The 119,788-nt window shown below is 34.3% G+C and overlaps 8 protein-coding genes and 1 long non-coding RNA gene across 12 annotated transcripts; 5 read left to right on the forward strand and 4 right to left on the reverse strand.

Moving 5' to 3' along the window:
- The first annotated feature begins 16,459 nt into the window (after nucleotides 1-16,459).
- Nucleotides 16,460-19,804, forward strand: LOC134275323 (C-type lectin lectoxin-Thr1-like). Its single transcript, XM_062757600.1, has 4 exons — nucleotides 16,460-16,514; nucleotides 16,736-16,815; nucleotides 16,934-17,042; nucleotides 19,581-19,804. Exons 2-4 carry the CDS (start codon nucleotides 16,795-16,797, stop codon nucleotides 19,802-19,804), a joined length of 354 nt encoding a protein of 117 aa, XP_062613584.1. The 5' UTR covers nucleotides 16,460-16,514; nucleotides 16,736-16,794.
- Nucleotides 19,805-26,042: 6,238 nt separating this feature from the next.
- On the forward strand, nucleotides 26,043-26,588 carry LOC134275327 (uncharacterized). Its single transcript, XR_009993799.1, has 2 exons — nucleotides 26,043-26,147; nucleotides 26,432-26,588. It is a non-coding gene; the product is annotated as an uncharacterized LOC134275327 (long non-coding RNA).
- A 26,886-nt stretch (nucleotides 26,589-53,474) lies between these two features.
- LOC134275328 (IgGFc-binding protein-like) lies at nucleotides 53,475-67,154 on the forward strand. Of its 3 annotated transcripts, none has more exons than XM_062757602.1 (8): nucleotides 53,475-53,523; nucleotides 54,141-54,212; nucleotides 56,096-56,179; nucleotides 60,465-60,551; nucleotides 62,704-62,808; nucleotides 62,919-63,069; nucleotides 64,505-64,576; nucleotides 65,814-67,154. In XM_062757602.1, the coding sequence occupies exons 2-8, from the start codon at nucleotides 54,171-54,173 to the stop codon at nucleotides 67,094-67,096; spliced, it is 1,824 nt and encodes a 607-aa protein (XP_062613586.1). In that variant the 5' UTR covers nucleotides 53,475-53,523; nucleotides 54,141-54,170; the 3' UTR covers nucleotides 67,097-67,154. The 3 variants fall into 3 exon arrangements, with proteins under 3 accessions (XP_062613586.1, XP_062613588.1, XP_062613585.1); XM_062757604.1 differs by lacking the exon at nucleotides 53,475-53,523 and adding an exon at nucleotides 53,751-53,869; XM_062757601.1 differs by lacking the exon at nucleotides 53,475-53,523 and having other exon boundaries at nucleotides 53,751-54,212.
- Nucleotides 67,155-76,380: 9,226 nt separating this feature from the next.
- Nucleotides 76,381-77,568, reverse strand: LOC134275330 (uncharacterized). The gene has a single exon (XM_062757607.1). It carries the CDS (start codon nucleotides 77,566-77,568, stop codon nucleotides 76,381-76,383), a length of 1,188 nt encoding a protein of 395 aa, XP_062613591.1.
- Nucleotides 77,569-91,178: 13,610 nt separating this feature from the next.
- On the forward strand, nucleotides 91,179-101,578 carry LOC134275329 (IgGFc-binding protein-like). Of its 2 annotated transcripts, XM_062757605.1 has the most exons (6): nucleotides 91,179-91,220; nucleotides 92,326-92,384; nucleotides 92,667-92,720; nucleotides 98,061-98,229; nucleotides 100,078-100,194; nucleotides 100,284-101,578. In XM_062757605.1, exons 2-6 carry the CDS (start codon nucleotides 92,361-92,363, stop codon nucleotides 101,561-101,563), a joined length of 1,644 nt encoding a protein of 547 aa, XP_062613589.1. In that variant the 5' UTR covers nucleotides 91,179-91,220; nucleotides 92,326-92,360; the 3' UTR covers nucleotides 101,564-101,578. The 2 variants fall into 2 exon arrangements, with proteins under 2 accessions (XP_062613589.1, XP_062613590.1); XM_062757606.1 differs by lacking the exon at nucleotides 91,179-91,220 and having other exon boundaries at nucleotides 92,312-92,384.
- Nucleotides 101,579-112,615: 11,037 nt separating this feature from the next.
- On the forward strand, nucleotides 112,616-114,295 carry LOC134275336 (P2X purinoceptor 7-like). The gene is made up of 3 exons (XM_062757612.1): nucleotides 112,616-113,044; nucleotides 113,598-113,819; nucleotides 114,136-114,295. Exons 1-3 carry the CDS (start codon nucleotides 112,875-112,877, stop codon nucleotides 114,293-114,295), a joined length of 552 nt encoding a protein of 183 aa, XP_062613596.1. The 5' UTR covers nucleotides 112,616-112,874.
- On the reverse strand, nucleotides 113,972-115,119 carry LOC134275337 (uncharacterized). Its single transcript, XM_062757613.1, has 3 exons — nucleotides 114,959-115,119; nucleotides 114,682-114,833; nucleotides 113,972-114,482 (listed from the first exon to the last, which is right to left on the reverse strand). The coding sequence occupies exons 1-3, from the start codon at nucleotides 114,967-114,969 to the stop codon at nucleotides 114,301-114,303; spliced, it is 345 nt and encodes a 114-aa protein (XP_062613597.1). The 5' UTR covers nucleotides 114,970-115,119; the 3' UTR covers nucleotides 113,972-114,300.
- A 264-nt stretch (nucleotides 115,120-115,383) lies between these two features.
- On the reverse strand, nucleotides 115,384-116,797 carry LOC134275335 (uncharacterized). The gene is made up of 2 exons (XM_062757611.1): nucleotides 115,995-116,797; nucleotides 115,384-115,524 (listed from the first exon to the last, which is right to left on the reverse strand). The coding sequence occupies exons 1-2, from the start codon at nucleotides 116,778-116,780 to the stop codon at nucleotides 115,507-115,509; spliced, it is 804 nt and encodes a 267-aa protein (XP_062613595.1). The 5' UTR covers nucleotides 116,781-116,797; the 3' UTR covers nucleotides 115,384-115,506.
- Nucleotides 116,798-116,802: 5 nt separating this feature from the next.
- LOC134275331 (uncharacterized) lies at nucleotides 116,803-117,907 on the reverse strand. The gene is made up of 3 exons (XM_062757608.1): nucleotides 117,474-117,907; nucleotides 116,861-117,026; nucleotides 116,803-116,819 (listed from the first exon to the last, which is right to left on the reverse strand). The coding sequence occupies exons 1-3, from the start codon at nucleotides 117,627-117,629 to the stop codon at nucleotides 116,803-116,805; spliced, it is 339 nt and encodes a 112-aa protein (XP_062613592.1). The 5' UTR covers nucleotides 117,630-117,907.
- Nucleotides 117,908-119,788: the final 1,881 nt, after the last annotated feature.

The following is a 119,788-nucleotide window of genomic DNA, read 5'->3' on the forward strand; positions in this document are numbered from 1 at the left end:
TTAAAGAAGTCACCGATGAAGTAGAGAAAGAACTTGAACAGAGCAAATCAACTCCATAGCGATGGGAAAATTATGGGACGTATTCTCCTAAACAGCGTTATGAAATTGGTAAATATGCACCAGAAAACAGCCCTACTGCAGCTGCCAGGAAATTTTCAACTTTATTGGGAAGTAACAGAGTAAGTTGACCGAAGTACTGACCCCGAAGAAAAGAGGAGGAAAACTGTTACTTGGTGATGAGCTAGACAATAAAGTTAAACGTTTTGTTCATACTATTAGGAAATCTGGCGGAGTCGTCAAAACAGCTATAATGAAAGCGGCAGGACGTGGGGTAATCTATGTGAAAATATAAGTGTTCAAAAATATTCTAGAAATACTTATGACAAAGGTGTTCTAAGACATACTCCTTTTACAAACAAAAGTGATAATTGCCAGGTCGTACATAAAATTTCAGGGAAAAGGGCCGTAAAAACGCTATATTTTAGGAAATATTTCATCTATTAATTTGAAAATGATTGATTGTATATTGTTTAACGTCCCTCTCGAGAATTTTTCACTCATATGGAGACGTCACCGATGCCGGTGAAGGGCTTCAAATTTAGACCTATACTCGGCACTCAGGGCCATTGAGCAGTGAGGGTTCTTTATCGTGCCAACGCCTATCGTGACACGGGACCTACGTTTTTAAGGTCATATCCGAAAGACCCGTGACTCACTTCTAGTGCCGAGCGATTGACGAAGGAACAGTCACTACCTTTGTTTACGTCTTAGGTATGACGCGGCGCCGAGAACGAGAATCGAACCCGGGTCTCCCGATCACGAAGCGAACGCTCTACCACTAGGCTACCGTGACCGGTCAATTTGAAAATGAATGGGAAAATGAATGGACTTCGATCTTTTATAATGTCATATAAGTCTGTAAAGGCTGAGGGTGGTTAAAAGTAAACGCTCTCTGTAAATCTTGCCCACAAGCTGTAACACACGCACACACTTCTGTATGTAGTTGCGCTAGGTTATAATAAACGACTGATTCAGACATACCCCAAATCTGGACCTCTCACAAACATATATTATGAGAACTTTGCTTACTGTTGGAATCAATCTAAAGGCCCCACTCTCTTTCAAATCAAAGCTGTTTCCTCATAACAAAAGAGATATAATTTTCAAAGACACTGAGGCATTGTCGATCTCAGTGGCAATATTTACAAGAGATGCATTTTTGCAGAATTTGTACAAACTCTTATGCATGAAAAAAAGGAAATACATCTAGATATATGGAAGATGTATTGTCATTACAGTAACAAAAGTACCGAGAAAGAAATGGCGTCATTGTAACATGTCACAGAATCCTGCGCAATGAAATTTGTTTACACCGCAACGGGATTAAACTTTGGAAACCCCCATTAAGTATAGATAGGTAAGTATGTGTCAAGTGCCTAATGATGTATGCTTACCGTATATCCGGGGTTTTTTTTTTCGTGGTGATCTATTTTTTCGCGATCATTTATAATTTACAAAAAATAAAACACGCAGAAAATTATGTCAATTATTGTGTGCCATAAAAATCTATCTTTAGTTAACTACGAGTAGAAGCTCACAATGTCACTCACTCACGTATACATGTACAATGTACACTGTAATTATCCGATAATACGATCTGCTTACACACCCAGTGAAACATTTATTTTAAGAAAAGCTTTCTTAAAGTTAAGATGTCTATCTTACGATATTTTGCGAAAAAAGACAGTGACACACAGATATCCGGTCAAGAATTTGACATCGCTAAATCGTTAGTAGAAGAAGTTCAAAAATGCCCATTCTAGTCCTAAATCAACGCCAAAAAAGCGAGGTAGGTTTCAACTAACACACTCTGAAAATCTTTTAAAGTCAAAAAGGCTTTTGTATGCTACAATTCCCCCAGACTGCACAGACAAACTGTAGCCTATGGATTTGTCGGTAAATACATGTAAGTGCTCCAAGGATTTCTTGAAATCGGAGTTCTAGCAAATTCTACGCGGATGAACTTGTGAAATTATCGAAAAACGTAAAAGAAAGTTGCGTGCACGTTGACTTAACTCGACTTATTGACGTTGACTCGATACCCGAGAGCATGCTCTACGTATGAAACATTTCTTAAAAGAGGTAAATTATTGACAAACAAGTTGATTAAACAAGAAAATCAGCAGTCTCGTTTACAGTTGATACAATGACCTTATCTGCAAATACAATTTTTCATTGAGTTACTAGTAAATGCTGACTGACGTTTTTCATTCTAATTGTTATTTCATTGAAATATACGATGGATCTTTTCATTATTTCCCGATTATGACAAGGAACAAACGGCGGGTGTCACCAGTCGGAAGTAGATACTCACTCCTCCATGGCACCTGATCCCACCTTTGATGCTTTGGAGGTCCGTGTTTTGTATTTTTGTGGACTTTGATATTGAATACTTGTCGTTACATGTATCTCCATATCATTTATTTAACTAAGTTTTCCAATTTCTTGTTTATTTCCCTTGGGCATTTTGAACATATTCTTAAAGTACACCAGAATTCTGAAATGCATAAAAAATCTCCTCAACAACATCCACTATCACATGTTCGTTAACTTTTTTTAATCTTTTAGGGCATCCTCCTTTCTCCCAGTCGCCCGCGTGACGCAATGAGAAGAGCTTCTGTTCTACAGTTGCGAAATCACTTGCGGGTTCGAATCTAACAGTGAGACGTGGAGATTAGTCCTTCGGATGAGGCCGTTTAAAAAGAGCTCCCGTATTGCAGTAGGTGCTGGCACGTAAAATATTTTTACTGTTCAACGGTCCTAACCGAAATTATGACAAATTTTGCAACTCTCGAACGACAAGTAGTTACGTCTCCAAATGAGTTAAATAGTCTCTAAAGGGACATTAAGCAACGTACAATTAACCAATCAATCTTCTTTCTTAGCAGTTTAGTAAAAACCGTGCGTTTCTCGGTTTATGACTTATCTTCAGGGCAACAAATCTTACTAATAAGAACTTAATACGTTTAATAAATTTTATCTGTTTAATATATCTTATCCCTTTTACCAATGTTGCTGTGGCCTCAATTGTGTTACAGATATGGATTTTGACTGCTTGGAAGATGGACTTGATAGCCGTGCACATTTAAAGAAGAGGGAATTAATGGGGAATGTAGGTCAGTCAAAGACAGATACATCTATTCCTTAGGCTTGTTATTGCAAGCTAAGAGCCTAGATATTATTTATTTTGGTAAATATAGAGTCATGTTTCTCCAGATATCCTGTTGAAAAAAAACTTTGTTGTCTTTTGAAAATAGATCCATAATAACATCGGAAAAGAAACGTGAGCAATTTTCAGGGGAAAAGAACAAGAAACATGCACTGGTACAAAAAAAAAAGAATATGAATTTACATCTGAAATGAAGGAAATATTTGGACACAGTCATTTATATAATTCCAAATTTTATTGTTCAAAATAGTACATATACCTCTAAACCTACAACCCAGAGGGTTTAGTTCAAGTGGGCGTTTTTAATTGTTTGTATATTGTGTAACGTCCCTATCTAGCATTTTCACTGATATGGAGACGCCAACACTTGCCGGTGGAGAGCTCTAACTTTTGTCCTATATTTGGCACTCAGAGCCATTGAGCAGGGAGACCTTTTATTCGTGCCAGCACCTACTGCGACACGGGACCTCGGTTTACACGGTCACATCCGAAATTGAAGGACCGGTCTCCACGTACCACAGTGGGATTCGAACCCTTAAGGATCATCCCCTTACTTCGTAACTCGAGAGCAGACGCTCTAACCACTGCGCCAAGTGAGCGACTCATGGGTTTTGACATACCTTGTAATGCAACATGTTGAAGCAGGCGCGTAGCATCGTTTTTGGAAGTGGGGGGGCCAACCTGAGAAAAAATTTTTTTACTTACCTGAAAAAGTTGACAAGTCAAAAAAAAAAAAAAAAAAAAAAAAAAACGAAAAATTTAAAGTTGCCCGAAGTCGAAAATCCTATTTCGTGGGGGGGGGGGGGGGGGGGGGGGGGGGGGGGGTAGTGGCTAACTTTTTTCAAGACCAACTATCTTTCAATTCAAACTTTTTGGGGTTAATTGTCTTATAACACTACCCTTTGCTGAAATGTGGGGGGGCCAACCTTCCTTTCATTAAACATTTTCTATAGTAAAGGTAATGTCGGGAGAAAAAGTGGGGGGCCTGGCCCCCCCTGGCCCCCCCGGATACTACGCCCCTGTGAAGGAAGTTGAACCATGTACTCATCAATTTAGTACGTAATGTTGTTACATGTATATTTGAAAGATTGTGCAAATTTTCGCACATTGTGTAGGCAAAAAACATGGAGAGCTACATGACAGAGTAGTATACCATCGTTACTAGCAGTAGTAATCACTTGCTAACAGACTTTGATGGTCTCTTATTGTCAGTTCTAATGCGGATTCCATTTTTTTTTAACTGCAAGATGCTTCATAGTGATGTGTTATAGAAAGGCGACCCTGAAGGTAAAAAATGTACATGAATTATTAATATACATAAAAAAGCTCAATGCAAGTAATTTATTGATTTTGATATGTATACATATAAAGGACTACGTCTGTTTATCTGCTGAGATGCACTGCTCTCCATTGAAGCGAAAATCTTGCGATAAAACCCACAAATGTGAAAAATATATAAAGGTAAGAATTAATTAATTAAAGACAGTTATTGCCATTTTTACACCGCAGTTTGTTTTATACATTTACAATTTGTCTTTTATAACCCCGACTAGTTATGTAGACAAAAAAAATCGTAAACTGCAAATTTGAAGCTAAAAAATATACACCGATACAGTAGATCCTTTTCTCAAATACTGTATATGATTCTGCATTTGATGCATTCAATGGTCTGTGATCTGTTAACTTTGTTAATAGGTTTTAATTGGATGATTGATTGTCTTCACCATATGACGATGAAAGGCTTTAAATTTTGACCTTTACTCGGTACTCAGGGCAACTGAGCATTCCAGTATCTTTATCCTGCCGTCTAATCCGATGAACCCTCTGCCTTCACTTCAAAGTACCGAACGTATGGCGTTCACTTCAAAGTACCGAACGTATGGCGAAAATGAATATTTTAAATCTGTTCTGTATGCGTTCCTTTTCATTTATATTAGAATGACAAGTCGTTCGACAAGTTAATATGATTATCGGAATCAAATTTAGAAGATCGGAAAATCATTTTGATTTATTTCTTAATTCAACACATCACCGGGGATTTTACAGGACCAAAAAAGAAGACATCGCTAGGTAGAAATGTAGTGCAGGTTGAACTTTGTACAGGGGATGTTCTCTTGGGGTACGTGTACATGTGATACAGGGCACACTCGGAAAATGTAGAAAATGTTATTTTACAAAAAATAGATTAGTTTTAACTGATCGTCCTCATACATTTCATGGAGATAACGAACAGTATTCAAGCTCAAAATTCCATTTAAATGAAAACAGTTTCACGTAAAGTGCAAATAAGATACGTAATGATATGCATTAAATTTGTCTGAAATTGAAAACTAAAAATATCTGAAGAACTACTGGGGTATGAGTAATTATTTTATTAATCAGGATACATCAAGTAGGGAATTCATGTATTAAACGTAATATATTTTATTTTAAATTCTTGTCCTTAAAGGTTGAATTAAACCAGAATATGAGACCAAAATGACTATTTTCCGTTCAGGGTGTTGCTAAAACGCGGAACGGAAAACGGAAGGGAAAGCGGAACGGAACGGAAAATAGATGTCAAGCAAATAACTTTGATTCGATATAAATTAGCATTATTCATGATCTAAAAGTCATATATAATGAAAAATTATCGTACAAAATGATTTATTCATGAATTATGCATCCCTCAGAACTTGCACATGAGATGGTCCATAAAATACATACTGTGATATAATTATGTACAACATTTACTTACTAGACTCAAATCCTTATTATCAATCTGTCAATTAAACGTTTTGTTCGAATCAATTTTTTAAGAATGCTCATTTATAAACAAAAACTTTTGTACTGAAATAGGTTGAAGGAAAAAAAGACTACTAGTAAGTATACATACGTATGTCAGTAAAGAAAAAAAAAATAGTTTTTGGCATTCAGATTTAGGGGTCTTTTTCCCCTATAAATCCATGAGATGCATGATATGCAAATTGAGAAATTTAAATATGAATAGCTAAAACATAAAAAAAACATTTCTTGTAAAGGAAATTGAATACGATGTAAATTTTTTTCAGACCTGAGCGGAAAAACAAACTCTAAATGTTTTACTGGGTCATTCACCCACCCCCTTTCCAAATAAACCACTATTTAACTTCATTGAATGTAAAGATGATACATTAATTTTACTACAGTTAAGATTTATGACTCAATATACATGTATCCAAGAATTTAATTGACAGGAAGCGATTCTATTTTGTAAAAAAAAAATTTAACTACCAGTTTTACAATCGAAATGTTTACCCTGGCTTGCCGGAAAGGGGTGCTCTAATTGTAATCTTAAGATTTTTTTTAACATTTTATTTTTCTTACGAATTACCATTATTCATTTAGATACCAAGTATCCCTCACCCAACTGTTTCCCAGATATAACCAATGTTTATTAAAACCCCCAACACTTTCTGTCTGTTAATTAATGTAGTAAGTTGGTTTAAAAAATAGGACTGAAAGAAATTGGAGTTGTAATTTATCCTCAATCGTCTTTTTTTTTTTTTTTCGTTTGTCAAGTTTTTTCTCTGCCCCAGGGATAGACATTAACTTTTATATTCACTTGTCCTTCTGGCATGTGAACTACAATTTTGACTTGTCCGAACGCAAAACGTGGTTGCCCAAAAATTTTAAAGAAAAAACCAGTTATTAGATTTTAAATTTGTTACTGTAAAAATTAGGAGTTACAAATTAATTTCTGTTTAAACTTAACATCCGGGGGAAAACCATTTTTTGATATGACGATGATGCTACATTTTGTAAATATATGTAAACAACTTTCCTGTCATCTACTATCTTGTAAACACACACAGCAATGCACTAATAATATTTCCTAACATTTTTTTTTCAAAAATTGAATCCCCATCGCCCACGCTATTAAGGTCATACAAAAAGGAAAACAGTTACCGTGCTTTGAATTAAGATACATCAAGGTGTTCTTTATATTCTGTAAGTGATTAAATAAACTATTCAATTATACATATGTATATATTTCGTAAGAATGTAACGACAGTTCATAATAAATTGTCAGGCAGAGCGAGCGTATTTTTTGTAAACTACGAAAGAAAAACAGAATAACGAACCCGATTTCTAAATTAAGGTACAGGTAGGATCCAGAAACGCTACCGAGGGATTCCGAATGGAAATACAATGTCACGTTTTTGGCGGATATCAACTTTTCAATTTATTGGTTTGATTATTAACTTTTGTTAGATTAAAAGAAATGTTTCTTTCAAAAATATCCACTTGCCCGATCGGACAAGTACATCAACGGTTTAACTTGCCCGACCTGATGATTTACTTGTCCCGGGGAATCGGACAACCGTTAATGTCGATCCCTGTGCCCCCCCCCCCCTTTCAAAAGCCATGCTACGTCACTACTATGTCAGCGGTTTTCGTAATGACTAAATCAACTTGTATTTATTAAGGAGGGATTAAATATGTATAACATATGTCGTTTCTGAGCAAATTATGTATTTTAAATGATTTAATCGAAAATATTTTCCGTTTTCCGTTCCTTTCCGCTTTCCGTTCCGTTTTCCGTTCCGCGTTTTAGCAACACCCGTTCAGGATGGTTTGTTATAAACAATTCGTATATTTCAATATTACAAATGTATGCATATGGGAACAAAACTTAAGGTCATGTATTTTATCATGTTCTTAGTTTGATATTATTTTTAATTCATTTTTAATCGCCTAGATGGATAGAATGGGGGCGTATATTGTTTTTGTCCTGTCTGTCTGTCTGTTTTCAACTTTAACTTTCGCCATAACTTTTGAACCATAAGAGATAAAGACTTAGTATGCATATACTTAATTAGCTCTTCCAAATGACACCAAGTTCAATACCATTTGACCAATATGCTAAAATACCTTTTTTTCAAACTTTCACAATAACCTTTGAACCGTAGGAGATAGAGACTTCCTAATTGGCAACAGGCATGCATACTCCATCCATAAGTCTATTTCCATTGACACCGAGGTGATTGATCTTGTAACCTTGACTGTGACCTATATGCTAAAAATATCTTCTTCTTTTTCAAACTTCGTTGCCGCCGGGTGCATAGTGCTTCACGAACACGTTTTGTTTTTTTCTAGATTAGCACCCTTGATATAGACTCTCCCTCGTGATATAATGTCGTCACGTTTGTAAAGAGACCTTGAAGAGGAAACAATTCTTTACATACTACTCCAAATAAGGGTGTTATGAATAATACAAAAGAAAACTTTTCAACCAACGAGAACATCACTTATATCACTCAACAAGATATCCATGCAACACCAAGAGAATTTATTGGGATAATAATCGTTGGGATCTTAGTATTATTTGTTAATGGAGCTGTGTTTGTCGTATTAGTCAAAGATAAAAATACACGAAAAAATCCCTACCTCTTTCTAGTCCTTATGTTATGTGTGAGCGATTTCTCTATCGGGCTCGGGATCCCGTGCATTGCCGCTTCGTTTTTTAATCCATCTTTAAAGGGAAACCCGATATTAACTATTTTCCAATTAGTTTTGATGCTAAATGGCCTGTGTTTGTCACTTTTACAGACGTTTTTGATCAGTTTACAGAGATACTTAGTGCTTTGCAAAGAAAAGTGGAACTTGTACATTTTCCAGGAAAGCCGAAAATATTATGTTTGTGTTGGGAGTTCAGTTCTTGTGGTAATTCCTAACATCGTTCTTGTCTCACCACCTTCGAGGAATTTCGATCTGAATAACGACCGCTTTTTAACGTACGTCTACCATGGACATGACCTTGTACACTCGATATACATTAAAGCCCTTTCATTGACACTGCTTTTCTCGACACTCCTTTTATACTTTCTTACAATTAGCTATGTTTTGAACACTCTGAAGAAAGTCAATCCAACACATTTCAAGACGAATAACGTTCAATTAAAGCAGCTTCGAGTACCTGCTATTTTTGATGCTGAAAATAGTTTGAGGACGTCGAATGACAATGTTCCATCAAAAACACAGACACGGAACCATCTCAAAATGCTTTCAATGAATCAGAAGAAAGTTTTCAGCACTTTGAAGTTAGTGGGTTTATTGATTATACTCCTTGTGATTTTGACGGGACCTTTTATTTTTACATTATGGATTGACAACATGTCCGCAAAAACAAACAGCATAGTGGTTTGCCTCTGTGTTGTAAATTCTCTTGTTAATCCGTTTATATACTTGTGGAGGCTTTACGATATACGAACATTTGTTGAGTCAAGACTGTTCTGTTTTACTAGAAGTTAAGTATTATACAATGTACATATACATTGACTTGGGTTGAGGGCAAAATTGATTGTTTACCTCCTAGGATGCAATATTGCCCGACGCTGAGTTAAGGTATTTTTTTCCATCGTAAAAGCAAACGGTATCAGTTCTACCCGTTAGCACAATCAACTTTTATAATAAAAGTGTCAAAATAAATACATAAAATTATAACTTTGATTTATTTTCTATACAATCAGTGATTTGTCAATGTCAAATGCGTAATCTGTTCTCTTATTGAAGTACAAGCAATTTCCCAAGTTGCCTTATTGTTTTACCGGTTTTCCTCTCTTAGTTAATCGTAACATTTTTGTGGCGGTCCGTGGAATTCCATTACGCCCAATACAATTGAGTGCAATACATATTCAATTTGTTTGAGAGTTAGTGATATTGAGAGAAAACTCTTTGACAACAGTAATAAAGTAAAAATTTAATACTTTTCAGAGAAGCTAATATCCATTATTTTATAGAGGAAATGTGGAGACATAATTTATAAATATGTATAGTCATTTTTTTTTCTTCCTTTAATAAACACTAGATATTGAAATGAAACAAAGACACGATAGGCCATTGACGCTGTTTTTCATCGAGTAGAGTTGATGAATATAAGGTATTTGACTTAAAATGATGTATGTAAGATATACTTGAAAGAATTTTCTATCATGTAAGCTTCGAATAAAGCATAAATCTTTTTACTTAATTAGTATTCTTTAATTTCACTCAAATTGTCATGATCATTGCTGTTCATTCACTTCATTGATTCCCTGACATGTGAGTTAAACCTTACTTGGATAGGCGACTTTCATCATCCGTTTATTAAACTGTTAACCTACTTCACTATGTATATTGAGACAAATATATTATACTGATCACTGTGATTTTTATTTTTCGAAAATTGATGGTGTTGAGGCAATTTTATCAATGGACATGTGGTAGTTAAACGTTAGATAAGCAACAAATAAAGATTTAAAGGCCGTTGATGTACCACCCTTTGACGTCATTGCTTCAGGTATGCTATGATTACATTGTCTATGACCCTCGTATAATCTATAATCAGATGAGGTGAGAAATTCTTTTGTACATGCACATTGTATATCAATGACGTGTTACTCATTAATTGAGTCTGTTGCAGCTTCTGTGTAAAAAGGTAATTATTCCAAATGAACTTATAAAATCTGTCTCTCTTGCCTGGAAAATTTGATTCATCGCATAAAGGAATGGCCATGATGACCACATTTAAAACTTTTTGAATAAATGTGAGGTGATTGATTTATTTCTAGACTTTATTCTTATTGATATAATATATTATATTTTGTACTCATTCATGCAGTATAATACATTGCATTTTTATTAAATTACTTTATGAGTGTATATTTGTATCATTAAAAAATCAATTATCTTTCAAAATCATCGGCTTGAAAATACCAATGATGTTGACTAGAATCGCATAGAAGTTCTGAATATAACCTTCAAAATACGGATTCACTTGTTGTGTTCTATTTAGCAACTTGTACATGTAGACTCAAAATTTTGATTTTGTCTATGTCTTATCCATGCATAAATAGTGCAATTAATTCATTCCAAGCAACACACTGACTTCTTTTCATAAAAAATTATATCATATATTACATGGCTTAATTCTCGAGCATGCCAGAATATTTGCCCCTCGGTTACAGGAAAGCCCTGGAGTTTTATTTTGCCCGATCACCGAGGGGCAAATGTTCTAGCATTGCTGCCCGTGAATTATCCAAGTAATTGTTGAATAAAAAGGTGATTCGTTGGTTTGGTACTGTTAATTTCAATAATAATGGTCGAGTACATAATTCAGAAATATACCGTTCCTGTTTCATGACAGAATATTTTCAGTATGGTGACACTTGTGTTGACAATCTTTGTTGTTTTTAAGAATTATTTGTTCTCAATTAAATTATCCAATTCCTCTGAGTTTTAATGAACGAATTGCAAAGTTTGTCCAATTTAACGGAACTGTTCACGTTTTTCATAGCAACTGCTTCTGTGAATTTCGAAATTGACGTAATTAATATGCAGAATGATTACATGCGAGGGAATATAACTGTGATCTGGAGGGCAATATAATCTTTTTAGTGTAATATAACTGTATCCGGTGTCATTCAGCAGTTTTCTTGGCATATTGATAAAAATATATCTGTCATATAATGGAAAACACTAAAAAATGTTCAAAACTCTGCGATTTGCATTTCAAGCACACCAGAGGCATACGTTACCAACGTCTTGTCACCAAATGATATGCCTAAACAAAGAGTGTGCTACTATTTCACGCAACTGCGAAAACTAGTTAATTAGAAAACAAAAAAGGAAATTTGAAGTCCCAGAAACAGACAGAGAGAAAGACACACAGACAGACACACAAGGGTAAAAAAAATTCACCATCTCTTTTCCAAAGCGGATGGATTAAAAAGTAAATTCATCTGACACAAAGCTATTCTCCCGTGTGTGTATATTAGACATTATACCAAATCAACCTTAATAGCAGAAAAAACAGCTGGCTAATTAAAACTGTGAACACGATTTACAGTGAATTGAAACATACGTGCTTCGTTGATTTTTTTCCTTAGACGTTATTGATTCGAAGTCCTAATGGCAAAAAAATTCAGTGTAAAAAAAAAATATGAAGAAACTTTCAAGAGATATGTAAATAAGTATATGAAACAAAGAAATTACCTATAAGAATCTCGCTACGTATCAAAGTATCAGAAATTAATTTTGCATATTTCTTGGTATTTTAAAAATTCCATTATAAGTATAAAAATAATTTATACATAAACATAGGTTGACAGTATTAATTAGAAGATTGAGTGTAATCAGTCTACACCGGTGTAGACGGACGTATGTTGTACAGGACTCGGTAGCGAGAATAATAACGCAATACTTCGTCTAATGCAGGAAAGTAAGATACCAAATAAAATTTACAATTATAATAATTGTATAGGTCAGTGCAGTATTCAAACAACATAGATAAATGGAGTGCTATAAAATATAAACAAAGGTAATGCAAGATAACCAGCACGAACACAGGTTGCCATTCCACGCCGATACGTACCCGTGACAATAAAGCAGTCAGGTGTAATGAATGCGACGAGTATACCCTAGTATTGTTGTATCGTAGATAATGCTATCGAAATGGCGTATGCCTATGTACGAGTCCTGTTCAGCTTAAACTCTCTCTTATATCTGGTAATATACATTTCAAATACATTGAATTCCCGTGGGGATCCGGGTTAGAATAGGTCCTCGGTACCCCCTTGCTTGTCATAAAAGGCGACTAAATGGGGCGGTCCTTCGGATGAGACCGTATAAACCGAGGCCCCGTGTCACAGCAGGTGTGGCACGATAAAGATCCCCCCCTGCTCAAAGGCCGTAAGTGCCGAGCATAGGCCTAAATTTGCAGCCCTTCACCGGCAATGGTGACATCTCCATATCAGTGAAATATTCTGAAGAGGGACGTTAAACAGTATACAATCAATCAATCAAATCATTGAAAAATGCTTTGTATTTTAATTGCCACGTTCTCATGTATAACAAAGCACTTTACCTTGTTGTTAAAAAAGGTTTCAGATTATAATAAAGTTCAAAAGAAAGTGCAACCGCCAGGGAAACAACCACTTTATAACCATATGTATATAATGATTAATTTTAACTCTCGACTTTTTTTTAATTTTAGATAGGTATATGAAAAAAAATTAAATTAACCTTAGAAGAAATTGTTCATATCGATTGAAAAAAACAAAGAATAACACGACGGATCCCTAATTTATAGGTATTTAAAAAATAAGCATTTTTAGTCAGTCTATGAAAAAATTAAATATATCGATTGGAAAAAAGGTAAAAATTTTTGTAATTTTTTTTGGTGGGGGGGAGGGGCAGTTGACATGTCAATCAATAATTCAATGAAAGTAATCAATTCGCTTGTCCTTCATATTGAATGATTAATTAATGTCCTTTTCCGTTGAATCCGGACATTTTATCTCCGTTTGCTTGGCCTTCTGTATTTCAGAGTCTCAAAATTAGGTCAAATAATTTTAGCAAAAGATACAAGCACTGTTTTGTTCTATCGGTTTCGGTGATTTTCACATCAAAACTATTAAAAAGGAGGCGACTTCAGATTTCCATACTGAGTCGGACTTGTCATCATTCCGACGGCTGGAAAAATTATTGTAAACAAAGCGTAATAAATACTTACATAGAAAGTTAGTCACGGATGAATTACCCTTGTCTATTTCCTTCCGGCCTGTGTCAGTTTACCAGCCAGATTGACCATCGATATTAAGTGGAAATACTACAAGGTACGTGTTTTTTAAGTCTTTCTCTTAAGACAAGTGAACTAAATATAAAAAACGTATTTTATAATATGAATATTGACTTTTCTAACATTTGAAATACTTAAAAATATTGTAATTTAAAAAAAAATAAATTGATGTACCTCTATCATATTTTATTTTTTATCAGCAGTACCTAAAGAACTATAAACTTATGTTTGAACAGTTTTTTCTAACCTCATTTGATATCTGAAAATCTTTATTAAGTATATTTGCCATTTCATTTCTGATAATCACAAAGTACTTCACATGCTGTTTAAACTGAAATAAATTTATTTAAATTTCTAATATTTTTTATAAAATATGAAGTTGAAAATTAATGAGAAGGGAGAATAATGTTTTTTAATCGTTCCAATTCTGAATCTCAATTCTGTCAGTGCAGTTCGTACTTTCTGTTCAAATCTCGGGAATCAGTCTTTTATACTTGCATCATTAAAGTAAAGGAAAGTTATGTAGGCACTAGATTTAAAGTAACAGAGAGTTATTTAGGCACAAGATTCACATAATTATTTTCCTGTTATTGTCCTTTTTTCAATCTTTTTTAAATAAGGATTCAAAGAAAGTTACTATTTTGATTGTTTTTGAAATGGTCATAAAACGTGAAATCATTTTTACATTTCTTTGCATGTGAAAATCATATTATCTATGCACTAATAATGCAACATAATATGTTATATTACAATCTTAATAGTTTTGTCATTTACAATCATAAATCATAATCATTCATTTATACGGCTATCTTTTAAAATATTGTTTAATAGCCCTCTCCCGACTCGGGGTTGAATTATTCGGTAGGTGAAAAATCTCTTTTGAAAAAGAAAATCAGCATATCTGTTTAACGAATGAAGAGGATTAAAAAGAAAAAAATTTCTTATCCGGTAGTGTAAAAAAAGTTTTTTTTGACGGGCCATTTTTAGTCGGTCGGTAGAGAACTTCCAAACAAAGCATTAAAGAAAGTCTATCAGAAAAGAATGTCTTTTTCCTGATATGAAAAGAAGTAATATTTATGTCTCGGGCTATTTACAATAATGGCCTAAGTAAAAATAAATAACCTCAATAGTTTTTAATTCGCAGAAACAACAATCTGATTAATTTTCTCAATCAGAAAAAAACCAAGCAAAGCACTAAAAATATAGAGGATTCAATAAGATTTACCACACACAAAGCAGTATGGCTGAACTGTGTGTAAGTACAAATTTTGATAACCATTATTTAAAAAAAAATATTTGAGGAAACACACTTCCAACCACAAGTACACTGTAATTGATATTTCAATTAAAAAAAAATTTAGAGTGAAATAATTGTGTCTCCATTCAAACGCTTTCCATTTCCATTTACAGTATTAGTAAAGAATATGTCTGAATACTAAACATTACATACATTTATTAATCCTCTAGAGTATCTAGGCCTTATGCATTTTTTTCTATTGCATGCAATAGGACGAGATAAAGAACGAATATCACTATCCAACATTTATGACCACTGTTGACAGATCGTATGAATGTCTGGTAAGCACTGGAATTAAACCAGGAAAAAATAAATAAATGAAATTTGTGTTTTTCTTTTGAATTTGTTAGTACTAATTTTCAAACAATACATGATTTAAAAAAATCCTTTTCAATGAATAAAATTTATCCATTTTCAACTGTTTGTGTAAATTTTGTAACAGTTGTTACACTTGTAACAAACATAATGACAAAAAAAATATTACAAAATATTACATTCATTCCGAAACTCCAAGTTGACTTTTTTTTTTAGAAAGAAAGAAAGGATGACGGCAGATATGAAAGAGTAAGATATTAAAACAAATTTTAGTGTAATTCATGGCCATGTTTTTGTTATGTATTGTACAAGTATAATTTATAAGAAAGCGTCAATTTTATAAAGCGTCAGTTTTATCAATTTAAATATTGATATTTCTTTAATTTAGTTTCTTAATATTTTTTTCTGTTAACGTTAAAGCTCAAAGAAAACAATGCTATGGAATCAAACCAAGAGATTAAAAAGGATGAAAACGACTATTACAAACTTGAAAGAGATGAAAAGAAATCTACCAAACTTGTAAAACATAGGACATCAATTAAAACGTGGATAGCCTTTATAATGTGTGTTGTTTTTATGTGTGGATTCGTCACCATGACATCACTGTTTGTTATTCAGCTTAATACAGGAAATAGTAAGTTTTGTCCTTTTTTCTCGAACAATCTTTTTGTACTTGTTTAATAACTGTTCTCGATTTTAAAGGTGCAATCCTCAAACTCAGCATTGAAAACAATATTTATCAATCATAACTTATTAATCAAAGTTATCTTTTTTACACTAAGGTTATTCAAAATTAAAATTACGTAAATTGTAAAATCAGAATAGGAATTTAAAATGATCTTCATATTGCCTTTTATTTTTAGTGGGGAGTACGAGTATACAAGAAAATCAGGAAAAAGTGATCGGTGAGGGTTTTTTTTTGTATGATAGATATAATTGTATATCATTATTAATAGGCAGATTTTCTTTTTAATTTCATATTTTTTTAAAATGCACAAACCTGTATTATTTTAATGTAAAAAATATTTTAACAGAGCCAAACCAGCAAATCCTATCACTACAGCGTCAAATTAGTCGTTTAAAAAATATAATTAGTAAGTACTTTTCATCTCATTCATTTTATTTCACTTTTTTTTCTTTTACTATAAAAGGACATATTATTGATATTTTTTTTCAAGTAATCAGATTGTATTTCTCTCAGTGTCTACTTTTTTTTAATTGCCAACAAAGAAGTCTATAGAGTGTATAAATGAATGGGTTTTTTTTCTCTTTATTGCCTTTAAAATACATGTACATCGGACTTTTTCTTTGATAGTTTCTCCACATTTATCGTACTCTTATGGAAATTCAACCTATATATTATTTACGACCAGAATGACTTGGAATGATTCTCAGGTAAATTCCAAACCATTTTTTTCTTCTTGGGTTTATTTAGAAACAAATTTTATATCATTCTTCTTGTGATACCGGGAATCAATGTTTTAAATGTGATGGCGAAGTTAACATTTTTCAGCTATGGTGTTTTGATACTGGGGGAAAATTGGCGGAAATAGAAACTGAGGATGAAAATACTTTCATCCGAAACAGCATTATCTCGGCAAGATCAGCCAATAAAATCACAGGTACTATTTTTCATTGTTAATCAGAAAACTTTCCTAAATTTCTTTTTTTTTTAAATGTTTATTTTGTGTGCTCTCCAAAAAGCGTACGAAATAATGGATTTACGATAGTGCATAATATACCCTAATATTACAAGAAATGCATCAGGTAGCGTGGGAATGATTTCGTAGGTTTGCCGATTAAAATATTCAATGATTACTGATAAATGAAAAGTACGTATAACATTTCAGTCCGACTTTCCTCAGGATATATTATACGTAACATTCAAACACTGCAACAGTCTATATAAATAAGATGAATTTCGTACATACACTTTACAAATAAGTACCTGGGCATAATATAGTGTTAAAAAAATACATGTTTTCTACAATTTACAAATTTAAAACATGAAAAATTAAGTACATTCAATAAATAACATTATCTGGCCATCTCAAAATCAATGCCATAATACAAGAGAACGTTATTACCCTTTTAAGTTCCGGTATCCTGACGGAAACTTAAATAACAAATACAATAATCATTTGACGTTTGAACACAATTGAAAACCTTAAAAATATTAAATAAAATACACATCTCTTACAATGCATTATATGTGTTTATATATAAACATAAAAGCAACATCAACAAATAAAGTACTACATGTACTTCCTTCAGGTCTGTCTCTCCTGACTGTTATTTTAGATCTTATTCTAGATGTTCTTCCTCTCAGGTACGTACTGGAAATTGTGGCAGATGTGCTTGTCACTCTTGGTGTTCGAATACGTAGATCATCTATTATTTCTCAGATACATTGTGATTGTTCATTGTATCCAGTTTTGGAACAAGCCGCTCTCAGTGGTATTTGGTGTTGTTTCTGTTCTTTGGATGTTTACTCTTCCTGTCAATGCTCGAGCTGCTGGAACTACTGCTTGATTCTTTTATCTTCCTCTTTTTACTACTCTTTTTCTTAACTACTTCATTTTCTTCTTCCTCATCACATTTTTCTTTCCCTGCTTTCTCTTTTCCCTCATCTTCATAACCTTTTTCTGAAATTCTCCTGCCTATCCCAGATGCAGTGGATGTCTCTACTGACCTGATGGGCGTTGCATAACTCAAACTCCTATATATGAAGTCCAGGTTGGGCTCGCAGCTGAGGAAGTTGTCATTCGTAAAATGGGATAATGGCTGCTTCCATCGGTTTCGTTGCAAAAAGTGGCTCATGTGTTGCCAGGACTTTCTCAGCTGGCCACGTCGTGGCAGCCAATGGAGTAAGTAGGCTTGCAATTGTGTTGTCTCCTGAGCCAGATCTAGTGGAGGTTGAGGTCGTCTTTCTTAGCCTACTTGTTTATAGGCCATGGGACTCTTTCCCCCTCATTTTACAGTATTGGTTTCCCTCCACCAGTTGGATGGAATCCTTATTCTTGTGGAGATATCTTCTCCCTTTGTCAGCTATATCGTCTGCTGTTTGCATGTGTTTAGTAAAGTGTGCAATATGGTCCTGTACTTCTTTTTTCTGTTGTATTGAAATGGCAGAAGCTAAAATGAAAGAGCGCGCTATCCGGAGGAATGTGATATGTATAAATATGAGGGAAAACGACGTGTCTCTTTTCCACTTATTGGTCACATAAATGATATCGATAAGCCCTTCATCTGCTAAGGATTTCCTTTTCAAATCCGTCATCTGTATATAAATACAAACATAAAATAAAAGAACTTAATAAATTATATTGAGCCATTCTCAACTATGCAGAAAAACCTGAGTCCCCCACCCCTCCCCGTTTTCTTTTTAAATCTAAAACCAATTATTTTGAGAATGGAGGCTGTACAACACTAGATAATTAATATCTACGTGGTATTTTCAGTCCCTTTAACAGCTTTTTTGTCCACTCTGGTTTGTCTTTCCCTTAAAAGTTTCTTAAATGTAGGCCAGGGTCAAGGGCAAATGTTGCTGGTATCTAATGAAAGACCTTGTCCCAAGAATTACATGCTTAAAGTATGAAAGTCATAGCTTTTACCGTTCAAAAGTTATAGCCAAGGATAAAGTTTATTAAAAGTTTGCCAATCTGTAACGTCAAAGTTGTTGATACATGTATCTAATGGAGGGTCTTGAAAAAAAATGCATATGAGAAGAAAGAAAATCATAGCACCAAACGTTAAAAAGTTATAACCTAAGTAAAAGTTAGATATATCTGTGTAAAGGTGTGTCAAACTCAAAGGTCAATGTCAAATGTAGTGGAACCCAAAGAAAGGTCTTCTCTCAAGGAGTACATATATATATATATTTATGAAATATGAAAGCCAGAGTCCCATCCAGTCAAAATTATGGGCAATGTTTCAGTTTATCTGGACGAACAGAAAGACAGACGGACGGACAAGGCAAAAACTTTATACCTCCGAATCTTAATTAACGACCCACATTTATCGGAACATGAACTAAAAAGATGTAAAATGACCGGGATATTTAACATTTCTTTGCATGTGAAAATCATATATATTATCTATGCACTAATAATGCAACATAATATGTTATATAACAATCTTAAAAATCTTGACATTTTCAGATGGTGTTTGGGTAGGAGGCACAGACCAAGAAACAGAGGGTGTTTGGAAATGGGCGTCTACAAATACAAATATAAACTTCACATTCTGGGCTCAAGGAGAGCCGAACGATTTTCGTGGTAATGAAGATTGCCTGGAATTCGCAGAAGATAAGGGATGGTGGTGGAATGATAATAACTGTGAAGCAACAATGTCATTTCTGTGTGAAATCTTGCAGAACAAATAAATTGACCCTTGTCTGTTTTATTCAGGTTTCAGATCAGTAGTCTCCCAGTGACATTCTTCTGATCTGTGTTTTTGGTATAATCACAATTATTGCTGTAAGGCTCATATTGTCATACGCTTTCGTTTTTACAATTTTTTTTTTTAATTTCGAAAATCAGATTTTGTGTTTCGAAAATTAAATTTTGGATTTCTTGCATTAATATGTGAATTCCATTTGTGGAATATTAAAATGGTGTCAATAAAGATATTCAATGAGCTAAATCGATTTGTTCACGTGTCTGGAATTTTATGCCCCCATAATGGAAGATTCAGGAGTATATACATGTAGTTATTGTCTTGTCCGTCCATCTGCCTTTCTGTTTTTCCGTTAAAACTTTATCATTGCCCGTAACTTTCGACTGGGTGGGGTTATGGCTTTATTATTTCACAGGTGTATTCCCTGTGACAAGAATTTTCTTTGACCTTGAAGTTGCTAAACTTGACCTTGAAGTTAGACAAACATATATATTTGGCCTCAACTTTTGAACAATAATTCTCGAGTTTTCATTCTTCAAATATGCATGCATTGTTCCGTTTTTGTATTCATAATTTTATTTTGATTCGGGTTCGATATTCTGTTTTTTTATAATGACAGCCATGCGGTTTTACCTGTAAAGCACCCCTACTAATGTTATTGTGATTTAAATTCAAAACACGTGGTATAGGTTGATCTATTCAAAGGTTATAGGGTAGAACCGGTTTTATAAATAAAATTAGCAGTAAACATGGTACAATGAAGCGCATTGAAGTGGTAAAATTCTCCATTTGGACGAAAAGTTATGAGTCATGTTTTGAAGGTCACCTATAGCATAACGACACGCCCATTTCTTTAGAAACGAGAAAGGAATATCCGTCGTAATGTTTTAGGACACTGCACTTGCCGCGACAATCAACATGAGTTACAAAAAGACATGTATAGAGTCCCCGCTTATGGAAAACACACATCGCAACGATTTTGTCCATAATTTATGATTTTATCATGTTTACTGGAGCTAGCATGGCACATGTATCAGTCGAACACGTGCTTACTCGGTGTTTATATAAACCGTCAATTTCATTGGATGTTATATTTATGAAATATCTGTTCTACAGGTATTCGATTGAATCATTTGACCGAGTTTTCCTTTCTAAAGAAATGGGCGTGTCTAAAGATAGCTCAAAACTTTTCATCCGAACAGAAAATTTTACCACTTCAATGCGCTTCATTGTATTGCTATAGCCTGTTTCTTTTGAAAACATGTCCTGTAATAAATGTTTCCAGACCTTTCTGAAATACTTTCATGATTTTTAACAGAAAAAGGGTGGCTAAAGGAGGGGGGTTTAAAATAACAATATATCTTATATACTTTTCGGCGAAAATTAGAGCTCACTAGTGACCGATTCACTGATAAAATATGTACATAATCATATACACCAACAAACCTTTGTTTGCCTTATATGGCTATTGTTATAAATGCGCACAGAGGATCCACGAGCAACTGACCAATCGTTGAATGAATAGCAACGTTTACGCCAAATACATGTTTACATTTTACTTCGAACACGTAGTTCAGGTCAATCTACGATCATGTTAATGGACTGCAAAATAAAAAAAAATGTTCTTACGAACAAAATACAAAGATACGAAACTATGAAAGATGTTATTGGCGTTTTTAATTTGTTGTTAAATGGAAAAAATTGTTTAATAAAATGTAGTTTACTTCTAGTTCAGAACACCAGCGCTTCAAGGGTAAGGAAAACGAGCAGCATCTCTTATGCATTTAAATGGACAAAACTTTGTTTACGTTCGTGATCACGTGTTCGGCCAGGGAATTCGCCTGGCAATTGTATTCACCGATAGTACAACAAAGGAATTAAAACAGATGCAAAACGCTTTTGCAGTATGACGTTCAGAAACCTGATAGACTTCCGCCGTTTATTTAACAAATGAATTTTTTGTCAGTAGGAGCATGAAAATAATATTTTTTAAAATGCTTTTCATTTACCATAAGGTTTTCCTTTATTCAAGCGTAAAATTCCTGTAGTATTCGTAGTAACCTATAATGCAATACTCATTTAGCTGATTGGTCAGTTAAAATCATGCTGGTGCCTCATTTGCTAATCTGATGCCAAAAAATATAGTCCCGGTTCCCATGCAAAAATATTTGTCCAAAAAGAAATTTTAATTCATGACTGCAGAAAGTTGTATTATAGAGAATACTTATTTAAAATGAATGTAAAAGAGATCGATTAATTGAAGTACATTTCTACAGACATTATCAGCTGATTCTAGGGTGGTGAAAACTGAAACGCAACATAACTCTTCTGTTTACCATACCTCCACGTGCCAGTCACTTCCTAGCCACATTTCCGCGAATAATTTACCCTATCTCGCTGAAGTCTCGCTAACTCTCGCCAGAGCCACTGCCAGAGCTACTCTGAACTCATCAGGTTGTATAATTTGCAGAACACCCAAAAATAAAAGGTTCCGAACACATTAGTAGGGGTGTGTAAAGTTTGCTATTAAATTTTGCGTCTGCCTCTCTAAGGAGTAAGTTTCGAATTGTTTTAATTAAATTTATATCTAACTTGATCATAATTGTCTTATAAAACTATGCAGTATTTCTTAGTATGTTTAAAGTCTGCAACTACAATGTTTTGTAAAAACGTGCGTTTTCAGTGTTGATAGGCCTGTTTAGCCCACATGTTAAATTTACACATACTTGATATTTTGTCACATTCTTATTATGAATTTGTACTTTGTCATTTTCCACCCTCTCACGATAATTGTCCAACAAACAGTACATGCATTGTGACAACACCTTCCTCTTTATCAAAAAAAAAAAAAAAGATCTTGACCTTGGCGACTTTCATTTGTAAAAATCCAACCTCTGTCATAAGATGCTATACAAGGGCATTAGTGTTTCACAAACACATCTTGTTTAAAAAAAAAAAATTTGACAAACGCAAAGAAAATAAATATTTACTGGGTAACCTTTCGACATCGACCACAATGCAAATTATACTGCCATTAGTCAAAAGGACATAAATAACAAAGACACAAATGTATAACGGTATGCCGATTGGCTGAATATTGTTTAACGTCCCTTTCGAGAATTTATCACAAACACTTACCGGTGGAGAGCTAAAAATTTTGTTCCATCCTCGGCACTCAGAGCCGGAGGCATCTTTTTCGTGCCAGCACTTCTGCAACACGGAACTTCAGTTTGTATGGTCTCATCCGAAGCACCGGTCTCCACGTGCTTTTCTGTCGTCAACTTCCCTTCCTTATGCAGCAATATACCTTTATCACCTGCATACGGAGTTTACATATATCAGGTAATTCGATAAGAAGGTAGGAATCTACGCATGAATAATTTTTAAAACGAGGTAAATTATTGACAAACAAGTTTATCAAACAAGAATATCAGCAGTCTCATTTAAAGTCATCATTTGGTAACTTCTGTGGTCGATACAATGACCTTGTCAGCAAATACATTCTATCATTGAGTCATTTGCTGACTGACGTTTTTCATACTAATTGTTAGTCCATTATTTGTACACTAAATCGACGACGGATTTTCCAATTAGGACAAGGGGCACACGGAGGGAGGGCGGGGGCTGTCGGCAGGGGATGTTCATTCTTACATTGCATCTGATCCCACCTCTGATGTTTTAGAGGTTCGTGTTTGCTCTACTCCTGTTTTGTATTGTTTTATTGACTTTTGATCTAGAATACTGTTCGTTATTTCCATGTTTCATTTACAAAGCCAGATATTACAAAATCTACCATTTGCATATTTTAAAAACTTGTTAATTTTGAAATCTTTTTTGTCTGATTACCGCTTGAAAAGTGGGAGGGTATACTGTAATCGGTATGTCCGTCCGTCTGTCTGTTACGCTTTGGGGTACCCATCTTTTCTCCGCAAATCCTCTTATACCACTAAGTGAAATTTAATGAAACTTTCACAGAATCTTTATTACATATTGTCATTGTGCACCTCCTATTTTACTTTTTGATCCGACACATATTTTTGGTTTTCCGGCCACAGCAAAACATGGACTTTGCCATTATAACCATATGGGAGGCGGGGGGTACCATTTAGTGAGCTCATTGCTCACAGTACCTCTAGTTTGTTATTGAGGACTAGAACGAAGATCACAAAGTAAACGTACAGTCATGTGTATTAGAAACGCACAGCAAATATTGATCACGAGAGATTCATACGCCTTTAAGAAGGCTGGGGGGTCAACAAATTAACCACAAATTAACCACCAGATTTAACTTGTTTTTTAAGATACGGTATCTTAAGCTGTCAACTATCATTTGACAAAGAAAAATTTCACACATTTTAGTTTAAAAATTTGATCATATTTGTATATCTTTATATGGAGCTCTTCTTTTAAAGGAGAGCGAAATAGTCTGAAAATGGCTGCCACCCCCAGCCTCTTTAATGAAAAATGTATTTTAAAAAACTGAAAAGAAAGGAGAGCTTAATAGTACTTTTTTTTATTATTATTATACAAAGAATTTTCTATTACTTGGAGTAGCTAAACATGTATTATCAGATAAATCATTTTTATTCATTTTTTGGTGACCGAGAAATGTATTTTCATTTTCATTGTTAAAGAAATTGATAATCACCTTTAAACAGGATATACTTAATACGCAGTACCTTTGACACGGATTTTGGACTTATTATCAAAATACAAAATAAATATGTTGACAGGTGTCAACCAGATTCCGCTAGCTTAAAGTAACAGCCGGAATGTACACATTATTTTTTTTCCACAAGTGCGTTGTGTGTCACCTGTGAATGCATTTTCCTACCTACTAAATCTGAAGATAGGCAAGTTTGTTGGTATGATTTTCGTGTTCCTTATATTATTGAGCTTGGTAAGTATATCTTTAGATTTTTGAAATATTTTAGTTTTAAATAAATAATGTCGATATTTAAAATCAATTCAACTTTATCTTTTTGTAAAAAGTAAGGGAAATATCATTTATCTTTTTTGTAAAAAATAGGGGAAATATCATTAATTGAATTATTTAACCCGTAGCTGAGCTGTAAGGCTGATGCTCAGGCAAGATGTCCCAGAGGTAGGCCTTTGAGGGGCGTTTTCTGCGGGCGAGGTCCAAATCGCCAGGATTGTCCAAGTGGATATTAGTGTGAAATTGACCCTGCAGACAGATTCGCAATATGCTGTCCACGTATGTACAATCAAATATTTTATTATATGATTGAATAATTTCCATCTCTTTGATTGGCTGAGATCCAACTATGTTAGAAAAATACTACGTTGTATTGACCTGCACGTGACGTTCCAGGTCAATACAAGGATATATTTCCTCCATATTGATCTAAATATAGATTGGGAAATTCCAAATTGATACAAATTGTTTTGGAAAGCTATTTAAACGACTCTGATTTTTTTTCATGTGAACAAAACATAAGCTAATATATATTTTAGGGTGAGGATGGTAAGAGGGGATGCAGGGACCCCCCTCCAACACTTTTACTGATCAACAATTTTCTTTTACTTTTTGGCAGTCAGTTTTCCCTGATAATATTCCATCCTTTCAAAATCTATCCTATAAAAAAAGACTGACATTATATATTTCTTTCATGGCAACTAAAATTGATTAAAAAAAAACATTTCAAATTGATACGACTGGTAAGGTTTATTTTAAATCTGCTTCTCTCTTGTATTTGGCTAGGACTTGATAAAATGCAAACAAGTAATGAGCTGTATCATTTCATCAGTGAATCATATAATAAAACAGTTATTGCTGTTTTTTTTCGGTCAATACAATGATTTAGCCATCTTCGAAGTACAATATTCACCTTGCCCTTCGGGCTCGGTGAATATTGTACTCCTCAGATGGCTAAAGCATTGTATTGACCTCAAAAAACAGCAATAATTGTATAATATTTCCACATTTTATAAAAGTTTCGTAATTCATGAATACATGCACAGCCAAACTTCGCTAACTTGAATTCAATGGTTTTGATAAAAAATATTACGGTATTTGTAGTGTTTGTGTTCGATATACCTAAAGGATACAGTGTAGTTTGTTTAAAATCAAGAACGAATTAGCTATGCCTGTCATTCTTTTGATGAGAAATAATTTCCCCTCAATTAAAACAATGGTTTATTTATACAAATATAGACGTGTTTCCATTTTTTGTGTTTAGAGTGTCCGGGAGGAAGGCAACCATTACCCGGTTCGTACTGTGGAGATGGCCCTAACTACCGGCCCTGCCCTCGTGGATACCAATGTAGTGTACACGAATTGGACGCCTTTGCTGTCTGTTGCCCTAGTAGTAAGTCTTACCTCAACGAATAGGACCATGTCTTTAAAGAATGTTTAAAACAATATTTCAAACATGGCCTGGATTTTTTTTTTTATATGATCTATATATGATCTATCATTAAGTCAAATTGCTGACTGGCGTTTTTCACACCAATTTTTAGGCTATTATCTATTATCTACACATTACTTTGTCGTGGTATTTTTTCCCGTAATTTCTAATTCCTGATCATTACAAGGAGAACACGACAGGTGTTCAAAGTTCTCTAACTATTTTTTTTCTTATTTGCATTTCAGGACGACGTGGATATGGAGTTTGAGAAAACACTTGGTTTAAGTCTTGTAATTTTAATCGTCCGTGTAGAAATTAATGTTTTTAAAATGTCAATTTCACTAGTACTGATGCATGGTTTGTTATTAATGCTTTCATCAAGAAATAAATTCCTTGTTATCAGTATTTTTATTTCTTTTTTGTTACGGAAGCTTATTAAAATAGAGAGCAGACTTAACATAACAGCTACTGTAAAGCCTGTAAATTATATTAAGTATATTATGTTTAGTCGAAATACATATCTTGAAGAGAAAAATATTTAGCATTGAGGTTCACGACCGATTCGTAATCGAGACAGCCACGCCTCTCTATATAGTAAATCCCGAACATCTGTTAATGTCTTGTGTCATGGTCATTTGCATAGTCACTTCCTCGGCATCAAACTGCACTCGACATTACGTTACAGGCGTAGGTCCATCGTACAGTATTCAAACAAATCAGAAAGTACGAAGGACATGTTTGCATTGAAAAGACAAGCGATGTTAAGCGAGTGTGTAATTGTAATTAATGTATTATTTTAAGCAGTATGGGTATTTGAAAAACCAAAACGTACTTGAAATCTACATTCGTCCGTACCATGATCCGCTACATTGCTGTTACTACGGATATGCTTGCATGTCCTGAGGAAATCCGAGTGGAGTACCGTAGTAACGGGTGTCAATATTATGGAATGTAGTGTGAAATAGTCAAAATGCATACATGTACCCTTACCAAAAATATTGCCTTCCTGCAAATATTTGCTGAAAGTTTGCTGCAAACTTGCAGCAGACATTGCTGAAAGCTTGCGGCAATGTAGTTAAAGAAAGCATAACAGTCTATACAAAGACTTGGTGTTAGCACCAAGCTTGCAGCAAACATTTTACATGCGAACGAGGTTTGCTGCAGCAAACACTAGATTTTCAAAATGAGGAAACCTTGCTGCAAGACTGCGGCAAACATTGCTTCAAGCTTGCGACAAACATTGCTGTTTACTTGAAGCAAACAATATCCTTATGGTTTTGGCACATTTTGTCCCGACTTAATTAAATCTGATAATTTTAGAGAAAATTCACCACATCAAAACGGTATATACTCCTAACAAAATACTGAAACATGTGCAAATCCCATTCAAACATTTCGAAATGGCCAAATCTGTGTTGACCACATTACAATCTACATTAATCATAGGCTGATTTGACTTGTTTATTGTTCTTGCAAACTTACTGCAAACATTTAAATCATAAATTGTTTCCTGCGAACTTGCTGCGAACATTAAATTGGTGTGTATGTTTCTTGCAATGTTCCTGCAAATTAACATGCTGAGTTCCTGCGAATTTGCTGCAAGCTTGCAGCAATTGCTGCAGTGTTTGCCGCAAGATTGCAGCTAGCAGCAATCATCTGCGAACAAGAAAATTTTCTTCCTGTGAATAATTTTGTTTGCTGTAAGCTTGCAGCAAACTTGCCTGCCGCTTACAGCAAACATATCAGTTTGGTAAGGATATATACGAGTGTTTATATACGAACATGTATCAGTAAGCAAGGAACCCAGGAAACAGGTGCTTTTAATAATTCGTCGAACTGCAGCCTGTTTCCAATATTGTCAGATTTCGATTATCTTGTTTAAATTTGAATAATGTTTTTCCTGAAATTCTGTGTATCTTTAAATTGTTGTTTAAAGCAGTTAATTAATGAGTTTACATGGATTTCTCTTGAAAATAGTTTTCACGTTTCAGGGATGGGGCCATTACTTAAAAAAGTAATTTATTAAATTACAATTACTTTGATTTTTCGACACTTAAACTACAGGCTTTATAAAACATGTAATTAATTAATATACAATTATTCTGCAAAAAGTGTAATTAATTACAGTCAAGTACAATTACGTTATGTCGCGTGATGCCGAGGGAGTGACTATGCAAATAACAATGACACAAGACATTTACAGACACTTTCTTTCGTTTGTAAGAAATATTAATGTATACAGGGAAATTTTCGCCCCCGTTTTATTTTCGTCCCTTTCGCCCTATCCTCGGTTGGGCGAATTTAAAACGGGGTGAATTCAAAGAATACAGTACAATTTCTTAAACGGAACTGTGACTGGGCGAATAAAAGACGGGGCAAAATAGTGTGAAAGGGCGAAAATAAAGCGGGGCGAAAATAACCCAGTATACAGTAAGGCATGACTGTCTCTCGACTGCCACTCCTCTTTGTACTGTAACAATAAATTCCTTACAAACAAAAGAAAGTGACCGTAAATATAACTTTGAACACTCTACGACGGACCTAAGCTTCTTACGTAATGTCGCATGCAGTTTGTTGTCGAAGGAATGACTCACAGGCACTTAGGGTATGGACCCCCACTTTTTTCCCCATTTTTTCTTTATAAATCTGGGTTCGAGTCACCCTTTTCCTATTTTTTATTTTAATATGCACTATATGTTATCAATAATGTAACTCTTTTGTCTCTTTAAGCTGTCTTTGTATATTTCGTTTTCGACTACTAGTAATACATGTACATAATAAGAGAGAAGGCTTATTACTCTTTTTTCGCCTTCCTCCCCACCTCGCTTCAACTTCGCTTGATAATAAATCTAAAGCAGAATAAAACATGGGATATGCATACATTAAGAAATTTGTTATACATTCCTCTTCCTTTTCATATTTCCATTTATTTATTATGTGCTCCCGATGGAAAAGGGGTGGGTGGGGGTGGTCCATACCCCAAGTGCCTGTGGAGTGACTATGCAAATGACCACGACACGATATTTACAAAAACACTTTCTTTCGTTTGTAAGGAATTTGTTGTACAGAGAGGCGTGACTGTGACGTGATGCAGTGATTCCACTGCCACGCCTCTCTATACAATAAATTCCTTTCAAACGAAAGAAAGTATCTTGGTACTGTAAATATAACTTTTTATTAAGATACTGTTCCTCTAGATAATCTAAAATATTACATGTAAACTAGCAAAGGAGTGTTTTGCTTACGTCTTTGCGCGACAAATTAACAAAGAAACTTTATTTAAAAAAATTAGCTTATTCATTTAAATCTTTATTTCTTAATTTAAAGCACCTTACACGCTAGGCTATGTGCTCTTTCTTTTTAATAATTCAAAAAAAAGGATCAAGAATTGTATTTAAAAAAAAAAATGTTAATAGTCATTATTTCGACACGGTTTAATATAAGTAAACTGACATTGCAGTTTCTGAAAACTTAATGCCAACATGTTTCATAACTGATTCATAAACAAAAAATTTACGTCATGCTAAACCATTATGACCTTGATATATGTAAGCAAAAAATTATATTTATGTTCTCAAATTTGTAACAGAATGAGATATATTTCTTTTATTTTTAACATCACTATAAATGTTATTTATTAGAAGTTTTTTTAATCACTGAACATTGCATATTTGAGTAGATTACTTTAAACCCACTAAAATCGCTTAATTACCTTATGTTTTTGTAAATTAATTAGAAAGGATTCTCCTTCAAAATAGTGGTTATAAAGAAACCAAATGAAATGTAGAGTCTGATTTGACTTTGAATGTTAATTACACGCAGATTAATCATTTATTTAACATTTGTTCAAATATCTTCAAATCTGATAAATGATTTGCATCTAGAACAGGCGTGTATCCTAAATAAAAGACAATGAAAAGTAAACATGCAAAAGTGTGTCTAAACTTCGAAATCGAAAAAACAAAAAAACAAAAAAGAAACAACGTTCAGATGCGTTCACTTGCATGTATTTTGTTCTTAAAATTTAATTCTAATATTGAGTGACCAACATGTACTTGATAATAAGTTAAAATATTTGGAAATAGCCGGATCTAGCACCGTTGTTTTTTTTTTAAATAAAAATTAAATTTGATATAAAATAATTAATTGACGATGCATGATAAGAACGGTACGTTCACATTATGCTTATATACCGGATTTATGTTTGCAGTAATAGTGACGCAGTTTCTCCCATTTGTTTTTAAATTAACATATGTTACAGACATGATTAACACGCATTATCTGGGATTGGCCTTAAGAAAAACTAATTTAAGGCTATTCCAGGTGTGGTAAGAACCCTATATATACAAGTAGTTAGCAGTTTAGTGAATTTTTAAGTGCAATAGAAATTTGAAACAAAAGTTTATAGAAAACTACGTGCAATTTTTAATGGATAGGTGGATCGTGCTCTTTGTGTTCTTGTTCACAGTAATTTCACTGGCTACTTGTCAGGTATGGACATTTTTCTAGTATTGTTTAACGATAGTTAGAAACATACTTTAAATTGCTTTTTTTTTATTTCACAAGAAAAAACTCTGTGACAGTCATTTCTATTTCTGCATTAGTCTCACTCACATTTGCATATGTCAAAATCAGTCACTCTTTAATGATGTTCATTCAATTAATATTTGTTAAACAGTATTATGTTTCCATAACTTGTCGTTTCAGGTTTTAAGAAAAAAAATATTCTAAAGTAATTCAACTGAATTAAAAAAAAAATAATAGAACAGAATCAATATGCATGTAAGCACCTCTATGTTGAAATTGGTCATATAAAGACTGTCTTGTTTTAATAAAAATTGTAATTTTGTGAAACTAAATAGGATGTTCCAGACAAAAGATGTCGATCGGGTTATGCCTTGGCTAACTTCTACTGTGGACGAGGAGGCAGGCGATGCCCCACAGCATATGAGTGTAACATCCACCCCTCCGACAGATACGCTATATGTTGTCGGAGAGGGTAAGTTTCTTTCTGTTAAACCTCTTTATAAACAAGAGGCCCACGGGCCTTATAGGTCACCTGAGTATTGTGCAACAACTTTCAAACAATTAAATTTGGTCCGTGTTTTAAACCAGAGGCCATGAAATTCGCAATTTCACAATTTTGAAAGAGGTACCATTGCTTATAATAATTATAGACTTAGCATGCTTACTCTGTTTACTCAATACCCAGAGGTAGATCAGAGTAACATTAAGAGAAAATGCACTTCCACTTTATAACCAGTTGTGCACCTCATCCACCACTGATCCTGGGGCAACATATTTCAAAATTTTGCAAATTTTATCATAAAATGGTTGATTAACACCAAAGAGCAGATTTCAAAGCATTAATTTATTTTCAGACTTTGTACCCCCCCCCTCATCCCCGACCTTGGGAAGGAGCGGGGGGGGGGGCATAAAAAATAACCATTTTGCTAGGTGCACCTTTCTTCATCATGAATAGATATATATTTGGATCACTGGCATAAAACCCAGGAGCATAGGAAAGATTTTCAAAGTATTAATGTATTTTAACTATATAATCAATACAGCCCCGCCCTAACACCTGAACCCATGACCCTCGGGCCATAAAATTCACAATTTTGGATGAGGCACTCTTGCTTATCATAACTATGCACTAAGTTTATTTAATACTCAGGAGCACAGAAGATTTTAAAAGAATTAATGCATTTTCACTATATGATCAATAGAGCCCCGTCCTAACACCAAAACCCCTGAACCTGGGGCCATAAAATTCAAAATTTTGGAAGAGGCACTCTTGATCAACATAACTATTTACTTACATAGTTTATTTAATACCCAGAAGCAGAGAAGAAGATTTTCAAAGAATTAATGCATTTTCACTATATGATCAATAGAGCCCCGCCCTAACACCAAAACCCCTGACCCTGGGACCATAAAATTCAAAATTTTGGATGAGGCACTCTTGATCAACATAACTATTTACTTACATAGTTTATTTAATACCCAGGAGCAGAGAAGAAGATTTTCAAACAATTAATGCATTTTCACTATATGATCAATTAAGAGCCCCTCCCTAACACCAGAACCCCTGACCCTGGGGCCATAAAATTCACAATTTTGGATGAGGCACTCTTGCTTATCATAACTATGTGCTTGGTTAGTTTATTTAATACCCAGGAGCAGAGAAGAAGATTTCCAAAGAATAAATGCATTTTCACTATATAATCAATAGGGCCCCACCCTAACACCAAAACCCCTGACCCTGGGGCCACAAAATTCACAATTCTGGATGAGGCACTCTTGCTCATCATAATTATGTACTTAGCTAGTTTATTTAATACCCAAAAGAAGAGAAGAAGATTTTCAAAGTATAAATGCATTTTCACTATATAACCAATAGAGCCCCGCCCTAACACCAGAGTGCCTGACCCTGGGGTCATAAAATTAACAATTTTGGAAGACGCACTCTTGCTCATCATAACTATGTGCTTGGTTAATTTATTCAATACCCAGGAGCAGAGAAGAAGATTTTCAAAGAAATCATGCATTTTCACTATATAATCTATATAGCCCCGCCCTAGCACTAGAACCCCTGACCCTAGGGCCATGAAATTCACAATTTTAGTAGAGGACTCAATGCTCATTACATTCATGCCAACAGTTTGCCTGCTTGATGTCCAGGAGTAAAGAAGATTTTTAAAGATTGCAATAATTTTAGTGGTTTTGGCCCCACCCTCAGGCCCCAGGGGGGCCGGGACCATAAAATTCACAATTTTAGTTCCACTTTACCCAAAAATGCTGTATACCAAATTTGGTTGAATTTGGTTCAGTGGTTTCAGAGAAGAAGCTGAAAATGTTAAAATGTTAACACACGACGCACGACACACGACGACGGACGAAAACGGATAGCAATAGGTCACCTGGGTTTACTCAGATGACCTAAAAAGTAAAGCCTGTTACCTTTATATACAGTTCGTTTGTTGTTTTACGCCAGTCTTGCGATTTTTACACTCACATTAAGACGCCACTACTAGCCGGTGTAGAGCTGCAAATTTATGATTTTCGATACTCAGGTCAATTGAGTAGCGAGGGATATTTTAGTGCCAGTATGTACTAAGACAGGGGACACCGATTTATACACGTTCAGCCTCATCTAAAGAATCGGTCCCCACGTCCCTCAGTGGGATTCGAACCCACGACGTAAGAACAACGCCTTACTCCACGACTCTAATGCACATAACGGCACGCAGACGGCTCTTTTAACAGTAAAAACCAGTGATAAGAAATCATAGGTCACGGGGACATTAGGCTTCCGTATAATTTACCTTCTCCATATCTTTTGTTTGTTTGTTTAACGTTCCTTCAAAAATTTTAACTCGTATAAAACACTTGCCGATTAAGTGTTACTGTACTAGGGACTTAATTCAAAGCTTTTATTAGCAATGATTGACCTCATGACAACACCTACTGCGACACGGCACCTCAGTCTCCTCCGAGGGACCTAGGACTCCATTTCTCACCTTTATTTTTTTTCCTTATCTAGGAAAAGGGCAGTCCTCATGAGCGATAACTTTAATACCAAGTCGGGGTGTTTTTGCTATCTCTCTTGCTTTTGATTGCCATACACGTGCGTCCCTGTCTAATAACATGTTTCATTATTTTTCGTCTACTTTAAATAAACAATTTCACATTTAATCTCTTATATTGAAAATAAATATTTCTTTTTTTACGTTTCAGGTACAGAGGGTGACAAGTTAGTACTGACACATGTTCTGGATATCACTGATAAAAAATCAAAGATTAAACTTTAACGATATTTTAAAAAGATTTCTTGTTCTTTTATGAAGAGGTCTATGAGCAACATCACTCACCCGAGGAAATACGGGATTGCTTTAATTTCTATTCCCGTTCTCTTCCTACACTTGGAACTCCTCGGGTGGCTCGTACCTTGCACACTATGAATGGGAGTCAGCCGAGGATTGCCTATTGCTCTTCCTACGTACATGTAAATATTGGCCTTTAGTTAACTTACCCAACCCCCGGTGGTCGTGATTTGAACAAGCTGAAATCTACACTTCCATAGTGTTATGACTGATCCTGGCTTTCTTTATTCAAGTTGTATTCTACATATTCCTTTGTAGAAATTTGTTCCCTAATTGAAGCACTGCCCTTCACCAAAGGGTTATGATTTTAACAAACTTAAATGTACACTACATGTGAATGATTTAAGAGAAATATGACCTCTCGCTTTCCAGCTCTTGAGAAGATTTTAAATGAATTTGTGTATGTATATCTTATTGTAAACCTTGATACACCTGTGGCCTAATCCTTCATCTGGGTTGAGGTTATCATCATTAGAACCGACTTGAATCAACACTATAGTATATGGAATTAAATTTCACTTGTTCTGGCCCTGTACTTGAGTCTTGAAAAAAATAAGGTTCTTATGGTATTGTAACGTGTACCCCTGCGTTTGGGTTCTTGTATGGGATGAAATTTTCCTCTTACTCTGAGTTACTCTATCTGAGTATTTGATCTAATGATTTAAATATTTACAATATAACAATTTTCCTTTAACCTATCTGGGTTATTCTTTTATTTCTTTAATCACAAAATAAATACAGGCGTGGTTAAATTATGACTTGGTAACAAAGCACCGTGTACCTTGCCCCAGGTTCCTATTGATGGCGGATACTAGGAGTTTCGTTCTTATGCAGATCTACAGCCCCAGTATCTCGCCTCAATTCCCCGGGTTTCTTGCCACTAGAGCAATGTATTCTAATTTCTTTTATTTCACCTTTTCTTATTCTTACTCAAATTGTTCTATTGCTTCTTCTTTGCAGCCCTGACATAAAAATGACTGACAGACCCTGAAACTCTCAGTGCGTTCTCATATATACCCCTTTTGGGCAAGTCTATTTCAACTCAGACAAGGGGGGACAGATTATTCCATTTAACCCGCATTCTTGGTCTTCTTAACGTTTATAGTTACCACAAATCATAACATCACCCACGCCTCTGATTTCATGCGTCCCGCATGTTTTTTTTTCTTCTTCTTTTTTTTTTTTTTTTTTTTTTTTTTGAAAAGACATTTATGCCACTTAATTAATAAACATTATATATACATATTCATTTTTATTTATCAAGGGTTAAAATAACACCTCGTTACAAAATCAAAGGAGAGAAATGAAAACATGTAGTCACTTTAGCTTGAATGTACAATCTATACTTGAGGCATTTTAATCTGACCAAATGTCCTCTTCAAATCTTTCAATGGTTTCTCCATTCTCTTGATACGTCTTGATCACTCTTATGATTTTCTTATGCCTTCTCTTATTAACGTCTTCAACTTGAATGTTGGCCTGTGTAGCTTTTTCCACTGCCTCAACTTGTTTCTTGCAACAGGAGCAATGTTGATCTTCCACGAGTGCCTCCTGGTCTGATCTACTACTAGTGGCTTCGTCTCCATTCTCCACATTCTTGTATTGTATTATTCTTTCCTCAACTACTTGGTTCACTTTGTCTGCTGTCTTTCTTTTCACACCTGGCAAACGTGGGGCAGTTCTTTTTCTCTGCGTTCTACCTAACTCGATGTCGTTTTCTTCACAAATAAGTTCCCCAGGGTCTTCTTGCCAATCTTCTTCTACAGGCTATTCCACTGACAAATCCTGAGTCTGCCTCTTTTCGTGTAATTCTGAGTTCTCTTGTTCTTTATGCATACGTTTCAGGTGCCTGGCTAAGATAATTTTCTTACTAAAAGCTTGATCACATAACTGGCATTCATACTTTCTTCGATTATTGTCAGCCATTCCACATGCTAACAAGTGATCCCTCCATTCCTCTTCAGATGGAAGGCGAACCAAGCAAATTGAGCCTAAAATCCCAGGCTTTCTGGGAGTCACTTTGGTCTTCGGCATTTTTTCTTTAATCTGAAAATAAATGATAATTCGAAAAACACTTAACTAAAAGTTAAATTGTATAATCAAACTCATAATCACTGTGCCATTTAGGCCTTGTGCGTGTGCGTTGCCTACGATTGGCATATGATAATTCGAACTCATTCAGTTCTGAATTACCAAGCATATCTAACTCAGCTTCATCATTCTGAAGTTTGTCCGTCTGATTTTCATCTTGCACTACTTGGTGATCATTGTCAGTCTGCGTCAATTCATTATCCAAGACCTGAGTCCCATAATGTCTTAACCTATCAATGTGGACAATGAGAGTCTTGGTATCGTTTTCTTTTCGGATTTTAAATGTAACATCAGTATGCTTTTCAACAATAATGTAAGGACCATACCAAAAACTCATCAATTTCGGAGACTTCCCTACATGTCTTTGTGGGAAAACCACTAACACCTTATCATCAACCTCAAAACTCTTACTGACAATATTTTGATCGTGATATTTCTTCTGTCTTAGCATAGACTGCTTGCTAATCTGACGAGCGTATCTATATGCCTCTTCAAGTGTTTCCCGAAGTTTCCATACATAATCATGTACTTTGCTTGGCTTCAAACCATTTGGTAAGTCATACATGATGTCTAGCGGGGTGGCTACCTCGCGTCCAAACATAAGCATATTCGGAGTATAGCCTGTGCTTTCGTGCACAGAGGAACGGTAGGCCATTAGCGCGTAAGGAAGGTTTCTATCCCAATCTTGTTGGTGGTCAGACACATATGCACTTAGCATTGTAGCTAAGGTTTTATTAAACCTTTCCACCATTCCATCTGACTTGGGATGGAAAGCAGTAGTTCGAGTTTTTCTTATACATAACATTTCACACACGTCTTTAAACAGCTTGCTTTCGTACTGCCTGCCCTGGTCACTGTGAATTATTTCTGGAATTCCAACCTTGGTAATAAACTGCTCTACTGTGACTTCAGCAACGGTCTGTGCTTCGATGTTTTTCAAAGGAAAAGCATCTGTCCACTTCGTAAAGTAGTCAGATATGACTAGAATATACTTGTGACCTTTCTCGGTTTCAGGTAGTGGCCCCATAATATCCGTGGCTACCCGTTCTAATGGGAAACCTGTTTGATCTATCTGCATGTACGATTTTCCAGCAGAACGAGATTTTCGTTTTCTGCATTGTGGACATCACGTCACATAGCTGCGGACATCATTTTGCAATCCTACCCAATAGAATTTTTCTCGTATTCTGGCCAAGGTCTTTGCCACACCATTCTTGCCCTGGCAACACTGGACCTGGTAAACAGTACTTTGTTACAACGCACTTGGCTCTCTGTACCTGGTTATACTGGACCTGGTAAACTGTACTTGTTAAAATGTCGTTGGTAGCGTACACAGTACCTGGCTCTGCGAACCTGATACTACTGAAACTGGTAAATAGCGCTTGGTAAACTGGACCTGGTACCTAGTATTTTTGTCTTATTAACTTCTATCCCCTTACCGGCTGCCACCAAAATGTAACGTGTACCCCTGCGTTTGGGTTCTTATAGGGGATGAAATTTTCCTCTTACTCTGAGTTACTCTATCCGAGTATTTGATCTAATGATTACTCTACTGTGACTTCAGCAACGGTCTGTGCTTCGATGTTTTTCAAAGGAAAAGCATCTGTCCACTTCGTAAAGTAGTCAGGTATGACTAGAATATACTTGTGACCTTTCTCGGTTTCAGGTAGTGGCCCCATAATATCCGTGCTACCCGTTCTAATGGGAAACCTGTTTGATCTATCTGCATGTACGATTTTCCAGCAGAACGAGATTTTCGTTTTCTGCATTGTGGACATCACGTCACATAGCTGCGGACATCATTTTGCAATCCTACCCAATAGAATTTTTCTCGTATTCTGGCCAAGGTCTTTGCCACACCATTCTTGCCCTGGCAACACTGGACCTGGTAAACAGTACTTTGTTACAACGCACTTGGCTCTCTGTACCTGGTTATACTGGACCTGGTAACCTGTACTTGTTAAAATGTCGTTGGTAGCGTACACAGTACCTGGCTCTGCGAACCTGATACTACTGAAACTGGTAAATAGCGCTTGGTAAACTGGACCTGGTACCTAGTATTTTTGTCTTATTAACTTCTATCCCCTTACCGGCTGCCACCAAAATGTAACGTGTACCCCTGCGTTTGGGTTCTTATAGGGGATGAAATTTTCCTCTTACTCTGAGTTACTCTATCTGAGTATTTGATCTAATGATTTAAATATTTACAATATAACAATTTTCCTTTAATCTATCTGGGTTATTCTTTTATTTCTTTAATCACAAAATAAATACAGACGTGGTTAAATTATGACTTGGTAACAAAGGTTCCTATTGATGGCGGATACTAGGAGTTCCGTTCTTATGCAGATCTACAGCCCCCAGTATCTCGCCTCAATTCCCCGGGTTTCTTGCCACTGGTGCAATGTATTCTAATTTCTTTTATTTCACCTTTTCTTATTCTTACCCAAATTCTTCTACTGCTTCGTCTTTGCAGCTCCGCAAACGACTGACAGACCCTGAAACTCTCAGCGCGTTCTTATATATACCCCTTTTGGGTGAGTCTATTTCAACTCAGACAAAGGGGGACAGATTATTCCATTTAACCCGCATTCTTGGTCTTCTTAACGTTTATTGTTACCACAAATCATTACAGTATAAAATGACTTTTTTAGTTAGTAGGATATAGGTCTTGCAAGATTTTAAAATTCACAAAATGAAAAACAGTGATTATAAAATAATAGAGATTATAGTGTTCTCGAGCCACGGGAAGGACATCTTTGATCTCGATCTTTATAAAAAAAAATCTGTTAATGTAATGGAGTCTCGGTAGTAAATAGAACTGGTGACTCTGCAAGCTCAGCATTGCAACAGATGGCACCGGCCGTTGAAAGAAAGAGATGTACTTTCAAATGTGAAAAGCATTTCTGATCAGTAAGGTTTCCTTTCTTATGTGATCATCAATGGCAGGCTTACATATCATACGAGACTCAGTTGCAGAAACTATATGTTGACATAAACCAATCATGTCCGTTAGATTAAATGAAGTTCACATTTGTACGTTATTTCTACTGCATACTTTTAGGTACGATCTAATCGTTTCTTGTACGAGTTATTCGTGTCTGAAATAGCCTAAACGTTACATTTCTTATTTTGAACTTCTTCCTGTGTCTACACAGGCATCTGAAGTGTGAATAAAAGTGAGGAGGAGGTTTTAGAGTCGCACCTCTGTTTCGCCTTCTCTGACTGGTTAAAGATTTAAACTGTGTCACAGTTAACCAATCAGACAGGCGACTCCAAACTGACAGAGTGATTTCAAAATTATGATAGGTATAGCACTGTTATTACCTTTGAAATTTTGTCTCGAAGTAGGGAACCCCTCTGTTTGTTCACAGTTTTTGTTTCTTACCTTGTGTATTTTTATTATACCGTATAAGGCCATTCTTTAGAGGTGTGAAAAAGTACAATATACTTGCATGAAACGACATATAGATGTGTTTGACGGGGAAATAATATATTTTTGAGATATAAACTCTAACATTTTTTTATCCACACTTTAGGTGTCTGTGGTATCTACTGTGCAAGTTGTTGAAAGGTAATTTTTATATATAATACGTAATGAAGCAGCTAATACTTGTACGTAATGAAACAGCGCTCTATAACATTAGGTTTTGAGTCCTTCATTGTTTCAAGTTTTACCCGCAATTATTCAAGTTCCCCATGTCTCTTATTAATAGTCGTAATTCTTGTCATCATTACCTTCAGGAATGAATTTTGTTTTAATTCCTTCCCGACTGACTTACCTCCTTGCATACCTGACATAAACCTTGCTCATTTGACATGACTTTTCTTCAACATGTCATGTTATTCCTTTATCTTATTAGGATTATCAAAGAACTTACTACCCGTATAGGTTCCACTCTTTGGCAGAAATCTGACATCGTTGACCAGGTGTCATCTATAATTCTTTTGGAGAGATGGAGGCTGAGCTCATATGAGTAGTTGTACTGTTTTGGATTAATCTTCTCTCGATATCGTCATCCACTGTCGTCTCTTCTGTTGCTGGCTCTTCTCACAATTTTCCTTTTTTCGGTTGAGGGATCGTTGAACAAATACTTATCTTGTACGTTAATAAAAATTACAAATTCCTTCTCTTCGGAATTGTTTGCTCATTTCAAAAGATATCGGTTTAAATAAAAAAAAAATGTGTTTGATAATGAATTCATTTTGTCTTCAACGTGTTCAATTTACAAGGGATTTCTTCATCTATATTACACTGGTAGACCAGATTTAACGCATCGTTTGTTGCCATTCTAAAATTTGCAAATATCAATGTACATGTATACAGACCCTCAAGGAATGACTGTCAGAGACCCTGAATTTTAAATTGGTCACGGACTTTCAACATACCGTCCTTCGGATATGCCGTATATGAGATTACCGGGTAGGTCTAAAACAATTTTCAGGGTTCAATGATTCATTTGCATTAGAAACAGCGCACACAAAGTTTAACAGCAATGATTTATAATCATTTAGTCGGAAAAGTCGCATTTCACCCGTTTAATATTTGTTTATAAGTTTTTGTGTTTTGTATTGTAAAGGAAAAAAAAAGTATTTTATCATTCAATGTTCGTGAATTAATACGAGGTTTTAAGTATCTGATATATAAATATTTACATGTACATGTACATAAGTGAGAGCTTAGCGTAAACGTACATGTACATGTGCAATTTTAGCAGATTCATATTCTGTTGACACAGTTTACATGTATTAAATTAATGCAGAGCGCCATAATATTAACAATTATTTAGATTTCTACTCAGGAAATTAATTTTCTTGAACTATATAGTTCTTTAAAGCCGATTTCTTTGGACTTTCTTTCGACTGGTCTTCTACATGTATTATTTTCCCAAAGATTTTAATATTTAATTGCAATTTTCGGATAAACCACAGATTGTAAGCGTTAGACATTAAATACAAATATTTAATTCATTGCGTAAATTTCTTCCCTGAAATAATTTAATACTTGTGAATAAATTGATTAGGTACAAATGTATATTTTTTCATAAATAATTCTATTAATAGAGTTTCATAAAGGATGATGTGACATAACTGCTATCTGGGGCCCCTTTTTCCACGACGAATTATATTTAATCTACAACGATGTTGGTAGTTTTCAAACATGAATGAATAAATACGACGCCTTTTGAATAGTTTCAGTAGTTCAGACACATTTTAATTATAAGGAATATTGCATTATCTTTGATTTTTTAGACTCTATCACAGCTAAATTCGGCCAGGCTTGTGCGAATATTTTCTTTTATGGCAAGAGAATGGGCGGGTCTTAGGACAATAGAGGGAGATGCTTGACCGAGAAGACCTTATATGGCTATTGTTATTATTTCGCACTTACTCATTGTCCAATCCGATGACAGAACAACAAAACACGCTGGTTACGTTTACATTTTTATCGCAGACACGTGGTTTAGATCAATTTACCTGTTATCCTTTTCTACATTTCAAACTATTATAATGGTCAGCCAGTGCTGTTTATACTTAATACTACGCATGGATTTTCAGCATTTACGGTATTTAGGACAATTAAGAAATGCACATGAAACTTGTATTTACCGATACTCGGGAATAAGTGTAGACTTATCGAATTGCTCACCAAACACGCTACAAAACTTTAAACTAATGCATATCGTGTATATTCTATCCATTGTTTGTAACTGTATATAAATTTTACTGTGGTCTTGGAAATGGTACACATGTAGGTCCGTGTCTAATCTGTGACTCAAATGCATAAAAAATATCGGAAAGCAGTAAAATTCCAAGCATGTTTCCATATTTTTCCATGGTACTCACTCGTAACAAATTTCATTTAGCTGATTGGTCAGTTAGAAAGTATCGCCTGTGCCTCGATTAGCATATGAATTCATTCTTACGTCAGAAAATCTAGTTCCGTCGATCTGTTTATAATGGGAAAGGCTAACTAGATTTTACAATTTTTTAAAAAATAGCATGTGAGCGCAGTTAGGTACAATTTTCTCCTTTCACATATAGGTAGATTTCAATAAAATACAGTGACCAGCCAAAGGAGAAAATTGTACCTATCTGCGCTCGTATATTTTAAGGGCTTCAAAGAGTGGGGCGGGGTTAAAATGCAATGGGAATTGAATGTAAACATGATACCCCTACCTCAATAAAAGAGCCATATCTTCCAAATCATGTTTCTGCTTTTGTTAAAAATAGTATTCCAATAAAGGTACACATATCAGTGATTAGTTACATACAAAAATTTGAATAAAATTTAGACATTTAATTTTTTGTCAGTATACGAGGGGCCGCAAGTCACCTCATCCTTTATAATAGCACCCGTGAGAAACGGCACATAAATTTGTAAGGGATTTTTGTGCAACAATTACATGTATGTTGAAATATCCATAATTAAAGGAGTCATAGTTCAACCTTAAGATGTGAATTTCAACATTTACACAAAAAATCGTAAATCCACACCCTTGAGAAGAAATGAAAAAAAAAATTAAAGTCTCCATTTCATAATAATCCATTTAATCATTGTCAAAAAATATACATAAATTAACAACTTTTGTAAAATTACCAGTGATCTCAATTTTTTTTATCATAATAATTAAATGTACTTTATAATTTAGATTTGAAGCTTTGCAAGTATTTAAATTAAAATATTGCAGTAACTAAACAAAATAATTTTTTCGTCTTGTCAGAAAACGTTCTGCATTTTGAAAGGGTGTGGATTTTGCATTTGCATTTATCGTGTTTTGCGTGTATCGTGTTTTGCGTTTATCGTGTTTTGCGTTTATCCTATCGTGCGTGTATCCTGTCCTATCGTGCGTGTGTCCTATCGTATCGTGCGTGTATCCTATCGTATCGTGCGTGTATCCTATCGTATCGTGTATCCTGTCAAGAATAACGATGCGGGTACTGTATACAGACCCTCAAGGAATGACTGTCAGAGACCCTGAAGTACTATCTTTGTCTCAAATAAAACGTAAACTTGGCAGACTTTCAACAGATTAGGTTTGAATATTTTTTTAAAAGAAAGATAAAATTTAAATGTAATAATGATTTTTTGGTTTGTTTGTTGTTTTTTTCACAACAAAATTATATAGCCTTAGATATTCTTGAAGAAAAAAAATTACCCCGTTGGCACGATACATGTAACGAACACTCACTGTTCAATAGCACTGAATGCCGAGCAGAAACCTGAAGAATTTTAATTGTTAACATCTTTTTAGGAGTAAAAATTCTTGACCAAGATGTTAAAGAACATTCAATCAATCAGTCACTAAAATTTTACACTCGGGGAGGTGTATAGCAATTCACAGAACCTCTTTTTAATTGGATTTTCATGTACAGATCTAGAAGAGGAGTAAAAGGTAGTTAACTTTGTTTCGTGTGTTCTGAAGTAGAGAATATTAGAATGAAAGGACCTTGTAAAGAGATGATCAATATTCGTTCGGAATTTAAATTTTATACCTTTCTTTGGTACAGAATTTAAGAAAAACGGTAAATGATTTAGGATTATCAACTTTATTTCGAGTTCCCCTTGTAATTATCATTACTTGAAACCGGGACAAGTGCCAGCGCCACTTGAACCTTGATTACTGGAAAAACTCCTACATAAAGAAATACATGGGCGCAGACATTTTGGACACCAAAGTTGGGCGGAGGAGAAAATGCACCTGGTGCCTGATTGGTAAATAAGAGAAAAGACTTGTTATGTATCTGACAAGTGAAATAAAGTTGATATAAATCTCATATCAAGACTTGAATTTCTTTGAGATATATAGGAGTTACAGGTAAAAATTTGAAGGGAGGGGTGCCCTTTGGTTAGAGATTTTCATTTGATGTCAAACGCACCTTGTTGTAAACAAATGGGAATTGAAAGTAAAAGTGCAACGGCGTGATATATTTTTTCTGGCATGTTTTGTTTTCCAATATCTCGAACTTTCACGGCAAAAAGGTCATTTGCCCAAAATTCAATATATGTATGAGTGACAGGGGCTCAAGTTTGTATGGAAGTATATGGGAAAACATTTGGTGGTGTTTGTCCTACTTGCAAACTTGCGAGATTTGCGTACATCTACGCCGGCGAACCGACCCCGTCCGGTCAAATGATAGTGAACATCGGGTTACCAAAGGACAAAATGCGCAATCGGCGACGCAGTTACATGCAGACAAATGAAGTCCCACCAATGCACTTAGGAAAATAGGAAAATAAATTTTATGTTCCAATTTGCCGAAGGGGCTATCTAAGATAGTTGTAGAATTCTACTGAGTAATTTTTGCAAGTGCAGTGATTTAATTTTTAGCAAGTAAATTATTTTTTTTTAAGTGAAACATTTGGAGATAACGAAAAGTATTCAAGTTCAAATGTCCATAAAACGATAAAAAAAAAAGGAATTTAACTGAGCAATCGCGGATCTCCTTAACATCAGAGGTGGGACCTGGTGCCATGGAGGAGTGAGCATCTCCTTCCGACCGGTTACACACGCCGTGTGCTCCTTGTTATGATCGGGAAATAATTAAGGAGAGACCTGAAAGAATTGAGAAATATTTAACTTTATAGCTACGAGTTGCCCACTTGACACAGAAAAGTCTTGAGCGCCTGCTATAGTGTCGCGAAGTAAGGAGATGTTCCTAACGTCGCTAGTTCGAATCCCAATAAGGGACGGGACATGGAGATCGGTCCTTCAATTCGGATGAGATGGACCATTGTTTCGTACTGCATTTTACCTTAAAAAGCATGTAAACTGTTAACCGCTATTAATATCATTTAAATCTATCAATTTCTGAAATAAATCTGTAATTTTTACATTATTGATGAAGCCATCTTTATAAAATAATGTTTGTTTGCTCACTCCAAACAGACTAATTAAATAGTCCCGACTGCGAACCTGCATTACCTTTCGCAGGAAACCTGTTTAATTCATTCTCAAGTATTCTCTATAAAAACTAACTACATTTTTGCAGGTGCTTTTGACGTTCCCCAGTGTGCCTGAATAGTTTATTTCTTAGCAACTGCTCGTCGCAAATGATTGACATTTAGCACTCTGTGCGGCATTCAATATTATGGAATTCACTTTCATCGAATCCGATATCAACTGAACTCTCTGTGTATCCATGCTTCAATCTGTACAAAATTACTCAATACTCATTTTCATAAGACAATGGATTGTTGACTCGAAGTGTCGATTGATAAAAGGAATCATTAACACAAGTATAAGAACCTAATTTAAAGTGCGCTAAATTGACAATCAAACGGGTTTGTGAATACAGAATGAACACAAACTTGTGGCTAAGAGGATGACCTCTCATTGCATCCAAGTAATCTTTCTTTAATTTGGCCAAATGAAGATTTACCTATGTATGAAGTTTAACAGATAGATAAGAAGGGCACTGGAATATTAAAGTACTTGTGACCCCATTAGAGAGTTTCTATATAATAATACTGATAAGATCCTTGTATTAACATTAGCATTCCTTTAGAAAATGGCGGGAATATCTCTTCTTACCCTGTCTGTTGTGTTTTGGTGCTGTTTACTCCATGTCCTTGCATACGATGCGCAAAACGAGGATAAAGAACCGATGAGGGAATTGCTGGTGAAGCTTCAAGAAAGGATTTCTTATCAGGATGAGCGGATCATTGCCCTAGAAACCAAACACTCAAGACTTGAAAAAGTTAATGATGAACAATCCAGGAAAATTAGAGAGCTTCAGGAATCGAGTTCAGAACAGACAAGAATAATATCTACATTGCAGACATCGTGTATAAGAAATATTAAGACATTTGGAAGTAACCTTCGTAATCTTCATCATACAATAAACAAGACATTTTCAAACCACTCCGTCTCTTCACATTCATTCAGTAAATCTAATACATCAGTTGGATTGTTTCGAAAAGGTGAGTATCTTTGTACGTTACAAAAATCTTTTGAATATTTTTCGTACATATTCATTTGACATTCCACAAATGCTCATATGAACATGTCATAAATGCTCTGTTAATATTTTTTTTTCTAAAAAAGAAATAGCTACATGTGTGTTGTTTTGTTTTTACATATTCTATAATGAATAATGGTTCCTCTGTAGAAAGACTGTTGGTACCAGTGACATCACCAGCACCAACCCAATCGGCCGGAACTACGGTGGCTTTCTATGCTTATGTATCCCATAAACTGGCAAGCCCTGGTAGCCATGTCGTTATCGCCTTCGATACTGTGATAACTAATATCGGAAACGGCTACCATCCTCATTCCGGAATATTCATCGCACCTCGAACAGGAACCTATGTGTTTACTTGGTCTTTTCGGATACAGAACGACGCCCATCTGTCAACTGAACTAATCGTGAACGAAAAGGCAATAAGCGCAGTCTTTTTTGACGCAACGAATGGTGTAGGTGGGAACTCAGCAGGGACTGCTGTTGCTCAATTAAACCAAAACGATGAGGTGTTTGTGCGAATAACCACGTCCAACAATCTGGGTGACATTTTAAGTGATGTTATTGGAAGATCCTATTATGGTGGTTGGATGATAGATTGATATAATGTTTATTATCGGCATAAGAGAAAAACGTAAATTCAATAAAAATGATCATCAATTAAAACGTTATAAGAATATCATTATGTGTTGCTTATAATTAATTAGGATGGTCCGTTATATTCATACGAAGTGTTCGCGTGTCAGGAATTTCATGCTTTTCATTTTGTACAATATTCTTGTGGTATTTTTTTTTTAGCTCTACTGGTCAGAGACCAAAATAGCTTATGCAATAGTAATGCGTCCGTCCGTCTGTAAACAATTTTTCAAAATGCTACTCCTCCTACAGTTTTGGTCTGATTTCAATAATATTTGGCACACAAGTAGACTACACTACGATAGACAATTCTGTATATCGGTTTTTGAAATCAATGAACTGTGTTGTCATGGGCACTAAAAATAGAAATTTCTTTGAAATTGTTTCAAAATGCTACTCCTCCTACAGTTTTAGTCTAATTTCAATATAACTTGGCACACAAGTAGACTATAAAAAGGTACATAATTCTGTATATCGGTTTTTGATTTCGATGAACGGTGTTGCCTTGGGCTGGGCAAAAATATCGGTATTTCGGTATTTTGCAATATAATGACAAATAATATCGTATTGCAAAACTTTTTGTCCCCCGCTTGAAAAGTGGGGGATATTAATTTGGGTTTGTCCGTCCGTCCGTCCGTCTTTCTGTCTGTCTGTAACGGTTTCGTTTCCACACGATATCTCGAGAACCCTTTGAGCTTTTGCAATGAAATTTAGCATAGCAACTCCCTATGGACTAAAGAAGACCCCTATGATTTTGAGGTCCAAAGGTCAAGGTCATAAATATGCAAATTCTGTCTGTTAAAACACTTTTGTTTCCACACGATATCTCTAAAACCATTTGAGCTATTGCAATGAAATTTTACATAACAACTCCCTGTGGCCGAATGAAGATCCCTATTGATTTTGAGGTCAAAAGGTCAAAGTTCACGGTCGTAAATTTATACATTCTGTCTGTGTGTAACACTATCATTTCCGGGCGATATTTCAAGAAGATTTTGAGCTTATGCAATGTAATTTTATACCAAAACTCTCTAGGACCTCTCCCGCCCCTCTCAAAGTGCCCCGCCCCGTTTGTTTTATTAGTATTTATAGTATTACATGCCGCTATTTTTAGCGCAGGGGCATGAGGAGAGTTATTGCGTATAAAACAGGTTCTCGGCGGACTTTATGTTCTTATTACATCTATTAGAACTGTTTAATAAAGGCTAAATAAATCAAACACCATGGATTGTGTAAAATTTTGAGAATACCGAACATAAATATATACAAGTATGTGACTTCAGTTCTGCATATACTTGACACCGTCTAAAGCGATTCCGTGGTCTAGTGGTTATGTCTCTCGCTACACATGTGAGAGGTCCCAGGATCGAATCTCGGTCGATCCTTTCTTTTTTCTTTTTTTTAAAAATACTTTTCTTTCCTTTTTTTACTAAATGATAGTATTCAGCATGTGAAATGAAAAATTTATGAGGTTAAAAAATCATCATTACAATGTGATAAATATACCATATAAAAAGAATCTTCTATACACATAATAAAGAATAAGCAATCAAATCTTTATATGCATATTGACATACATGTATTTTATTTGCTACAGTATACATGTATACATTTACTAATTCTACAAATTCAGTCAGGGGGATCCGACTTTTTCCCTAAGCGGGGGACACGAATTCTCTGAATTAGCTTGTTTGTAATATCGATATATCGGCAAAATGTTTAAACTCAGGAATTTTATCATTAAATATAAAAATAAATATAAGAAGAGTTGTTAATAAGCCAAACAGTAAGAAAAACGCTATTTTATGGATGTCAATTCCAGAACATAGCTTTAATAAAATCAACAATTTTTTTTCGCTTTTGCTAACTCGTCATAATTATGTTTGTTCTTCATGTAAGTTAAAGTTTATTTCATAAGAAAATGCCATTTTAGTAACGTTGGAAATATTGCAATACATATCGCAATACAGTTAAAAACATCGCAATACGAAATTTCTGGTCAATACCCAGCCCTAAACTGTTGCCATGGTTACTAAAAATAGAAAATTCTGAAAAATTGTCTCTACAATTTTGGTCTGATTTCAATATAACTTGTCACACAAGTACACCAAGAAACAAAATTCTATATACATCGGTTTTTGATTTCGATGAACGGTGTTGTCGAAGTTACAAAAAATAGAAATTTCTGTGAAATTCTTTCAAATGCTAATCCTCTGACAGTTTTAGTCTGATTTCAATATAACTTGTCACACAAGTAGACTACATTAAGATACACAATTCTGTATCTAGGTTTATGAATTCGATGAATATGCCTTGGTTACTTAAATACAAATTTCTGTTAAATACTCTCAAAATGCTACAAATGCAGTTTTAGTCTGATTATAATATAATGTGGCATGCAAGTAGACTACACCAAGAATATAAAGAGGTTTAATCAAGGATCATTGTTCTTTTTATTGCTGTTTTAAAGTTTCAATTCCCAAGTATTTTATTTTCTCTTCCATTGCTATAAGTACAAACCAGTAGAGCTTCAGTCTCGACAGAGACTTTCGGTTATTTTTTTGCAACCATTCTTGAATGGAAGATGTGGCAATTATCAACATACGAAGGAGCGTTACGGTTTAATATATCTCGTCTTTGACATGGTAAAAGTGCATAATGAATTAAAAAAATGAAAGTTATTCAGCTCGTAAAAATTACTATGAATAAGTTGCAAATGACACAAAGATATTTTGTTTTTACATTTTCCACCGCACTTGCAGCATGGCCAACTCTGCAGAAACCGTGGCCGTTATCACATGACAAAGATCCTGGGGCCCGTTTCATCAAAGGTCGTACGCCTAGTCGTAGCGCTACACCGGCGTAGTCTGAACTAGCAGAAAAATTTGCCTCTCATTAAAGATCGTATCTTTACACCGGACTAAAGTTGGGCCAAAATTTTAAGTCTGCTTATAGGTAGGCGTAAGTTTGGGCGTAAACTTAAAATATGGCGACAGTGTTACTGGTTAGAAAACGAAATCGTCCTTCTTCGAGACCGCAGTAATGTCTTGGAAACTTTAGGTGATATAGACCTAAATGAGAGGTATAGGTTTCCCCGACACGTCATAATTAACATTGTCAACAATGTTGATCGAACCAATTGTTGATAGGAAAACAAGAAGAACACGTGTTATACCAACTTATACGCAGGTAAATTGTTTGACTTTACACTTCATTTCAAATACCGGTAAAAGACAATTTACACTTAAAAGTATTTTTTTCTGCACATACAAATGTGTATATCTGCAGCTATATAATTTCAAAGTAATGACGTTTCTTTGTTTGTTGAATAAAAGTATTGTTGACAACATCGTCATTTACTTATAAATCATAGAGATATGTACATATTATTAAACAACAGTGCAGCAGGTATATTTATATGCAGGTGCTTGTGACGCTCAGATATATACCTGTCGAAAGCAGATTAATTCTCCGAGTCAGGAGATCTACATGGAATTTCCCGATCATCAGACAGTAGCATTATTCATAATGGTAATTTTTTTTAAATAAATGATATTCACTCGGTAAAGATTTGCTTTAGCGTTGAAGTTTTTTTTTATATATATATAAGACATAGGCGTCGGAACCCCGGGGGGGGGGGTGCATTTTTTTGCAAAGATAGACATAATACAGGCATCGAAAATTAGGATTACCTTTTTTCGTTGGTTAAGCCCCCTCCCCGCCTTTAAATTTGCTTTCGACGCCTATGTGAGGGAGAGTTTAATTTACAAAAACATTTAAAGGAATTTATAACCTGAAATCTATTTCTTTTCAAAATTTTATGAGAATTAACCCACGCAAATTTTTTAAGCGATCCAAAGGCCTGTGGTAAAAACCAAGAAGCTTATTTCCTACTCCTTTGATGACCTAGGAGGAATTCTTGCTTAAGTGCTAATGCGATGCGCTCAAGAGTGGTTGCCTTTCGTTCTTCAGTCGTCAATCGTTTTTCTTCAATATTTCTCCTCATTTTTTTTTATACTGACAAGTTCATTCATGGTCACATCCGAAGAGTTGATATCCTCTTTCCCTTTATATATATTAAAGTATACATTTTTTTATAATTAAATCGTGTTCATATAGGTTAATTAAATTGGTTACACGGTATTTGTATTTCATAGTTCACTGTGTAGAAAACGTACTAGGGTAAAGTGCGTTACCCTAGTCCAAGATGGCGACAGGCAAATACACTTCGATCATTTTTGCACTTGGTTTCAGAGTTTTACAGACTTACATTATAAATGTTGTTACAATTGAAATATTTGATATAGTAGAACATAATTATTGCGAAAAGTTGGCATGACATGCGCTGATTGAAGCCAGATTGCGGGTACAAAATTTAAACATGATTAGGGTAAAGTTTTGACTAGGGTGAAGAGTTCTTTGGGTGACTAGGGTAAAGTATTTGTAAAATATGTCATTTTGCTTGTTATTGGTTATCAGGACCTGAAAAGATTCTATTTCGATGGAGGTTTACTCCTCCTAGGCATTTGATCCTACTTCTGGATTTTCCATGGATCCGTGTTTTATACCCTGGCTGTCGACAGATTTTTAGATCATTGTTCTTTTTCTTCACCTTTTTTCATTGAGCGCACTCTAGGCATGTTCTTGTTGACGTAACCACCAAAAGGTTTGAGATTCTGAGCGTAAAGGTACATGTATGTACGGTTCGATAAGTTCGCTAATATATGTTGGAGATTTATCATTAGAATTCACCGATATTTATTCATGAAAAATTGAAGCGTATTAGCTTGTCGCCATCTTAACTAGGGTTACGCGCTTAACCTTATAAGGCTAGTGCGTCTCTACACAGTGATTGTTTACCTTAATTCTTTCCAGTTCTAGCCCGTTTATTGATAGGTGCTGTGGACTCCTCTCGTACGTTTGGCTCATCTCGCACATTTACTTTCATGTTAATATTATCACCTTCCGCTGGGAGCTCGACTTCACTTCTTTGATTTAAAAATCAATATTTTAACGGCATTATAAACTATGTTTGCCTTATTACATTTCTCTCTCTCTCTGTCTCTGCATACTAGTGTAAGAGCAAGTAGAAGTTTGCTGATAATAAAGGATTTCTCATTATTATACAAGTCAAGTAATTTTTTTTTATTTTACTAGTATATCAAACTTTATGCAGAACATGGATCATCTGGTTGTCGAACGATTTTAATAGAAAGAGGAATGACTTACACGAATCCTAGAGTATTGGTAATCATGCGTAAAAATAAAGTTCTTGACTCAAAATGGCTGAATGGCTTGCATTTTTTAAATACATTATTCATGTAAGAAAAAGCCATAATATCTTATTTGTCTCAAACTTCATTTTATTTGAAATATCGAAACATTAGTTGCTTGATCAACGGTGATGCAATATAAATTTGTATTAATTTCGGAGGGAGGGGGGGGCTGTAAATAATATTACAAACTAAATAATAATTACATTAAATTCTGATTTATACATGAATATTCATTTTCTTCCTTTCTCTTTAAATAATACTGAAATGAGAAAATGTTAAAGTAAAATTTATTTCTTATACGATATATGTCACCTTCAAGATCTCTATAAATTAAGGCATGTTTCCTTTTAATCAGAGCAAGTTTGATTAAACTATAAATTAGCTTTTTATACTGTGTATTCATGTACTATAAACATGTTAAACATGGACAATGTTTATGATTTTTTCGCATCATGTGCAATGCCGCGTTGTCAAGGACTTAGTCCTGCGAATAAGCGTATCGTTTACGACTAGACTTCCGCCATTCGCTGAAACGCAAATTGAGCCCAACTATACACCTAAGTTAAGGCTTAAATGTACGACTTTTGATGAAACGGGCCTCTGGGTATCAGCTCATACTTCATCTTGAGAGACATACATCTTCATTTTGAAATTTGTTAAATTCTTATAATTTGTAATTTACTATTATATTATATTACATCGATGAATCCATTTAATTAGCAAATGCACTAAAACTTCTATTTATTTATCAATTTTTTTAATTATTTATTTTGATTTGAAGACAGTCTGAAATAAAAATGATCGATATTTCAGCCTTGAATATCTTGTGCTTTCTCTGCAAGGATGCTTTTAAAATTATGAAAGTAATTTTTGAAATGCTAAATCTTGTTTGCGGCGGAGTTGATGCTTTGTATCAATTTTACTTGTATTTCATTGAATTGTTTTACAGTAGACTACTGACACTCTTATCATCAAATAGTACATTTTTTTCCCAAAAAAGAGGAAATGTTATCTAGTACCTTTCTTGATCATCATCAAAACAAATAATTCATCCATCTTTGTTTGCAAATAATGAAGCTGACTCAAATTAAAGAAACATTTGCCACCTATTCCTTACCGAAACTTTACAAGCGATGCATCAGAGCTTTAAATAATATGAACAGTTTTTATTACCTCTAAAAAGACTTTGACTAAGCAAATTACTTTTGTGGTAGATTAGATATGTTCGTTATAATATATCAAGGTAACAACAGTAAAGCCACGTTAAAACATAATAACCGGCTGAAATATTAAAAGAGAATAATGCAATGTTATCCGATATTTCAAATGCCCCGGTTTTTTAAAGGGTAAGGCAATTTTTGTAAGATATTTATAGAAAACTATTGAAAAAATGTAAAGTATATTGTTGTAATAAAGGAGCATTGCCTTGCTTACCTTTAAACTTACTAGAAGTGCACTCCCTGGAACTAACGTTGCAGCTTGTTGGTAAGTTGATTAATATACGTCATTCCGCAAATGATAATTTCATATAAATACTAAAGAAGATTTTTAACCTTTTTTTCCAATATATGGTATGGGAGGGGAAAAAACGTTAATCTGCTTTAAACCAGGGCCAGTTTAGTAGTCTCTCAAATTTTGAATTTCAGATAAATGAAAACAAACGACAAAAGGATTTGATTTCAAAACTTAAATGTCCGCTTTGAATTAAACATTATTTATCATTGTCACTGCGAGGAGGTTTGGTCCCCAGGCGAAACAGTGAAGGAGCATTTGCTCAAAGAAACTTTGAGCAAGAGCTCAGCTGGAGTTGATAGCTAAAGCTTCTTGGCAGGTAAGAATCCACTGATTTTCGCGAAGGCGGTTTCTTCGGATATCGCGTGTCTCAGCTGGTGTTTGCTGTTCTTAAACGATGCTAATAAAAATATTAGGAAAAAGTTGCCTGAAATTATTAACCCCATTTCAAAAAATGATATCTGACTTAAACAAAGGAAACGTAAAAAGTTAGGCCAGAGTGAAAGCTAGATAATTTGACAAATTGGCTAAAAGTAATAGAATTGCAGATGATATTATAGTGATATGGTATGCTATAATTTAATTTGCAGTTGCTGGTTTCCACATCACGATTTTTCAAAATGTCCGGGGGAATACATCTTCAAGACATTAATCTAAATGAGGTACATGTATAATACTTGTTTGTAAACGTATATTTATCCTTATTCACATAGTATCAATGTCAGTTTCAATATTAATTGTACACGCAATGTGTATGCATTTTGTGTCATATTTTCTCCTTTTCCTAAGTACTGCACATTTCGCCGTTCCGTCCTGATAAATAAGTTAAATGCACCCTCCTTAACGTAATTTCGTTTTAAATAATCTGCACGCTTGATTTGTATTACAAAACCCTTCACCATGAAAAAGCTCATTTTATATCTCTTTAAATCTGCATTGTACAACGGATTTTGTGGCGGAAACATTCGCACAGTGACACAGCCCTGTTAGTCCGAAATATCTGACGTTTTCAAGGATTTTTTTTTAACGATTTTGATATTTTATTTGGATTGTCTATACATGTAATTATAGTATAAATTTTCTGTATCTTTCTTAAGAATAAAATTTAAGTTTACTTGGAACACATTTCCTATTAAAAATGCGTTATTACGGATAATTGAGATCTGTTGTTGAAAGTCTGTTATTTTATAAACACCGTTAAACTGTTATTATACCTTTCTAGTGCATTCGAGAGCAAAGCTTTGCAAAGGCAATGGGACAGTATTTCTCAATGGCAAACTTTCAAAAATATTATTTAATAATGCTTCGACTCTTTAAAAAAAAAACTTGGAGGATACCTCAAGTATGTCCCTTTTAAATGTTAACTTAAAGATAATACAAAGTGGTCTTTTTGAAGAGACGAAATCATAATGCACCCATTAGATAAGGACAGAAACGACTTCTCGAGGACAATAGGTGAATAGCTCCTACCAATTTCTTTATTTCCATTCATTTTGATTCTATACTTCGTAAAGTATTTCGTAATATGGAAATAGTTGAAACTGAAGATCAACAAGCTTTTACGAGAATGGATTGTTCATTATCTTATTCATTTATACAAAATTTTATTCACAATTAAAAGTGAGACTGGGCAGCAGGCAATGGCTTTATATCTATTTAAAGTGTGGTTAAAATTCTCCTTTACATACCCTGTGATGAACATTGATAAATACACCGTATAAGTAGAATTTTTAGCGAGGATTTAGGGACCAGGCAAAATTTATCACAATGATGGGACCGGTACAAATAGGCATGGGACAATGAGTTTTTTCATCGAAGAAAACGATGGGTCTAAAACATTTTTACCATTAAATACCCATGAGACACAAACTTTTTTCCCAATTATTTACAGTACCTTATCCAAGAGAAATATTTATTAAATTGAAAAATGTTATTTTTTTCCAACAAAAATATTCTTTTTAAAAGGTCATATCTTTAAAACTCAAACGAAGGCTGAAAGCAACATGAATATATTCAGTTAATGGAAAATATTACAAAGTGACAAGCACTGCTAACAAGGAATATGAAAATGAACAATATCGATGTTTAAAATATCTGTATTCTGAAAAAAAATCTTAAGTTTTTGTTGCAATAATCTCCTTAAATCAAGATGTATCGGGGGTAACCATGGGACGGTGACTTTTTTATAAGTCTGAAGGCATGGGACAGATATTTATTTTAATACGAGTGTCATGGGACACGTACTTTTTTGAAATGAGAATTTTGTTTTGTACTGGTCCCATCATTGTGATAAATTTTGCCTGGTCCCTTAATTTTGGCATTATAAGCGAGATTGCTGTGATCGCTAAAATTGACTACCACTTAAAAATGTATTGCGTTTAATTTGTAATAGGTTCTTTAGTGAGCATTTTAAAATCGCTAAAATTACATTTTGCTAAAAATAAAATACCAGATTTAAGGACATACCGCTAAATATGCCTTTCGCTAAAAATTCCACTTATACGGTATTTGTTTTAACAAATATGTATTACAATTTAAATTTTAGGCAAATCGGCCATCCAATACCTATGTGAGCTGTTTGGACAGACATAGCAGAGGCACAGAGGCCGGGTCTGATTATGTTTGTTTGGTCGGTAACATTTATACATTTCCGTTTATTGGCAATTGAAAGCACTCGCTTTGTGATCGGAAATTCATTTGTACTATTCAAAGCCGCGACCGATCTAAAATAAAATGGAAGCAACTTTTTCCTTCACTAACTGCTCAGCTCCTTTGAGTGAAAATTGTAAGCAATTTGGACCTAAAAAAAAAAAACAGAGGCCTCGTGTCACGATACATGTAGACCTTGGCATGATAAAGAACCTTTATTGCTAAATGGCCCCAGTGGCGAGTAAAGACCTTCACTGGCATATGGTGACTTTGGTACCCAAAGTAGGGTATTCTCAATGGAAACACAATTCGAAAATATGAAAGTAGGCCAAGGTTAAAGTTATTTCATAAGTACAGAAATCTCCAAGGTCAAAAGGTCAAGGTTATTGATATCCGATAAAAGGTCTTGCCACAAAAAATACATATCTGAAGTATGGAAGCCCTAGCTCTAACCCTTCGAAAGTTATGACCAGGGTTAAAAATTTAAAACGTTGGTCAAACTCAAAGGTCAAGGTCAAAGGGTAAAAATTCTTGATATCAAATGAAAGGTCTTGTCACAATTAGCCCCAACCCTACAAAAGTTATGGTCAATGCTTGTTTTTCAAAAGTAAGTCGAACTCCAAGGTCTAAAGGTCAAAGTTCTTTGTATCCAATGAAGGGTCTTCTCACAAGGATTACATGTACATATGTGATGTATAAGATCATTAACCCTTAACGTTCAAGAGTTATGGCCAAGGTTAATGTTTCTTCATAAGTACGAAAATATCCAAGGTCAAGATTGATGGTATCTAATGAACGGTCTTTCCACAAAGGATACGTATGTGAAGTATAAATGTCTTAGTATCTACTGTTCAAAAGATATGGCAAAAATAAAAGTTTGGAAGTTTTGTGTAAAAATGGATCAAAAAGTCAAATTTTGTGGTATCCAAAGAAAGGTCTTTTCACAAGGAATACACAGGTGAAATAAGAAAGTCATAGCTCAACTAAATCAAAAGTTATGGGCAAGGTTCAAGTTTTCGCGGACAAACAGAGACAGACAGACGGAAGAACAAGACAAAAACTATATTCCCCCGAAACTTCGTTTACGGGGGGCATAAAAATTAATCATAATCAGACACGCTCTCTCAAGCTATCGGCAGCAGAAGAATTATTATATAAAATAAAGTATTTTTGATAATCTTAAAGAAGTGCGAACGATAGTATTGTTCTTCCGCCTACCTTCAACTGAAGTCAATTTCTAAAAGTTATTAAAACATTGCTGTGACGTCATGCTTTTGTTCTTGCAGTCTAAAAATTTACCTGTAGCCGTCCGATAATAATAATTACCAGTCTGATAATATATTATCGGACGGCAATGATAACAAAATCGGACGGTATTTAAAAAAACAAAAAGAAGAGTGAAATTAAGGTTAAATATTTTAGAAACCCCCAATAAAAATGTTAGGAAAACAATTCAGGGAAAGCAAACGCAAGGCAATTGAATTGCTACAAAATAGCAAATCCATGAAAAAAAATCCAAGTTTAAACCTTCAACAAAATTAATACTTTCCACTCTTTAAAAGAATTTTTGATACAGCACTTTGAATAAGCGAATTTAAATCCATTTTTGCAAAAAAGTCTGCAAATCTCCTTATTTTATGTTTATTCCCCGATGGCCACTCTTTTAAACCTCAGAATCTAAACTAACACTTCAGGGTAAAAATCCGCATTTTTACTTTCCATGGTGATGGTTAGAATATCACCCAAAATTATGTAGGTATTAATGTCAATTTATGCACATCATAAATAAAATTGCTCCCCAAAAAAATCTTTCACCACCGGACCCCTGTCCTGTTAAACTAAACGGCTGCCATAGAATGAATGAAATGAAACAAGAGTTCACTCACTTTTTTTACTGTCTCATTTCTTTTATCTACTTATCAGACGGGTAAAAACAATGGATGCATAAACTCCCATTGTGTTATTATCGGACTCCTCCAGGTAACTTTTGGACATTTAAATGGCAATGTTTTAAGTAAGATATATGCCTCATACTATTATATATGTAAAATTATCAGACAGTTTTCGGCCCTAACGGGCCTCAAACAGTCTGATAATTTTACATATAGAACAGTATTCGGCATATATCCATTACATATATTCGAATGATTTTGAAATTTTTATACATATTAATATGAATTCTCATAAAAAGTTACAAATTTGGGAAGACAATGAGAGGTAACTCCTTTTGGTTGTAAAACGTGTGTTTTTCACTCTTATAATAGAAGTCATCGGAAAACGGATATTTTTAAAACATCTTTCCCCACGTGAAACAAAAATTCCTTATAACAGGAAATATGGGCTGTCATTTTACGAATTATGCCAAAGCTTTATGTGTTTTGCGGGGGGGAACATATGTTAATGGACCTTAAACGACAAAAATGCTTATTTTTCACCAATTTAAAAGCGATATACAACTAAATAATTGTATTTTATTGATTTATAGTTTTTTATTGCGTAAAAGATAAAGAAGATACATTTTATCCTTTTTAAGACTATTTCAGAATATATGGTGATACTTGAAAGTTCGATTTCAATCAAAAATATCGTCCACCCGCTTTTTATACCCCCGCAAACGAAGTTTGTGGGGGTATATAGGAATAAGCTTGTCCGTTTGTCTGTCTGTGCAAACGTGTCCAGTCCATATCTTTCTTACTGAGGGACATTAGAATCTATTACTTCACACAAAGATTGTTCATAACCTAAGGGTGTATCAGGACCTTAATCAGAGGTCATTTGTGGAAGTTCAAGGTCACTGGAAGAAAAATTTCATAAATTGTGTCCTGTCCATATCTTTCATAGTGATAATCTTGGTAAGTTCTTTTTTCACACAAAGATATCTCATGACCTAAGTGTGTTATGACCTTGTCCCAAGGTCATCTGTGCAAGTTCAAGGTCACTAAAAGAAAAATGTTATAATTCATGTTTGGTGCATATTTTTATTATGGAAAAACTTGAATCTAAAACTTCACACAAAGATGACTTAAGACCTGAGGGTGTGTAATGACCTTGAACTAAGGTCATTTGAGTTCAAGGTCACTGAAAGAAAAATTTCATAACTCGTGTACGGTCTATATTTTGCTTATGGATAAACTTGGTAAGTTCTTATTTCACACAAAGTTTCCACATGACCTAAGGGTGTGTCATGATCTTGTTTCAAGGTCATCTTTGCAAGTTCAAGGTCATTAAAAGGAAAAGTTCATAATTCATGTGTGGTACATATCTTTCTTATGGAAAAACTTTGTAAGTTCTTGTTTTATACAAAGATTTTTATGTCTTGAGGATGTGTCATGTCCTTCACCGAAGGTCATTTGTGCAAGTTTAAGTTCACCGAAAGGAAAAAGGTCATAATTTTTGCCTGGTCCATATCTTTCTTATGGATAAACTTTGAGGGTTCATCATTTACTCAAAGATTGCTAATGACCTGAGAGTGTGTCATAACTTTGACTCAAGGTCACTTGTGCAAATTCAAGGTAACAGACAGAAAGAAAATCATAATTCATGTCTGGTCCATATGTGTCTTATGGATAAACGTGGTGAGTTCCCATTTTACACAAAGATTGCCTTTGACCTGTGGTTGTGTCACGCCTTTAAACTAAGGTCATTTATGCACGTTCAAGGTCACTGACAGAAAAAAATCCTAAGTCGTGTCTGGTCTGTATCTTTATCTTTTTCTTATTAGGCTGAACCTTTGTTTCTCTCATAAAAAATATAATGAGCAATTACATGTACATTTGCACTAGAAATGTCTTAGCATTTCTCTCTTCTCTTAAATCCAAAAAATATTCATACTTTGGCACCTCTAAAAAAACCCAGCGGGGGTATTTTGTCCCTTTTGGACAGTTCTAGTTTAGAGCTAGAATTATTTATAATAATTTATAATATACTATTTAGCGCTGGAACGAAAATGATTAATCAATCAACATTAAACTTTTTTTTTGTATTGAACAAAAATTTTATGGCCAAATCCTCATTAATATTGAATTTCAAGGGTGCAAATGGAGGCAGGAATCAAGAGTAGAGTTCGTAGTTCTTTAAGAAAGTTAACCTTTCAGGTTACATTTACTTCTAGATTAAATTTCATATTTTAAATGAACGAAAAAAAATATATACCAAAAAAACTCGAATATCTGATGAGCATTATTATTTAAAATGCAAGAGTATGATAAATCGTTTTATTGTATCATTCGTACTACATATATCAGATTGAATTGTTCTTTTTTTAGGATGACGATCAACCAGATAATCTCTACTCCAGCATCGTTAGCCGACAAAGCGGAGGAATAGACGTTGGATCTGACTATGACTTTGAGGTAAACCGGTGAAAAAAGGCTATATTTTTTTTATTAGGTATTTCAGGTGACCTATATCTGTTTTTACAGCTGTAATAATGCGTGGTTCGTCGTGCGTTAATATATTTTTATATATATTTGGCAAATAGCATCTATGGGTTAAGGGGAACAAAAATTGTGAAATTCATGGCCCCTGCTTCCCTGGGGCCTGAGGGGTGGGGCCAAAATCACCAAAATTAATGCAATATTTTAAAACCTTCATTTTTACTCCTGGACATCTAGCAGTCAAACTGTTGGCATGATGATAATGAGCATTGAGTCCTCTATCAACATTGTGAAATTCATGGCCCCAGGGTCAGGGGTTCTGGTCTTAGGGTGGGGCTATATAGATCATATAGTAAAAAAGCATTATTTCCTTTAAAATCTTCTCTGCTTCTTGGTATTAGATAAACTTACTAAGCACATAGTTATAATGAGCAAGAACGCCTCTTCCAAAGTTGTGAATTTTATGGCCCCAGGGTCAGGGGTTCTGGTGTTAGGGCGGGGATCTATTAATTATATAATGAAAAGACGTTAATTCTCTGAAAATCTTCTTCTCTGCTCCTGGATATTAAATTAACAAACTAAGCTAATTGTTATGAAGAGCAAGGATACCTTTTTTAGAATTTTGAATTTTAAGGCACCAGGGTCAGGGGTTCTTGTGTTAGGGCGGGACTCTATTGATTATATAGTGAATATGCATTAATTGTTTGAAAATCTTTTTCTCTGCTCCTGAGTATCAAATAAACTAAGCACATAGTTATGATGAACAAGATTGCCTCTTCCAATGTTTTGAATTTTAAGGTCCCAGGGTAGAGAGTTTTGGTCTTGGAGGAGGGGGCTCTATTTATTATATAGTGAATACATGTATGCATTAATATTCTTCTCTGCTCCTGGGTATAAAATTAACTAAGCACATAGTTATGATAAGCAAGATTGCCTCTTCCAAAATTGTGAATTTTATGGCCCCAGGGTCAGGGGTTCTGGTCTTTGGGGGGAGGGGAGGGATTCTATTGATTATATGGTGAAATGCATTAATTCTTTAAAAATCTTCTCTGCTCCTCGGTATTAAATAAACTAACGAAGTACATAGTTATAATGAACAAGATTGCCTCTTCCAATGTTTTGAAATTTAAGGTCCCAGGGTAGAGAGTTTTGGTCTTGGAGGGGGGGGGGGGCTCTATTTATTATATAGTGAATACATGTATGCATTAATTGTTTGAAAATCTTCTTCTCTGCTCCTGGGTATAAAATTAACTAACTAAGCACATAGTTATGATGAACAAGATTGCCTCTTCCAAAATTGTGAATTTTATGGCCCCAGGGTCAGGGGTTCTGGTCTTTGGGGGGAGGGGAGGGATTCTATTGATTATATAGTGAAATGCAATAATTCTTTGAAAATCTTCTCTTCTCCTGGGTATTAAATAAACTAACAAAGTACATAGTTATGATAAGCAAGAATACCTGTTCCAAAATTATGGCCCCAGGGTCAAGGATTTTTGTGTAAGGGCAGGGCTGTATTGATAATAGTGAAAATACATTAAATCTTTGAAAATCTTCTTATCCTTTCCTGGGTATTAAGCAGATGAACTACCTTTATAGCTATTATGATGAGCAAGGGCCCTTCTTCCAGAACTGTGAATTTCAAGGCCCCTGGGTCAGGGGTACCACAGAGGGGGGGGGGCTCTACCTTTATACTGAAAATGAATTAAATGTATGAAATCTGCTCCTGTGGACCTAGGGTCAGAGGTTCATGTGTGGTATGGGGCACTACTGATTATTGCTGAATATTACTGATTACTAGTAGTTGAAATGCATTTTTTTTCTCTACCCTGCCTAAGGGTATTAAGTAACCAAACTAAGCAGTTGCTAAGTGTATAGTTATGATGAGCAATGGTGCCTTTTTCAAAATTATGAATGCCATTGTGTCTAGTTTAAAACATGAACCAAACTCAATCATTAGAAAGTTGTTGCATGAATATATAAGGCCCATGGGCCTCTTGTTGAGGTATCACTATTTAGTTTGTTGTGTACGACAGGACATCAACGATATAAGAAACGTGGGAAATTTGAATAACGGGCTTCAGTGTCTTATTAATTAGCAATATTTGTGATTTATTATTTTTTTATGTAGAAAGGGTGCAGCCGTGGGAACGACAATGAAGCTTATGACACGATGGACGATTTACACAATGGAAAAAGCGAAAATGTAGTGAAGCAAGTCACAAAATCATCTGAGGTATACCAAAGTCATATTTCATATCAAGAAAACGATGAATTAATTATAGTTAATATTTAAACGAAGGTTGCATATGAAACTTAGATAATTTAAAATAACCTTTTTTACAGTCTAGAGACAGCTCTGAAGAAGGAACTGGAATCGGATTTCTGACAAAAAAGAGACTTGTTTTTGGAGTCACTGTGCTAGCTATAGTTGTTGCTATCATTTTAGCGGTTGCCTTAGTTACACAATCAGGGGATGGAGATGAACAACCAAAAAGTACGTTATATACACATTATATGTGTTTATTACTAAAACAGATTAAAAAAAATAAATTGGAGAGGAAGATAGAATTGTGAATGTTTCCAATTTATTTTATTGTTGCACCAATTGCTTGCCCGGCAATATTTACCAATACAGGCATCTTAGGTTTTTTGTATGTATCATATGTCCATTTTAAATATCGTAGTGTTTGGATGGCAATGACCAATATTTTTTCACTCCACGAATTTATTGGACATTCATCGTATAAATCTGTCCAAACAGTGAAATTACAAAATATTCATGATAAGGAAATGTAGATTACCCCTGGTATTTTAATTGTTTGAAGGTTATATTTGTGTGGCCTACACGTACCCGGTATTTTGTTTATTCATATTTGAATAAAACCGAGGAAAATGTGTTTTTCGACCGTTAGGATGAGCCATGTTGCACATGTACCGGGTATATATTACATGTATCTGTGTAATAGGAAAGGAGAAAATGTACGGCTGGAATAGGAATCGAACCCGAGTCCCCTGCATATCAAGTCAAGTGCTCTGCCAACTAAGCTATCCAGGCTGATATTTACTGTCAAAACCAATACACCCCTCCTTCCTTAAATTGTCTTTGCAATCGAATACATTACCCAAATTCTTCTTACCCCCTGCCAGAACGTACGACTTTCACCTGAAATTCCAGGTGTGGTCAATGGCACCAAACAGGAAAGTAGAAAATGTATGGCTGAACCGGGAATTGAACCTGGGACCCCTGCATCTCCAGTCAGGTGCTCTACCATCTGAGCTATCCAGGTCTTTTTGCAATAATCGCAAGGAACTGTAGTAAACGAGTTCAGAAGAAGTGCACGAATGCACCTATTACAATTTTCACTGTCCTTACACGTTCGTTAGATGTACATGTAGCTTCTACTGAAAAAGAGATCACGAATAGTATTCAAGCTCAACAGTCCATTAAACAATACAAATCAGGCACATACCAAACTGGGACGACTAAACACGGATAGAATCTGGTGCTATTAAGCATCCCTTCTGACGGGTCACATCCGCATTATGCTCCTTAAATTGATGAGAAAATTATGAACGGATAAATCCATCGACAAGTCAGCGTGTAGTAAACTGCCTAACGATTAGTATTAAAAACGACAGTTTATAGTATATAAATCAATGATAAACTAACCAGATCATTGTATCGACCAAAGAACTTCAAAAATTGAAATAAATACAAAAGATTAATATCCCAAAGGCAAAAAATAAATAAAGAATTATTAACTGAATTCGCACTGTTACGGTTTAATTAAGATAAAAATTCTTATATATAATTCTCTGAATAATGATTTGTTTTGTGTGAAAAAATATTTTTTTAACAGAGTAAATCAATGCTAAATGTATAACAAAAAACATTGATAAATGAGAAATAACTTCTATTTGTTTTGTAGAAAACAAGAAATCAATGACCTGTCCAAATGTTCCCACTACAGGAATGAACTTTATTGCAGAAGGAAAAACAGGTTTGTTTCCAGAATAAGAACAAGATGAAACACTAAAAAATATCGAAAAATCTATATTTAGCATATAAGTCACAGTCAGGGTAACAAGAAAATCGCATTGACATTGGTGTCATCTGAAAGAACTTGATTAGAGGAGTATGCATACAGAATATTGAGTTTCTATCTCCTATGGTTCAAAAGTTATGGCGAAAGTTCGAAAAAGTTAGTTTTAGCATATATGTCAAAGTCACAAGGTCATTGAACTTGATACAAATTGGAAGAGGTTATTATACCCCACGCAACAAGTTGTGTGAGGTATAATGTTTTTGACCCGTCCGTCAGTCAGTCAGTCAGTCAGGGTGTTAGTCAGTCCTGGTTTTCTTTGTCAGCGCAACTCCTCATTAACTGCTGCACAGAATTTCGTAAAACTTTGCAAATATTTAGGACACAATGTGTAGCAGATTACCAGAAAATTCCGATTCCTTTATTTTTTCCGGGAATTTCAGCACTTCGACTTTGGGGGGGGGGGGGGGGGGGGGGGGGGGAGGGCATGGGGTATGTATGTGAGCTTTACTTTTTCTTTCATTAGAAGAGTAAGCAGACTAAATATGAAGTCTTTTTCTTACTATTTAAAAGTTATGGGTAAGGTTAAAGTTGACAACAGAGAGACAGATCGTTAATATTATGGCCTCATAGTATTTCATTCGAAAAACAATGCTTATTTTATACATCTGTGAACAGAAAACTACAAAAGATATTTTTAAAAAAAAAAAGTTTTTACAATATAACGTACACATTCTAGACTATCATGATAAAAATTCATAATTTTTAAATACACATAAACAAACAGACGGTACGAAAACATATACGCCCTCGATCTATCGATCCGGGCGTATAATAACAAGTCCATTCAATTAACGTAAAAACGATTGCGTTTCTTGTCTCCGTGCAATAAAAAGATGAAGATAACGAACAGAGATATAAGATAGCAAACATAAATATGTTGAAGCTGTGAAAAGAGCATAAAATTAAGTTCCACTGGAATTAAGGTAAAGTTATACATGTATGCAATGTACAGTAAGCATCCCCCCGCAAACCGGTAACCATGTAATTACAACCAAACGATCCGTTTTATTTCCTTATTATAATTATTAATAATATATATACATAATACTGATTTTCAACCATTCTTCTGAAAACCCTGTAATATTAACTTTGTTGTTTTGTCCATTTTATCAAAATTGCAAATTTATTACAGGAATCAAAGGTCGTCAGTTTTTGGTGTGTTTTACTGACAATCACCTTAATGCAAGGAACCAGAGCAAGACTATATTTATTTTATCAGATGAAGATTTTGATTATAAATTGATTTCGAAGTTTTCCGATTCAACAAAACTGTTCAACGAAGTAGAAACACAATCCACAAACTTGAAGGAGATAAATGTCACAAACATGATTTCACTGTTACATTTCAAAATCGAAGAAAAGGCAGTGTTCGTCGAGGCTTCAAAAGACGTTTCAGTCATCATTATTGACAATTATAAAACTACCTCTGATAGCACTGGAATTTTACCAATTCAGTCTTTATCTAATGCGTACGTCATTTCTACTCCTAGGCCATACAACAGTTCACAATATACTCAATTTGCAATAGCTTCTCCAGCAAATGGAACCAGAATTAAAATCCGTTTTTATTTTGATCCAGATTTGCCAAAGGTAATTAATGGAATTACTTATCGAAATGGAAGTGAGTTCATTCTTATTCTAAATGAACTCCAAACATATCAAATATGGCACAAGGTTGATATGACTGGGACGTTAATAAATGCTTCATCGCCTGTAGCGGTTTTTGCCGGGAGTCATTGCCAAAAGATACCTTTCGAAAATCGAAGCAATGCTGGATTTTGCAGTAAGCTTGATGAACAACTTCCACCTATTGACAGGCTGGATAATATGTATATAGTCCCACCTACCTATAATAGAATGGGGACAGTTTTGAAAATAGTATCTCCTTTCGAAACCCGCATTACATATAAAATAGGGAGTAGAATAACAGAAAAAATACTCCAACCCAACGGATACCTTCAAATCACTTTCTTAAAAGAAGATGTAGTTGTGATAGATTCAGAAAATCCCGTTTTGGTCACCAGTTTTTCTACGGGATCTGATTCAACAGGGGACCCCTACATGATAGCTATGCCAGGAATAAGGCAGTATTCAGATAATTACCTAGTAGAAGTTCCTGGAAATTTCAAAGAAAGTTACATCAGTTTAATAATCGAAGAAAAATCACTTTATAACCTGGTTTTGAATGGAACAGAAATAATACATTTTTTGAATGAAAGAAAATTCTACGCTACCGTGACGTTAAGAAAAATCAAATTTGTCGTACTGGTTTTACAAATATCGGAAGGTATGTTAAAAATTAAATCTACAAATAATGCTTCCTTCGGATTAATTGTGTACGGTCATAGAAAAAATGACGGACATGGATTTGCAGGAAAAGCAGTGTTACCTGATATTTGTATCAATTCTAACTAGTAAATAACATTAGTTTTCTTTGCTTCTAGAAACTTGTCCTTTTTAAAGTAACAGTTAATCATGAATTATTAATGTTTTGTTTTTATTTTGTTATCTCTTTTTTGAAACATGTAAATTATACATTTTCAAATATTGCTCTTGATACGGTCGATCCGTAGATAAATTGAATTGACGGCATAATTTGGTGTATTCCTATTTCTTGCATGTTCATTATGTATGACTGTCTGATTCATGTATGTGTTTACGTACAGGTTCATTTTGTATGTTTAAGCCTTTCACACGTTCTTCAATAAGCTTGAAATACAGTTTGATTGGGTGGTTAGCTGCTTATACGCAGTAACAGACACTTCGCTTGATATAGATTTATACATACATTACATGTGTAACAGAGACAATCTTGTGCCGATCTGCTGAGGATTGAACCAAGGGCCTCTGGCTTGCCAGTCCATTGCTCTACCAATTGAGCTAAAGTGTTAACCCACAAGCCCAAGCTAGTAGGATACCTTGTATCTTACACTACTTCATTGTCCCCGTCCAGAGAATGAGATGTCCTCAGCTCTTTTGGAGTGCCGACACCTGTGGGGCGAAGTTCTAGGGGCAATTACCCTTACCTGCCAGAGAATATCCGGGTCCAAACGTGGGCGCCAAATGTAACAGAGACAATGTTGCGCCTCTGAAGGGGATTGAACGCAGGGCCCTTGGTTTGCCAGTCCAGTGCTCTACCAATTGAGCTACAGGGTAGTAAGATACCTTGTATCTTACACTACTACACATGTATGGAACGCCAAGGCTGCCTTATGTAAGATGAATTCATTTAATGCTGTGGATTGATAATTATATGCTGTGGGTCTGTTATTTCTGTAATTAAATGTTGTGTGATTATTATTATATACTGTGGTTCTTTTATAACACGCTGTTATTCTTTTATTATATGTTGTGGTTTCATAATTATATGTTTTGGTTCTTTTTATTATATGTTGTAGTTGATAGTCTCATAACTGCAAAGTTGTGTGCAAACAAAGCGCGTTATTCAATTTGTTTGCACACACTGTTGCAGATATGAGACATCTTTCACAAAATAATTCATTGCTTATTTTTACATTTTTTTTTAATCTCTTCCATTGCTGCAAATGTGATTTATATATTTTAAAATGCATGTACTATCCTACATGTAAGGTACTGCTAATGAAAGAGCTAATGTAACAGCTACTGTTCAAAATGAGTGTGGTATTTGATTTTTCGCTTATGACGTTCACTTCCTCGGCGTTAAACGTTTGTGACTTCAAAATATAACGTAAACATTAACCTTTTCACCCCGTGTCTGTGTTTTGAATGCCGCAAAATTCGACACTTTTTATATTCAAAATATATGTATAATGTTAATATATACTAGTACATGTAGCACTTGTATCTGCCGGGCACACTACGGTCACTGTCCGTGTTCCAGCTCCATGTGCACTTGGTCGTGGGATTTTAGACCAGTTCAAAGCAGATGAATATGTGTACACAGAATTAGATACCCTGCGTCTCTTCTGACCTCAGCCACATTTGTTCCGATTAAACAAAGTATTTCGCTGTTGAATTATCCGACTTGCCAAAGTTTCGTTTCGATCAACTGCTTAGGCTAACCCTGTCTGTTTAATGTTAATTTCAGTCTGTCTCCAATGGTACTTATTCCCAATCGAGTTAATTGTTGTTCTGAAAAACTTAAAATTATCCAAGTCAGTCCTTTCAGACTTAATTTTTTTTACGGCGTCATTCAGGTGAAGATCTGTCACAACATACTCTAAAGTAAGTCTTATGTTGAAATAATCGCAGCTTCGCAGGCCTTTCCGACTAACGGAAAAACGACCTCGAATGTTTTCATGGTTTTACGTACACGATATGACAATCTCCCTTTTCACAAACATTGAAATAAATGTTGAATGACTTCTTATCTGTGGAGCATGGAGTTTAACTTTATTGAATGTCGAGATATTACCTAAAATGTACTACAGACGATACTTTTAAATTCTTCTATTCTACATATATATAAACATGAAGATGTATAAATTATAAACATCCGGTGATGTTAATACATTCGAGTTGTTTTTCCGACCTCTTACGGAAAGACTCGAGATGACGCGATTGATGTTTAAGTTGTAATCATTTTTGAGAAAGTAAACTTCGAATAAAAAATCCGGATTCGAATAGCTTGTTTCTAATTAAATATGAGCTCACAGCATATAATAATACACCTACGGCATATGACTATAAACCCATAGCATATAATAATGAAACCACGGCATATAATTGTGAATCCACAGCTTATAGTAAAAATGTTATCACAGCATATAATAAAAAAAAAACAGCATATAATAAGGAAGCACTGTGACAACATATAATAAAATAGCCACAGCATATAATTATGAACCCATAGCATATAATTATGAATCGACAAATTAACAAATCGAATGTACTTTAACGGAAGTCGTGTATTATGTATGTACATGTAGTAATATTTGTATTTTTGACCTCTAACTTCACGCTAAAATAGCTGTTGTGATTTTTGATGAGTGAAGTATAGAATGTGAAGTTATTTTTATCTGACACTACAAAATAATGCAAGTGTACTGATTGTTGAACAAACTTTAGATGAGATATATGTTTTTCAGTAAAATATTTTTTTTAGAAGCATGGACATTGTATTTATTTGGGTTAAATGTGTACTTATTGGAGTTAATCTAACTTATTATATTAAAACTAAATTGCAATAAAAACTGAGTTGATGTAAATCCACATATGTACTATTATGGGAAACAAAACACGTATTCTACTTAATTTTTTCTGTTTCTTTTTATGATATAATTTCTTCCCTCTCTTTCTTTTAAGTGGATTTTATTTTTACAGAAGGTTCTCGTACAGGTACAAGAAGATACACAGCCAGTATCCAATCAAAAACCAGCAATGTGACAGTGATACATTTACGTTATATACAAGATGAAATCTGTCGTTTATCTGAAGCACAATCAAATCTCCCTAAATCTTGAATTTCCCAGTATCCAAATATTTACAACCATTAAACACAATATTTAGGATACATTAAATCTGATAACTACAGAAAATTAAATTTAAGTAAATACAATTTTAAATAACCACAAAAGTTAATAATTTCTGTTTTCCATTCTAGTAAAAAAAAAAAAAAGCCTTGTGCCTATTATAAATAATTTTTTTCTTCCAAATCGACACCTAAGAAGTTTGGACATCATACTTAATATACATGTACAAACTGCACATTCTTGAATTTAAAGTTGTGAATCAACATAAAACTACTTTTCTTTCATGTCAGGCACGTAGCATCGTTTTCTAAAGTTGGGGGGGGGGGGTCAACCAGAGATTTTTTTACTTACTTGTAAAAGATGACAAGCAAAAAAAGGAAGAAAGGAAAATTGCCCAAAATCGAAAGTACACCTTTTTTCAAGGCCAACGTCCTTTCACTTCAATTTTTTTTTGGCATACAATACTACATCTCCTTGATATCGTTATAAAATGGTAAGAACTGGGGAGGGGGGGGGGGGGGGCAACCAACCTATCAATGGACTGTCAAAATATTTTTGTCACATCTTTCTTTTCAAAGTCCAAAAATTTTCTTCTAAAGCAGGCAGTCTTCTAATGCTTTTCCTAAAACAATATCTGTGAGTATATTTTCAGTGACATGCATAAGTATGAATATTTTCAAAGGCATCTGCGTAAATCTATTTAGATATCTGAATTAACAATACCATGATTAAGAAAATGAAAAGAAGACACAACCTTATTAATAGATAAAAAGTTTATACATACCTTTAACCTCAAAAAGAAAAACAAAATATTTTGAATCATTATACCCACCGCAAACGAAGTTTTGGGGGTGTATATAAAATCAGCTTGTCCGTCTGTCTGTGCAAATGTGTCCGGTCTTTATCTTTCTTACCGAGAAATATATTACAATCTACTACTTCACACACAGATTGCTCATGACCTAGGGGCTTGTCTTGTCCTAAACCCAAGGTAATTTGGGGAAGTTAAAGGTCACTGGAAGAAAAAAAAATCATAATGCGTGTCCGGTCCTTATCTTTCTTATGGATATACTTGGTAAGTTTCTGTTTCACAAAAGATTGCTCATGTCCTAAGGGTAAGTCATGACCTTGACCCAAAGTCATCTGTGCAAGTTTAAGGTTACTGAAAGAAAACGTTTATATTTCAATTTTAGTACATATCTTTATTAAGAAAAACTTGAATTTACTTCACACAAAGATGGTTTATGACCTAAGGGTGTGTTGTGACCTTGAGTCAAGGGCATTTAAAGTCAGGGTCACTGAAAGAAAAAAAGATCTATAATTGGTGTATGGTCCATAAGTGTGGTTCATGACCTTCATCCAAATGTCATCTGTGCAACTTCGAGGACATTGAGAGAAAAAGTTCATAATTCGTTTGGTACATATCTTTCTTATGGAAAAACTTGGTAAGTTCCTGTTTTACACAAAGATTGCTTATGCTTATGGAGTGTGATGACCTTGACCCAAGTTCATTTGTGCAAGTCTAAGGACATTGAAAGGAAATGGTTCATAATTTGTGCCTGCTCCATATCTTTCTTATGGATAGACTTGGAGGGTTTCTCATTACTCAAAGACTGCTTATGACCTGAGGTCGTATCATGACTTTGAACCAAGGTCATTTATTTTCAAGGCCAATGACAGAAAAAGCTTATAATTTGTGTCTGTTCTGTATCTTCGGTCTTTATTTTTTTAATTAGGCTGTTCCTTCGTTTTATTCATAAAAAATATAATGAACAATTACATAAATTATTTTCAAAGATTGGGAAAGTATAAAATACACGAGAAAATACCCTTGTGAACGACAAACAATCGTCGGTCTAAATGAAGGGTTTTAACAACGCTTGGATCTGTCCTTATCTGTCCGAATTTTCTCAAGCAGAGAGCTACAAATACTCATGATTTGGCACCTCTGAAAAACCCAAAGTTGAGGATTTTTTCCCGTTTGGACAGTTCTAGTTATGATTTTGCCAAAAACCCTGATGTTTGTTTTTTTTTTATCAAGAAAACTTAAAAATTAGATTTTAACAATACTTACCCTGTATCTATAATATGAAATTTGAGAACCCTTATCGAGTGCTTCTTCATGACAGATCTTTCAATTTTCTCATGGTAGGCTGAGTAGCTTGAGACTTAACAAAAGAAATTGAACATAAATTTTCTTTTACGAATATATGATGATACTGACTCCAAAATGAGTAAAGCAATAAACAATGTTAATGTTTCTTGAAGTAACATTTCATGATACTATTAATTGATTAAACAAATGTGCATGTACGTGTACCAAAGAAGATTGGGATCCTCGATCTGGGTAATCATATTTTCTTCCTCGACCACCTGTCTTCCATTATGTTTTCTCTTCAACAATCTGCGTACTGAATTCACTATACATGTACCTGTATTTTAACAAAATGGACACAGTTTAAAATACAAAACGATATATTAAATAAAATATAAACTTAATATTTGTCATGAGTTGAAACTCTCAGCCAAGGCATATTTTATTGTAATAAATTACATCTGTAACTTTTATGACAAATGATTGCGTATATTCTCAGTAATTAGCCAAAACCCGGTAATTCCCGCCCGGCAAGGGATTTACTACTCATTTTAGTCACACTCCAGAACTGTTTTTCTTTGTCTTGTTTAATTCATACACCTTTACAGAATAAACTGAGACACATAAACATTCATTCCCCAATTTCTCAAAATATTAATCTTATATTCTGGCAGTAAATAGCATAAACAGCGTAGTTTAACCTAACTTTCATTAGTTTCGTTGTTTCACAATGCACTGATCTATCTGAAAGTGAACTAGTGAAAACAGCTGGAAAAAGTAAAAAAAAAAAACCGAAAACAAAAACAAAAAACCTGCAGTGCACGCCAACCCAGGAGTTGGAGCAGTTTTCAAGGCAAGAACCTTCTTAAATCTAGATAAGGTTTCAGAAAAGGATCACTGGTTGCGAATTTCGCCAAAATAACGATGAAGGCCCTCTCAACATGATTTGAAATGATTGGCTATTCAGCCGAATACACAGTGCCATATGGGTTACTCTTCAAAGCAGATCGTTCGTTTTACATTCGAGAAGAGTTTGAATATTACTTGAATGAAGAGAATAACAGAATACTGAGGTGAAAATTGTATGTAAAATATGTTTTAGAAGTTAGAAGTAAATGTTTTAAATGAGCGGGATAGTTTACTGATGTTAAAGCTTGTAAACAAAAACAATGAACTAAGGACTTGTTCAGGGCACTTGCAATGTATGGAGACCAGTCTAAATGCAAGAAAATTCCGCCAAGAATGTAACAACAAAGAAAGAGATTTTGGATGTTGTCAGTTGTATACAGTATTATCGACAATGACTGCAAGGTGATAAATGTGTCTTATTTGATGCAAATAATTCTTTTCATTATACCCCCGCTTGAAAAGTGGAGGGTGTATAGTAATCGGGATTTCCGTCCGTCCGTCCGTCTGATACTAGCATTGCCAGACGAATTTTTTTTTCGACAGAATTGTTCATTCTTTTCAAGTCATTGTGTTGTCTGGTAATTCCAGAGAACAAAAATATAAAATATAGCTGAAAATACCCAAAACTTATCATTTTACAGTCATTTTAATAAGGCAACCCCCTAGAACACAAAAAAATGCAATTTCGCCAAAGTTAGGAAAAAAGCATCCCAAGTCATTTCTTACAAAACCATACACTATATATAGTATATCAATGTTTCTATTTCTTGTTCAATGTTTCTTCTTGATGAATATACTTCAAAACACTCACCAAATGTGTTTTTTAATCTCTTGTAACCTCCTTGACCTGGCACTCTCATGCGTTTTCAATGTATAAACTGAAAAAAAAAGAAAAGAAAAAATTCAATTTTATTCCAGATGACCCCTCCCCAGAAAATGAAAACCAAAATACAAATTTCTGTATGTATTCCAATGTACATATTTGATGTATTAGTAATAAACAGTATCAATAAATGAACTATCCATGCAGTTATCAATGTTGTAGTTACTAATGCAGTATTAGTACAATGAAACCTGTCAAGTAAGAGATTACTCCATTATATTGAAATACAGAATTTGTGTGCATTTATATTTAATTAGCCAGGTTGAATTTAATAGTTTTCAATGTCACCATCTTACAAAGTCTGGTTTACCCAACCTTTAGCTTTAATTAGGCAGGTTTGACTGTATTAATTCATAGGGATATTGTAAAGTTAGTAATAACGTTTCTCCAAATTGAACACAAACAACATGCCCTGAAATTAATCAACAGTTTCATAATCGTGAACAAATATATAATTAGAAACTGGATCCTGAAAAAGAATTTTTTTTAATTAGTAATCAACTTAGCTTTGCAGCAGAATCAGCAACAAGATCTATAGCTACTAACTTTGAAAGAAACTTCAAATTTGTTATAAAAATCAACTCAGAAACAAACTTCAACTGGAACATCTAGCTACTGGATTGAACTGAACATTCTTAAAATGTGAATTCTTACATGAGTAAATATATCTTGATCTTTACTCTGTCCAGTTTAACTAGTTCTACAAAAAACTCCAAGGAAATGACGAAAAAGATATGTACATCTTAATCACTATATTAATTATTATGTACAAGTTGATTCTGCAGCTATGTCTATTTCTCTATGACTATTTTCAAATCACCTTTCTTATAATCTTCAAAGAGGTTGTAAGCATATACAGCTGGGTCATTTTCATACTGGATATTATACCAGTGTGGGAAACCTGGTACAATAGAGATAACTTTCCCTTTGTAATTAATACCATCTGTAAATTTGTGTTCCACTTTCTTGTTCACCAAAAGGGGAATTCCCTCCGTGACGATTTCAGTTCTTTGCATAGAAAGAGTACTTTCGACAAGAATGGTTAAATTTGCCTGCATTTCATCAAGACTCAATTTTTCATACTTGCCTGATGGCATTTTTCTTGACATATTGAATAAGCTTTTTTCAGAGTGTTTCTGCTTCAATACAGTTTTCCTAAATTTGAGCTGAGATTCCAAAGCTTTTCTTTTTTCTTTCGAATCTGGCAACCTTTCTAGTCCTTCAATAATCTGCAATGAAGACTGCCATAGTCCATAATAACATATCAGGTTTGTCATAGATTCATCTCTTTGGAGCCTTGCCTTTTCCAAACGTTCCAGTTCAGCTTGTTTTTGTTTTAGTTGTTCCTGTCGTTTCAGTTTTATTTCCTGAATACGCTGTTTGAACTTTTGTCTGATGTCACGACCTTCCTTTCTGGAATCTGTCAGAAGCTGGTTTTGTTCACCCTCTGTTAAACTGCTTAACCACACCCTGGTCTTATTGTGTGCATACATGATGAATGACTCATTTGTTAATATGGTAGCGTTTGGGCGATAACGCATCAACTGATCAAGTTGTCCAAAAACAAATTCAGGCAGTTTGTCGTGTTTCATGACTGACTTTGTCATATCTGTCAGCTCCTCTGTGGCTTTGTCAAATATGCCACCTGGCAAATGATCAGGTATAAGTCGACAGAGCAAGACATGTAATGCCTGAAACATATTCTGTAAAATGGGTACAAGCAAATCAGTTGTAGGATCCTGATCATCTGTTAATCTTTTGATAACTTCATCCTCGGGAATGTACGATATATCAAAAGGTGCTGTTTCTCCGTGTATAAATTCCACTGTCACTGTTGTGTCTTCTGCAGCAGACTTCAGGAAACGCATTAACATTTGGAAGTGTAGGTTCATCTCTAGTATGTGTCCTGATGCTTCCAAGAGTCTCCATAAAGGACCAGTGATGAACTTGGAGACAAGAGCAAGTGCTCTGGCTCCTGCTGCATACAAATCTTCTTTTATGTCTAAACTAACTGCTCTTATTAAGTTGTTTTTTGTTCCTTCCACTTTGTCCAAAAAATGAATAATATCATTACGGTGGTAAAAAACTGCTTGGCCTAGTAGGAAGATGAGGTTGAATCTATTGTGCTTGAATCGAAGAATGAGATTCTTTTCTTTCTTCTCAGTCAGATACGTTTTCCAAAAGAGACTGACACCATTCTTCTCATCTTCACCAGTAGCGAAAGCTTTGCAGGAGGTTCTCAACAGTCTCAGGACTCCGTTCTCAAGTTTGTGGTAAACTTTAAGTTCTGGAGATGCAGAAGATCCTATTAATTTCCCATCTAAAAAATTTCTTTCGAACTTTTTTAGTGCTTCTTCTGCTACATCTGCCATGCCAACCAGTAAATGTAGTATACAAAAAAGTTGTTCATAGATGTCGTTATTTTTCGCTGGTCTTCATCCAATTCTTCCCAGTTTTCAATGACCACTGGCAGTATTTCCTTGCGATAATCCTCTAGCAACTTGTTGAAATTTTTTTCTGTCCCAGCTCTGTCCGACATGGTGTTCTGTATGTTTTTGAGAATTTGAAATCCTACTGAGGCATCCCCTTCCATTTTCTCGCATAAAGAGCTGATGTCGTGTAAAATGTCTTTGAATGTGTCCAGTGTGCACAATCCACTTTTGTTGAACATTTCACGTAGACCAATTACATAGGATGTTTGATCATCATCAGTGACAATGTAACTTTGCATAGTTTTCCCATATTTTCTGGTCTCATCAGTATATAAGGTTGTGTGCTGCTTCTGTTTAAGAGTTAGAGACAACTGTTTCTGAGCAACAGAAAGTTTTCTGTCGACAACTGAATCAACCGTTGTTCTTGATGGAAGTTGGTTAGGAACTTTACCACACAACTCAGCTACTTCTTTTATGACAGGGCCTACCTTTTGGCTCGGTACTTTTAAATCGGTTAAATTCATAATACATTTAACAGCATCTTTGGTGTATTCTCTCTTTGATTCATCATACAGAACAACTGTATTGTCACCGTCATCAGCTAAAAGCTGTTCAAGGTAGTCTATACTTGATACACATTCAGAATAATCTGTCTTAAGTTTGTTATTTTCTGCTTCTAATTCTTGCAGTTTATCCAAAATTGTTCCTTCACCTTTATCTTGATTCAAAGCTCTCATATTAATTTCAAGTGATTTCACTGTATTTTTTAATTTCACACACTCCTGTCTACTCTCATTGTACTTGACTTTGTAATGGTGTTGCTGTCTTGTTGACTCTGTGCTACATTTCCTTTCAGCTATCAATTTATTAGCTCTAACTAAATTCCTCTGTAAGACTTGTGTTTCTTTTCTAGATGCAGTGACACTTTCTTTGAGCCTCTTCATTTGATCTTTTTGATTTTCTAATCTGTCTAATTTTCGTTTCAATTTTTTATTTTCCTCAGACAGAAAAGTTACTCTTTGCCTTCTATCAGATAACTGTTTCTCTGAAGTTATTAATTTTTTCTCCAACGTTTCTCTTTCTTTAGATGTTTCAGATGGGATGGGGATTGCCATTGAACTAGAAACAGTAGTTGTGGAAATGATGAAGATCTAAAGTCAGATTTAAGTTGACCCCGTTTCTTCTTATCTGCATCCATTATTCTGTAGATTTTGGATTTAAGAGCCTCTTCATTCATGTCAATTTGCTGCGTTAAATTCCCCAATGTTTTAATTAGCCATTTCATATCTTTCTTATTTTGCTTCATACATGAATACAGTTCTATTACATGGAGATTCTTTAAGCAAGATATGGGTATTGTTGGTAATTTTTCATCTTGAAGCAGAACTTCGATTGAATGAATTCCAAATTCTTTAAGAGATTCTATAATTTTGTGAGTTTCTTTCTGTTGTAAACAAAGTCACTCAAAATTCATAGTTCAATGTGTCACTTCTTGTAAGGCATGTTCCAGAAACAAATGTCTGTGTGCTTTTATGATTTTCAGTAAACACCTTTACCAAATCATCACTCCATATTCCATTTGTATTTGTACCTACTGGTCCTGATATTACTGTTTGAGTTTCTTTGGAATTCTCAGAGTAGGAAGTTTTTGGGAATGTAACGAAAGTTTGAGTCAATACATATCTGTGATGCAAGGTGTGTGCTACAGCGGTGGATCCACCTATACATGCACATTATCTGATGTTAAATTTAATATTTTCCCACACAAATGTGCTTGAGTTTGACTTGACACTAAGTTAGAAATAGAAATCCTTCTTTTCTTCGGTTTTAAAATGCTTTGAGAATCAGAAGATTCAGATTCACTGCTGCTAGTGCTAGTGCTACTGCGCGTTTTCTGTTCTTTACTTACATTCACAGGTGTTTCAGATTCTTCTTCCGTCAGTTCCGAGTCTGATGATGTAAATAAACACTGGCTGTCTTCTTCTTATGAAGAAAACAAATAAAATATTCCCAATTCTGATCAACATTGCATTAAATGCTCCAAACTCTTATAACTGTAAACGTGTATAGTAAATTTGTAACAATGATACAAATGTACAAGACTTGGAAGGGTTATTTCTTCTCAGACGAAATTTGTAAACAATTGTAACACGTGTCGTTCGAATTTCTTCAGTGCCTATTTCCGGTAAAGGGGTACCCTGTTATATCGTGCAATTTCTTATATATTACGGGGTTTTATAATGCTATTGACTATGATTACACTTTCTAATAACAAAGAGCAATCAAAATATACTTGTTAAGCCGGCGTACTCGTCCTCTATAGTAAAAAAAGCGAAAACATAAAACTTCACTTGACGTTTGTTACCATTGCTTGTAGGAGTTCTCCCGGGCTGTTGTCAAATACAGAAAGGTGAGGGTCATTTCTCTCGAAATATCAACCAATGAAATTGCTAGCATGCTAAGGGAACGTGTCAAAGGCCGTAATTGAAAGGCATACGAGTCGGGTTCGGTTTTCGTAGTTAGTCATTTTTATGCGCGCGCAGCGCCACCTATCCTTTCGGCAATGCTACTGATACGCTTTGAGGTACCCATCTCTTATCCTTAACTCCTCTTATACCACTGAAGGAAATTTGATGAAACTTTCCCAGAATCTTTATTACATATTGCCATTGTGCACCTTTTATTTTACTTTTTGATCTGACATATATTTTGGATTTTCCAGAGCAAAACAAGGACACTACAATTTTATTCATATGTTAGTCGGGGGGTATCATTTAAATTAGTGAGCTCATTGCTCACAGTACCTCTAGTTTTATTATAAAAATTTATCTGTCCAACATTGGCAGAAATATAATTAATCTGACTCCAAAAGTTCTCCTTCCAAGTCAAACACTCTCATTTTTAGGTCACCTGAGTAAACTCAGATGACCTATTGTTATCACTTTTCGTCCGTCGTCGTCCGTCGTCGTCCGTCGTGCGATAACATATGAACATTTTCAGCTTCTTCTTTGAAACCACTGAACCAAATTTGGCATATAGCATCTATGGTTAAAGGGGAACAAAAATTGTGAATTTCATGGTCCCTGCCCCCCTGGGGGGTGGGGCACAAACCACTAAAATTGGTGCAATCTTTAAAAATATTCTTCTTTACTCCTGGACATCAAGCAGTCAAACTGTTTGCATGATTGTAATCAGCATTGAGTCCTCTACCAAAATTGTGAAATTCATTGCCCCGGGGTCATGGGTTCTAGTGCTAGGGCGGGGCCAAATAAGTATATAGTGAAAATGCATTATTTCTTTGAAAATCTTCTTCTCTCCTACTGGGTATTAAATAAACCTACTAAGTACATAGTTATGATGAGCAAGAGCGCCTCTACCAAAATTGTGAATTTTATGGCCCCAGGGTCGGGGGTTCTGGTGTAAGAGTGGGGCTCTATAGATTTTAATAGTGAAATTACATGAATTCTTTGAAAATCTTCTTCTCTGCTCCTGGGTATTAAATAAACTAACTATGTGCATAGTTATGATGAGCAAGAGTGCCTCTACCAAAATTGTGTATTTTATGGCCCCAGGGTCAGGGGTTCTGGTGTAGGGGGAGGGCTCTATAGACTATATAGTGAAAATACATGAATTCTTTGAAAATCTTCTTCTCTGCTCCTGGGTATTAAATAAACTAACTGAGTGCATAGTTATGATGAGCAAGAGTGCCTCTACCAAAATTGTGAATTTTATGGCCCCAGGGTCAGGGGTTCTGGTGTAAGGGTGGGGCTCTATAGATTTTAATAGTGAAATTACATGGATTCTTTGAAAATATTCTTCTCTGCTCCTGGGTATCAAATTAATTTAGTAAGTGTATAGTTATGATGAGCAAGAGTGTCTCTACCAAAATTGTGAATTTTATGGCCCCAGGGTCAGGGGTTCTGTTGTTAGGTCAGGGCTCTATAGATTATATATTGAAAATACATGAATTCTTTGAAAATCTTCTTCTCTACTCCTACTAAGGAATGAAATAAACTAATTACATAGTTATGATGAGCAAGAATACCTCTTCCAAAATTGTGAATTTTATGGCCCTAGGGTCAGGGGTTTTAGTGATAGGGCGGGGCTCTATTGATTATATAGTGAAAATACATTGAATCTTTGAAAGTTTTCTTCTCTGCTCCTTGGTATTAAGCAGATGAACTACCTATATAGTTATGATGAGCAAGGGTACTAATCTTCCAGAATTGTGAATTTCAAGGCCCCAGGGTCAGGGGTACCATAAAGGAGGGGGGGGGCTGTACTTATATACTGAAACTGGATGAATTGTTCGAAATATGCTCCTTGGTATTAATAAAATATTTTTGAAAAGCAAGGGTGCCTTTTCAAAAATTTTGCAATGTGTGGATCTAGGCCTAAGGGTCAGGGGTTCATGTGTGATTGGGGCATTACTGATCATGCTGAATGTTACTGATTACTTGAAATGCATTTTTTGTTCCCCTACCCTGCCTATTGGTATTAAATAAACAAACTAAGCAACTGCTAAGTGTATTGTTATGATGTTCAATGGGGCGTCTTTCAAAATTGTGAATGCCATAGCATCTGGATTAAAACATGAATCAAATTCAATCACTGGAAAGTTGTTGCATAATGCTCAGGTGACCTATAAGGCCCATGGGCCTCTTGTTTTTCTTAAATTTTCATTTTATATCTTTTGTAGAAGCAAGGAATGGTGAGCTAATGCCTGCTGTTGATGATTGAAAGGTTTATGTTTAAGTCATTTTTCATTCCGTATAAATATATAATTCTAGAGATAAATATATTTTAAAACATTGCTGGATACTCAAACGATTTTATCTAAAGAAAAGTGTATTAATTATTTTCTTACATTCTTAAAAGAGGCCGGGTAAGGTGAAGAGATAATTCATATTTTTGTTAGTTTCTTTTCTTTTAATATCTACATGATGCTGCTATTTTAATTTCTCCTCGTATGTATTTCACCTGATGGGCCCCAAATATATTGGTATAAATAAATCTTATTTATTTTTATATATTCAGAATTTTATTTTATATGCATTTGTACAGGGAGTCTTTATAGACTGAAGGTGAGCAGCAGATTGGGAATATGGATGACTTTTTGATGTTGTGGTGAAGATTTTTGAAAATGATCATCATCCTAGAATAAATCCATATGAATGTGCAGGTCAGGCCTCACAGGTGAGGACCGGACTTCAGTGTGTTATCAAGAGCGGGTTATATTTTGCTTAGCTTAGTGATAGCTTACCATAAACATTGTAATTATCTTAGTAAGTTTCAAAGATATTACTTAATGTATCATATGTTTGACATTGAGTGGAATTTTTTTACATTTCTATTATGTTTAGTTTTGCATATTTTAAGTTACTGAAGTATGTCTTTCAAGGATTTAATGTTTTATCGTTAAAATGATAAATGTCCTACGCAACCGGTTTTACGATAGAATTTGTTCCGTGTATTCAATATGTAGCAAATTAAACACGGGCAACAACTCGTACTCAGTGCATTAACTTCGAGCAATCCAGAATGCAAACATGGCGTGTTAATATGAAGCGAGAAAAAACGTTGAGAAAATTAGTTGGATTTTCGTCTTCATTTGAATTATATTTTAGGTTTAAAGGCAAACGCAACATCAGAAAGGTTTGTTATAAATAATTTTAAAGTTATTTCCAATGCAAGTCCTTTTGTATTCTTCAAATTCGATTCGGAGTAATTCTGCAAATTTTTGCTACATTGCACGTATATGGGTGGTGTTCTAACTGTCGTGAGGGCTTTTCCCGAGACACAAGTAGATTATTCTAACTATGTCTTTCAAAGCTTGTGCTCTTTAATTTTGAAAATGATGTAAGGACTGTTTTTGTACAAAACCTGAAAAATCTGAGAACCCAGATAGTGACCGAGAAAAGATGTCACAGAGGGGAATCCAATATGGAGGCCATGATCGAGAATAATTACTAATGGACCTTTACGAGAAGCACTGACTTTTACAGTTTACTGTTTACCTGGACATTTAAACATTCACATCTACAGAGGTACATAATTGATTATGAAAAATAAAACCTTTCTAGTGGTCATGGTAATTGTGTCAGGGGAACTTGTATGTGAAGGCCTGGATTTGAGGGTAATATGGCTGTTGTTCTCTTTAAGCACAACTTATCTGTGCTTTGAAATAGCCCGTTATTTTCGTTGAATTAAATGTTGAGCTATATTATTATATTTTAAAAGAGCTTCCGTACACTGTCCCAATGTGAGAGTAATTCGCCAACCGTAAAAGCTCTCTATTATGAATGCTACTATCAAGAATATATAAACTAACTAAGAAATATCCTGGAGATTTATATATGAACATTCAAGCACTCATAATTATGAAAATTATTCAGCTAGAGAGTTTCTGATTAATTTTAATTTTCAGTCAGTAGTTTAAACTGGATATGCAATTTTCAGTACAATTTTGTAGAATGAATATGTAATTAACAAATTATGGTTGTCAATTTCTTGAAAGAACATAACAGCAGTATATTTATATGATCACTCTTGCAGAACAAAACACACAGAACATTTTCCTCTGTGTGCATCATACACTTAAACATTTTACACTGCAATAGTAATATATTTTCCATTGAGGACGTGTAAGTCGCACAAATACATGAAATATGTGAAGCTGGACACATAATTATGCAATCACACAAGCATCTACCTTGACATATTACATTTCCAAGGCGTGTTAAGTCGAACACATACATAAAAATGTATGACGCTGGGCACATATGCAAATACACCAGCATCTACCACAAACTATTTCATATTTTCCAAGGCGTATGAAGTCGAGCACATACATGAAAATGTGTGAAGCTGGACATATATGCAAACACACAAGCATCTACCACAGACATAAGAACATTTAATCCAAGCTAAATCAAGTCAGACAGGCTCACTGGGTGAAGCTGAACACATACATGTTCTCAAACATTTTTCAAGCTTCATCTTAATATATTCTAATATACATTTCAGAATTTTTCTTGTTTGTGAATATTTAAATTGCATCATTTTGCATTATAAGTTGAAGATGTCGAAATGTTATTAGCCTGTATATAAATGCATATCACATAGCCTTTTTTGTACTTTTTTCCACATTTTTAGCTCTTCTGGTCAGAGACCAGAAGAGCTTATGCGATAGTAATGCGTCCGGCGTCCGTCCGTCTGTCTGTCCGTCTATCAACAATTTTTAAAAACGCTACTACTCCTACAATTTTAGTCTGATTTCAATATTACTTGGCATACAAGTAGACTACACTAAGATACATAGAATAGTGCATCGGTTTTTGATTTCGATGAACGGTGTTGCCATGGTTACTAAAAATAGAATATTCTGTGAAATTCCTTTAAAACGCTACTCCTTCTACAGTTTTAGTTTGATTTCAAAATAAGTTCGCACACAAGTAGACTACACAAAGATACATAAAATAGTGCAATGGTTTTTGATAAGTACAAACCAGTAGAGCTACAGTCTCGACAGAGACTTCTGGTTTATTCCATCTAAACAGTTTATTTTATATGTGCACACGAACATAAAGAATATAAATAATATTGTATTATAGTTTAAAGAGAAAGGGGACCTACATGTTTATGCATATTTCATAAACAGAAATGTGAAATTTTGATATATATTATCTGCCTTTCTTTCTTTTTGTATTAGATGTATCTGAATGTTGTTTCAAAATGCTACTCCTCCTATAGTTTTGGTCCGAATTTATTATAACTTGGAACACAAGTAGACTACACTAAGATCCATAATTCTGTGCATCTGTTGTTCATTTCAATGAACGATGTTGCCATGGTTACTAAAAATAGAAATTTCTGTGAAATTCTTTCAAATTGCTACTCCTCCTACAGTTTTGGTCCGATATCAATAAAACTTGGCACACAAGTAGACTATACTAAGATACATAATTCTGTGCATCGGTTTTTATTTTGATGAGTGGCAAGGATCATTTTTTCTATTTATTGCTGATTTAAAGTCTCAAGTCCCAATTGCTACTTTTCTGTTCCTTTGTTTTAAGTATAAAGCAGTAGAGTTACAGTCTCGACAGAGACTTCAGGTTTCTATTGTTATTTTATTAATTACTATATAATTAATATCAATGTACATATAAAATATCTATACCATCTTATCCAGAGAGTTCTAGGCATTCCTGGTGCGGATTATAAGGGGGTCTCTTGGGAGACTTTACCCAGAAAGTTTTTATGTACATGTAAAATATGAATCAAAAAAATTGTTTAAACTCTGTAATTTTCAACCTTTGTCTTTTTATGCCCCCGTAAACAAAGTTTCGGGGGTATATAGTTTTTGTCGTGTCCGTCTGTCTGTCTTTCTGTTTGTCCGCAAAAACTTTAACCTTGTCCATAACTTTGATTTAGTGTAGATGTGACTTTCATTTTTCACATGTGTATTCCTTGTGACAAGACCTTTCTTTGGGTACTACCAATTTGACCTTGACCTACTTTTACACAAAAAATTCAAATTTCCACTTTGGTCATAACTTTTCAACAGTCAATACCAGGACATTTATACTTCATATATATATTTTTGTGGTAAGACTTTTTACTGGATACCACCGACCTTGAACTTTTGACCTTAGAGATTTACGTACTAATAAAAAAAACTCTAATCTTGGCAATAATTTTTGAACGGTAAGGGCTAGAGCTTTCAATCTTAACATATGTACTTTTTGTAAGAATACGCTTCATTGGATACCAAGAGTTTTGACCCTGACCTTGGAGTTTGACCTACTTTTAAAAAATAAACCTTGACCATACCTTTTTAAAGGGTAAGAGCTAGTATTTTCATACTTTACATATTTAAACCTTGTGACGAGACCTTTCATATGATATCAAGACCTTTGACCTTGACCATAGAGTTTGTTATTGCCTGTTTTAGTAAATGATGTAATATTGTATTGTTTGAAAAAGTTTGTAGTCGATATACATAAAGAAGTTAAAACAGAAAAGTTTTCAATATTTCTTTATTCAAAGCAATTCACAGTGAGTTCTCCGTCTATCAGATGTAATGACTAGGAGCACACGGCGGGTGTGACCGGTCAGCAGGGGATGCTCACTCCTCTATGGCACCTGATTCCACTTCTGATGTTTCAGTGGCCCATGTTTGCTCTGCTCCTATTTTGTATTGTTTTATGAACTTTGGGATTGAATACTGTTCGTTATCTCCATATCCTTTTATGTTAGCAAATCAAATAACAAAAGTTTTTACTCAATAGGAACTTAAGGTTTATTGTACCTGTATTCAGATGAACATTTTTGATTGTCCCTCTACAGAATATAAAAAAGTATATATTTGCTGGATTCTTTCAATAGATGAAAATTTCTTATATTACTGTATAAAAATATCGGGTATCGACTAAATCAGATTCCAATTTTATACAGTCAAACAGGAAAAACCGAAAGTATATAAGTGTATTAAACAAAAGTTTAATAGGTAGGGGGAGCAAACATTTGTGCAAACTCAGATACCTACAGTTTTAATTTGATCAGTGAAAATAACATATTGTTGAAATATAAGGATAAATTATTCACAGCTCAGTATTATATGGTATTGTAAATACCGATTAACAAAACTGAGAACACTTAACTTATCCTTTCACTCTGCTTGGAAAATATTGAAACTTCCTCATTGAACATACTGAGTAATCAGAATTCGATCAATATGTTGAATTTCCTACTAATCAAATATAACCCAAATTATCAATTTTGTTTCCTGCACTTATTACGGACTCCTGTTGTTCTCGTTGAAATTTTCTAAAAAAAGACTAAATATTAATATCACTTGAACTTTGGCTTGTATTCCAGATTAGAGAATACTAATAGATTTGTCCTTATTTTACATTTTATAGATAATTATCATATGTTCTTGTTCTGTTTAAAGGTACTTGGACTTAGATTTGAAGTCAATATTTTCTCTAAAATATTACGACTTATATATTTTAATAGCATTTTACACAAAAATTAATTAAAAATCTTATTTCATTTAAAAGGTATTAAAACTTCAAATTTTTTGGCGGGTTTGATTGACACATCCTTGCACTTTCACATATTAATATCTTTTATTTGGAATGTTATTTCGCAAATTCACACCAAAGCTTTTTGTGTTACAAAAAAAACGACAAATTAAAATGCTTCTTTTCCACCAATTTCAAAGCTTCGAATACTTATTAAATACTAAATGTTAAAATCTGATGTACATATCATCTACTTTTAAAATTTGTTTTGATGTACATCTTCTTAAAAAAATGTAGATAACAATTCCAAACCCTTATAGTTCACTTCAAAGGGAGTGGGCGCTTAAATTTGGATTCGGTAGTACATGTAATAGTGGCTCATAAAAAGAAAAGAAAAAACATATCATTGATTTATACATTTTTTTTTCAAAAACTAGGCATCGAGTGTGTTGTGGCATGGGTGAATGTAAAATGGGCAAATACTCGGTTGAATATGTTTTATTGAAATATGCACCTGAATATAGCCATACGAATTAAATAATGCAAAAATCGACTCTTTCTGTGGTAGGATTTGATTTTAAAGAGTTAGTAAATAACGATAACTCTTACTAGTTACGATCGTTTATTGAACATTCGGAAACTTTTAGCTTTATACAGTGATTTGGGAAGAGTGCTTGTATGGTTTGATTTGATAAGAGAGACACACCTGCAGACCGCGGTGTATTCAAAGTCCAGTTTTTCACGTTTAGGTCAGTTGGTCTTGAACCTTCTCAGAGGTTCATATCAGCTCACTTTTTGATAAGAGGGAGGATCCCGGTCCCTGTCAACATGTTCAAGTTGCCCTTTTGTTTTTCCTTATTTACACGTCCATTCTATTGCCAATTTCCAGTTCCTTATTTCTATTTTCGGTATACTGGTTAGGTTAGGCATAGTAAATTTTTCGTTCAGGAGTGGGTCAATTCTCTTTGGACTTAGTATTTGGTAGGACGGGTTCTTGACTTTGTACGTTAAGTAGGCACTTTTTTAGGCCCATAAGTAGGATAGGTCGTTAGCACATCAGTTATAAATATTATAAATGTAAATATTTTGTGCTTTTAATAAAATACAATTGCTGCCATAATAAATACTAGTTAATTTGCAAACTCTTGTTATTTAAATTTTTGGTTTAGTAAGTCACTTTCGTGACTATTTGAGATAAAAAGGTTTTATATTGGTAAGTACATTGATTCCTTTTATTGATAAAAGAAAATGTGTGAAATTTAAGAGGTACATTATTTTCATGCGATCATTTTTGTTATACCCCCCGCTTGAAAAGCGGGAGGGTATATAGTAATCGGTATTTCCGTCCGTCCGTCTGTCCGTCCGTCTGTTATGCTTTGGGGTACCCATCTCTTATCCGCAACTCCTCTCATACCACTGAAGAAAATTTAATGAAACTTTCACAGAATCTTTATTACATATTGCCATTGTGCACCTCCTATTTTACTTTTTGATCTGACATATATTTTGGATTTTCTAGAGCAAAACATGGACACTGCCATTTTATTCATATGGGAGGCGGGGGGTATCATTTAGTGAGCTCATTGCTCACAGTACCTCTAGTTTCAATGGTATCGTGGAATTTTCTAATATACAGTTAAAGTATATCATTGAGGGAGTCAGCAAGATTCCAGTTCCCCAAGAGCAAGTCTATAGGCTTGCTCGAGGGGAACTTGAATCTTGCTGACTCCCGCAATGATATACTTTACCTGTTTTATTATACCGATACAAACAAGACATTTGAAAAAGTTATACATTCAATACTGTATTCTATAACAATGTTTAATTCCAACACCAATAAATAAAAAAAGAACAACAAAACAGAATACAGACATGAATAGAATTCCATTTTATCAATAAATCAGTTCATTATCTGATTTTTACCTAGTTAAATCGAAAGTAACATTCCGTAAATCTTGAGATCGCCATGTGCATTTCTGTTGTCGTTTGCTACCAGTAAACTGGTTCTTTCTGATTGATATGGGACCAGTTGACTCTCGATACATTTCGATTCATTAATGAATATTCATGAGTTTATTCGGAACATTTCTAATTTTGTCGTAAGTTGAAAGAAAATGTAAGTGTTCCGAATAGGTGTGTATCAGTTCATAAAAAAACGTACTTTTTGCAGGGAATCAGTCTGTTTTGCAGGGAATCGGCTTATTCACGGAGATTTTCAGGAAATCAGCAAAATATATCGATTTACTTTTACTTTACTTTTAGTGAAAAATCAGTAGAGGTATAATAAATTCCATTGATACCAAGTAGCGAATGACGGTAACATTCGTGCCGTGAGTGGTAAATAAGTGTAAGGGTAAAAGCAAATACTGTCACATTTTTGTTGCCCTTTTTCGTTAATTTTGTTATTTATGCGGTCTTCTCTTCATGAATTTGAAATGCATTATCAGTGTATTCTTAACCGTATAATTTTTTCTATTTGTTTAAAAAAAAGAAGTAGAAAATACCAATAAATATCAAAATCTTAACTTTTTCAATTTATTTTCTGCATGGCAGAAAATTGACAAAGTCCAACTGTATAGGGCTTTGGCTTTAAATGATAATAATAATACTGTAGATCACTTAATTTTCGCGACACCTTATTTTCGCGAGATAGTCATTGACTCTTGATGAGCGAGACAAATTTTTCACGAATTGTGGTTGTTGTTCTATATAATCTTAAGGAATACTTTTATACGCGAGAATTTAATTTTCGCGAGCACACTGTCTCGCGTAATAACGCGAAAATAAAGTTCTCGCGATTAAAAAGTGATTTACAGTATATAAATACGTTATTTGTATAGTGTCCCGGTAGCTACATTGGTTTGTTGCTGGATTCGAGCCACATTGAAGCAGCATTTCAGGTTCGAATACAGTGATTTTTTTCAATCTATTTTTTTTTTTTTTTTTTTTTTTTTTTTTTTTTTGCTTTAAATTTTTGATTTAGTAGTAAAAATCACTCCTTGAATTAAAATGCAAAGAATACATGTACTATAAATCAATTTACTTTATTTCCCAATGCGTTCACATTTTGTTATTTATAGTGCTAATGCTCCCAAACAGAATTAAACATACATGAATCTTTTACTTCATAACTGCTTGTGATGAAAAAAGTATTCAATACATTGTATATTTAAAAGAAAATTAAAAAAAAATAGCAACTTCGATCGTTCTCTTAAATTCAATATTTTCAGTGCATTTGAAAATTGAGCACAATTTTTTATAGGGTTAGACGTTTATTATAGTTGATTCGATGTATCCAGTATGGATAATTTATCTTTCATGACACCTTTTTATTGGAAAAAAATATTTGGGAATAAACAAACGAAAGACAGAAATCTATCCCCATTAAGTATCCAGGTTCATTGTATAAGATATGTAAAAAAAACAAAACATGGTGCTCTGACATTTATACTTGAATTGTTTCGTGTCAGTGTTTCCTGCAGACTGCCTATTTAATGTCTCTATTTTTGTTTATCTTGTATGGTACGAACACTAAACCTTTCTAGAGTAGGCAGTACTTCAGAGAAAGCTCCCTTACTGGTACTAGAAGAAAAAATACCAACATCCAATCGAGAAAAAACAAGAAATCTGTGAGCCAATGCTCACTAGTAATACCCCCGCTCTGATGTGAATAAACACTATCATGTTAATGTTCATAAGTTGAATTATAGGCAAATGCAGAAAAATACTAAGCTGATATCAGATTCACAACAAAATTAATCCCACTATATGGCATGCCTCAACAAAGAGTGTTCTAAAATTTCAAGCATCTGCTATAAGTAGTTCATGGGAAAAGTGCGACGAATTTTTTTATGTGTCAAACAGACAGGCGCACAGACAATCAGGGAGTTGACATCGGATTTTAACAAAAAGTATCCCACCATATGGTATGCCTCTGAGAAGATTGTGTTAAAATTTCAAGCATTTGCGATGAGTAGTTGGTGATAAAATTGTGATGAAAATTTGTTATGTATGAAATAGACAGACGCACAGTCAAACAGGAAGTTGAGATCAGATATGAACAAAAATGTATCCCACCATATGGCATGCCTCAGAGAAGAATTTCTTAAAATTTCAAGCATCTGCAAATAGTAGTTGCTGAGAAAACTGCGACGAAATATTGCGATGAAAATTTGTTATTATGAAACGGACAGACGCACAGACAAACAGGAAGTTGACACTGGATTTGAACAAAAACGTATCCCATCATATAGCATGCCCCAGAGAAGATTGATGTAAAGTTTCAAGCAACTGCCACGAAAATTTGTTATGTATGAAACAGACACACGCACAGACAAATAAGAAGTTGACATCAGATTTGAACAAAAATGTATCCCACCTCAGAAAAAATTGTGTTAAAATTTGAATTTTCTGCGATGAGTAGTTACTAAGAAAACCGAGACAAAAAATTGTTACGGGCAGACACACGGACGGACAGACACACAAGGTTAAAACAGTATACCTCCCTCTCCTTCGGAGCAGGGGTATAAAAACAGAAAATGTAGTAATAATATATTTTTACGTTTTATACAAGATGAAATCTGTCGTTACTCTGTGGGAAAATCAAATTGCCCTAAATTTTGACTTTCCCTATAAATCTTCCTGTTTTAATAACTATATATATTTTATAAGAAAGGAAACATTTTAATCCATTTTCAAATTCTTTTGAGGAATTCAGTTATGGAATAACATCAGTAAATGTAAGAGAAAATATATGACTTTAAATTGATGAGACTTTAATTTAAGTACATATAATTACCAAGTTACATGAGATTTTCGTTTCGTTATATCTTATTTCAGTTCCCTTTTTGTCCTCTGTAAATTTGATTATTTTAAAACCGCTTCTTTTTCCTTAAGAAATGAGAGGTCTTGTCTTCATCTTTTTGGTGTATGTTTGTTTGATTGATTGATTGCATACGTTTAACGTCTCTCTCTCTCTCGAAAATTTTAACTTATATGGAGACGCCACCACCTGCCGATGGAGAGCTGCAAACTGTGTCCAATGTTCAGCACTTAGGGCCATTGAGCAGGGAAGGATCTTTTTCTTGCCGGGACCTACTGCGACACGGTCCCTCGGTTTGTACGGACTTCACGTCCCTCGGTGGGATTCGAAACCGCGACGCAATAATTAATTCCTTACTTCGCGACTCTAGAGCACTCTAGTCTCTGCGCTACGCGGGCGACTTCTGGTGTATGATTTCCAAAATAGATTTTGTTATTTCTTTCTGCTCCAAAGAACATGGAAATTTTGCTCACTTATTTAAGTGTTTCGATTTGCTGTTCACTAAAAAAATTCCCTTAAACTCGTGTTTAAAAATGAAAATAATTGGAGTAGAGATATTTTGGGTTAAGATAATTAGTTTTTAATAGATCTTTTAGGCACCCCTTTCTGCAACATTACATTTGCAGAATTTCCAGACCAAAAAAAATTATTAGAATAACTAGAACTTGTTGTACAGAGCAAGTCAATTTGGATATTTTTTTTCTCTTCCAAGATGAAATAAAAGCAGGCACATGTATCTTAAAGTGTATGAAAACTTACCAAGTTTTTCTTATGTATTTCCTATGATTGTATGTAAAAATTGAAATAATTGAAAATTATTTTCAAATCTAATTTTTGCAAATTTAAGTAATCCGACTTTAATTAGACCTATATAAATATAAATTTTTGGCCCTTATTCTTCGTATATACTGCACAAAGTTACAGAAAAAATTGTTTAAAATAAATACAATGACGTGTATATTTTACAAAGCCCAAAATAAATTTTATATTCATGTACTAAAGTTAGTTTTAATTATTTTTAGGTTGACGAAAAATAACGGAAAACAACTAGTGTAAAATGGCAGAAAACAAGTTTGAGCAGGTATACATGTACTAGTCATCATAACCTTTATCCTTAACATTAAATTGTCATTGAAAATATTTTTAAAACACTTCATATGCTAATTTTTATTTCAAATGTTGCCAAAAATAAGATTAAACTTCAATTTCTTTCTTACTTTAATCCCAAAGAAAATTTTTACAAAACCGATCTCGGAACACTTATGACGGGTAAGAAGTGAGTATCTTAAATGCGATATAAAAAGAATGATGATATTAAGGGCTCTGTATTAAAGGCATATATCCTTTCATCTATTCCTTGCAGAGGTGTGAGCACGAGTATTGCACGATGGGTGACACCAACCAATATGAAGTTCTGGTAAAATCACTACAAGAAAATAAGGGTTTTCAAATAAAACTTCTGTTTAAAAAAAAAACTAAATATATAAACGTGTAATATTCCTTTTTATCATCAATTGTTGCCCTAAAATTGTATTTGACGAGGAACTTTATACTTAAATCTGAAATCTACTTTTATGACTTACTTTCTTTGATTTTTTTATTGTTTGCCAAAAATTATTAGTAAAGGTGCCTGGACAAAAATAAAAGTCAATGTTTTCCTTCAAATTTTCGGTTTAATATCATGACCTGTATAATGCTATACCATTCCAAACGGAAATATAATGGCTTATTTTCTAGAAATTTTTGAAACTATGAATTTCTGGACAAGTTTGATTGTCTCCTCCTTGCACGTTCACATTTGTTTCCCTTAATACTTAAAGAAAAGAAATTCTGTAGCGTTTAAATGAAAAAAATTAAATCGGAAAAATTCAGAGTAGAAATGTGAAAAATCAAAACCAACTCACCAGTTTTGTGAGTTTGTGCTCTGTGATGTGTGCAGCGCTTCACAGATTGAACACACCTGTGAAATTTACACTGATTTTGAGCTCTGTTATTTTTGTCCCCCGAGAAAGCAAGGGGACATAATATCTCATTCGTCTGTCTGTCAGTCTGTCCGTCCGTCACGAGAACATTAACCTTGCACATAACTTTTGATTTAGTGGAGCCATGACTTTTATATTTTACATGTGTATTCCTTGACCATAACTTTCGAACAATAAGAGCTAGGGCTTTCATACTTCATATATACTGACACGCAAAAGAAACGCAACAAGCAGTAATCTACAAAGGTTTGAATTTTTAGGTCACCTGAGTAAACTCAGGTGACCTATTGCTATCCGTTTTCGTCCGTCGTCGTCCGTCGTGTGTTAACATTTGAACATTTTCAGCTTCTTCTCTGCAACCACTAAACCAATTTCAACCAAATTTGGCACAAAGCATCTATGGGTGAAGGGAAACAAAAATTGTGAATTTCATGATCCCTGCCCCCCTGGAGCCTGAGGGGTGGGGCCAAAACCACTAAAATTAATCCAATCTTTAAAAATCTTCTTCTTTACTCCTGGACATCAAGCAGTCAAACTGTTTGCATGATTGTAATCAGCATTGAGTCCTCTACCAAAACTGTGAAATTCATGGCCCTGGGGTCAGGGGTTCTAGTGCTAGGGCGGGGCTAAATAAGTATATATTGAAAATGCATTATTTCTTTGAAAATCTTCTTCTCTGCTCCTGGGTATTAAATAAACCATCTAAGTACATAGTTATGATGAGCAAGAGTGCCTCTTCCAAAATTGTGAATTTTATGGCCCCAGGGTCAGGGGTTCTGGTGTTAGGGTGGGGCTCTATTGATTATATATAGTGAAAATGCACAATTTCTTTGAAAATCTTCTTCTCTGCCCCTTTGTATTAAATAAACTAAGTGCATAGTTATGATAAGCAAGAGTGCTTTTACGCAAATTAAGAATTTTATAGCCCCAGGGTCAAGGGTTCTGGTGTTGGGGGGGGGGCTCTATTGATTATATAGTGAAAATACATGAATTCTTTGAAAATCTTCTTCTCTGCTCCTAGGTATCAAATAAACTAACTAAGTGCAAAGTTATGATAAGCAAGAGTGCCTCAACCAAAATTGTGAATTTTATGGCCCCAGGGTCAAGGGTTCTGGTGTTGGGGGGGGGGAGGGGCTCTATTGATTATACAGTGAAAATACATGAATTCTTTGAAAATCGTCTTCTTTGTTCCTAGGTATTAAATAAACTAACTAAGTGCATAGTTTTGATGAGCAAGAGTGCCTCTACCAAAATTGTGAATTTTATGGCCCCAGGGTCAAGGGTTCTTTTTTTTAGGTGGGGGGGGGGGGGGCTCTATTGATTATATAGTGAAAATACATGAATTCTTTGAAAATCTTCTTCTCTGCTCCTAGGTATCAAATAAACTAACTAAGTACATAGTTATGATGAGCAAGAATGCCTCTTCTAAAATTATGAATTTTATGGCCCCAGGGTCAGGGGTTCTGGTGTTAGGGCAGGGCTATATTGATTATATAGTGAAAATACATTAAATCTTTGAAAATTTTCCTCTCTGTCTCTGGGTATGAAGCAGATGAACTACCTAAATAGTTATGATGAGCAAGGGCCCTAATCTTGCAGAATTGTGAATTCAAGGCCCCAGGGTCAGGGTGGGGGGGGGGGGGGGGGCTCTGCTTTTATACTGAAAATGAATTGATTGTTTGAAATCTGCTCCTTTCTATTTATAAAACATTTATTTATTTTTTGATAGGCAATTTTAAGGATGCCTTTTTAAAATTTGTGCAATGTGTGGACCTAGGGTCAGGGGTTTATGTCACAGTGTTAGGGGCACTACTGATTATTGCTGAATATTACTGATTAGTTGGAATGCAATATTGTTCCCCTACCCTGCGTATGGGTATTCAGTAAACAAGCTAAGCAACTGCTAAGTGTATTGTTATGATGATCAATGGTGCTTCTTTTCAAAATTGTGAATGCCATATAGCATCTGGCTTAAAACATGAATCAAATTCAATAACTGGAAAGTTGTTGCATAATGCTCTCTTGTTTATCTAATGATTTTCAAAAAAAATACAGTAAGGCTAAACTCACTTTTCAGAACATCAGGGATTTGATAAAAATGTTAAATGAATGTCTTTTAATTTTACTAAGTAACATATGACTGTTAAAATACCCCCTCCCCCCCCACTCCCAGCCATTCAATTACAACGTGCAAGACTATCCTAAACAGCAATTGCAGCTTAATTTTTACGATACAATAGGTTAATCAATATCGAGATCTGAGCGAAGGAATTATTCTTTGCCACTTTTAAATGCCTGTTTTTGAGATGATTAGGTCGATTTTTTTCTAACTTAGCGCATTGTAGTAACCATTGGACTTCCGGTCCAAGGACTATCATTTATGCATATGATACATAAGACCCCTTTGAGGCGTAATGCAGTGTATTTTTGCATCATCAACTCTCCATCACCTTTACGTTGAGATTTTCCAGTAAGAGCAATGGGAATGCTTATTTAAGCCATTTTCGAGAAGCCTTAGCATCGTAACGGTAAACAAAAGAGGATTTTATTTTTTGAAATATTGCTGTTTTACTTAAGATGAACATTATAAAACCTTAAAACTCCCATAATATTGCCAAATGTTTTGTTAAACATGCAATGTTTTATTTCTGTTAAGCAGACTCAAACTTGACTTCCGGTTATGGTACGAAAATCGTTCAACCGTTAAATTACCGATATTCACCAAATTGAAGATATTCATAATTTTAAGATGTAAAATTCTTTACTTTATATAATTATTTCCCCCAAAGTAGGGTGTTGCGTTTCTTTTGTGTGACAGTATATGTAATACTTGTTAGAAAACCATTAATTGGGTACCAAGAACCGTAGAACTAGGACTTTTATATTTCACATATGTATTTTTTGTGGCAAGACCTTTCATTGAACACCAACAACTTTGACCTTTTCACCTTGGCCTTGGAGATTTACGTACTTACGTAAAAACGTTGACCTTGACCATAACTTTTGAACGGTAAGGGCTAGGGTTTTTGTACTTCACATATGTGATCCTTGAAAAGAACCATTCATTGGATACCAAGAACTTTGACCCCTTAACCTTGACCATGGAGTTTTACCTTCTTTTTCCAAAATTTTCACTTTGGCCAAAACTTTTGAATGGTAGATACTAGAACTTTCATTTTTCACATATGTATTTTTGTCCCCCGCTTTCGCGAAACCGAGGGGACATGAAACCTCATTCGTCTGTCAGTCAGTCTATCTATCCGTCACAAAAACTTTAACCTTGCTCATAACTTTTGATTTAGTGGAGCTATGACTTTCATATTTCACATGTGTATTCCTAGTGACAAGACCTTTCTTCGGGTACCACCAAATTTGTCCTTTTGACCTTAACCTTGAAGTTTGACCTACTTTAACACAAAAATTCCAAACTTTTACTTTGGCCATAACTTTTGAACGGTAGATACTAGGGCTTACATATTTCACATATGTATTTTTTGTGACAAAACCTCTCATTGGATACCAACATCTTTGACCTTTTGACCTTGACCTTGGAGATTTCCGTACTTAAGAAAAAACTTTAACCTTGGCCATTACTTTTAAATGGTAAAGGCTAGGGTTTCAATACTTCACATATGTAATCATTGTGAGGAGACCTTTCATTGGATACCAAGAACTTTGACCCTTTGACCTTGACCTTGGAGTTTGACTTACTTTTAAAAAAAAACTTTAACTTTGGCCATAATTTTTGAACGGTTCGGGGAAGGGCTTTCATAATTCAAGTAAGTTATACTTGTAGCAATACTTTTCTTAAGAAACTACCAATATATATAATCTATTTTGTCATACGGGGTCATCAGGTTCACTTCCTTATAAATCTTGATTGAGAAATGATAGGGCTTTCATATCTTACATGTGCATTACCTTTGACAAGATTTGACACAATGTCATAAAAAATGACATCCCACCCACAAAGACACCGAAAGCAGGGGACCACAATTCTTTGAATTTGCTTGTGTATTTTTTTGTAGCTAGACCTTTCATTGGATACAAACAACTTTGTTCGTTTGACCTGGGAGATTTCCGTTCTTATGAAAAAATTTTTACCTTGACAATAATCTAATGCTAAGAGCTAAGGTTTTTATACTTCACATATGTAATCCTTGTGAGAAGACCTTTCATTGGATACCAAGAACTTTTACCATTTGACCTTGACTTTGGAGTTTGACATACTTTTAAAAAACTTGAACCTTGGCCATAACTTTTGAACGGTTAGGATTAGGGTTTCGACCATTACTTTTGAACAGGTGGTGCTAGGGATTTTGTATTTCACAATCATTTTTCTTGTAAGAAAACACCTACTTTGGGTAATAATAATTTGTATTTAAGAAACGCTTAATCTTCGTTATGTTGCCATACGGGGCCATCAGTGTTTCACAAACTTATCTTGTTTCTTATATTGAAAATAGATAGGGTTTTCATATTTGATATGTGCATTACCCGTGACAAGATAATTCCGAACATGCTACGATTTCTTACCCCTTTACCCTCACGATTAACTTTTTTTTTTTTTTAAATCAACTTCAATGATAATTTCTAAATAAATGATATATGATAGAGTGCTCATATTAGACACAATATGTCACAGAAAATAGCATCTCATCCACAAAGACACCGAAAGCGGGGGACCACAATAGTCACAGTTTCAAAACTTTCCAGATAAAATAAGTTTTTTATCATACATGTATTTCCAACTTTCACAACTTGTTTTTTTAAAGACCACTAATTTGAATTCCATTGGAGATTTTGAAGAGCATATATGCAGAAAAGCACAGCGGAAGAAAACTTCGAAGATTTGTGTGAAATCACTTGTCATCTTCGTCGTCCTTGTTTTAGTCATCGTCTGTACAACGATGACTGTGTTATATCTTCAGGAAAGAAGTAAAAGTAGAAATGAAAATCAAAGTAATTATCTTTATCAAAATTCCTTATTTGATACACTGAAAACTTATATTTTATTGACATTCTTTGTAGTTTAATCATATATGTATATTACCTTGATGTCTTGCGTCTTCCCAAGTAAACTGCTTCTGATGCATTCCGCTTTAAATAAAGCTATCACTGAACGAACGCTGGACTTTGACGTCCGGGTTTTTCCTCCGCAGTCGGTAACATACTATATTAGATTTTATGTAATCACTATATATAGACCTAATACAAAAAAGAAAGGGAACCAACGTCAGCTTAAATTTACACAGGGTCGAACTCGGAAACTCTCCTATATTTTCCAAAAAATACCTTGCAGATAGTAGAATAACTCCTGGAATATATACTTGTCCCCCGCTTGAAAAGTGAGGGATATTTTGGGTCTGTCCGTTCGTCCGTCTTTCTGTCTGTCTGTAAAGCTTTCGTTTCCACGCCATATCTCGAGAACCCTTTGCGCTTTCGCAATGACATTTTGCATAGCAACTCTCTATGGACTAAAGAAGAACCTTATTGATGATTTTGTCGGGCGATATTTCAAGAAGATTGAACTTTAGCAATGTGATTTTATACCAAAACTCCCTTGGACCTCTCTCATCCCTCTCAAAGTGCCCCGCCCCATTTGTTTTATTAGTATTTATTGTATTAAATGTTGCTATTTTAGCACAGGGGCATGAGGAGAGTTAATACGTATAAAACAGGTTCTTGACGGACGTTATATTCTTATTACACCTATTAGAACTGTTTAATAAAGGTTAAATTAGACACCATGCATTGTGTAAAATTTTGAAAATATCGAGCATGAATATATATATACATGTATGTTACTTCATGTTTGCATATAATTTTTGCTAGTAGCAAGAGCTTCTGTGGTTTAGTAGTATGTCTCGCTTCCCAGATGATCCATTTTCTTTTTTTTTTTCGAAATACTTTTTTTTACTAAATGATAGTATAAGAATCTTCGATACACATAATAAATAATAAGCAATCAAATCTTTATATCCCTATATTTGCATATTTTATTTGCTTCAGTATACATTTAATAATTCTACAAATTCAGTCAGTGGGATCCGACTCCCCTCCTCCCTTCTTCCCCCGAACTGCGCATGGTTTAATTTTTCCCTAAGCGGGGGACACAAATTCTCTGAATTAGCTTGTTACTTTTGAATTTTTAAAAAAAATGATAACAGTCATAAGAATTGTTTTAATCGTGTTTTGCAAATCCGATACCCTTTCATTTAAGTGACGTAAATGAAGTCGTCCCGTAAATTGACTCAACATTGCACCAAAAATTTTAAGGCGGAATGTCATTGGTCAACGGCGTTTTTCAAGAACAGATTTGACCAAAAGCTTTTTGCCTTCTAAGTTGCATGGGGTTTTGCAAATGTCGTCTGTTCTCTGCTTGGTCCTTGCCCTGAACGAAAAAGCCACAGTAACTAACTGAATAAAATTTTTAGGACATGACTTAAAGTACATCAACACGTACCACTGGATATCGAGTTACATGTAGTATAACCTAGCTTAAACGCTATATAGATGAATAAGGTTTCAGTTTTATTAAAGAATATTTATTGTAATATGATTTGTGTTTTTATTTTAATGTCTGTATGGTATTTTTATATGAAATACAAAATATTTCCCATATCGACCCTATGTAAATTCGGGCTGACGCTGGTTTACTTTTTCTTTATGTATATATACTTTTAGTTAGTTATACCTAAATGCAAATAAACAGGTAGTATGTCATCGGACCCTATGGGTTTTTCAAACATGCCGAACCTTTTGAAAAATTTATGAATTATTACATTACAGACGCCTACAAGATGAATTTCGGTCCTAAAGGGGAAACAAATAGTCAGAACAAGAAAACAGTGGTTTGCCTTAATGAACCCTTTAAAGGAATGAATTATACAACAGCAGGAAAAACAGGTATCAGGTACCTTATAGAATTGTTCAAATTTATTTCATTATCTTCAAACACCGGTTATACAGTGTGTATTTTTATATTTGCTTTACAGGAATTCAGGGACGCAATTTTTTAGTCTGCTTTACTGGCAATCACATCGACGCAAGTAACACAACTAAGACCATATATATTTTATCGAATAGAGATTTTGAATTTCAAATAATTTCGAAGTTTTATACACAACTATTAAAGGAAGTTGTTACACCAACGATAAATATGAAAGAAATTAGCGTTACAAGTGCGATTGCACTCTCGTATTTCAAAATCGAAGAAAAAGCACTATTCATCGAGACCAGTAAGGACGTCTCAGTTATCATTATTGATAATTATATACGTACTTCTGATAGCACTGTCATTTTACCAATGAAGTCGTTATCTAATTCATATGTTATTTCTTCACCCAAAATTTTCAACACTTCAAAAAGTTCACATTTTGCAATAACCACACCAGAGAACGGTACCATAATCAAAATTTATTTCCGCTTTTATCCTGATTTGCCGAAAAAGATAGATGGGGTAACTTACCGAAATGGCAGTGAATTTATTATCGTTTTAAATGAGCTTCAAACCTATCAAATAAGGCACAATGTTGACATGTCAGGAACATTGATTAAAGCAAACTCGGCTATCGCCGTTTTTTCTGGAAGTTACTGCCATAAAGTACGTTTTGAAAACAGCACTGATTTTGGATATTGCAGTAAGCTTGATGAACAACTTCCACCAGTTGATAGATTGGATAAAATGTATATTGTTCCACCAAACTATAACAGGATGGGAACAATCCTGAAAATTGTGTCGCCTTTCCAAACTAGTCTAAGGTATAAGGTTGGGAACGAACAAAAGAACAAAACACTTCAGCCGACTGAGCATTTTGAAATAACATTTTCGGATAAAGACATTGTTGTGATAGATTCAGAGAAGGCGGTTTTGGTCACCAGTTATGCCACTGGATCTGACGACACGGGGGACCCTTATATGATAACTGTACCAGGAATTCGACAGTATACAGATAAATATCTGGTGATGGTTCCTGAAAACTTCAGAGAAAATTACGTCACTATAATAATTGAGGAAAAATCACTTAACAACTTGATCTTAAACGAAACGAAAATCATCCATTACTTGAATGACAGAAAATTCTATACAACCGTGCCATTTAGGAAAATGAACTTTGTCGTGCTTGTTTTACAATTAAACGGCGGTCTTTTAAGAGTTAAATCGACAAATAATGCGGCGTTCGGGTTAATCGTGTATGGTCACAGAAAGAACGATGGACACGGGTTTGCAGGAAAAGCAGTTTTGCCGGACGTATGTGTTCCCTCTCATGATTAATCCCTTTACTTTTTACCTCGTGTGTGTGTGTGTGTGTGTGTGTGTGTGTGTGTGTGTGTGTGTTTTTGCGAAAATGGAAACATTGACTAAAAAGAGTATCAATGCTTATACTCCTATTTTTACCATAATGATTGGAGTTTTGTATTTTATTTTTGTTTATTTAACACCGAGAGAGTAGTGCAGTATGTTTTTTATGCGCTCCTTTAAAGACCAAACAAAATATTGATCGATATGTATACGTACAAAATTAAGATATGTTCAAAGATATAAAATGTACATCTACCTTCATAACCAAATGAATTAAGATATATCATTCTATTCAAAAAAAAAAAAAATAAACAAATGAATGTTTTTCTCTAAAATCTAACTATAGGTATATGAGAGTCGTATCTAAGATTTCCTTAAATAAGATTTCTAGTTGAATAGAATAGTATAACAGTTTAGCACGTACCATTTAAAAAAACATAATTGCAACTGTAAGCAAGACGCATAATTTTATTGTTGTCTTCAGCTGAAAAGGATATTTTCGATACACACAGTGTATATGATAGAAAAATACTTCAGACCTTACCGTAAATCTGAAAATTTTTACTTTAGAATTTTTCAAAACAAATTTGTACGTCTTTTTCATTCCAAAAAATGAAAAAGCAAAATTACATTATTGACGTTTGGTCTCTATTTTTTGAAATGGCTTTGAACATTATTTTCAAGAACTGTTGAATTATAGGGCCATACTGACAATTTGTTTGAAACGTAAAAAAAATTATCAGCAGTCCTTTGACCCAGATTCGCAAAAATAAATTCACGGTATATTTTACTTCTACCAAACATCATAAATGCACGCGCAATGGTTTATCCATATGGAAATGACTTAGATTCTGCATGTAGGGAGATTTAAACATTTTTAAAAATATAATTTATGTTCATAGTTTGACGCATTTACTTACAAATTTTAAAGTTCATGTTATTTTTTTCTGTTATAAGTTATTGATAATTAATATTTCAATGTTGTATTTTATTATGTAAAATCAAACAGAAATCTATTTATCCAATGCTAGTATATACACGATTTTGAACGAATGACTGAATACATTTAATATAGATTATACTTTATTGTTTGAACCACACCTTTTTTTTAATAAATTTGTTTCACTATAGTACTGTATTTAGCATTTCGGAGCGAAAGTTTGTAACGGCAATGAAGTCTCAGAAATGAGTATTACAACGTCTCGGACATTTAAAAATAAATATGATTTGTCTTAAATATACTCGTACAATTAAAAAAAAATATTCACTGCATGTTTATCCCCCACCCCTATCATTTATCCTCACTATCAAAAGTTTGAATTTACGAATAGTTGAACGATAAGGTGATCAAATTTATTTCAATGAATTTTAATCGAAAATTTTTCACTCATAAGAAAACGCCAGCATTTTCCGTAGAAGGTCTGCAAATTTAAACCTATGCCCTGCAATCAGGTCCTACGAGCAGTGAGCGACCTTATTAGTGCAACAACTACTGTGACAAAGAGGCTCACATTCGAAGGCCGATCTTTACGTCCCGCAGTGGACTAGCTGGATATATGTAGCTCGCTGGTCTGGAAATAATGGGTTCGATGACTAGAAAGTTTTACCCCCCCCCCCCCCCAAAAAAAAAAATATTTTCATTGTGCAAAAAATTTGTCTAATTCCAGTCAAGTCCAATACAAGTTTTCAAGATCGTCATAACTAGCATACTAGTTTTTAATATCAATTCTCTGTAATTATCAAAATTGGTTGGCCACGCATAGAAAAACAATTTGATTTTTTAATAATAATTTTAAATAACTATGCCATTGATTGTAAAATCTAAAGTGTGTTTATGAAATAGACCCTTGGTTGCCATAGAAACGGGGTGCAAAATCCTCAATTTCGTCAGTTTTGAAAAACATGTACTTATCAGGAAAAACTGTGTCCAGAAATGAAAAGAGGTAACTTAATATGTTTTCATTATTTAAATTTAATTCTACAGATTATAGTAATTATATCTGTAGTTTTAATTTAATCTCTCAATAGTAAATGGCCATTTTACATATTATAACATATCAGATATGTGATTAGTTTAGAGGAGTTTTTGGAGGCTTAAAACAAAAAAGGCACACTGATTACAAATTTAGTAATAATTAATTATGAAAGGCTGATATTTGATTATATCAAAATATGTAAAATATTGGTGGGAGATTCAAAGATGTAAAAGAAATTCAAAGGTAAAGATTACTTTTTTCTACATTTTGAAGCATTTTTTGCTTCATAATTACTTCCCTTGAACTACTCTCTAACGTTTGGAGGTACAATGTGTATGAACATGAACATTTTCTGGCAAAGTTTTACAGTCTGGAAGAAGAAAAGAAGGCTAGGCATCTTAAACATCGAAGACAGCAGGTAATTATATGTATATACTGAGCATTACAAAAATATCAAGACTAACCAATGCATATTTTCTTAATTTTATTTGCCTTACAATACACAGTTGTTTTACCGGTAGTGGTCAGTGACGATTCCTTATCAAATCAAGCGAACTATACCTTTTGACAGTTTGACTTTCTGACCAATGAATTAATTATTTTATTAATAAAATAAATTTAAAGCATATAAACATTACTTGCTGATACAGCTGAACCCCCCCCCCCCCCCCCCCCCCCCCCCCCCCCCCCCCCCCCCCCCGAAATATAAATGTCTATATAGAGATTGTATAAAATCTGTGTCATTCAATAGGTTTACTTTTTATGATGTACTGAGAGAGATTTTTAAGTAAACATTATTTATCTTTATAAGATAAATTTCCACTTCTGTCAGTTTTCATTCATTGTTTATCCTATTATTTCATTTCTTTATTGGCATAAGCATACTGATAAGGCACATATATTTTACAGAATTGTTTTGTTAAAATATTAAACTAGAGCAAGTTTGTTTCTATAAAAAAAAAGTGCATCAAACGTTTATAATGTGTGAGCACAAGCATAAAGTAGTTAAGTTTTTTTAATAGTATTCTATATATCAGCAAAATATGGTCATGTGCAGAAAGTTCTGAAGTTCATAAGCAGAAAATAGGAAAACAGCATGTTTGTTTTGATGTCATCGTTTTATTTAATAGCTGTATTAATAGCATGTAATTTTCAGTGCTCTGAAGTTTTGCTGTATTTAGAAGAAGAAGCTTTTATAATTTAAACTTTAAATTTATCATATATAACCAAAACTGTACTATATGTATTGACAAAATAGATCTAGGTTAAGAATGTACTAGAAATATTTACAGAGTTATTTTTTTGTTTATACTAGAGGTACTGCGAGCAATGAGCTCACTAAATGATACCCCCTGCCTCCCATATGGTTTTAACTAATGACAAAGTCCACGTTTTACTGTGGCCAGGAAACCCAAAATATGTAATAAAGATTCTGTGAAAGGTTCATTAAATTTCACTCAGTGGTATAAGAGGAGTTACGGATAATAAGAGATGGGTACCCTAAAGCGTAACAGAGGGACAGAAGTACAGACAGCTGGACGTACAGCTAGACAGACATACCAATTACAGTATACCCTCCCATTTTTTCAAGCGGAGGGTATAATAAAACTATATACAAGTACATGTAGAATATTCACCTCTGATTTATAATGATATTTGTTTTATACACACTGACCATCATGTTTTGTAATATTCTAAACAAATTATTTGATACTCAGGCAAATATTCACTACTTGTAAGATGACCACACACATGAACATGTCTGTGTATGAATGAAATGAATTTTCCTTTTGATCATGTTCCATTTTAATAATTTTTTCATCAAAGGATTTACCATATGAGATGAATAAAGAAAAAGTAAGACCAGTAAACCAAAACAGGACCAAAAAGGCCATGACTGAAGTTCAAGTGCATTCTGCAAGAAAGTGGACAGTCTAGATTTTGTTCTTTTCAAGGTAATCATTCTTAAAATATGAAAGTAAACTAATGATACAAACAAAAATGGATGCCTGGATTGGTATATATTTTTTGGCATAATTTAGTTGCAAATGATGCTATTAATAAATTTCTAGAATATTAAGAAATTGTAAACCTTCTGTGATGTTCAAAAGTCTACCCTCCTGAAACTATCCTTAGTAATCTATACAAATGTTTTTCACTTTAAATTCCATTTTCATGCAAAATTTGAATTAAAAATTAAGAAATACTGAGAGAAATTTATTGATTTTACTGATTTAAACATGACCCAAGTTGTTATTTTCAAATTCTTTGACAAAGTTTGTTTTGATCATCTGTCCTTAAATTGTTAAAAAAATATTTCAGTTTATCTAAATTTAAACCTTGCTTATTTTTTTTTTAACAAAATTAAATTTAATACCTGTCCAGTAACAGAACACTTCTTATACTATACTCTAAAACGAGAAAATTTGGCGCATACATATTTTAGCGCAAACGCAAGTGGGAATGCATTGGCGCAAATAAATTTTAGCGCTTGCACTTGTCAGTAAAATATGTGATACCTTGTTTTTTTTTTTTTTAATCCACACCTGTATTTGACTTTTTGGTTTGTCAAGCACGGAAACACATTAGTACTCCCGTATATCAGTAAACATTCGTTACCTTTACCACGGTACGTGTTGTTATCACAAAGATGCGGTACAATGTTAAAATTTATTTTATTTCTATTTTCAATTAAAAGAAATGGAGTGTTAACTCATTTAAATCATACAAAAACATTGCATGCATCGACAGAAAATTACTTAGATAAAACGGTAATCCTAATCATGTATTGTTTGCAAGCTCAATCGCCATGCTTGTTTGCATTGTTTACCTCGAGGCGAGAAATGATTGACACGCCAAGAAGCCAAACTTTGAGGGTGCTAATGATAATTATCGGCTAACAACTACCGGGGTAACAATAGTTTCATTAAATTATAATTTGGCAGAACTTTCTGTCCTCCGAACATGTGCAGTGCTAGTGTGTATATAAAATCCAATGACCATTCGACATTACGTAATCGCGCGTTCCGGTTTACATGTACTTATGTAAAAGCTTTGAACACACACACAAAAAATGATATTTAGAAATCCTTTAGCGCACAATAAATTTTAGCGCTCAGGGGCTCTTGCGCCAAAGGCGCTAAAATTAGTAGTGCGCCAAATATTCTCGTTTTACAGTATGTAGAATAAAGAAAACAACTTTCTAAATAATTACATACACATTTAATTAGCTTGATATCGGTGTATATTGGAAAGTGCAGGAATTATTTACCATTGCAGGTTCAGGATGGATGCCATATTTCAGGTTTGAAACCAGGCAAGTGAAAGCTGAATTCCAACCCACTTCAACATACTTGTACCCACTGTCTTCAAGATATCAGTGTTTGAGATGTCAAAGTTCAAATATAATAGGAACATGTTTATCATATTATGTGATGGCATCCTCAAATTTTATGCCGTATAACAATATGTTTTAGAACTTACATGTATCAAGTTTTATCCTGTACCTTGCCAAAAAACTCAACTCAGCATAATTCTCATTAACTAATTATCAGTGTTACTTGTGTATGTCAATGTAGGTCATTACCGGTACATGCCTGACCAACAAAAACTCTAAAGTGGAAAATCCAGAGAAAAGATTTTCAAAGCAGCAGAAACTGTAAAATTTGTCAAGTAAATCTAATGATGTGTAGTTGAGAATAAATGTACCCTAAATGTCGCATATATAAAAAATTAAAAAAAAATTAAAAAAAAGCGAAAAGTTCTCTTGTTTTCAGAATTTATATTTACATGTGAAAAAAAAGAAAAGGAGATTGATATAATTGGTGTGATGAGATGTTGGCAGGAACCTAGTAAAATGAAAGGAAGAACTTCCTTAAAATGATACTTGTGGGGGACAGTGTCTCATTGTGGGGGGGGGGGGGTGCATTGTTTCAACTGACATCTACAACGATGTTGTTAGATTTCAAACATAAGTGATTAAATACGACGCCTTATGAATAGTTTCAATAGTTCAGACACATTTTAATTATAAGGAATACTGCATTTATCTTTGATTTTTTAGACCCTATCACAGCTAAATTCGGCCAGGTTTGTGAGAATATTTTCTTTTATGGCAAGAGAATGGGCGGGTCTTAGTACAATAGAGGGATATGCGTGTCCGAGAAGACCTTATATGGCTATTGTTATTATTTCGCACATAGTCATTGTCCAATCCGATGACAGAACAACAAAACATGCTGGTTTACTACTTGTACATTTTATCGCAGACACGTGGTTTAGGAAAATTTACCTGTTGTCCTTTTCTACATTTCAAACATTTATAATGTTCAGCAAATGCTGTTTATACTTAATAATACGCATGGATTTTCAGCATTTACGGTTTTCAGGACAAGATATGCGTATGAAACTTGTATTCACCGATACTCGGGAATACGTGTAGACCTAGCGAATTGCTCACCAAACACGCTACAAAACTTAAATGTATATCATGTATATTCTATCAATTGTTTGTAACTGTATATAAATTTTACAGTGGTCTCGGAAATGGTACATATATATAGATCCGTGTCTAATCTGCGACTCAAATGCATAAAAAAAATATCGGAAAGCAGTAAAATTCCAAGCATGTTTCCATAGTATTTTTGTGGTACTCACTCGTAACGAATTTCATTTAGCTGATTGGTCAGTTAGAAAGTATCGCCTGTGCCTCGATTAACATATGAATTCATTCTTGCGTCAAAAAATCTAGTTCCGTCGATCTGTTTATAATGGGAAAGGCCATCTAGATTTTACACTTTTTTAATAAATAGCATGTGAGCGCAGTTAGGTACAATTTTCTCCTTTCACATATAGGTAGATTTCAATAAAATACAGTGACCAGCCAAAGGAGAAAATTGTTCCTATCTGCGCTCATACATTTTAAGGGCTTCAAAGAGTGGGGCGGGGTTAAAATGCAATGGAAATTAGATGTAAACATGATACCCCTACCCCATGAAAAGATTTATATCTTTTATATCACGTTGCTATTTTTGTTAAAAATAGTATTCTATAAAAGTACACATATCAGTGATTAGCTACATACAAAAATTTGAGTAAAATTTTGACATTTAATTTTTTGTCAGTATACGAGGGGCCGCAAGTCACCTCATCCTTTTTGACTTCATTCATAGTATCTGTGGTTTGCAGTTGCCATGAATTTAATAAATAAGTATACAAAGTAACAAGTTGAAATGAGTAAAATATTATGAATGTCCTGCTTGTTTTAGTTTCATCTCAGAATTTTTCAAGTTTGACCAAATCTTGAAAAAGGAAAAGCCACAAGGTTTTGCAATTATTTGACACAGCATTACAAAATGCATTATATTTTTGCAACATCATAAAGATGCAAATTTAAAATGCCAAAAATTTAGTTCACATTCACATTCGATTCATTACACAGGTTTTATAAAAGAGTAAAGAAGTAGTTTTGGGAATATTGTTAAACGCAGCTATTTTGGTTAACAATCTGGTATTCCTGTCTCCATGGTAACAAATCTTGCATTCCTGTTTCCATAGTAACAGAAGAATGGATAGGGAAAATTTTATTTCCTATTAGTTTCAATCTAAGGGGATAGTTTCAGGAAACTGAAACATGCCCTGGTTAGTCTACATGTATTTCAAAATTGTCAATTTTACGGAAAGGGGGGGGGGAGGTGTTCACAGTTCTCCTATATATGAACAGATTTACATGTATTAATGCTCTTGGAAGTGGGATATGAATATTTTTACATGACACTTCTCCTAGATATGGACTAATTTTACTGTAAATGACATCAAAACAGGTAGAAAGGAACATTTCTTTTACTATATGAACTTAATGAAATGTGCATATGTTCCTTGAAATACGGAAATTTTGCAGATTTTGGTAATTTTCCATCGGCTTTTTAAAAAAAAATATTTAGATGTCCCATAAATATTTTAATGTGTTTAAACTAACTTATATACCATCTATACGATGCACTGTTTCATGAATTTCAAATCAGTGTGCAAAGTATTAAAATATCGCTTTGAAAAAAGGTCTAGAATGATAATTTTCTCAATTTGGCAAAATGCCAAAATCCCCAAAGATAAGCGATGTTAAGCCATTTAGTAGAATTACAGTTTTTAAAAAATTATTTTGTTATACTGAAGAGGAATAATGGTAGTTTTGAAACAAAAGTAGATTTTCCCATTCTATTGTTTCTTTTAAGCTCATTTTTATTCAGTAAAACCTACAAAATCACGATTTTTGGTCATATTTTAGGAAGAATTTATAGGGGAAACAATAGGTGCCGTTACCATAGCAACGAGACATTTTTTGAAATAAAAAAATATAAAACCATTAATGATGTGACAATGTGAGTACACACAAAAAGTTTCATTAAAATTGAAAATGTAGCGTGGCCAGGCATTATTGACATTGTTTGATAATTACAGAGAATTGATATAAAAATATATATGCACTTGCAACGATAAAAATAGATTTTAAAGTAGACGTTTTAAACGGAAAGAAGGCAAACATGCAAATTTTAGAGGAGCACATAATAAAAGGTGTTTCCTTAAATTGATCTAAAAAAAAAAAAAGATTTGAATGCAAACACTAATGTAGATTTTCCGCAACTTCTATGGAATTCCAAAGCATATTCCATGGAATTTTTGTTCCGCAGAATTTTTAGAAATTATCCGGAGTATTGGGACGGAACTTCAAATCTAGCCTGGAAAAGAGCGGAACAATGCTAGAATAGAAATTTGCGGAGGAAATCCATGGAATTCCAGATTATATGTTAATCTAAAGAATTCCATTGAAATCTGTGGAATTCCAAGAAAATACAATGAACACTGCATTACATGTAGTGTTAAATAATTACAAAAAACTTGATAACATCACAATTTTTCATACATCAAATCTATATTTGCAAAATAAAAAAAATTCACTTTCTTTTACAACGTTTTATGAGACATATATTGCATATACCTCTCAGATGTACAATATAAGCACACTTTTTAAATGTATTCTCACTGAAAGTATTTAACATGAAAGGTTATTAACAAAAATATCCAGAAAAAAATATAATTACTAGAGGATCGCCATGGGTAAATTACGTTATGATATACATGAACATGATGTAGTAAACTGAAGTCTGCATTTAATTAAAACTAAGAGGTTAGTTTCATCAAATGACGTAGGCCAAGGATTGGAGAGGTTATTGAAACCTCAACACGTTATACATTTACAACGAACTGCCAGTGGCTCATATACATTTACTTTAAAAAGTTAGTGACTAGAGTGACCAACACATACTTATTAATTGCAAAAAAATGTACTTCACAACTATATTGATACAAAGATCCCATAAAATCAACAGTTGCTATTTTCCCCAAACCTATGTGCCAAAGATCCCAATTATGGTAGACCCAAAGCTTCTGGCGTATTTGCTAGAATCACTTTCTCACTGATATATCCCATGAAATTTGCAACAGAGTGTTGACTGATAATTAGTGTCACGAACGGATTCACTTTCAGTACAAAGGCTCAGCCAGTTGGATGTTGATCATTCCAACATTTCAAATTGTCGATCCTTACGCGATTTCTGAAAGAAAAGATTACCATTCAGATGTATCATTATTGATATCCATATAAATATATGACAAATAATAAACTAAAGCTCTGCAAAACAATACTATTGGTTCTTTCTACCTGGCAGATCAGTTTACTGTAGAATATGAATTCACTATCTTGCATTTCTTTTGTTCCAATTAGGATTAATTCGGATAATTGTAAAAATGTGAAAAGTTTATAGACAGCAGACAATCACCAGACTGTGACACTGATCAAAAAACTCACTTAGGCCTTAAACTGGCTCAGGTGAGCTAAAATGAAAAGGCTAGAGCTGAAGCCCAATGTCTGATTAACATTGAAAAAAATATAATTTCAATTCATGTCATTTTATTGATTAAGAAGATAATGAAGAAATATTACCGTTTTTTTTTCACACAGCTCTTGTCCTAAATCTTGTGAACATCCGGATTCCTGTAAAATGCATGTATACTTCATAGAAGATGATAGCTATTAGCTGCAGATCTGTAGCTCTCCGAAAAAAAAATATATTGATAGACCGGAGAGCTACAGTGCTACCCACTGAAAAAAAACTGTATATTTATTGCGCACAAAAACAAGAACCATTGGGCCAGAAAAGCTGAAACTTATGTGGAAGCATCCAAGGGTAGTGTAGATTCTAAATTGTTTAAATTTTGACCTGTGGGTTACATGTAAGATGGGGTCACAAAAGGTATTACAATGTGGAAATCTGGTTAAGAATAGCATGATCAAAGCTTCTCAGATGAGCGATGTGGCCCATTGGCCTCTTGTTTTTTAACCGGTTGTTTAATTGATCTGAATATTTTTAAAATAAATTCACCGCATCAATACAGCCCCACCCTTAAACCAGAGCCTCTGACCCTGGGGCCATAAATAAAACAAAATTGTAAGATGCGGGCTTATTCAACATAACTATGTATTTGGTTTGCTTATTCAACACCAAAGAGCAAAGAAGAGATTTCAAAGAAATAATGCATTATAACTATATAATCTATATAGACACCCGCCCTAGCACCTCCACTTTCTTCTAAAGATTTGGTCTGACTTCAATCTAACTTGGCACACAAGTAGACTACACTAAGATACGTATAAAATATTTGTTATCTATTTATATAAAATAAATTTAATTTCTAATATTTTACTCAATTATTCAAGGGTCGCTAGCTGTGACAGGGGCTAATATCATGATGTACTACAATGTACCCCGTTATTGATAGAACCGGTCATACCCGCAGTGAGGCGTACATATTGATTAGATCGATGAATCTTTTCTTAGTTACGTTTTGAAATGCGCATTGTTTAATTAAGGTTTACATGCCTCAGGGCATAAAAGTGAAATTAAAATTTCACTCAGAAAATATTTTCACTCATAAAAAGCATTTGTTTTTGCTGAAAATCGGTCAATGCCCAAACTGTTGCTTTGGACTACTTAAAGGACTTAGCGCATGGTTCTCAATTATTAAAAATTTAATGCATATACCTTCCTTCTGACTACACTTTATAAATTTTCTGTTTGCATTGTTGATAAACTGCAGTAATTAAAAAAATGATCAGCTCAAATGTAACCTCCGATTTGGAAGAAAAAAAGTTAATGAGTTTGCGGGTCACGTGATCTTGTGACGTCAAAGGCGACAATACCGATCATCTGTTCACGTTATTCTTACCAAACCCCTATCCGACTTTTCTAATTATGGACGACCAAATTGCTGATATTGTTGACATCCCTGATAGGTTAGATATTCAACCATATATGTTCGAGCCGCTAGCAGCTGAAAATCTACAAAATCAACAAGAGAACAGCGAAGAAAGTGAGGAAGACGAGGGCAACGACGAGGAGACTCGCCTCGGAAGTACAGCATGGTTTGTCATATTTCGTTCGTATAACCTTATTTTTCTCATTAATCTATCGTCATAATATACGAATATTTTTTTTTCGTATAATAAAGATATAACATTTTGAATCTAGTATTAAAGTACGATTTTGAATAACTAGAAAATACGCATCATAGAGAGAGAGAGAGAGATGGAGAGAGAGATAGTAGTAGTAGTACCGGTATTTATTTGGTGTCATGTCATCATATATAAAACAAATACACATACACAGATGGACAAATACGGTAATCAAAATCGGAATACGATATTATTCTAAATTACTGAACTTTTTTTTTATCATTATACTAATAAATCAAACCATTTTTTTTAATCCCATAAAGGAGGAGGGTGGGGGTCAATAAAGAATGTGAGCACATTTTTCAAAATGATTGTGTGTAAATTTAAAAATTCAGGAGGTATGTCATTTATAAGAAATAAATAAGCGACTTCTGCTTCTGGCCTTTTAATTTTATCTACTTTTTGATTGTTTAATCCCCCCCCCCCAATCTATTTTCATAAGAATTACATGCATTTGTTTCAGGTGCGAGTGTGGCTTTTGTGAGGTCATGAGGACCAGTATTGAATGTATTTGCTGTGCAGAAGTTTCACTCATTCAAAGAATCTGCCAGGACTGCAACCTAGAATGCATCACACAACACCAAACCTTTATTGACAACTGCCTCAATGAGAGGGTATTAGAGGTCAGCCTGCATGAATACATCCAAATGGAGGGGCCTCTTGATGATAATGAGCCAATGAACGAGTAAGAATTGAAACTGTACATACAAGCATAACTATTTCTAATTCATGGCAAGGAAGAAAATATTTATCTTGATTGCATATGTATCAAACTTCAGTGTGCGAAGTTTAAAAAAAAATCATATATTTTATTTAACTATGGATCATAATATTTTAATAAAGCAAACTTACACACTGTTACATTCAAAATTACATTTAATGGAAAAATAAATTTTATAAATTTCAATTAATTAACATGATTTACATTGTTTAAAAGAAGAATTAAGCTATAACAATACAATCAGTTTAAAAATCATTCAATAATTTATATCAATTTGCAGAGTTCTTCGTCACATTGCATACAGGAGGTTTGTATTCTGGGTCTGGCATAGGCTTGGTCGCGGCAACCGAAAGGTACTACCATCTTGTGTTGTCAACAAGATTCGAGATAGGTTTCCTTCAGAATACTACACCGGATTCCAGTACCCTCGACCAGTATAAGTCCATCACCTAGCGAATCTGGTGCGCCTTGACATAATTAGCTGTTGTTTGTTGACTGCAGCATATGAAGAGGTCAAAGGTGGTGGCTGATACCCTAGAGATACACGCGCATCTGAAGAAGCCGTTGAATATGAATGGAACTGTCTCCGACGCTCCACCAAATTCATCCTCAACAGATCAACATAATCTGCAATTGTTAAAGTTAATGTTGACATTTAACAATCATAAGTTTCTGAAACAATGAAATTAACTTTGATATTTGATATTACACATTGATATCACTAAACAATTATATAAATTTGGTTTTAATAAATTTTTCTATCTTAATTATTATATTTGTGTTTGGTTATATAAAGAATTTCTTATCTAAAAGAAATATAACATACCATAAGTGATTTGAGTTTTGTGTGGTTTGACTACAGCATGCTCCCCTTTCTTTGCCTTAGGATAACTCAGCTGCCATTGGGCTTCACCTGCTCTTGTGGAGGCTTGGTGTCTCCTTCCATTTTCATTAAAGTGTAGTGATGCTACACAGAGCCTAAAATTATTCATAATTCAGATATTTAAAACTTTATGGGTTCATTTTTATGATCAAAATAAATTCTTTTAAAATCAAAAGAAAATGATTCCTTTGTCCATGCTTTATGTTTATAAATACCGTACCTGGCCATCATTGCAGGATAAAAAAGTGTGTATTCTTTGGGGCAAAACTGTTGACCACACTATGGTAAACCTCCAGTCCATACGTCTGATGAAGGGGTGATAACTTGCCAATGTCCTTTAACAGAAATTTACTCTCCACCACTTCTCGAAAAAGTTTGTGGGCCCTTGAACCTATGGGAAACAATAGTCAGTCATTGATAACTTAAAATTAGATAAGTTTTATTATAGAAATTGGACATTACCGGGGGGGGGTACTTTTATTATACACATTGTACAACTATTTAAATAGTTCAGTAGTTTTACAGAGTGACATAATGTTGTGATAAAAATTGATGTAATACCTTCTTTAAGCCAAAGCTTATCTTCAGCCAATACCCCATGTTCACAAGTATCATGTTTGTTAGCGATATGTTGAGTCAGGGATGCCCACTTCTGCTCCTTGAGTTCCCCATTTTCCCCGCTAGAGACAGCCACCCAGTAACAGTGGTTGACTGCACTTTTGACCCATGGCCTGATGTTCTGACAATCTTTCTTTTTGGCTGCAGCTTCTAACTTCTTTGAGACTCCTGTATATTAAAAATTTAGTAGTTTTATAAAAATGTCAAAATTTTAACTTGCATTTTAATCAAAATAACTTTAATAAATATACCTTTAGCCATGTGCCACATATCAAAGAAATGGTTTTTGTCTGCGTGTTCTGTCCTCATGTATTTCTTCACCATACCATGTCTGTCTGTAACCAGGGTTCGGACATGAAGTCCTGCATCACCAAGTCTACGAAGACTGCGTTTCAAACCCTTCAACTCCATATGAGTAGACCCAGCAACTTCGTTACTCTAAATGCAATAAAAAAACAAACTATTATGAATGAATATTAGATTACATATATATGTATTCATAAAGGCAATTATGTTAAGGGGGGGGGGGCATTGCAATAATATGACAATAATTTCATGTAGTGACATAAAAATGATAGACAAACAACATTTATATTTTACATATTAAATAATTACACATAAGCATGATGTGTGTGTACCTGAACCAATTGAAAATCCATGACTTTCTCTGTCTCCAAATCCATGAGTGTGTAGGATCCAAACTTTGCTGAGAATCCAGGGGAATCACACCTAGCATCACCTCCAAGTGTTAGGATCTTTCCTTCACTGTTTCGAAGAAGCTCTTCCTGATGAAAATCCCAAGTAAAAAGTGAAGCTGGAATCACATAGGCAGTCTGAATCCGGTTAAAGGTTGATGTTGACATCATGGTGAGTTTCAAATGTCTAAAGAGACGCAAGCTCTTGGATACATTGGATCCACTAAACACTATGGCACTAGCTACAAGAATATTAGACCATGGCATTCCATAATGACACTGCTGGCTCTCCCACTGGGAAGAGTGTCCATTAGGGCAAGTGGAAAGTGTCCCTATCATAGTTCCTTTTGTGAACTGCAACACAGAATTACATACACCATCACAAGAGCTACATTTCTGTAACAGCTGGGCCAAGCACGATTCGGATACCAAAAACTGTCGCTCTTCCTCTGGTGGGACATCTGTGCGTAATGGACAAGTGACAGGCATATTCTGGGTATCCTCGATCTCCTCGTCACTTGAGATGTCATCATCCAGCGGATCATAATCTGGGTCATGTGGATTCTGGCTGTCTTCTTCCTCATCATCACTCGCTGAGTCTGAGTCGTAAGGATCCTGGGGGGTGAGATCTGGCAAAGTTGCTAAACCTGCAGCCACTCGCAATGAGACACCATCACATAGACTCGAGCATTGGACTCCAGTGGACACAGTCTGAACACTTGATGACATAGGAAGGGAGACCTGGATTCTTCTAATTCTCTGGGGAACCTGAATAGATGCCTGACACTTATTGGATTGAGTCACTGCACCATTATGGGTGTTGATAGTGGATATTTCCTTCTCTGGGACTGTGGTCTCAGCTCCGGGATCGGAAGCAGTCTCTGGTAATGGTTGTGGATCTGGGGGGCAGTGCTGGGTTGATGTGTCCTCAACGTTTCGTGGCTCTAATTCTTGTAGGACATTTAGGCAGGGAATCTGAGAACATTTTTGTTACTTTTAATATTGACACAAAATACACATAATTTGACATGGAGTATCCGATGTACAGATATTAATATAAGCCCATAAATTTTTTTTTTTCATGTTATCACACCCTTTACATGACTGAATTTGTTCAATTTTTAAATTGACTTTTTTTTCAAATTATTTATTAACATGTGTATATATTTATTTTATTTTGATTATTAATTATTCAATCTCATTCATAGAAAACAATTCATCTATTCTCATTTAAGGATAATATTGTTCTTTTCCTGCATTGCTATCACATTTATTTTCCCTCGTAACAACAAATTTTACTAGTGCAAGTGCACTCATGAGACGAGGACTAGTCTGAATATTTTTTCTAGACTTGCTGAACTTTTGCTATATTATTTAATAAATAATTTAATAATTAATTAAGATATACAAATGTACACTTACATCAGCCCGCTGTCGTTTAACAAAAGCTCCCCGGGGCTTCTTAGACGGGATAACAATGGCGGCGTTCTCATCCTGGGGCTTGATTAGGAGAGGTACATCTGGAACAGCGTCGCTGCGAAGCCGAATCCTGGCATTCGAATACCCATTTACCAACATTCTATCTGGATCCCTTTCTAACTGGCACCTAGTGAAATGTTTAGAGCACAATCTACTGTTATTTGTTGGTACGAAGCCTTTCCGCCGACGGTAAAATGACCACACTTTTCTCCGTGCAGCATCACTTGGAAAGCTAAAAAAAAACTAAGTCCGCTCCTCTTTTTCTGAGTGTTTGAACAACCATAGGCAGCACAATAAACCATTGTCACTAAGAGTCATCTATTATCATCACATTTGACAATATAACGGTAATTATTTCATCCAATTAGGAGATTATCCAAACACAGTTGTTTCACATTTTCTCGCTCGAATTGTCGCCTTTGACGTCACAAGAAATATGGCGCGTAAAATCTCGGGTAGAATATGCATAAATAGCGATTGAAATTTTAATTGAATTCAACTTTAAATTAAAGCAATTTTATTTACTTTTGAGAGAAATAAATTATTATTCGATGCATATTTATTCTATTTCTGTCAAAATTTAAAAAATAAAGGAACCATGCGCTAAGTCCTTTAAATCACAAATGGGCAATTCACACTCGGAATAAAATGATCTTCTTAAAATGCATTTCCTGTCGAATGCGTATGTAGCAATTGATGATCTAATTTTAGGTGAACACGTGAGATATTTTAGTGAAATGTAGTTGAAAGCATTTATAGTGTATTTATGAGGGTTTTTGTCTATTGTCAATGGACTTTGACTACCTATTAAATACTTGGTATTAAAATAGATCTCATGTACATCGACTTAAAAAAAGTTGTACATAACGATCCCAAACACTTACATTCCACTTCAAATTTGCTCTATTTTTCTTATCTTTTAATTTGTTTGGTACGAGATCTTAACCTCTCTTGGATAAGTATTGCTTCAGAGAAAGCTTTCTTACTGGTACTTGAAGATAAAGAAAACAGTATACAATAAAAAAAACACAGCAATGTGACGATAATATATTTACGTTATACAAACGGAAATGTGTCGTGACTTTGTGGCGAAATCGATTCGCCCGAAATATCAGTATTTATATTTTATTAACCAGGAAACATTTAATTTATTTTCAAATCAAAATGCTCTTTTGGGGATATCTTTTATGGAATAACTTATGTAAATGTAAGTGAAAATATATGATTTTAAATTGATGAGACTTTTTCATATGTAATTACGAAAGTACATGATATTTTCGTTTCGTTATCTTTTATTTTAGTTCACTTCATGTTTACTTAAACATTGATTTGATATTTAAACCTTTTTTTAACTCGAGAGTTCATAATCTTTTATGTCCATGATTACAAAAATCGTATATTGTTCGTATTTCTTTCTTCTCCGAAGGATTCGAACATTTCGTGTTTCAAGTTGCTGTTCACTTACATGTGTACAAAGTTCCCTCAAACTCGTATTCTAAAAAATTAAGAAATTTAAAGGGAAGATGTTTATTAGTATTTAATAGGTCTTTTATGCACCCCTTTTCAGAAACATTGCGTACATACAATTTCCAGTCAAAAAATATGAGAACTGGTTTGTTGATAGTGGAACTCAATATTTTTTTTCTTATCCTACGTGTACTGCACAATATTCCAGAAAACAAGATGTGTTTGTGAAACAATGATGCCACCGCGTATGGTAGCTTATGACGAGGGCTGAATTCTCTCAAATGCATGTCAAACTCCAAAGGTCAAAGTTAAACGGTGTTGCCACCCAAAGGAAGCCTTGTTACAAGTGGTACATCTGTGGAATATGAAAGCCCTCTTTCGAATTGTTCAAGTTCCCACCAAGGTTAAGGTTTCATTTCGTATTCACAACCGAATTTCCTTATATATTACAACATTAACCTTTCACTGAACATTTTTTTTACAGTAAAACAAAAAACAATTTGAGAATTTCTTCTTTTTTTTTTTTTTTGTACGGGGATGTAACACCCCTCTGAATCCGCTATTTTGAAGGATGATAGCCCTAGCTTCAACTGTTCAAAAGATATGGACATGGTTAAAGTGGTTGTTTTTTTTTTTTTGTTTTTTTTTTTGTAAATGTAGGTCAAACTCCAAAGTCAAAGCAAAAAGGCCAGATTTCTTGGTACCCATGGAAAGGTCTTGTCACAAGGCATACGCCTGTGAAATATGAAAGCCATAGCCCAGCCTGCTCCAATAGTAATGGGCTAGGTTAA

The sequence above is a fragment of the Saccostrea cucullata genome, unplaced genomic scaffold, assembly GCF_032062105.1.
Source record: "Saccostrea cucullata isolate Sc308-1 unplaced genomic scaffold, CSIRO_AGI_Scuc_v1 ctg660, whole genome shotgun sequence".
NCBI classification, from domain to species: Eukaryota; Metazoa; Mollusca; class Bivalvia; order Ostreida; family Ostreidae; genus Saccostrea; species Saccostrea cuccullata.

Excerpts from the sequence above, each read along its gene's own strand:
- LOC134275323 (XM_062757600.1), top strand. The coding sequence starts at position 16,795 with ATGACTTGGAATGATTCTCAG. Across the intron at positions 16,816-16,933 it reads TGACTTGGAATGATTCTCAG|CTATGGTGTTTTGATACTGG; the intron begins GTAAATTCCAAA and ends AACATTTTTCAG. Across the intron at positions 17,043-19,580 it reads ATCAGCCAATAAAATCACAG|ATGGTGTTTGGGTAGGAGGC; the intron begins GTACTATTTTTC and ends TGACATTTTCAG.
- LOC134275329 (XM_062757605.1), top strand. The coding sequence starts at position 92,361 with ATGGCAGAAAACAAGTTTGAGCAG. Across the intron at positions 92,385-92,666 it reads CAGAAAACAAGTTTGAGCAG|AGGTGTGAGCACGAGTATTG; the intron begins GTATACATGTAC and ends TATTCCTTGCAG. Across the intron at positions 92,721-98,060 it reads CCAACCAATATGAAGTTCTG|ACCACTAATTTGAATTCCAT; the intron begins GTAAAATCACTA and ends GTTTTTTTAAAG.
- LOC134275337 (XM_062757613.1), bottom strand. Across the intron at positions 114,483-114,681 it reads CAAAACTCAAATCACTTATG|ATTATGTTGATCTGTTGAGG; the intron begins GTATGTTATATT and ends TAACAATTGCAG.
- LOC134275331 (XM_062757608.1), bottom strand. The coding sequence starts at position 117,629 with ATGTTGGTAAATGGGTATTCGAATGCCAGGATTCGGCTTCGCAGCGAC. Across the intron at positions 117,027-117,473 it reads TTAAACGACAGCGGGCTGAT|ATTCCCTGCCTAAATGTCCT; the intron begins GTAAGTGTACAT and ends AAATGTTCTCAG.
- LOC134275335 (XM_062757611.1), bottom strand. The coding sequence starts at position 116,780 with ATGTCATCAAGTGTTCAGACTGTGTCCACTGGAGTCCAATGCTCGAGT.
- LOC134275330 (XM_062757607.1), bottom strand. The coding sequence starts at position 77,568 with ATGGCAATCCCCATCCCATCTGAAACATCTAAAGAAAGAGAAACGTTG.
- LOC134275336 (XM_062757612.1), top strand. The coding sequence starts at position 112,875 with ATGGACGACCAAATTGCTGATATTGTTGACATCCCTGATAGGTTAGAT. Across the intron at positions 113,045-113,597 it reads CGCCTCGGAAGTACAGCATG|GTGCGAGTGTGGCTTTTGTG; the intron begins GTTTGTCATATT and ends CATTTGTTTCAG. Across the intron at positions 113,820-114,135 it reads GATAATGAGCCAATGAACGA|AGTTCTTCGTCACATTGCAT; the intron begins GTAAGAATTGAA and ends ATCAATTTGCAG.
- LOC134275328 (XM_062757602.1), top strand. The coding sequence starts at position 54,171 with ATGTCCGGGGGAATACATCTTCAAGACATTAATCTAAATGAG. Across the intron at positions 62,809-62,918 it reads AAGTCACAAAATCATCTGAG|TCTAGAGACAGCTCTGAAGA; the intron begins GTATACCAAAGT and ends CCTTTTTTACAG. Across the intron at positions 63,070-64,504 it reads TGGAGATGAACAACCAAAAA|AAAACAAGAAATCAATGACC; the intron begins GTACGTTATATA and ends TTTGTTTTGTAG.